Genomic DNA, 120,107 nt, shown 5'->3' on the forward strand with positions numbered 1-120,107 from the left:
TAGGAGCCCCGCTACCGCAAAGCGGGGCTCCGGTTGGGGTGCGGGAAGAGCGTCCCGCACTCTGGGCTCCCCGGCTGTGCCCGCTGTAGCTCCGAACCCTTCCCTCGCTCCCCCTGTAAAGGGGGAGTGGGGGTGAAGGGACTACGGAGCCGGGCTTTAGGGGACATGCCCCAACCGGGATGTAAATGCGGCGACAAATCCCGAATTGAGCGTCGAAGTTCTACCTGTGATGTTTCGATCTGAAGAACCTGGTAGTTGTGAGTACTAGAATTGGACTTTATAGTATGTTTTTTGGACGACCCGGGGGAAAGAGAAAGGCAGCCTGCCTCCCTCCCCTCGGATGAAACAAGCTAACCAGTTTGAGTGACTGCTGCTACAGAACTGGTTACAAAGTATTTGAAGTCTGATGAGTGAGACTGTTAAAATTTCCCTCCGGGGAGCAGATTGGTGAAAGATATTTCCATTTAAAGTTTTAGTCTTTGTACTCCGGCTTCAGGAAAAAATGGCGACGAAAAGTTTAAACTGAGGCGAAAAACAATTCTCACAAAGGAAGAACATAGAGATAGGAACTGCAATCTGATACTTACTCCCACCCCCTCCTCCGTCATGCTGAACTTTGTTTTCGAACTTGTTTTCAACCCTGGATTAACGGATGAACAAAGGATCACCGAGCTGAGAGTGGAACTTATTTATCGAAAGGTGAAAGTCTTGTGTGGGGAACTGAAAGGAGGTCTACTTCCCACAGAGGAGGCTTTTAAAAACTTTGATACTTTGGAAGGACACCTTTGCAAGGAGCTGAGGGGGCTGTTTGAAGGATGGAGAGAAGTGGAGGGGCTACTCCGGGAAAAATGTTCGTTTTTGGGGGGTGGCAGCCCCAAGACGACGATAGGATTTGTTATATCCAGTCTCCGAGGTGTGAGCTCGGGGGCAAGGGACAAAGGATTAAGATATTTACAAGAAGAAGAAGAATGGTTTCAAGAAACGGAGCAGCCGAAAGAAGATGAATTGGATACCCTGAAACTCGTTGCAAAGAGTGCTCTGAACTGTGCCTGGATCTGTGGTCATTTGGAAAAAGAGGACAATGGGGAACTTGGCTCTGGTGTCACCAGGAAAAAGATAATGGACAGAGGGGGTGTGGGGTGAAGTACTAAGTAAAATATGGTTTGATATGATGTTCTGGAATCGGAGTGGGAAGACCCATAGTTTTTTAGTTTGGTTTTTTATGAGAAAGGAGATATCTGAAGTTATATGTTATTAGCAGCAGATTAAAGGATAAAAGAATAAGTTAAGAATTAGTTAAAAATCTTTATGATGATCTTTGAGGAGATGTTGTCAGTATACTTAGTACAGGATGAAGTATAGAACAAGTTGATTAAGATAATTGTTGTATTTTACAAATATAATTGTGTTACATTTTTAGAAGCAATGGTTAAAGAAATAGGTTAAGGTTATAAAACCGAAGGTGAAAAGGCAGGGGAAGTCATGGTCAAGATTCGGGAAAAGAAAATTTTCTGATGAGAGGTTTAAATAAGAGGAAGAAGCTTGGCAATGTTTGTATTTGTTTTATAAGTTTATTTGTTTTGTATTTGTATAATTGTTGGTGGGGATTTGGGTTTATGTGGTATAAGAAAAAATGCCAATAAATTTTCATAAAAAAAAAAGAATTGCATGGTGGGCTCGATTCCTGACGGGTTGGCACCGGTGGAGTTTGCAGGGATGTTGGAAGTCATGCCTGCCATTTTTGTGCCATTTGGGGGTTTTCTGGAGTGGCCGCCAAGACCACATAACACTGGTCCTGAAATACCTACATTGGCTCCCAATACGTTTCCGAGCACAATTCAAAGTGTTGGTGCGGACCTTGAAAGCCCTAAACTAGGGTTACCAGACATCACCTTGCCGACAAAGGTCCATATAGTTAAAGCTATGGTTTTCCCAGTAGTAATGTACGGAAGTGAGAGCTGGACTATAAAGAAGGCTGATCGCCGAAGAATTGATGCTTTTGAATTATGGTGCTGGAGGAGACTCTTGAGAGTCCCATGGACTGCAAGAAGATCAAACCTGTTGTTGTTGTTGTTCAGTCGTTCAGTCGTGTCCGACTCTTCGTGACCCCATGGACCAGAGCACGCCAGGCACGCCTATCCTTCACTGCCTCTCGCAGTTTGGCCAAACTTTTGTCGGCAAGGTGATGTCTTTGCTTTTTAAGATGCTGTCTAGGTTTGTCATTGCTTTTCTCCCAAGAAGCAGGCGTCTTCTGATTTCGTGACTGCTGTCACCATCTGCAGTGATCATGGAACCCAAGAAAGTGAAATCTCTCACTGCCTCAAACCTATCCATTGTCAAAGAAATCAGCCCTGAGTGCTCACTGGAAGGACAGATCCTGAAACTGAGGCTCCAGTTGCTTTGGCCACCTCATGAGAAGAGAAGACTCCCTAGAAAAGACCCTGATGTTGGGAAAGATGGAGGGCACAAGGAGAAGGGGACGACAGAGGATGAGATGGTTGGACAGTGTTCTCGAAGCTACTAACATGAGTTTGGCCAAACTGCGAGAGGCAGTGAAGGATAGGCGTGCCTGGCGTGCTCTGGTCCATGGGGTCACGAAGAGTCGGGCACGACTGAACGACTGAACAACAACAACAAAGGGTTACCAGACGTCCCTGCTTCCCAGGGACAGTCCCCAGAATTGCAAATCTGTCCCTGGGAAACTTGGCAGTGGCAGCCTCAGCAGCCCGGAGCCAGCCTGGTAGCGCGGTTGGCTTTGGCTGGCTTCAGGAGCTGCTCACTGCTCGCTGCCGTGGCGCCCATTTTTCCTGCGCCAGGGCAGCGAGCAGCTCCTGAGGCCAGCCAGAGCCAACTGCACTACCAGACTGGCCCCTCCTGGGCAACGGCCGGCCGCCCTTGACTCCCAACCCTCCCCTGATCTGTCAAAACAAAGGGGGAAGGGGGAAGGAGATCGGGGAAGGCTCGGGAGTCACAGGCGCGCAGCGCGCCATTGCCCAGTTTTTTGTAAAACTGCGCATTTATGTTTCATAAAGAAGGGCTTTGCGCCTTTAAAGAATGTGGTTGAGGCCAGGATCTTTTGCTTCACCATCCCCACCTCTGACTCCCTGTTGCTACTCAGCTTTTTTTTTTAAAAAAAAAAGTGTCCCCGGATTCATTGAAAAAAATCTGGTAATCATACCCTAAATGGCCTTGCCCCAGTATACCTGAAGGAGTGTCTCCACCCCCATCGTTCAACCGAGGGCCTTCTGGCGGTTCCCTCACTGCGAGAAGTGAGGTTACAGGGAACCAGGCAGAGGGCCTGCTCGGTGGTGGCGCCCGCCCTGTGGAACGCCCTCCCATCTCATGGCAAGGAAATAAACAACCACCTGATTTTAGAAGACATCTGAAGGCAGCTCTGTTTAGGGAAGTTTTTAATGTTTGTTGTTTTATTGTGTTTTTAATATTCTTTTGGGAGCCGCCCAGAGTGGTTAGGGAAGCCCAGACAGATGGGCAGGGTATAAATAATAAATTATTATTATTTTCTGGTTGTGTGTTTTAATTTCCTTTCCCCTCCTGGACTGACATTGTGTAGAGCAGCTTGGCCATTTCATTCACGGAGCAGGAACATGTCCCTCTTCCCTCCATCCTCTGGGTTTCCCAAATCTTCAGTCTTAGCTACAGTGTACTTTCACTTTAGTTCTCAGGAACTACTCCTCCGCCTCCCCTTCCCTCCCCTAAGAAAGGACGATCTTCCCTATGGAAAATTAGGGGCGTCGATTCCCTGACCCCAGGTACCACGCGCGTTTCCACCGTTACACGGGAGAGCAGAACCTCTGCTGATCATTTACTGATCACCTCCCGGCCCTCCCCTCCCCCGAACTTGACACCAAGGCCTGGGATTGGGCCCAGGTCGCCCCGGCACCGTCCAATGGGAGGGCGAGGAGCGCCGAGGCGCTGTATATAACCTTCCCCGACGGATGCGCGCGTGTGGCGATGCTCATCCATCGCGATGGGGGATGCGGAGCGCAGCGCGGAGCCGGAGTGCGCGGCGCCGTCGCGGAGAGGCAGGATCACCCTGCGCCACGCCTTCCTCCCATTCCTCTTCCTCCTCCTCCTCCTGTGCAAGGTGAATGCGGCTTGCTTGCTTGCTTGCGCGCAGAAGCGGCGCAGTCCCTCCGCTCGCTCGACGCGCGACCCGCGGGACGACGAAGGGCCTTTGCTGACGGTGCTTGTCTCTCTCCTTCCCCGCCCCTCTCCCTTCCAGGTGCGCGGCCACGAAGTAGAACCCGAGTGCCGGCTGCCTTGCGATTGCCCTGCCGAGCCTCCCGCTTGCGCCCCCGGCGTGCCGACGGTGCTGGACGGCTGCGCTTGTTGCCCGACGTGCGCTCGGCAGCGCGGGGAGAGCTGCTCGCGGCTGATGCCCTGCGATGAGAGCAGCGCCCTCCACTGTCACCGGGACGCAGGGAGCGAGGCTGGCTTGGGGGTCTGCGTGGGTAAGTGGCTGGTTTTGGGGGTGGGGTGGGGGACAAGTCCTCCTCCCGCCCGCGATCTCTCTCTGTTCTTTCCCCACGTGGAGGGCTTAATTTCTAAAACGATGGTGTAGCGGCCTGGGGTTGGACTAGATGACCATGGGGGGTCCCTTCCAGCTCTACAGTTCTGATTCTCGGACCATTGGTCTTCCCTGGTTGGCAGTGGCTCTCTCTCCTAAATCCTGCCTGGAGATGCCAGGGAATGAAACCTGGACTTTCTGCCTTCCTCTGAGAGTAGAAGATCATAGAATTGTAGAATTGGAAGGAACCCCAAGGGTCCTCTAGTCCAACCCCCTCCAATGCAGGAATCTCAGCTAAAGCATCCATGGCAGGTGGCCATCCAACCTCTGCTTTAAAACATCCAAGGAAGGAGGGCCCACAACTTCCAGTGGGAAACTGGAGCTCTTATTGTCAGAAAGTTCTTCCTGATGTTTAGTTGGAATTTCCTTTCTTGTAAATTGAAGCCCTTGATTCAAATCCTACCCTCCGGAGCGGAAGAAAAGAAGCTTGCTCCATCTTCCATGTGACAGCCCTTGAGATCTTTGAAGATGTCTCTCATATCTCCTCTCAGTAATGAGTATTGAGGGAAAGTGTATTTGTGTAACTAATGGTGTGATCAGGTGGCAAAAGGAGACAGGCTCTTAGTGGTGAACGATTTGCAACTTTAACAGCAGCACTTGGCATTTGCAAAGTGCCTTGGTCCACAGCTGAGTTTTGTATGATATGCCTTAACTGAGTAGGATCTAGTCAGATGTGGACATTCCAGAGCATAATCTAGATTCCTTCCCAGCTCCAAATACTTGATGACTTCACAACTCTGGAATGTATCTTGTGTTTGTAACATGTATTTGCTGCATGTTTTGAGGAATCTTGACCCAGTTCCCAATCTGGAGATCAAGACTTTCATGCAAAAACGCTTCAAATCTGCAACTGGGACTTTACAAACTAGGGAGGCATACATGAGTCCAGTTAGCAGCACCCTTAACTTCATGCCGGTTGGAAAGGAAGACAAATTGTACAAAGCTTGGCGTTTGCTGGGGATGGAGGCAAAAGTGATGGCACAACAGAGGGTGTAAAGGATAAAGGAGATCCTGGGGGAAACAAGGAACTGAAAGGAATAAAAAGGAGCAATGGGGAGGGGATTCTGCATAACCACAGATGAAATAATGCAGATATTTGAAGGCATCACAGATCACACTAAACTGTGGCTTGTTTAACAAACCACAAGTAAACCATGAGTTGTCCCACAGGTGATCAGACAGGCCATGGATTCACACACCCCCCCAAAAAAAGTTTGGCTTGCTTTCCACATGTTCGTGCCTTTGTAGCTTGATGAGGATCTGGGATGGGGTGGCCAAACAAGCCAAGGTTTCTAAGTCAATAACAAACCATGGTTTCAGGACATGGTTTTCTTGCAGTAAGAAAGCCATGGCAAACATTCACAAATAATGCTAACTCATAATATAATTAATCCTGTTCTAGAGTTATGTTGTGAACCGCCCTGAGACCTCTGGGTATAAGTTGAATAACTAATAATGAAGAATAATAATATTTTAGAGACTATTATTTCATTTTTTAAAATAAAAAACTACAACAACTGATTGTACACTTAAGATCTCTACTGTACACAAATTAGAGGGAAATGCAGATATACATATACATATACATATATATATGTATGTGTATATATATATATATATATATATATATATATATATATATATATATATATATTATTTTGCTGAGCTGCTTCTGAGTTGGATTGGTTTTTCTTATCTCAAATTTCTTATCTTTGGTAAATAAAGTGTTATAATACTACCTAGTGCAGGGACCTTTAATGGAAGGAACAACATAAGAAGATTACCTGGCTTGAAACCATCTCTGGGACCATTTGGTTACATGGCCAGCCTAATTTTGGGAACACTTTGGTTGTGTTTGTTACCAAAGACAGAGAACATGCTCATAGGGGAAAACATGTTTTCATGTTTGCAAGAGATGATGCAGAATTTAGAAAAGAAATCAATCTCTTAGCTGTCTCGCTATCTAAACATGAGACGGGATTTGCATTCCTTCCAGCTTGTATGCGTTGCCCCACCCTGAGGAACAGGTACACTTCCTGGACAGGAATATTTGCCCTAAGGTTGCACAGTGGAGAGAAGGGAAGCAATGCTATCCTATCAGCTCCGCTGGGGGACCAGCTGTCTTTAGTGTTTTTGTTCAGTGATTGCCTCGCAGTAGCCATTTTGTCGGGGTCCAGCAGTGGAAGGGAAAGGAAGCAGGGCCACTACTGAGCTTCTTTCCCTGAACAGTTTACAACCCAACTTTGTCATGAGAATATTTTTGTAATTTTAAGGTTGGGTGTCTGAGTTTGCTTTTTTTCCCCTTCTCCCTCCTCATTCACTTTTCCTTTTGTATCATGTCTTTGATCGTAAGTCCCCGAGGGCAGGGGCTGCTTAAAAAAAAAAAAAAATCATCTGCAAGTCCTTGTAGCTAAAAAGTGGGGTGGAAATATTTTACAGTGGTACCTCAGTCTGTGAACAGTCCGGTCAATGAACGCCTCTGGAAACGACCTCCGCAAAACCGGAAGTAGGCATTCCAGCCAGCAAACTTTGCCCCGGAAAGTGAACAGAATCCGACCGGGGGAAGGGCGCCAGCAGTGGGAAGCCCCATTAGGAAAAGCACGCCTCGGCTTGAGAGCAGTTTCGGCTAATGAACGGACCTCCGGAACGAATTAAGTTCGCAAACGGAGGTACCACTGTATATGTAAATAAATAGTACCCATAAGCCTGGCAGTTGGAGCTCCAGAGAGTGGCTTTAATATCACATTTGTCTCAGAATCCCTTTGCTGCCCCTTCCTCATCCAAGAGAGAGGTTTTGTATCAAATTATAGGGGTCCCCAGACTTCCCCCCCCCCCAGACCTCTCAGAAATTGCTGGAGGTCTTGGCAGACCGTGATTTTTCTGCCTGTTGTAGCAATTGCAGTGCTCAGTGTTAGATGTGATATTATTTTAAAATTTCATTTTAATTGCTTTTTTATTATGTACTATATTTTCTTGTATTACCATAAGGAAAAATACAATTAAAATCAATATGAATATCTAATATATGCATGCACCGTCTCCTGTCTTCAGCCACAAAGCATGTAAATGAAGCTCCATGGACCACAATTTGCGGAACCCCCTAGTTTATTCTATTCTGTGCTGCTTGCAGGGTTTCCCAAACGTGCGTGTTTTTGGACTACAACTCCCATCATCCCTAGCTAGCAGGACCAGTGGTCAGGGAGGATGGGAATTGTAGTCTAAAAACAGCTGGAGACCCTGTTTGGGAAATTCTGAAGATAAAAATTGGCATATAAATCTTTTCCTAGTCCCCGTTTTAGTCTAACCCTGCCTCACAGGTTTAAGATAGCAACTTGCCCAAGGTCACCCAAACTGCTTCACATCTGAGTGGGGATTTGAACCCTGGTCTCCCAGGTCCTAGTCCGGCATTCTAACCACAACACCACAGTGCACCCACAGCAGGAGAAGACCTAGGTCTGGTGTAGTTGAACTGCGAGCCTTCCAAACAAACTCTTTTCTGACTCTCTGTGTCACAGGGTTCCCTTTCATAGCTATATGCATGTTGTCTTCGCAACAAGTGGGCAGAAACGGAAGCTTAAATTGCTCTGGTGTGTGCGCTAGGTCTTCATGCAGCTCGAATGTTTCCCTTCTTTGCTTCAGACCTTGAAGGAGACAACTGCGTGTTCGATGGGGTTATTTACCGCAGTGGCGAGACGTTCCAGCCGAGCTGCAAGTACCACTGTACTTGCCAAGATGGGCAGATCGGCTGCATACCCCTCTGCAGCCTCGACTTGCTGCTTCCTGGGCCCGACTGCCCCTTCCCAAGGAAAATCGTGGTCCCCAAGGAGTGCTGTGAGCAGTGGTCATGCGACTCCAAAGCAGATGTGGACGTCGGAGGCTTTGCAATGGCAGGTATGCTGTCTGGGAGTTTGAAAGCTAGTTCTTCTGGGTTCTTTTGCAATGGCCTAACTTAACAGGTGCTGGAGGAGACTCTTGAGAGTCCCATGGACTGCAAAAAGATCAAACTTATCCATCCTTAAAGAAATCAGCCCTGAGTGCTCACTGGAAGGACAGATCCTGAAGTTGAGGCTCCAGTACTTTGGCCACCTCATGAGAAGAGAAGACTCCCTAGAAAAGACCCTGATGTTGGGAAAGATGGAGGGCACAAGGAAAAGGGGACGACAGAGGATGAGATGGTTGGACAGTGTTCTCGAAGCAACTAGCATGAGTTTGGCCAAACTGCGGGAGGCAGTGAAGGATAGGTGTGCCTGGCGTGCTCTGGTCCATGGGGTCACGAAGAGTCAGACGCGACTGAATGACTGAACAACAACAACAACAACAACTTAACAGGGTGGCGCTGTGGGTTAAACCACAGAGCCTAGTGTTTGCTGATCAGAAGGTCGGTGGTTCGAATCCCCGTGACGGGGTGAGCGCCCGTTGCTTGGTCCCAGCTCCTGTCAACCTAGCAGTTCGAAAGCACATCAAAAAAGTGCAAGTAGATAAATAGGTACCACTCTGGTGGGAAGCTAAACGGCGTTTCCGTTAGCTCCTCTGGTTTCAGTGTTCCGTTGTGCCAGAAGCGGCTAAGTCATGCTTGCCACATGACCTGGAAAAACTGTCTGCGGACAAACGCCAGCTCCCTTGGCCTGTAAAGCAAGATGAGCGTCGCAACCCCAAAGTCGCCTGTGATTGGACTTAACTGTCAGGAGTCCTTTACTTTTATCTTTTTAACTTAACAGAAGGTGTTTTCTTTGAAATGTTTCTTTCCTAGTTTTCCAAAATCAACTCAAAGGGCAGCCAATGAACCAGGATGTCACATCAATCTTAAATATAATAATTCCCCCATTCTAAACCCACACACGAAGTAGAAAACCAATTAAAAGATGAAAACCACAATGCTGCAATGACAATGGTAATAATAAATTTCTTGTGCCTCACTCATCTGACTGGGTTGCTCCAGCCACCATCGGGAGAAGAGGTATCAGAACAAACCAGAAAAATAATCAGCTGGAGGCAGTTTTGAAACATCTGCATCTTTACCATCCGCTTAAAACAGTACGATGTTGGGGACTGGTGCTTGGCAAGGCAGCCCACGTCAATTGGGCCACTCTTATGCTTGCTATTACAGTGCTCCACACCAGGGAGAAATTACAGCCTTATCCCCTCCTGGTATTCTGCTTAATAATGATTTAATAATAATAATTTTAGTATTTATACCCTGCTCAGCTGGCTGGGTTTCCCCAGCTACTCTGGGTGGCTTAAAAAGGTAAAGGTAAAGGACCCCTGACAGTTAAGTCCAATTGTGAACAACTCTGGGGTTGCGGTGCTCATCTTGCTTTACAGGCAGAGGAGGCCAATGTTTGTCCGCAGACAAAACCAGAGCAGTGCACGGTAATGCCGTTTACCTTCCCGCCAGAGTGGTACCCATTTATCTACTTGCACTGGCTGCTTTCAAACTGCTAGGTTGGCAGGAGCTGGGACCGAGCAACGGGAGCTCACCCCGTTGTGGGGATTCGAACCACCGACCTTCCAATCAGCAAGCCCTAGTCTCAGTGATTAGACATCAGACATTCAAAGCTTCCCGATACAGGGCTGCCTTCAGATGTCTTCTGAAAGTTGTATAGTTCTTTGTCTGCCTGACATCTGAAGGGAGGGCATTCCACAGGGCAGGCGCCACTACTGAGAAGGCCCTCTGCCTGGTTCCCTGTAACTTCGCTTCTTGCAGTGAGGGAACCAGCAGAAGACCCTCGGCGCTGGACCTCAGTGTCCGGGCTGAACAATGGGGGTGGAGATGCTCCTTCAGGTATACAGGGCCAAGGCTATTGAGGGCTTTCAAGGTCAGCACCAACATTTTGAATTGTGCTCAGAAAGCGCACTGGGAGCCAGTGAAGATCCTTTAGGACCGGTGTTATATGGTGTTACATGGAGGAGTCAATTTAGGTGAGCATTCGGTTTCCCCCATCTGTAATTTGAAGTGGCACTATTGATTCTACCAGTTATCTGCTGCTTATGCAGATAACAGCCTCTGTTCTCTTGCCCCATGGAGTAAGGTACCTTATAACTTAGCCAACTTCCTCCTGTGCTTTCAGAAGTCGGTTTGGGAGGGTATGGTGTTTTTGGACACCGTGCTACGTACAGGAGAATGAGGAAAAATACTTTTATATTGGTTTCAAAAAAAGCTTTACACAAAACTTTCTCAGACTCCTTAAAATGGCCATAAGTCCAAATGTGCCTTTTAAAAAGCCTTATGGCATCATAGCCTTCTCAAGGTCACTTCTCACGGTTGTTGCATCCAGTTGCCTTCCCATCTCTTGATTCTCCTGCCCATAAAACCTCAGTAATGTTTAAATTTTTTTACAGCTTAAAGAGCATGCCATGATGTCAGTGGGACCGTGTAATAAACCCTCTGGAAGACTTGCTGAGTGTCCTTTCTCATCATTGAGCAAGTGTTTGCCTATATAAGCGTGCGTGGCTTTTAAAAATTGCCAAGTAATAATTTTATTTAGTGAAATTACTTTATGGCCCTAGACATAAAGAAATCAAGTTCTATTATGTTTGGACAAACCATAAACAAGCATAGCTGAAATCCTATGGTGGAAGTTTACGCAGCAGATATGGCTGGCTAAGCTGAAAGGTGAGCGTCATGCGTAGTTGCCCTGACAAAAACAGATGCAGAAGGTGGAGATAATTGTTTATTTTACTCCTACCTTTTCCTGCAAGGAGCTGAAATGTGTGGGCCTTTTCTTCCCACCTTTGACACACACTCTCCCCTTGCACCAACCTTGTAATGCGGGCAGGACCGGTGCTAGGGCTTCATGCTAGGGCTCCTGCTTTAGCGGGAGCCGGGTGGTGGTGTAGGGGGCAAGCAGCACCTCTCCGCTACAGCGGAGAAGCTGCTGCTAGCCTGCCCTACCCAAGCCTGGCCAGCGCCCCCTCCATTTTGGCGCCCTAGGCAATTGCCTGGTTCGCCTAAATGGATGCGCCGGCCCTGAATGCGGGTTAGGCTGAGAGGTGATGAGCTTCATTGTCAAGTGGGGACTGAAGGTGAGCCTCCCAGTTCCAAACCTCCACTCCTCCATGGTGGACCTACATTTTGGGGGGCCTTGAAGCTTGAGCTGTTATGGGAGCCCCTTCACAACCAGCGATGAAGTCTGGGTTAACCACTGTTATCATCCTCAGTGGGGCTGTTTCACGACAGATCGCCCGCCACAATTTTTTTCGGGAGTTTATGTTTTTGGTATCCACATAAGTACTTCCCTAAACTCCTTGTTGTTCCCCTTGATCTCTGTTTAAAAGGCGGGGAAATGACATTAGCCAACTTACTGCAACTCTTTACACAATCTGTGCTACTGACTCAAACTCTGGGATCGTTGAAATATACACAACAAAAAGCTAATCAATTTAAGTCACGCAACTCAAATTGGGTCTACTAGGCCCATTTTTTTAAAAAAAGTACCATGGACCAGAGTTGCATCTCGGGCCCCTCCAGATTAGGGACCTTGAAGCATAAGCTTAATTAGTTTCATAGTAGATCCGCCCCTGTCCAGGACTGAGCTACGTAAGCATTGAAACTGGTAAAGAGACTTGGCTTCTTGAGAATTCACTTAAAGCAAATGGCTAACCCTTAAGGCTTTGAGGACAGGCCTGAAAAACATGCATAGTGAATATCTGAAACGAGACAATAGATTTATTATTAGTCAAGAAGACACAAAATGGGCTGGTATCTGTTTAATCTTTTTTTTTTTCAAATTCTCTCTTTATTATTTAAAAAACACACAAAAACACACAAAATAAACCTATACATCACATATATCAACTTCTTCAAATTTAAATATTTACATACATAACTACCATCCACATTTACACACACACCTTCTCGTACCTCCAGTTATCCTCGTTGTATTTTGTAGAATTGTATTTGTATAGTGAACAGTTATAATTTCTATTTATATTTCATTTTTTCATCTTTAAATTTCTAATTACTTATTTGAGGGTTCAGTCTACATCTGCCACTAGGATTCCATTTATACCATTATTCCTTAAATATTCTTTAAATATCCTCTGTTCTTTCCATACTTCTTGGGTCATTTGTCTTCTTATTTTACCCGTTGTTTTGGCTAGTTGCAAGTATTCTAACATTAGGTTTTGCCAGAGGAGATTAAAAAAAAACAGAAAGAGTATTGTGTATGTATGGTTTAACAGCAGCGAGAATGCTAGTGGCAAGAAATTGGAAAAATAAAGTTGCACCAACCATAGTAGATTGGTATCTGTTTAATCTAAATAACTTATTTAGCTGATTAAATATTGGGAATTTCCTCTAGTGGTAAGAAGCTAACTTCTTTATGCCGAATATACGCAACCTTGCTCACTGTACCTTTAAAGGAGATGTTGGTGTCAAAAGCTGTAAACGGAAATGTGGCTAGTGAATTGCTGTTGATACTAGCCAGGGTGGCTCCCTGCTGCCTCCAGGATTAGACCTGCATGCCTCTGAATATCGGTCATGGAAGAGCAGCAATGGGAGGCTATTTCATCATCACCACTATTAATGTTAACAATTAATAATATTCGATTTTATTTCCTGCCCTTCACCAGCAGATCCCAAGGTGGGTCACAATAATTCAAAATTCAGTACAGTAAGCCCTCAGCCTGTGTGCATTCAGCTTTTCCGCACGTGGCAAAAAAACAAAAATAAATTTCAGAACGGGGCAAGGTTGCAGGAAAAATGACTTTGGCAATCCCACCCGCCATTGAACCCAGTGGATTTCTGTCTGTGCAGGATTTTGGCTTTCGGCGTGATCCCCGCAAAGTAACCTCTGTAACTTGCAGGCTTACAGACTTAATAACAGGTAAAACAGGGGCTGCCAATTCTGCTAAGCTAGATGGGTCAATAAAGTAGGTCTGTACATTCGCCCAAATCTATTGGTAGACTGCTCATGCTCTCTGCTAGGCTAAAATATGGCAATACTTGCTAGAATGAACGTTTGAAAGATATATTAGGAATTTTTCAATGTCAAGTAACTGTCAGGGACTGTGCTGAGGAGGACTGCAATGAGGAGGAATGGTGGGAGCCGCCTCCTTCCCTTGACCCTGAATCTTCCCAGGATCAGGAGGACAGTATAGATTTAGAACAGTGGTTTGCAGAGGGTCATAGTTCAGAAGGCAGAAGCTGGGAAGTACTGGATGGGGAACATGCCAGGAGAAGAAACACTGGAAGAGAAAGGGTTAACAGATTCACAGTCTCTGGACAGCATTCACCCCCCTTCTCCAAAGTCACAGAGAGCTCATAAAGTGGCAGAACAGAAAGCACAGAGATGGTACAAGCTCAGATTACAAGACATAGGAGTGCCCTAGATTAATAGGGACAGAGGGGCTGGTAAGCCTTAATTGGGAGCACCACCATTCTAGCGAGACGCTTTCTTTTGTCTCTCTCTGTGTTTATTAAAGAAACTAACTGGTAAGACTTTCCTTTCGTTTGATCCATGGAGGAGGAAACCGATTCCCCGAAGCCTGACAGTAACCCAGGTTTGTTTGTTTTTGTTCATTTTTTAACCACCACCTGCCCTTTAGCGTACAGACAAGAAGCCACCCTTGGGATCGACGCGTCCGATTCGAGTTCCAACTGCATTGAGCAGACGACAGAATGGAGTGCATGCTCCACGAGCTGCGGAATGGGCTTCTCCACTCGGGTCACCAACAAGAACGCAGCGTGCGAGATGGTGAAACAGACCAGACTCTGCGAGGTGCGGCGTTGCGAAAGTGCTCGCCTGCAAGATAAGGTACGGCTTAGACTCTTGGCGATGAGCCACTCCGCTGTGTGGTCCTTTGGCACTAGCTACTTCTCTCAGAAGGCAAGCACTATAAAACACTGGCTTTGGAGGGGGGAAAGGTGGACATTCTTTCTTGAGCACCCTTAGTGATATTATTATTATTATTATTATTATTATTATTATTATTAAGCTTCATTTCTGCTTCAAGCTGCACCCTTGTAGCCTTACTAATTTCAGTCTAGAAAGCAGGAGCACAACACTCCCGTCTCAAAAGGAGCAGTCTGCTGCCTTTCTCAAAAACGAGGCCTCTCCTCCCAAGGTATTGCTAGCGGCAGATCTGTTCAAAGTCAATTCTGCCTGCCTCTTCTCCCCTCACAGCCGATCAAGGGGCATTTATTGAAATAAGTTCCTTTTTGCTTCTAATGCTCATTGCATGCCTAGTCAAAATCCTTGATTTTACCTCATTACTGTTGGTAGTCTAGTAGTAGTAGTAGTAGTTTTAGTAGTAGTAGTAGTAACAACAACAACAAATTATTATTTATACCCTGCCCATCTGGCTGGGTTTCCCCAGCCACTCTGGGAGGCTCCCAACAGAATATTAAAAACACAATAAAACATCAAACGTTAAAAACTTCCCTAAACAGGGCTGCCTTCAGATGTCTTCTAAATGTCAGATAGTTGTTTATTTCCTTGACATGATGGGAGGGCATTCCACAGGGCGGGCGCCACCACCGAGAAGGCCCTCTGCCTGGTTCCCTGTAACCTTGCAGTGAGGGAACTGCCAGAAGCCCCTCGGAGCTCGACCTAAGTGTCCGGGCTAAACGATGGGGGTGGAGATGCTGCTTCACCCCCTCAAAGTTTCTTTCAGACATGGCGGTGTTAGGTCACTAGTAATTTTTGCATGTCTGCTGTGTCATGTCTTCTTCTCCCTATTAGAAGGGGAAGAGGTGTGTCCGCACCAAGAAGTCTCCGACACCTGTCCACTTGAAGTACGGCAACTGCACCAGCATCCACCTGTATAAACCCCGTTATTGTGGCATCTGCAGTGACGGGCGGTGTTGCACCCCCCGGGCCACGAAAACCATCCACGTGGATTTCCGCTGTCCTGAAGGCAACATCATCAGGCATCCCGTGATGTCCGTCACGAACTGTGTGTGCCATGGCAACTGTCCTCAGGATAACAACACTTTCTATAGAAAGCCCCACCAAGCGGGCTGATTGAAAACAAAAAACTGATGACGATTTCCAAAAGGGGGTGAATATTTAATATGCAAAAAGTTCCTTAAAAGCGAAGCGTGGAAAACGGCAGCGAGCAATATTACCCTGCTGGGTGTCTCTCTTTTTTCTTTTCAGGGAAAAAAGTACTTTTAAGATGCAATGTGATTTCCATCTGGTTCTGTAAATGACCCAGTTCCGTTTCTGTGGAGTTCTTTGAAATCTCTCTTCAAGCATTGTCACCCCATTGTAATATTAGTCCCTGGGGGAGAAATGTAACAGCTCAACATGGGTTTCTTTTATTAGTATAAGCGTTTCTTAGAACCTCAGCAAGCACTAAAACTTCTTGTTCCTCAGCTTCATGTATTTGCTTGCCTGTGGTCATGATTCCACGTTCTTCTTGCCGAACAAACTGTTTGCAAAATTCATGGGCCAAGATGCTTGGATGAGCACTGGCCTTATTGTCGCCCCGGTAACTGCAGCCAGGAGTCGAGCACAGCATGTTTCTGCAGAGTGACGGGCCAAGGATCTTAATGCTGATACAAAACCCACGTGAGTCCTTCTGCAGCCAGTTTTTAAGGAGGAACGTATTTTTTGCCAATCAGTTGCAGGAGGCGAAAACATGCTTCCCTATTATGATTTCCTCTTCCTTGCAAAGCACTTGCCCCTTGAATCAGCTCACCCTTTTTCTGCTCTAGCTGCAGCCGATGCACACACAAACTTTCTCTCTCCCTCCTCCCAGTCTCAGGTAGGTAGCCGTGTTGGTCTGCCGTAGTCGAAACAAAATAAAAAATAAAAAAAATTCCTTCCAGTAGCACCTTAGAGACCGACTAAGTTTGTTCTTGGTATGAGCTTTCGTGTGCATCTGAAGAAGTGTGCATGCACACGAAAGCTCATACCAAGAGCAAACTTAGTTGGTCTTTAAGGTGCTACTGGAAGGATTTTTTCCCCTCCCAGTCTGCTACCACCTCACCTTCTTCTGCTGGTGCATGATGTTGCCAAGGGGGCGCCCCTGCCCTGGAGCAGCTGGTAATATGGCCAGGAGTGGGAGTCAGTAGTGGGAGAGTCTGTACCACGGATGTCAGGGCTGGCTCACACATGAGGTCAGGTGAGGCGACCGCTTGAGGCAGCAGGATCCACAGGCGAAATCCCAGTGCCAATTCAGCCCCCCCCCATTCCTGATGTAGATCTTCACTCACTCCTTCCCTAGTAAGGAGCAGGATGCGATTTTGGGGGGTTGCCAAAGGTGCCAAAATGTCATAGACAGGCCCTGACTGCTGTTATGCCACTTCACGGTTAGGCTAGCACTGGGTGTTGTTGTTGTTCAGTTGTTCAGTCGTGTCCGACTCCTCATGACCCCATGGACCAGAGCATGCCAGGCACGCCTATCTTTCACTGCCTCCCGTAGTTTGGCCAAACTCATGCTAGTTGCTTCGAGAACGCTGCCCAACCATCTCATCCTCTGTCGTCCCCTTCTCCTTGTGCCCTCCATCTTTCCCAACATCAGGGTCTTTTCTAGGGAGTCTTCTCTTCTCATGAGGTGGCCAAAGTACTGGAGCCTCAACTTCAGGATCTGCACTTGTATTCAAAGGAAGACTAGTCTCTCTTTTTCTTTCTCTCTTCTGTTGGTCTTGGCCAGGGGTCAGCAAACTTTTTCAGCAGGGGGCCGGTCCACTGTCCCTCAGACCTTGTGGGGGGCCGGATTATATTTTGGGGGAAAAAATGAACGAATTCCTATGCCCCCAAAATAACCCAGAGATGCATTTTAAATAAAAGCACACATTCTACTCGTGTAAAAACACCAGGCAGGCCCCACAAATAACCCAGAGATGCATTTTAAATAAAAGGACACATTCTACTCATGTAAAAACATGCTGATTCCCGGACCGTCCACGGGCCGGATTTAGAAGGCGATTGGGCCACATCCGGCCCCCGGGCCTTAGTTCGGGGACCCCTGGTCTTGGCATATGAACTGATTCCTGCTGGGGTTTCAAAACCTGACAAAGGGAAAAACTTCAAATAGTTAAAAAGTAGGTTGCAGCAGGACAGAAGTTGTAACTGAAATGTGCGCTGTGGTTAGCTTGCTGAAATCATCTTGTGTGGAGGTAAAGGTGATGTTAGGAGCTAATTCACATGAGCATTCAAAGGTTGGTCTGCTATGAGGCACATAGGATTGTGGAGTCCCAGTACAGAATATTTCAACGGGCCTCTGGATGGCAAATGCCCCAGTTTTGTACAGTTCTCCACTTTAAGTTTAGACTGGACTGTTTGCGTCCTGCTCTGAAGGTTGTGGACTGACCCACTTGCTACCATAGGTGAGAAAGCAAACCTTGTGAATCTCCTGGTCCACCTTTCATTAAAAAAGTAGTTCCATGTTTTATAGAAACAGCAACACAAACAGAAGTGTATGCCGTACAATCTAAGTCTTCTGTAAATGTTCAAACAATACTGAAGCTATTTTAAAAAAAAACACTTACACTTATGATTAGGAGAGTGCTGTGAAGCATCCATAAGTCTGTCTGCTGTTATTCAGCTCGAGAGATACTCAGTGGTTCAAGTGCAATCTTTTATATCAGAGTGTAGAAGCTGGGCTGGCTTTGCTCTCCCTGCCACAAGATCACAGGTCCCATTACTTGCTTGGGCTCAAGTGAGGAGGGGCAAATTTTTAAAGGGGGGACACAGCTGATGGAACTGAAGTCACTGGTGAGCTGTTTTGCAATGGGGTTGGGAGAAGGAGTGTGTTTTTTAAATATATATATATATATGTGCGTGTGTCATTTTCAATAAATAGAACAATAAATTTACAGCGGCAGTGTCATTCTTTACAACAGCGGAAGAAAGGAAAGAAAAAGGGGGGCCTCCATTGTGGCTGGTGAAATAAACAAATTAAGGTCTTATATAGGCTATATAATAACTGTTCATCAATGTACAAAGCAGGCACGTAGGCAAGTGTATGGGCCACATGTGTGAAGCAGCACAGGAAGGCAGCCCTCAAAACCATTTCTGACTCCCAAACTGACAAAATGTTTCTCTGCAAGCAGGGAGGGAGGGGGGGTGAGAGAACCTTCCCATTGTCTCAGGAATTAAAATGATTACCATCTCAAAGGAATGGCCAGGCTACAAATCAGGAAGGCATTATCACATGAAATGGCAGACAGAAGGTAAACAAGGGGACTTGGATTCTGTTGAAATCTGTTGGGAGACCGCCTTTTTTGTGATGTAGGTGTGATGTATCTGGGGGGGTTCACTTTGGGCTGCACCTCTTCTGTGATGTATGTGTGATGCTTCTGGGGATGGTCTTGAACTCCCAAGATTGTGGGCAATTTCAAATTTCTATATAAGGCCAGGCGCTCCTTTGTTCGGGGTCTTTTTCCTGCTCTCCTGTGTGGGGAAAAACACCCTGTTGCAACAGCTTTAATGAAGATTACTAGCTGCTTTGCTTCTAAATATTCTCTGGTTGGCCTCTGTTTTTTACTCCCACCGACGGAGAACCTGCAAAGGACTCTACGAGGGCTCTCGTGTATCCCATAAGGGAATAAGAACAGGTTTTGTTTATTGCACTGGAATGTCAGGGGGTGGTAGAACCAAAAAGAGAGAGAAGCATGGTGTGGGGCCTTTTAGTTGAGTCACTTTTGTTAACAAATTGAATAAAAGGATACCAAATCACCTTAACTTTTGATTCCCCAACCCCATGCCTTTCTCCTCTCCTGGGCCAATCCTCCCCTCCCCAAGCTAGCTGCCAAAGAGTGCTGTATTTTGTTTATCTGCAAGTTTGTGAAACAGAGGCTGCACAATGATCCCAAATTACAGGTAGGAAGTGGGGTTACACACATACCCTGATGATGTCAGATTTAGGACCATCCCTGATGTGTGTTTCAATTATACGCGGGTGGTGCTGTGGTCTAAACCACTGAGTCTCTTGGGCTTGCCGATTGGAAGGTCGGCGGTTCGAATCTGCTCTGTCCCAGCTCCTGCCAACCTAGCAATTTGAAAGCACACCAGTGCGAGTAGATAAATAGGTACCGCTGCAGCAGGAAGGTAAACGCCGTTTCCATGCGTTCTGGTTTCTGTCACGGTGTTCTCTTGCTCCAGAAGTGGTTTAGCCATGCTGGCCACATGATCCAGAAAGCTGTCTGTGAGCAAATGCCGGCTCCCTTGGCCTGAAAGCAAGATGAGCGCCGCAATTCCATAGTCGCCTTTGACTGGCTTTAACGATCCAGGGCTCCCTTACCTTTTTGCCTTTACACTCATACCCTCCAACATGTCACAGTGGAAAACCAGGACACACATCTTCTGGGATGCACTCCCACATGAGTCATGTGACCCATGAAAAATTGTACCCTGAATGTCCTTTAGAGCTGTAGCACTCCAAAAAAAAAAAAAAAAAGACATCCCGATTTAATTGGGACCATTGTGGGGTATGCACCCTGGGTACTCAAAATGCAAGCTGTTTTTGAGTCATCAAGTGAAGCTGGCTTTGAAAAACCTGATGCAAAACACAGCTCATGCACTCTGCTGAAACATGGTTGTTCTGCTTAATTGAGAGCAGTTCTCCCTCTTCCCTTGCAGCAATGTACAACTCATCCCACAAAAGTCCCCCCCCAACCCTCAAGAGAGGCTTTTAGGGGGGTTACTTTGGGCTGCACTGGCGAGGAGGAGGAGAGGGAACAATTCTTGGCACAAACTTGTGTTCACTTGCAAATCACTAGAGATCACCCATTTCTAAATTTGCAGCTATATATACATTAAGAAAACTTGGTGGAAATCTGTGTTCCCTTTTCTGGTGATTTATTTAAAGTCTGGTGACTGGTCTAAAATGGGCATAGGCAAATTCAGCCCTCCAGATGTTTTGGGACTACAACTCCCATCATCCCTGACCACTCGTCCTGTTAGCTAGGGATGATGGGAGTCTTAGTCCCAAAACATCTGGAGGGCCGAGTTTGCCTATGCCTGGTCTAAAAGATTTTCAACCAAATCAACAATTGCCCAGAGAAGCGGGGAAATTTGGTAGCATCCTTACCATGAACTGGATCGCTGGTCCCAAGAGGGCGAATACAGGGAACTTTATAAATACTGCACAAGTGGTACCTCGGGTTACAAACGCTTCGGGCTACAAAAACTTTGGGTTACAAACTCCGCTAACCCGGAAGTAGAACCTCGGGTTGCGAACTTTGCCCCAGGATGGGAATGGAAATTGTGCGGCGGCGGCAGCAGGAGGCCCCATTAGCGAAAGCTAATGGCTTCAGGTTAAGAACGGACCTCAGGAACGAATTAAGTTCATAGCCCTAGGTACCACAGTATAGCATTAACAATTTACAGTTAATGGCTGCTTTCACTAATGTTTTCTTTTGTGCTGCCACTAGATGGTGCAAAATGAAAAAAGAAGAAGTCACTGGTAATGTTTTTATTCAAAAAGCCTGTAAACAGGACATTTTAATTCATAATATAAAATCAAAAAATCCTTCCGGTAGCACCTTAGAGACCAACTAAGTTTGTTCTTGGTATAAGCTTTTGTGTGCATGCACACTTCATCAGATACCAAGTGTGCATGCACACGAAAGCTCATACCAAGAACAAACTCAGTTGGTCTCTAAAGTGCTACTGGAAGGATTTTTTGATTTTATATTTTGTTTTGACTATGGCAGACCAACACGGATACCTACCTCTGTCGTCCCCTTTTCCTTGTGCCCTCCATCTTTCCCAACTTCAGGATCTTTTCCAGGGAGTCTTCTCTTCTCATGAGGTGGCCAAAGTATTGGAGCCTCAGCTTCATGATCTGTCCTTCCAGTGAGCATTCAGGGCTGATTTCCTTCAGAATGGATAGGTTTGATCTTCTTGCAGTCCACGGAATTCTCAAGACTCTCCTCCAGCACCATAATTCAAAAGCATCAATTCTTCGGCGATCAGTCTTTGTATGGTCCAGCTGTCACTTTTCATCCCACTACTCCTCCCAAAAAAGCACGATCAAAGCGGTTTGCAATAATGTCAGTCATAATACTAATCACAATATGCTGTCATTCAAGACAGCAAGCAGCAATAAAAACAAACACCAAATGTGAAGCTAGAGCAGGGGCTGGGAACCTCTTAGTCTCCCTCAGGGGCCGCATTCCTTCAGGGGAAATGTGTCAGGGGCCACATTGTAGCAATGAGTCAGGACTAGAATCAAAAGTGGGTAGAGCACCCCTCTTCTTTCTGCCCCCCTCCTTTCCCATTTGTCTATCCTTGCCACCATTATGCACCTTTAGGCGCCAGGCGAAAACGTTCCTCTTTAACCAGGCCTTTGGCTGATTGTCATCCAACGCCCCTTTAAAATGTGTTGGAGGGGTTGAATTTGTTTTAATTATGTATTTTGTGTTTTTGTGTTGTAATTTTATTCTGTGAACTGCCCTGAGACCTGAGGGTATAGGGTGGTATTCAAATTTAATTATTCATCATCATTATCATCAATGCAAAGTTATTGTGCATTTTAATTATGTCTTGATTTCATAGTCGTAAACTGCTTAGAAGACATTTTGGTATGCCAGTGGCATATAAATACAATAATAACAACAACAACATATAATATTAAACCTAAGGGCCACAGGTTGCACCCCCAATTCTGAGCTAGAGCAATGAACTCAATGATCTAGGATTCAGCCAAATGCAGGAAGCAAATCAGGTGGTCACTGAACTGTGTCTAAAACGCAGTCAAAAAGGTTGAAGCTAGTATATATCCATAATAATAACAATATTTTTATTTATTTATACCCCACCCATCTGACTGTGTTGCCCCAGCCACTCTGGGTGGCTCCCAACATATGTAAAAACTTTTTAAAACTTCCTTACACAGGGCTGCCTTTAGATGCTTTCTAAAGGTTGTAAAGTTACTTTTCTCCTCGGCTCAGAACTCAGAATAACTCCATAACCTCCAACATTTCTCCGATGAAAATAGGGACATCCTAAGGAAAAGCAGGAACTTCTGGGATCAAATCAGAAACCGGGATGGCTTCTGTAAATCTGGGACTGTCCCTGGAAAATAAGAACACTCTGAGGATCTGTGTATCCCTTTTATGGATGTATTGAGCATTGAAGGGAGCTGTCCATCCGAACAATCAGATTGTTGCGCCACATTTTCCAAGGAGCTCCCAGTTCCAATCCCTGGTGCCTCCAGGTCAGTTTGGGAATGCCCGCTGTCTGAAACCCCGGAGACACACTGCTCAATAATGAGCAAGAAGGGCCAATGATCTGGCTCATTAAAAGGCAGCTTTCTGTGCTTGAGAAGGACCTTGGCTCAACGGTGGAGCATCCCTGGGCCTCTCTAGCTGACCACGAGAACCCAGCAAGCCCCAGTCATGCTAGAATGTCCCCTTGAACTCTTAATAATGCCTCTCAGTGGTTTGGATGGAGAACAGAAAGGTTTGTGTGTGTGTGTGTGGAAACTAGCCACCTGTGAATGGTTAAGACACAAACAAAGAAGCCCACTCACAGCCGAGCTGCCGAAACGTACAATTACTTTTCCAGACGGCAGATGCACAAAAGGCGAGTAATTTATGTGCGCTATGGCCTCAGACCTATTTCTGAAGATCAAAGGTTGTTTTCAGCGGTATATTTTCTGCTTCTGGAAAATCAATCGGCATTATTTTTAGTGCCGGGTTAGGAGCTGTGAGCAAACGGCTGAGCCCTTTGCCAAGAACATGGTGAGACAGACAGACTTTCAAAACTGGAAACTGCGGTTCCCGTCCAAAGGCGAAGTGTATCGCAGTCAACTGTTGCCATTTTTCTGAGGGGAGCTCTGTGCTTTTAATCCACGTCTGTGAGAATCAATGCTCACTTTAATAGGAGGTCTATAATCACAGGCCCGCTGGGACGTCTCCTTTAATAAGGATTAGTCAGACCACCGAATGTCCTCAGAAACTGAGAATATTTGCACTTCCCCCTATGAAACGGAGTGAAAAGGGCCATCTAATAATATAGTTGGGCTATCAGACGGACACATGTCTTGCTGTCTGGGGCTTGTGCCCCTGCGAGGAGAGAGCCCAGAATACTCTTCAACAAATTCAACAGGGCTTTGTTTGTTTGTTTTGTTGCTATTTTGTTAATGTTTTAATATTGTTTTATAGATATGAATGCTGTTGTACTTTGTGAATCCTATAATATGATTTTTGGTGTAACTGTGATGTTTAGTTTTTAGTTGTTCTGTTAATAGTGTTATGTAGATGGCAATTGCTTTATTCGCGATTGTCTTACTGATGATTTGTTAAGTAGATTCTATACGATTTATGCTGTATTCGTGATGTTGCATTATGTTATTTTTATCTTTTGTTTGTAAGCCGCTTTGGGATTTATTTGAATGAAAAGCAGCATAGAAATAGAATCTATCTATCTATCTATCTATCTATCTATCTATCTATCTATCTATCTATCTATCTTCCAAAAGGGGCTGTGGAAAGCTGTTATCTTAACTACCCCACATGGAGAAAAAGCATGGTAGATGCCCTATATCTTCTATAGAACATGTTGCCTCACTTTTCTGAAGACAACATGGAAGTGTTATTTTTAATAAGTCTTTATAAAAGAGTTACATAAGCTCTTTATTCGAGGGTTAAAAAAGTTGAGGCTGAAAACTATGGGAGATTCTGTGGCCTGGGAGTGTGTTTTTGCTGCACTGGGTGAAGAAGTCCCTTTGCGGAGAGTGTCATGTCAACTGGGAGAGGGCTGGTGCTTAGCAGCTGTTTCTGATGTTTTGAATCACGATTAGTTTGCATTGAGATGTATTAACGGTTTGACGAATTTGTTTTTCACCATATTTATACGGTTACAATTGGGCTGGGCAATTTATTGTCCCAAACTGATTTCAAGTCCATATTGTGATATTGGTTTCATAATTTTTGACCTGCCAATATACAGTGGTACCTCGACTTACGAATTACTCGACTTACGAATTTTTCGTCTTACAAATGAAAAAAGTGCCTGCACGCCTACGAATTTTTCGACATCCAAAGGACATCCATTGGCAGTTTTAGATGGGGTTTACTCGATTTACGAATTTTAGATGCGGTTTACTTGACTTACGAATTTTTCCGAATTTTTCGTTTCCAATGCATTCCTATGGGGAAATTGCTTTTTTCAACTTACAAATTTTTCGACCTATGAATGTGCATTCGGAACGGATTAAATTCGTAAGTCGAGGTACCACTGTATTGCAAATCTTGATGGGTGTGTGCTAACACAAAAATCACAATGTAGGGGAAACCATGAAGCTAGCCATTGCTTCTACATACGTCACTCCATCCCTATTTCAGTCATTGTGATGTATATACAGTGGTAGCTTGGTCCTCGAACTTAATCCATTCAGGGAGTCCGTTTGACTACCAAAACTGTTCAAAAACCAAGACGCGGCTTCTGATTGGCTGTGGGAGCTTCCTGCACTCAAGCGGAAGCTGTGTCGGATGTTCGGCTTCCGGGAAACGTTTGAAAACCGGAACACTTACTTCCGTGTTTTGGGCATTCAGGAGCCAAAATGTACAAGTACCAAGGCATTTGAGAGCCAAGGTACGACTGTATTGCAATGTTTAGCTTTTGCTTTTTTAAGACGCAAAGCAGTCTTGGTGGCTGCAAAGAAAAGCACAGAGAGAGGAGTGGTGTAGCTTACTCCTTTTTCTTTCTGCAGTTCCCAGAGCTGTTTTTCACCAACAGGGGTCATGCATCTTTTCCGGCTTGGGAAGGGCTTTTGAATAATCAAATGATGGGAATGGAAAGGGTCAAGCACCACCTCCCACCAGTGCTCTTTGTTCTCTCATTCAATCCAGGACTATTTACTTTTTAAAAAATGTTCTGGAAAATAATGCAAATTAGCATCACATGCAGTCTAGCTATAAATAAGTGTGTTGCAAATACAGTCATACCTCGTGTTGTGTTCGCTGTGGGTTGCGAACTGCATGGGTTACAAACACGCTGAACCCAGAAGTACTGGAATGGATTACTTCCGGGTTTGGCAGGTTGCACATGTGCAGACCCGTCAAATGTCGTCACGCGCATGCACAGACGTGCTGAATCACGACCCATGCATGCGCAGAAGCGGCGCTGCGGGTTGCGTTCTGCTCAGGATGTGAACGGGGCTCCGGAATGGATCCCGTTCACATCTAGAGGTACCACTGTACACCAAAGAGTGTCTCTACTTTTATCTGTGAAATATTGGAAGTGTGTAATTACCTGGGTTTTTATTTTATTTTATTAATGCAGTAATTTTGCCTCTAGTGCTTTCTCTTCCAAAGAAAACTGACCTGGCTAGAGTTTCCGTGGGCAACCTTATTACCGGTACTTCGGGACATGAAAACATTATTATTCATTCATTCATTGAGTAGCACTACGAGACCCGGTCAGCATAGGTGCCAATTAAAATCTCTGTTATCCCTTGTTAAAACTAACACAGCATGCTTTAATTCGAGATGGAACTGGCCAGTATGCTAGGGAACAGAGAACAGAAAACCCTGCCTTGGTGTGGAGAATTAGGCTGCGTTTATACCATAATTCAAAGCACATAAATTCCCGCAAATATGCCTGCAAACTGTAGTTTACCCCTCACTAAACTACAATAACCCAGCACCCTTAACAAATCTAGTTTCCAGGATTCTTCGTGGGAAGTCATGTGCTTTAAATGTATGGTGAATACACAGCCATAGATTATATAATGTTCTCCTGTATTTGGAAATGATGTAGAGTTCTTTACTACTCTATTAAAAACACCACCCACTCATAAATGAAGTAGGGATGCCCCCCCAAAGTCCGACACCTATTCTCTTGTAAACACACAGAAGTCTGTCAGAATTCAGCATTCCCTCTAAATAGCAAGTTTATATAGTGAAGTGCTTATCAATTTGGAAGCAGGGCGCATGAAACAAACCATGGTTTTCACATACTCTGAAAATGTTGGTTTGTATATTATTATTATTATTATTATTATTATTTCAAGGGCCTGTATGCAGTTGCTTCCAGGGCTGACAAAATGTTGAGGGTGTCAAGTACAGAAGAGAAAATGGAAATAAGTTTAAAAGGAAGAGAGGGATTGAATTCCTGAAACCGCGACAGTACTGTATCCTGAAGGAATTAGGTTTAAGTGACTCTGCAACATGGAGGTTATATATAGCACAATACTGAGCATGGTTGCAAAGAGCAAGGGGGACAGAGATCCTATTTCCCAGTCACTAGAAATCTTCCCTCATGGCTAGCCGCCATTTTGAGCCTTGAAGCACATCACAGCAGGGTATGGTTTCAGGAGCATTGGAAAAAAATATGGGTGCTATTTCATCACTTCCTGCACCCTCTCACCCAGGAGCCCTAAACATCACTATTAAGTTCCTTCCCCAGATGGCTGGAGGGCTGAACTGGAACATTCCTGGTAGGACAGTGGCAAGGAATCTTTTTTCAACTTGAGGTCCACATTCCCCACCTTCTGAATGCCATGTACCTGTGGGCAAGCATGGCCAGAGGAAAATGTAGGCAGGCTGGATTGGGGATACATGGCAATATATCGTGTCATGTCAAGTTCCAGCAAACCCAGGATTCACTGCATGAAGGAATTAGGGTGCCCTTCTATATTTGGGATGAGTGAATTTGTCTGTCTTGGTTTCTACTCTCTGAAATCCAGTTCTCCACATTGGTTCACAAACTTACTTACTTACTTACTTACTTACAAAAACCAAATCCCTGTGAAAATTAGCAGCATTTTAGTACTATTTTCTCTCTATTTGAGATGTTTTTAAATAACTATTTATTGATTTTCCAAAAATAACAATACCCCCCAAAAAACATAGCCAAATTATACCATAAATTTTGGTCGACTTCCCTCCACTCCCCCTCTTGGTTCCATTATAATATACTTGTTTATGCACGTCTGTAAAACCTTATATACTTAACAACCCAATTTTAAAACCTTCTTCATCTTAAGTACTAATTTCTCTCAACGTGCACAGTTTGGCAAAGGGAAGTTTCCGTAATATAATGCATTTTTGCAGGTACTTTTTAGTAACATATGCACTTTTATGCTTCACTTTACCCTAATACAGTGGCACCTCGACTTACGAATTTAATCCATTCCGAATGCACATTAGTAGGTTGAAAAATTCGTAAGTCGAAAAAACGATTTTGCCATAGGAATGCATTGGAAACGAAAAATTCATAAGTCGAGTAAACCCCATCTAAAACCGCCAACGGATGTCCATTCGTAAGTCGAAAAATTCGTATGTCGAGTAATTTGTAAGTCGAGGTACCACTGTATATGTAATTTTGTAGATATGCCTTGGGCTGGAGAACTGCACCTCAGAATTCAGAGAAGTGCGAATTTCAAAGATGGCTGCATTTTGGTTCACATAATGCTTCGGGTGGGAATTGCGAATTAGGTAGAGATTTGCCTTAGAATGTGAATTGAATCAATTTTATCCCCCTAGCCCTGGGGTTCTTGAGAGTGACAGCAGCATTCCAAAGGGCTTAGATTACAGGCTTCCTCAACCTCAACCCTCCAGGTGTTTTGAAACTACAATTCCCATCATCCCTGACCACTGGTCCTGCTAGCTAGGGATCATGGGAGTTGTAGGCCAAAAACACCTGGAGAGCTGAGGTTGAGGAAGCCTGGTCTAGGGCATTATAGCTCCACCCCCTGACCTCACCGTGTTACCTGAATTAATTTATTTTTTCCACGGATGTTCAGTCTGTTGCATTTAAATCTGGAGGGTCATATTTAAGTCTACGGAGGAGACTCTTGAGAGTCCCATGGACTGCAAAAAGATCAAACATATCCATCCTTAAAGAAATCAGCCCTGAGTGCTCACTGGAAGGGCAGATCCTGAAGTTGAGGCTCCAATACTTTGGCCACCTCATGAGAAGAGAAGACTCCCTAGAAAAGACCCTGATGTTGGGAAAGATGGAGGGCACAAGGAGAAGTGGACAACAGAGGATGAGATGGGTTGCGGGAGGCAGTGGAGGATAGGGGTGCCTGGCGTGCTCTGGTCCATGGGGTCACGAAGAGTCGGACACGACTGAATGACTGAACAACAACAACAACATTTAAGTCTATGCAGTAAGTTTATGTCCTGTTGGAGCCACAGAGTAGCAGGCAGGAAACCCAACCTAAGGGGAAAGAATCTGGCATCCAGAAGTTCAAAACACTGTGCAAGAAAGGAACACAAAGTAAAACAAAAACAAAAAAAACCCTGAATGTGTGGTTTTATTATATTGAAGTTTCTATTCTCTATGGAGCTTAAATATGTCTATCACATAGTTAACAGTAATTGTCATTTTACATGTTTGATACACAGTACAGGACTAAACGAAAAACAACAACAAAAACAGAAGGTAAGGGAGTGCTGGAAAAATTAAAAGGTTTCCTCCAAGTAATTAATCAACTCTGCAGCACCATTTGAAAAAGCTTTGACCAAGAGACTTGAGTATTAGCAAACACTCCAAAAATCTCAGCTTTAGGGCAAGGGCAGGGGGGAGGTGGACAGGGAGAGACCAAAACATACACCCTATGTTAAAAAAAATAAAAATCAAAAACAACCGACACAAGACTTTAATATATTTTAAGATTTGATGCAAGATTAACAAACAAACAAAAAAAATACGACTAATAATTTTAATGTCCTGTCTCAAATTAATAAATATAATATAAAAATATACACCACTTCGTGAGAGGATGGATGGGCTGAGTTTAAAGAGGAAGGTTAAATATCGCTTTCAAACGTATGCAGATATGTCTTTAAAGAGAGGATTTCTGTGTAGCTTCGGCTGGTCTTCCGGAAGAAATCCAAGCTGGTGAGCTGCTCAATGTCGCGTACTCTGGCAGTGTGCATTTTCAAGAGGTCTTCAACCCACCGGGATTCGTCCTCGGAGGAGTTCTGGAATTGAAAGAGCAACGTGACTAAACATGCACTATCCCTTATTAAAGAGAGCATCCTACGCTCCATAATTTATTTTACTTGAACTATGGTCTTTATAAACAGAGGGGTGCAATTTGTTGAGAAGAACCTGCAGGGAAAGTTGGTGTTTCATAGAATGTAGAGCTGTAGACAGGGCCGGATTTAGGTATGATGAGGCCCTAAGCTACTGAAGGTAATGGGGCCCTTCATATGTCCAGCTCATAGCTGTCAACTTTTCCCTTTTCTTGCGAGGAATCCTATTCAGAATAAGGGGAAAAGGGAGAAGTTGACAGCTATGCTCCAGCTGTACTTTGTTAACAAGAAATTGTCACTGTTTTTTGTGTTGAATATATGCTATATGGTAATTTATGGACCTAATAGGTATCTAAAGCCATTTGCACATAACAAAATATGTATTTTATCAAAGTAATTGTTGAACTGAAATACAATTAAGAAGAAGTATAGGGGGGCAAGAAAGTGGGGCCCTAAGCTATAGCTTGTTTAGCTTATACGTAAATCTGGTACTGGCTGTAGAGTTGGAAGGGAAGTGATCCATCCCAAGAATCTGTTGCCCAACGTGGAGCACAAAGCAACAACCCTGAGACTGACTCATGCTATTGCAACACCAGGTTGGTTTTGAATACTTTGGTTTGCATTTGCTACGCTACATTCGTTCCAGATTTTCAGTATTTCATAGCAATATTTAATATAAGATGTTGTAACTATACAGCATTGTGTATGCCATCAAATGCCAACAGTGCCCTTCAGCTCTCTATATTGGACAAACAGGCCAAACCCTACGCCAAAGGATAAATGGACATAAATCTGATATCAGGAATCACAAGACAGAGAAACCAGTAGGAGAACACTTCAGTCTCCCAGGACATTCTTTAAAAGATCTCAAAGTAGCTGTCTTAATAAAAAGGAATTTCAGAAATAGACTGGAAAGAGAAGTGGCTGAATTGCAACTAATCACCAAACTTAAAACCATGGAGAAACCTGGTCTGAACAAAGACATTGGATTCTTATCTCATTATACATGACAAAGCTATCTTTAGCCATCTCACCCCTTGCCTTTCCCTGCAAGACCAATTGCAGCCGTTAAGAGTCGTCAACAGGTTTTCCACACCTATCAGCTGATCACCCATTCCCACCACCCTTCTGAGTAATACCCCTCCCCACTCCCTCACGATATTTAAGGGTCTGGTGACTTCCGTTTCAGTGTATCTGAAGAAGTGTGCATGCACACAAAAGCTCATACCAAGAACAAACTTAGTTGGTCTCTACGGTGCTACTGGAAAGAATTTTTTTATTTTATTTTGTTTTGACTAAACAAAATGCAAGGATCCCTGCTTAAGGCTGCCTTCTAAACCAAAATGTCGCATTTCACACAACACGTAGCATCACGCAGCCTGGTCCTACATGGCTGTGAAGTGATTCCAACCACACTGCTGTTACCAAGAGGGTAGCAAAGGTTGGGTTTACCTCTAGGCCCTACAAAAGGCGATTGGCTCCCCACATGGATGCAACTGCCATATTGGAGGGTTGTACGCAGCCACCAGGTGGTGCTGTGTCATTTGAAACCATCTTGAACATCCAGAGCAGTTACATATTTAAGACATTGTTTTGCCAGTCAAATATTTTCCCCCACCCACCATTCCAGGACATCAGAATGTTAACCCTGATGCAAACTGAAAATAAAAAAATTTCCCCCAGAAAACCTGCATCACCTGCTCCAACTACTGAGATTTTAAAACAGAGGTCTGGCAGGAAGAAAAGGGTTGCCTTGCCCTCTTCCCCTGCTTGCTGTTTTCTGCACACACAAGCAAACATATTTGGGGAGACACACACAGTTCTGCGTTTGTGGAAGTGGGTTGTTTTGAACAATAAACCACCGGCAAATAGAATAGTTAAATACCTGCTTTTTTCTGATCCTCTGCTCAAAATATACCTTTCATACATTATACAGGTGAAACTCGAAAAATTAGAATATCGTGGAAAGGTTCATTTCTTTCAGGAATTTAACTTAAAAGGTGAAACTAATATACAAGATAGACTCACGACATGCAAAGCGAGATATGTCAAGCCTTTATTTGTTATTATTGTGATGATTATGGTGTACAGCTGATGAGAACCCCAAATTAACAATTTCAACTTTGGGGTTTTCATCATCTGTACACCAGAATCATCACATTTATAACAAACAAAGGCTTGACATATCTCGCTTTGCATGTCATGAGTCTATCTCATATATCCAGTAGCTAATGAAAACAATTGCTTACATAAATGGACTTTTCCATGGTATTCTAATTTTTTGAGTTTCACCTGTACATTATACTTGTACATCATGTGTGTACACACCTCTCTCCCACACACACAACTTACAATTGGTTATTAGAAAATCTATAAACTGCATTTGCCTTCATCCCTTTTCACCTCTCCTCTCCTCTCCCCTTGAGAAATGACTTCACTTCTTCTCCTCTTCATTTACCGATAGCACTCTAGAGATGATTGCTACTACTTGCAATGATTAATTGTGAAGAAGTAGCACATCTCTAACCAAATATGGGTGTGTTAAACGGTTCATCCAAGCCCTTAAGAGTGCTTAGAGGAGAGACGCACACACCAAACTGTTCCCATCGGAAAGAAGCTGAGTGCAAATCTCTACATGTTTAAATCAACAGAAGCAGATGGCAAATACAGCTGCCTACCTATGCCTGTTTTTACAATGGAACTCTTCTGCTGTGTAAATATGCTTAATAAGCATAACTTGTAAGGAACACAGGTAAGGAAGCCCAGAGTACTTACAGTGTTAAGTAGTCTGTGATTGCTTACCTGTGTTCCTTGGGAGTCTTATATCTCAAAAGCAGCCTTTCCCAGTCTTAGCTCCCCAGATGTTGTTGGACTGCAACTTTCATCATTCTTGACCATTGGGCCATGCTGGATGATAGAGGCTGCAGTCTAACAACACCTGCAAATGCAAAATAAATAATAATAATAATAATAAATAAATGTTGGTCATCCCATGCGGCACAGCACCCAATGTGTTTTGACTATAGGCAATCTTGGCTTTATGTACCATCCCCAGAATTTAACCCCCATGTAAATTGATAAGATGTAAAGAGATAAGATGATAGATTAGGAATAGATTAATTGTTTATGATGATTTAAAGTTGTTATAAAGTTACTAAAGTAAATTTGAAATGAACGCAGCATAGAGGATGGGAGGAAGTCCATTAAGTAAGAATCAAACAAGTTTGAGGATGCTAAAGAATTTATTTGTTGTATTTCTGATGTTTGAATTTTTGTTGTTTAGTTAAGTGTTTTCATGTGTATTTTTTATTTTTCCTTTCTTTTTTGGTTTGTAGTATGTGTAGTGTTTGTATTTTGTATTTTGTTTTCTTTATATGAAATATAATAAATTTTCTTAAAAAAAATAGAAATTAATGAACTGTGTACTTTTGCATAGTTCAGTGATTTAACATGCTTTACAGAGGGTGGGGGGAGAGAGAATTTTAGCATATTTTTATAAGTCATTTTCTTGTTGTTTTCAACCTGGTTGGCCATGCTCGTGAACATTCACAATTTATCACCCTGAATTTAGAGTTCAAATTAGCGCTGGATAATTCTCAGGTTTTTAGAACTTTGGGCATACAAGATTGCTGCTGTTCTTGTTGCATTCATTTCTCCCCATTATTAAACCCTGCTTCTGTTTCAGTATTCGGTCATTAAATTCATTTCAAACCATGTTCACCGCAGTCACATTCGTTTCATTGCCCCCAGTAATTTCCCAAACTAACAGAAAATGTCAACGAGAACTCCAAACAAATCATTGTTTTAAGTGGGAATGAGCTTTATCTGGGACAAAGTTTTAATTCCTGTTTATGAAATCAGAATGAAATATGAATACAGCTCTTTCCTATTTCTTTTCTCTTTCAGGATTAAATGAATACACACTGGTCGCCAACATCTGAAAAGCAAGTGATGTGTCACTAAATATTGCTCCTTGTCCTCTGAAATTCACCCCACCTCTAAAACATGGGCTGAAAGTTTCGCTTTTTGGACTTTTAGCTCAGTTGCAGAATTCCTGACCTGCATTAGGTAGAACAAACAGACAGAACACCACTGCAGCTGAACAAGACTGGAAATGACTCCCTCTTTTCTTCCTGTTTCCTGGTTTCATAAGAAGAAAAAAAGAGCAAATGTATGTTTGAACTTACAAAGCAGCTCTCGTCATTGTCTGGGCGGTGTGGGAATATATATGACAGAACAGACAGTGGTCCATCACACTTGTCAGCTGGCTGAGTGAAATCTAAACAACTTGTTATAATACTATAGTAATGCGTTGGAACTGGGATTGAACTTCCTTCCACAAACCTAGAAGAAAGGAGAGGGGTGTTGGTTATTTTTTTTTAATTACAAACATACATAAAGGACGCGTTGACACAGATTTTGGGTAAGTAACAGCCCCCAGTTCAGCTACCTTTTAAAAAGGATTTATAGTATACCAACTTTTTGCAACAAAAGTGGGGGTACCGGGTTCTCCAGAATATGCTGTTGGACTTCAACAGCTATCATAGCCAGTAGGAATGCTGAGGGTTTAAGAGTTCAACAATACTTGGAAGGTTGCAAAAAAAATCCCCCAAATTCTTCTCCAGCCCCACATGCTTTTGCCCTGGTCACACACAGCCTGGATTACTACAGTGTGCTCCATGTGGAGCTTGCTCTGAAAAGCATTTGGAAGCTGGTGCAGAATATGGTTGCCAGATTGACTCCTGGAGCTTGCTTTGCCGATTGTATCAGAGAGCCCAAGTTTTGCAAGTGACTGCAGGTGAAAGTTATCTCTCTGGGAACAATTCAAAGTTCTGATGCTGACCTGCAAAGTGCTAAACAATTTGGTACCAGGATATCTAAAGCATAGGAAACAGTCTGTCTAGCTCAGTACTGTCTTCACTGACTGGCAGTAGCTCTCAAGGGTTCCAGAAATTCCCAGCTCTACAGTATGTGGAGATGCCAGAGAGTGAGCCTTGCATTTCTGCGTTGAAAGCAAATGCTCTGTCACTCCACTACACCTGTTTGCAGAGCATCATCTCCCATATTGATCCTGTGTGCCTGCCTAATGAATTGAGCTTTGCATCCCATCACTTCCAGAAGCACGATAGGTTGGGATGAGAGACAGGGCCTTTTAGATTGCAGCATGCAGCTTGTGAAACTTCTGCCCCAGAGAGGTTCAGTAGGTCACCTCTCAAACTTGGGACAATCTGTCAATACCTGTTTATTTTTATGAGTTGGTTTTGGTTTTGGTTTTGGTTTTGGTTTTGGTTTTGGTTTTACACTGTGTTAAACTAGTTACAGGTAGGTAGCCGTGTTGGTCTGCCATAGTCAAAACAAAATAAGATAAAAAATTCCTTCCAGTAGCACCTTAGAGACCAACTAAGTTTGTTCTGAAGAAGTGTGCATGCACACGAAAGCTCATACCAAGAACAAACTTACTTGGTCTCTAAGGTGCAAACTTACTTGGTCTCTTGTTCTTGGTATGAGCTTTCGTGTGCATGCACACTTCTTCAGAACAAACTTAGTTGGTCTCTAAGGTGCTACTGGAAGGAATTTTTTATTTTATTTTGTTTTGACTGTGTTAAACTACTATGTCTTTAATGCTGAAATGCTACACTGTGCTCTAGGTGTTATTCTATGGTATGGATTTTTTAAAAAAATTGCACACAGCTTGCATTATTTTCTGAGCCAATCAGATCCTGGGGGAAGTCACCCCCCAAACTAGTCAGTAGGAATCTACCAAAAGCAGCAAACTTCCAAGAAGTCTGGTTGCCCCTTTTGGCACAGCAGTGTTACAGGATGGCAGAGGCGCCTCTAAGAACCCGACCGGGAAATTGTAGCATCAGTGCCCTGTCTGGATAAGGTGGCGTGGGTGTAAGCCTGCGGCGCCTATCAGGAGCCGGATCCTAGCCAGCATGCGGGATTAGCAAATAGGGATGTAGGCTTGGGCCAGGGCTCGGATCCAATGGAGTGAGAAGGTTTCCCTTGGGTACATTTCTAATAGCACCACCTTGTCCAACACAGCCTACTTTAAGTTGGACATGCCTGTAATAGCACAATCCGGCGCTGTGGTCTAAACCACAGAGCCTAGGGCTTGCCGATCAGAAGGTCGGCAGTTCGAACCCCCACGACGGGGTGAGCTCCCATTGCTCAGTTCCTGCTCCTGCCCACCTAGCAGTTTGAACAGGGCCGTCTTAAGCATATCAGGCGCCCTGGTGCGGGCGGCTAGCTCGCGCTCCCGCGCTCTGCCGGGCACCCGGCCATCTCGCGCTCCCGCGCTCTGCCGGGCACCCGGCCATCTCACGGTCCCGCGCTCTGCCGGGCAGCCACCGGGCACAGTGCGGCCGGCCATCTCGCGCTCCGCCGGGCACCCGGATGGCACGCTGCAAGCTGACCAGCTCGCGTTCCCACGCCCTGCCGGGCAGCCAGAGGGCGCGGCCGGCCAGCTCATGCTCCGCCGGGCACCCGGACAGCGCGGTGCAAGCCAACCAGCTCATGCTCCCATGCCCCACCGGGCAGCCAGAGGGCGTGGTGCGGCCGGGCAGCCAGAGGGCGTGGTGCGGCCGGCCACCTCGCGCTTCCGTGCTCCGCCGGAGGCCGCGGCACGGCCGGCCAGCTCGTGCTCCACTGGGCAGCCAGAGGGCACGGCCGGCCAGCTCGTGCTGCCGGCGGGGCTGGAGGTGCCCTCCACGGTGGGGTAGGCGCGGCTGAGGCGCCCCCAGGCCGTGGCACCCTGGCGCGTTGCGCCACTCGGTTCTATGGCTGAGACGGGCCTGAATTTGAAAGCACGTCAAAGTGCAAGTAGATAAATAGGTACCGCTTCAGAGGGAAGGTAAATGGCGTTTCCGTGCGCTGCTCTGGTTCGCCAGAAGTGGCTTAGTCATGCTGGCCACATGACCCAGAAAAACTGTCTGCAGACAAACGCCTCGGCCCATAGAGCGAGATGAGCGCCACAACCTCAGTCGTCCGCAACTGGACCTAACGGTCAGAGGTACCTTTACTTTATGCATGCATAAAGTCCCAGTGTTCAGTTCAACTCCTAGGTTGGCATTCAAAAGAGACTCTGGCCTAGAGGAGAAGATCCTTACAGCTTTATCTTGTCCGGCGTGTCATGCAAACCATCGAAGTCGTAATCAAAGATTGGGCCGCTTATAACATTGACTCCGTTCCGCTCAATGGCATATCTCTTCACCAAAACCCGTTGGAAGTAGTTCCACACCTCTGAATTTGAGAGAGAGAGAGAGAGAGAGAGAGAGAGAGAGAGAGAGAGAGAGAGTACAAATTATCCTTAAAAGCAATAAGAGGAAATGTGGTTTATAAAAGTCACTTCTCACATGGATTAAGAAAGAGAAACTTCTGTTGTTCGATATGCATTTATGTTATGATTTTTTTGAAGTCTTCTATTTTGGATTAATGAAGATGCACACAGGAAGGGGATGGGTGGAAGATGAAGAGCCCTGAATGGGGGGGGGCAGAGCGGAGAGGACCTCCCAGGCTGGGAGAAGAGGGGGAAGCTCCCAGGTGATAGTCGGAAGGGATTACTCTTCTGTGTGTGAAATAAGGGTTAAGTTATAATTGTGATAGAGGGCCTTATATTTACTTCCTCTTCTTTTCTTCCTCTTCCTTTATTTTCTCCCTTTTCTTATTCTTTCTTTTTTCTTTTTTTCTTTTTAGATTAGTTTGGATTTTATTGTATTTTACATTGAAAACTTTTAATAAAAATTTATAGAAAGAAAGAGAAACCAGGACTGAGTTACACATGGAGGAAGAGGCGACGTTCTCTTATCTAGGAAAAAATACTATGGATAATATGGATTGTTATAAAATTTAGAGTATGGAAGAATATGCAGCTGTGAATGTTGAAAATGGAGGGGGTGGGGGAAGTCGTGAGACTCAGAGTGATCTCAATATATGGATATGTACTTGGACTGTTATAATTTTATATTTGGAATAAACAGTGTGTGTGTGTGTGTGTGTGTGTGTGTGTGTGTATGTGTGTGTGTAAGAGGAAGTTCTCACTGACCAGGTTCACCAGAGGCAGGGAGCATAATTAGCCCCTTACAGCTCATTCAGCTACACCTTTTACTCTCTTGCATATACAGGTGAAACTCGAAAAATTAGAATATCGCGGAAAGGTTCATTTCTTTCAGTAATTCAACTTAAAAGGTGAAACTAATATATGAGATAGACTCATGACATGCAAAGCGAGATATGTCAAGCCTTTATTTGTTATTGTTGCGATGATTATGGCATACAGCTGATGAGAACCCCAAATTAACAATCTCAACTTTGGGGTTTTCATCAGCTGTACGCCATAATCATCACAATTATAACCAACAAAGGCTTGGCATATCTCGCTTTGCATGTCATGAGTCTATCTCATATATTAAACTCCAGTAGCTAATGAAAACAATGGCTTACATAAATGGACTTTTCCACGATATTCTAATTTTTCGAGTTTCACCTATATTGAGTGATTGCAGCTCATTCCTATATGGAACATGCAAAGCACTGCTGTGAGCGCCGACACTGGACAGCCCTCGCAATCGGGAATCCCACACTGGCACAATGCATACCTGCAGCACACAGAGTGCACAGCACACCCCTAAGGGTGGTTTGTAACACGCCAGCAAAGTCTCCACAAACATCCAAGTCTACCACTATTATGGGCATTTTGCTAGTAACACAACATTTTAACAAAAAAGGTGAGAATCGGAGCTTGTTTAAGTAGACCAGACGACATGGACCTTGTTGGTCATTTTCTGGAATTGACAAAGTGGGACTGTCAGGAAATTTATACTAATCTGCATTGCTATAACCAGGGGGTTGATGGACGGTTTTATTGATAGAAATTATATGTACTGCTGCATTATCATGCTACTAGGATTACATAAGGGTGGCGCTGTGGGTTAAACCACAGAGCCTAGGGCTTGCTGATCAGAAGGTCAGTGGTTCGAATCCCCGCGACGGGGTGAGCTCCCGTTGCTCAGTCCCAGCTCCTGCCCACCTAGCAGTTCGAAAGCACGTCAAAGTGCAAGTAGATAAATAGGTACCGCTCCGGCGGGAAGGTAAACAGCGTTTCCGTGTGCTGCTCTGGTTCGCCTGAAGCAGCTTAGTCATGCTGGCCACATGACCCAGAAGCTGTACGCCGGCTCCCTCGGCCGTTAACGCGAGATGAGCGCCGCGACCCCTGAGTCGGACACGACTGGCACTAATGCTCAGGGGTCCCTTTACCTTTACCTAGGAATACATTAACTAACAATTCTAAAACCATAATTCTCAAGAACAATTCTTTTTTAAAAAAACATATTACATAATCCACCAATCCTGTGTTTATGCATTCATATTTGAAAACCTGGCACAGTATTCAAAGATTCACTTCCCATGCTTTTGGGTCAAATATCCAAGATCAGCAGATCATACAAATTCATTTTATTTTTTTCTGTTTTTATCCCCCCCCCCGCTCCCATGTTTTGTTCTCTCATTTCCCTCCCCCTGGCCAGTCCAAAACAAAGGAAATACACAGTGCCACTCTGAGGCTGGCATTGCAACGGGCACCATACAGACATCACATTGTTCTTGCCTACAAAAACAGGATGGGTTTCTTTTGCTGTCCTTACACATGACCTTACAAGCACACATAGATGCCAACTGTAGTTCCCCAACATTGTGCTTTTAGGTGGATCATGCTATTTGCCCTGTGCTGTTTTTTGTTTTGTTTTAGGATGCCTTCCGCAGGCAAGCAGTGCCTACAATGGCCCCATTTAGGCACCAAGGCTTTTACAGACTCGCTCATGAGTCGCTGCCAGTCTGCCGGCGTTCCTAGGGAGGGATTAAATTGCACACTGGAAACTCACGGTTTTGCAATTCAAGTGGTTTAAAAGTGCCCAGTCACATCAAATCCACTTGTAAAAAATAATAATCTAGGCTTCTTGCAGTTAGGAAAGTGATGGGGAAGCACATTAAAAAGTATGGGGCGGCAATTGATTGACAGGAAGGCACAGAGCTTCTGTGCAAGCAAATGAGGATGAATGCTCAAATAAACAATTCATCTGGAGGAGCTCCTCTGCTGTCTTCTTCAGCTCAGTGTGCCTCCTTTTTAGTAGACATCTGAAGGGAGCCCTGTATAGGGAATTTTTCAATGTTTGATGTTCTGTGTATGGTGTTTTAATTTGTTGGAAGCTGCCAAGAATGGCTGGGGCAACCCCGTCAGATGGGAAGCATATAAACAACAAATTATTATTAAATGCGCTCTCGGGAACTGCAATTAATCCAGAATGCGGCAGCTAGACTTGTGACTGGGAGTGGCCGCCGAGACCATATAACACTGGTCCTGAAAGATCTACATTGGCTCCCAGTACGTTTCTGAGCACAATTCAAAGTTTTGGTGCTGACCTTTACAGCCCTAAATGGTCTCGGTCCTGTATACCTGAAGGAGCATCTCCACCCCCATCATCCAACCCAGACGATGAGGCCCAGCGCCGAGGGCCTTCTGGCGGTTCCCTCACTGCAAGAAGTGAGGTTATAGGGAACCAGGCAGAGGGCCTTCTCAGTAGTGGCCTCCCACCAGATGTCAAAGAGAAAAATAACTACCAGACTTTTAGAAGACATCTGAAGGCAGCCCTGTTTAGGGAAGCTTTTAATGTTCAACAGATTATTGTATTTTAGTATTTTGTTGGAAGCTGCCCAGAGTGGCTGGGGTATAAATAATAATAATAATAATAATAATAATAATAATAATAATAATAATAATAATAATAATATATTATTATTATTATTATTATTATTATTATTATTATTATTATTATTATTTCCGGTTTGCATGATGTTGGTTTTTGTATTCATAGTCTGTTTCTGGGCCCAATTTAAAGTGCTGGTTTTAACCTTTAAGGCCATTAAGAGCTTGGAAAAAGTTCACCTAAAGACTGCCTTCTCTCAAACATACCTACCCAAACCTTAAGATCCTCTTTCTAGGTTGCGCTCTGGGTGGAGCTCCCAAGTAGTGAGGCAGATAGTCACCAGGGAGAGGGCCTTTTCATGGGCGTACCCAGCGAGGGGCAGGGGGGGCAGCTGCCCCCCCCCAGAAGCAAAATATTTAAATGGTTATAAAGTGATGAAACGAAACAAAATTAGGTAGGGCGATGGCGAATAATCAGTTGTTTACCACACTGAAATGGTGTAAAAACCGAGAAGTATCTAGAGCCACCTAGCGACTGGTAGAGGAATCCATGTCAGCCAGCCAGTGGGATTCAAGGGAGGGAGAGGTCTCTAGCGGTCTCTAGCAGAGAGAAGAGGGAATCTTCTAGAGGGGTCTAGTGAGTTCCGCGTCACTATATAAACTGAGCCGCCCGCCGCTAGTTGATCAGTATTTTAAGTGCTTTCCCGTCCACCGCGGCTACTGTTGAACGATCTTTCAGTACCCTTCGAAGGGTAAAGACCCGGCTCAGAAGTACAATGGGAGAGGACAGACTGACTGGGATGTGTTTGATGAGCGTCCATCGGAAATTCTTCAAAGGAAAATCAGGACAGGATTGAAACGAAAGTTTTGAACAAGTTTTTCTTCAAACCCAAGAAAAATGATATTAGTATAAGACATGTAACTAGAATAAAAAATTTAAAAAAATTCAAGCAAATAATTTTAATAACTACCGTAATAAAGCACTGCTATATAATTTTCTTAAAATTTTGGTTTCATTCACCTTTTCTGTGCTGAAATGTCACAACCTGAATGACCATGGCCTTTTTAGTAATGGCACCTTGGTTATAGAATAGCTTCCCTAGGGAGCCTTGCCAGGTGCCATTTCTGTGGTCTTTTCAGTGGCACGCGAAGAACAGGCCTTTTAAACAAACCTATGTAGTCAGATGGGGCAGCTAAGTTTTAAATCTATGTTTTAATTCTGGGCAGTGGAAGACAGTTTGCGATGTTTGTTTCTGTAGTTTGATTTTATGGTTAATTTTATTTCTTTATTGCAAGCTGCTAATAAACTAAATTACATTATGGGGTAGCATGCAAATGCCCCTCATAAAAATCATAGCTGGGGAGTTATTTTTATGATTGATGCTTTCATGAACTTTACGGCTATGAGAAGGTTTGTGAACGGTACTGTTAAAATGTAACATTAAAAGTACCGATTTAAAACATGCACGCACAAGCAGATCTTTCCCTGCTTCCTGGTGCACGTTGAAATTACCAGGAAGATGAAATCATCAGGTAGACTCATTTCCCCCAAGGATTCTGCCCCGGCATTGAAAGCAGATGCTGGGGCTTAAGACCTAGTAAGTTCTCATACAACTTTTAAGCCCCGTGGAGAGAACTTGCACCCTAAATGAGTTATTTTCCTTATTCACTGCCTCTTTGAAGAGAGACACATGCGCCGAAGAGCCAGAAGCAGAGTTTTACCAATGCAGATCAGAACCAGGTACGTACTTTTGAAGGCAGGATACATCGGAATGACATTTGTTATTAGAAAAGCATCGTATTTTGCATCCGCTGAGGAACTGAGTTCTGAAAGAGAAAAAGATACGTTCTGTCAGAATTACTTTATACTGGTGGATATGGTATCTACTGAGACGCTGAAAGGACAGACATCCCCTGTACTTGGAGAAAACATTGAAGGGGGAGAGTGTTGATCTAGCCCTCTTCCCCCTCACACCCACAGATAGTGATGGTTTCTTGACCATCCCACTACCCTTCACAAGGTCCCAGAACAGGCTACAACAATAGAAAATATGCAATATAAAAATCTGTTAAAAGCAAATAAATGAGTTGTTAAAGGACAGGACTTGGAAACTGCAATTAATGCAGAATGCAACAGCTAGACTGGTGACTGGGAGTGGCCGCCGAGACCATATAACACCGGTCCTGAAAGATCTGCATTGGCTTCCAGCACATTTCTGGCCACATGACCTGGAAGCTGTCTGTGGACAAACGCCAGCTCCCTCAGCCTATAGAGTGACCCCAGAGTCGTCTGCGACTTGACCTAACGGTCAGGGGTACATTTACTTTTACCTTTATAGGAACTGCAAGATCAGCAAAAGCCTGTATGTACCCAGTAAAGTATCTTAAAATGTCTGGGGGGAAAGATCCAAAGGACTTATCTTTCCATTTTCTACCTCTGCAAAGGATTTTTTTTAAATAAAATGTGGGGTAGACCCTAATAAGCAAAGGATTTTAGGTATACAGTGGTGCCCCACTAGACCAATGCCTCGCTAGACGAAAAACTCGCTAGATGAACGGCATTTGTCTAGCGGAAGCTGCCCCGCAAGACGAAAAAGTCAATGGGGCTGCTTCCCAAGACGATTTTTTTTTTTTAGCGCGAAAACCTCCACGCTCCATTGCCGCTTCGCTAGACGAAAAATTCGCTCTATGAAAAAACTCGTAGAACGAATTATTTTTGTCTAGCGGGGCACCACTGTACTACAAACAGACAATAAAGTTTGTGATATTACCATGCAAAAATGCCAAAGATTTAGTTGGGGGGATTTAATTCACTATGCAATTAACAAGATAAGTGAGTCCCCTGGCAGGTGATGATGATGGTGATGGTGATGATGATGATGATAAGTACCCTGCCCATCTGACTGGGTTACCCTGATGCCATGGACCCCCCGGGTGCATTTTTCTGGGTTCAGGTTTTTCTGCTGCTGCGTTTAACCTGCACCTCCCTACTTCTCCCTTTCTGCGGCATGTACCTGGGTCTGACTGCAGAATAGATTTTTGCACACCAGCAGCAAATTAATAGTATAATGTTGAAATAGTATTGTATCCCTAAAGGGATAGTGCTAAATATACCTTGGTACCAAGGAACAGAAGACCGAGAGGTAATATAAAATAAATCAGATTTACTTTTGGTAAATTAACCATCATCTCAAGTTAGTGTTAGAGGATGCAGGGTTAAAGCTTCACAGAACTCTGCACTGGGAAGAGTATGTTTGCGCGTTCAGCACTGCCCAAAGATCACCTGGGAGGATACTAAACTGAAAGAGACCTGCCGCTGCTCAAGCTTATGCAGCGGCTTGCCTCTTCAGCTGTGGGAACCGCAGCAACAAAAAGCAACAAGTTCTCTCCCATATGCATTCGCTTCCCCTTGTTTGGAGCCCTGTTCAGGTCCCATCACCGTCATTCAGTCTGGCACAGATGGCCAGCGAGCATTAGAATCTGCAGCCGCCATGCCCTATATCCAAATTTAGGCTTACGGGGAGGGAAAAGGAATCCGTAAGACATTTGTCTGTCCACTCTGTAGGCTGTGCAGCTCTGGCTATTGCTTGGAGAGATGCGCAGGTCAGGCCTCACACAGTTGGCCAGCTGCTCTGTGGCTCCAGGCACCTCTGCCTGCATTGAAAAAAGGAGGAGGAGGAGGAGAAGAAGAAGAAGAAATACTCCTGTTTATTTCATTTACTTAGATGCTGCTTAATATTCAGAATTTCTCAGCAGGAAAATAAGGAGCTTCTGGATCCCCTGGCAAGTACAGAAATCTAATGCCTCCTCTTCCATTGTTGTTCAGAAAAAGACCAACCCAAGTGACCACTTCTTAAAAGAGCTTATTCTCCTGCATGTTTTGTACTTAAGATATGCAATGCGAAAACCCAATTCCCCATCTCGCACCCTGGAGTACGGGAGGAGAGTCCTGTTGGATTAGACTGAAAACCCAGAATCCTGTTACCCACAGATTTATTCATTTATTAAATCCCTATACTGCTCTTCATTCAAGGATCACAGGATGGTTTACAATAGGAAAACAAAAAAACAAAAAAGTAATATAGTAACAAACAAAAACGATACCCCCCCCCAACACACACACAGTTTAAAAGGCCATAGATTCTTTAATTAGCCAAAGGCCTGGGAGAAGAGGAATGTTTCCGCTTGGAGCCTAAAGGTATGTAATGAAGGTTCCCAGTGAGCCTCCCTGGGGAGAGCATTCCCCAAATGGGAAGCCGCCGCAGAAAAGGCCCATTCTTGTGTTGCCACCCTCTGGACTTCTCGTGGAAGAGGCACATGAAGAAGAGCCTCGGAGGACGATTGCAGGGCCCGCGTTGGTTCACAAGGGGAGAGGCAGTTGCTAGCTAAATGCTTCCAAGGAGGGCAAACCCTTTCAGTGGCATTCTGCTTACAGAAATGGGTTGCCTTTGGGGGAAGGGGGTCATAGCTTAGTGGCAGAGCATCTGCTTTGCACGCAGAAGGTCCCAGGTTCAACCCCTGGAATCTCCCAGGTGGGTCTGGCAAACACTCCCTACCTGAAACCCTGGACAGCCTCTGCCAATCAGTGCGGCCAATACTGAGCTTGTTCAGTCGTGTCCGACTCTTCGTGACCCCATGGACCAGAGCACACCAGGCACGCCTATCCTTCACTGCCTCTCGCAGTTTGGCCAAACTCATGTTAGTAGCTTCAAGAACACTGTCCAACCATCTCATCCTCTGTCGTCTCCTTCTCCTTGTGCCCTCCATCTTTCCCAACATCAGGGTCTTTTCCAGGGAGTCTTCTCTTCTCATGAGGTGGCCAAAGTACTGGAGCCTCAACTTCAGGATCTGTCCTTCTAGTGAGCACCAATCTGTCCTTCTAGTGATACACCAATGGTCTGGGCTCAGTAAATGTGGGCCTCCTATGCATTTCTAGCTTTGTTCCTGAAGTCCATGGAAGCAGTGATCAGGGCACACATGATGGGCGGTTCCTTTGTTTTGAACCCGAGTAGGCATCCTAACCCCTTCATGGATCACTGCCTTGTCATGGCAAAGGGGCTTGAATAACTCCAAGAAGCTATGAGCTATGCTGTGCAGGGCCACACAAGATGGACAGGTCATAGCCGAGAGTTTAGACTAAATGTGATCCACCTGGAGAAGGAACTGGCAGACTACTCCAGTATTTTGCCAAGAAAACTCCATGGGCATTAAAAAGGAGAAGCTTTGAGAAGAAAGAGTTTCCAAGGCATGCTCTGGTTCATGGGGTCACAGAGAGTCAAACATGACTAAGACGACTAAACAACAAAAGGCATCCTAAAAAAAACAAACCCTCAAGGTGGAAATATGCCCTTTGAATGGCATTGTGTCCTTAAAAAGCACCCTCCCTGTTACTCCTTGCCTCTGTCCTCCCTTCCTCCCTTGTCCTTTTCTCTGTCAAAATGTGGACTACATGCTACTCAGGCCAGAGGTCAACCTTTGTGCTATTCAGTAAAGTTCTACCTACACAGGTGGTGCTGTACAAATCAATCGTGCCAAATAATCTCTCTCTCAATGCAAAGCATGCCTTAATTATTTGCTCATTTGTAATGTTCATCTTTAGGAGTTTGGAAACGGCATAAAGGTCCACAATTCAAATGTAATACTGTATGGAAGAAAAAATATTATCCTGCTGCATGCAGGTCCATTAGTATTCAGAGGGTTGCCTTACTATGGGAAAACAACTTGAACATGGGCTGGATCTAGACACATCAAAGAAGCGTTTCAGTTTCAAGCGTCGTAAATTTAAACAGGGAAAATGGGTAGAGAAAAACGGGACTCCACATTGCCATCTGGTGGCACAATGTTATATCGCATGTACAACGCGTATAAATTGAGTCCATGGTGTCTGTGATAGGATGCATTAAGAAATTCAGGAAAACAGTCACCTGCTTTGAAATAGTGTAAGACGTCCAGAGAGGCATCAGGAATGTTTCGCTGTAGCCACTTTCAAAGTCGTGGTGGTGCAAAATGCTGTATTTTGTACGGTAAAGAACAGCTGGGCGACCGTAGAGGAGGTGCTTGTTATCTGCAACTTACAGAAGATTGTGCGTGGGACCCACGCAATACAACACATACATTTTATACATGTATAAAAGCCACTTTGCAAAGAAATATATATATATATATATATAGTTAAACCCCCTCCAAACCACAATAATCAGGCACACGTATGATCTCTGCACCACCACCTGATACTAGGAAGCTTTTCCACAGTAATTTTGGGAGCAGAATTGCAAAGCAGCTTAACACATGACTGGGTAGTCCTCTCTTCAAATGTCAACTCTGTTGCAAGCTGACTAGGGGGGCGCTTCAGGCCAGGGAACCTGTGGCTGATCAGTTAATGGACTGCAACTCCCACCATCCCATCCCATGGGACAGGTTGGAGTTAGAGCCCAACACCTGGAGGGCCACAGATTCTCCACCCCTGCTCAAACATTATGTCATGGCAAACCTAGGTTAGCCAGCCACTGAGTGTATACTCATCAGAGAGCGACAAGCAACCTCGTAGTCTAATCAACGCCTGAAAGACCCTGCTTGCAAGCACACTGAACTTGTGTACACCTTAAAAAAAAATTGCAAGATACACACAGCTATCTTTAAGCACACTGGAAGTAGGAAGTAAAATCAGTCTGCTTTCCAGGGTTGAAAGCAATTGTGCAACAGCGTGGGCGATCCCTCTGAATATTCAGAAGTGCTCTAAAGATAGCCAGCGTTGCTGCAACTTGCATTCCCGGGCTCCCACACCTCAATTAAGAAACAAGTATCACAACACCCAGTAATTCTTATCTGGTTAAGGCTCTGCTCACTCAATCCCCCCCACTGATTCACCACATGCGCGCACGAACTGCTCCACCAGTGACAAGCTTCATCTCCCCAGCACCTAGTATTATAAAACTACATTTCCCAGGAGAATCTTTGGCCACGGGAATCAAAGTGCCCTGCCCCCTGGCTCATGCCTGCTGCCACTATAGCACCGCAGCCACGGCAGCTATTAAATGTGGCAGAAGAGAAGGGACCAGATAGATAGCAAGGGATTTTGGGTGAGGGGTGCATACGCTCCCTGAACAACTTCTAGCAAAATTTGCCTGGTTAGAAATGCTAAAGATGCTGGTTGGTTTCCTATCATGTTAAACTGGCATGAGAAATGAAATGGTGTCCTCACCTTCAGTTCCTTTGACATAAAGACGCCGATTGAGTTCGTCCAACTTATTCTATTGAAAAGAAAGCACACAGAGAGCACATAGGAGATTGGCAGCTGAACCAAAAGATCGGCAGCTGGACTAAGAGAACGTTCTCTTATTCCCATTCCCAATATTTACCTTGCAAAGCAAGACTAGTCCTGTCAAAAGGGCTCTGGGTAAGGTTTCCTAATTTGTAAGGACACGTCTCTGCTATACCCTTTGCAAGCAACTACTGACGAGAAAGAATATGCTAAAGTTCTGCATGCATGCCAAATCAAAAGGGGTTATAAAAACCCGCTCAGTTCTTTGTCTAAGGTCTTCTCTTGACGAGTGTTTGAACAGTCGTCTACAGTGGTACCTTGGGTTACATACGCTTCAGCTTACATACTCCGCTAACCCAGAAATAACGCTTCAGGTTAAGAACTTTGCTTCAGGATAAGAACAGAAATCGTGCTCTGGCGGCACAGCGACAGCGGGAGGCCCCATTAGCTAAAGTGGTGCTTCAGGTTAAGAACAGTTTCAGGTTAAGAACGGACCTCCGGAACGAATTAGGTACATAACCAGAGGTACCACTGTACTTGGTAGGATGCCTGGGCCAATCCATGCGGCTAAACTGAGAAGAATGACCATACGGGTTGGGTGGATTTGTGCAAGGTTCAAGCAGCAGTCAAGTTGACTGCTTAGCCCTGCAGGTCTCCTTATAGCAGGACACGGGCATGAATCTCTCATTACGCAAGGCTCCAGGCCCCATCTCCCCAGGAGTCTGCATGCCACATCATCTTAGCATTTGAAAACTGGCTCCCTTTGCAGCAAACAAACACACAAAGGCTTAGATTTTAAAAAAACCAAAGTCATAGGGGTTACCAACTTTTGGGGGCTTACTGTGACATTTGGATTTTTCAGCAAGTGCTGTAGGCACCAGCTGCTTTGGTGACTCCTCTCCCCTTCCCCAGGCTCCCCCCGAAAGAAAAAGAAAACACACACACAGGCAACACTTTCCCAATGAACCTGGGGGAAAGTCCGATCCAGTAGAATTAACCTGATCCTTGTAAGGCACATAGAGCTGAAACAGGAAGTGGGACAGAGAACCACTCTTCCAACTTCCTCCTTCAAGTATTTTTCAAGGGAGAAAAACTAACACCTCAGTGAGGTTCCCGGGGAAGGGGTACAGTTTGGAGGTTTCTTGGGTGCCGGGGTGCCACTGGATCCACCAAGGTTGACCTCAGTCAGCGCCTATCTCCTTACAACAAGTCTAGGGAGTGGAACTTGCTCTCTGCTTCCTACTCATCATCATCATTATCAGCAGCAGCAGCAGGGAGGAGACCAGTTCAGAGTATTGCTCATTGCAAGGGGGAAAATCAGCCTACTACAGGCAACCTGAGACACATTCAGTGGTGGTCCAGGAGAGAATGATTGGTATCACTTGTCAGGTCACTTTGCACACCGGTCACCATGAAGCATTTCAGACACTGCTAGCAGACATCCAAAGAGGCAATTGCCTGGTGGACCTTCCTGGTAGCCAGAGCTTCCCACGGCCTTACCTTGTCCTCACAGGTGCATCCCAGGTCATAGTCAGATGAAGGTGTTGTAGCCACAGGATAGAGCGGCCGAGTAACTTCCTCTGGCATGACTGGCTTATACGTGTTGGTCCGCAGGAGGTGATTTAAGCTTCCGTGGGTCCCGTTGTTAGGAGCAGGCTTTAATCCAAGAAGATCTGGAGGGTGCATAGAAGGAAACTTAAGTTCTGCACGCCAGCTTGCTGTGGCACTTTCAAGACAGCAAACTGAACGGCCCCTCATCTCCCGAGGCAGCAACTTATGGTGTGTCGCCAGGAAATTATTCTTTAGGAGAGGTTTCTGCCATGGCTGTTACTTCGTATTGTTTTTAAATTCATCTGGTGTTATTGCTTGTGCTGTTTTTAACTGTTTTTATTGCACGTCACACAACGCCTCGAGGAATGTGTGGAAAGGGATAGATGATGGAGAGACCGGCAGAGAGACGGAAACAGTCTTCCCAGCATCAGGTGAACATCTTTTCAACCTCTGCTTAACCCAATTTCACCTGGCCACCATGTTTTACTCCTGGCCGTTGTGACGTTATCTGAATTTTAATTATTGCTGGGATATTATCATTATCATCATCATTATTATTAGTCAGCCACGCTGAAAGCACTTTAGCTGAAGGGCAGGTTAAGGTTAAGGTAAAGGTAAAGGACCCCTGGATGGTTACGTCCAGTCAAAGGCAACTATGGGATTGCGGTGCTCATCTCGCTTTCAGGCCGAGGGAGCTGGTGTTTGTCCACAGACAGCTTTCCGGATCATGTGGCCAGCATAACTAAACTGCTTCTGGTGCAATGGGACACTGTGACAGAAACCAGAGTGCACGGAAACGCCATTTACCTTCCCGCCGCAGCGGTACTTATTTATCTACTTGCACTGGTATGCTTTCGAACTGCTAGGTTGGCAGGAGCTGGGACAGAGCAAAGGGAGTTAAGGAAGCATGGCAGATCACCCTGCAAGAGGCAACAATATAGGATTCTGCTCTTCAGCCTGCTGAAAAGAAAAATGTGGTCCTAGAACAGAGGAAAGAAAGAAAGAAATAAAGAAGAAAGGACGAGTGTTTCCACTTACCACACATCACATTGTAAAGTTCTATATTCTCAAAAGGAGGCACTTTTGCCCTGAATTTAAACGAAGGTCCGTAGCCTACAAAGACCGTCTAAGAGAGAAAGACAGAAAAGAAGAAACAGTAGTGTCATTGTGGCCGAATGCATTTTGTAATCTAGGAGCAGCTGTCTAGAGGGCCACACTGATGTTCAAGCCAGTTTTTTGAGGGCCACGTGCCAGCTACTTGTGGCCCATGTCTGCATGTAAACACACAGTGTTCACACACGCTCACCAGACCTGTAGTCTCCCCTCTGTCACAAACACAAGCAGTCTGATGCTCCTACGCACAAACACACACACACCCCATACCCAGCCTTGTCCACTCCAGTGCTTGATTGAAATGGCCGGAAATGCTGCCTTCTACTTTGAGACTTTCCACCGACTTCCACTCCTGTGCTGGAATAGGGGTAATGCCGGCTTCTCACCTCAAACAGTAGCCAGAGGCTTCATTTCCCTCAGCCCAGTGCTGCTTAGCACCAAGAGCGGAAATACACAATCCCTCTGAATCTCTAATAAGCAGGGAGAGCAACTTTACTACCCAGCTGGGAGATAAAGCATTCTGCCTACCCTTTAAGCTAATTCAAGAATGTTACTTTTGTGCTAACAATGCCTGCCATCCCACCTCTAAGTATTCTGCTACCGCCTACCTGCATGCTATTGATCTTGTTATCGTAGCCGTGGTCTCCGTGGAAATAGCATTTTCCCGATATTTTCTTAAATACGTCTCCAGGTCTCCTAGAGGTTTTAAGAATATGTTGTTGTCGTCGTTTTACTACCACAAAGGAGCTCAAATGCAGCTTAATGTTCAGTTCCCCACGGAGGGCACCTTAATTTTTTTACCGGTGGGATTCAATCACAGACCAGCAAATTCAGGTTGCAGAACTGAAGCGGATTTGGCATGGTTGAGCCTGCTCCCCAACCCCACCAAAAAAGAAGAAAGAACCACAAACCTAACTTTTAGCGGCAAGGGAAACGATGCAACAATACACTAAATGTGGAATAACAATGGCTTGATGAAAGGTTGCGGAACCATTGGATAAACTTTGTGCAAATAAATCAGGTTGAATGCTCAATTAGCAGGTCATCTGGAAATGACCTGATTGTGAGTCAAGGACCCGCCACCCGCTTAGAGATAAATAAGACACAAGGACACAAGTATTTTGGTTAATGGGCTAAAGATGGCCACAACTTCATTGGTTACAGCATGTGAGTGGTATTGGCTTAGGCATTGGATCAAACAACCTATACATGACAGCGGTGACTCATTCAAGGGTTAACAACCAGTGGGAGGAGCTTCTTGATGCAAATACAACTGGAAGCTTCCCCTGACGTCACCGGGGGTCGTGCCGTGGCCCAGCAGGGCATCGGGCAGGATCCACGACTGCCGGATTCCTTTAACGGAATACCCAAAAAGGGGAAGGGTAGGTGATGGCCACAACCTGCCCCCCCAACACATCACACATATTGCAATGCCTAACCACCAATACCTGAAAAGTTGTGACAATTCGCTACGAGGTAGGCGAAAAACCGAGAGGCTGGTGCCAATTTGCCAAAAGGATAAAAATTCCTACCAGGCCCCCTGGGAAACCAACCGAAGTCCATAGCAAGGTCAAAAGAATAGATATGGCCTAAAGGGAGGGTGGGCAGGTGATCGGTCGACTTCAGGAAGCAGAATGAGGGTCCGGCACACTGCCGTGGCTGCTCAGATGGGGCTAGACCCCGCCCCTAAGCCAGTCCTATTGGCTAGCTGAAGGGCCAGGTGCAGCAGCCGGAAAAGCTGGCACAGGGGGACGAATACACCCCCCTGCCGACGTGGGAAATGGCTCCCGCTCACAACTCCTCCCCTCAAGTAGGAGGAGAGGCTTTGCAGAAAGGCAGCTATTTATGCAAAGGATCTGTTAATTTTGACTCTCTCTGTTTCTCACTTTCAATTCAAATTCAGTTCTTCACATTTCTGCAGCAATTTGCGATATTATTTTTTTAAAAAAACCCCAAACCTCATGAAAATTCTTCAACATTTTTGTGCGAATTTAAACCCAACACACACACTTTGGTATGCAGTTTTGACATATGTATGTATATATATATATATATATATATATATATATATATATATGCAGGCAAATTATCCTAAGACCACACGTTTTTGCATGTTATTTTCACCAATATATTTGCTTTCACTCGCATTCCCCCGCTAATATATGCATGTTTGTAAACATTGTTTTGATTGGGAAGCTAAAAATTCAGGTAGGTGTGAATTTCAAAGCACGGCTGCGTTTCTGTTTTCATATTGTTCCAGGAACTGCAAATTTGAAAGATTCAACTTTAATTGTGGACTGAATCACTCTGCCCCCTGACAGACTGTCAGCCACCATAGTAAAATGTTAATGAAAATCTAACACACTATTACAATTTTTTTTTAGCAAGAAACCTATTCTCAACTCTTGAAAAACTAAGGCTGCAATCCTAACAACAGCTACTCACAAGTAAACCACAAATAAGCAGGGCTAGGATTGCAGCCTTAGTCGAAGCAATATTATTTTATAATTCCGAGGATCATTCATACTGTTACAGCTGTGTCGCTAAGGAAATCAAATAAAAATTATTGCGATAGGAAACTCTTCAATACTCTCGAGTCCAGCTTGCAAGATGTACGTTTTTATAATTCTCTATAGGACTCTCTTTTTAAGACTAATGAGTAACCATGCAGCAATTCTGTACGTCAACAGCCACTGATACAGACATGGCTGGTTTCTTTAGCTATGGATAAGAAACCAAGCTCAATTCACTGCTTTTTTTTTAAACAAGCGATAGATCTACTTCATTGGAAATCTCGAAAGGCAAAAAGATGTAAGCGGAGGAAGACATCTGCTTACTTGGCCACATGCCATCTTCTTTCCACCAGCAAATGAACATCCTCGATCCTTCGGTTATTCGCATAATGCAAACGCTTAGGAAGATGCTGCTTCAAATACGGCTTGAAGTGCTGGTCAGGCTTCCTGCACTGAAACACAGAACTTTAGAGTTGCAGAGGGGACCACGAGGGTCATCAAGTTCAACCCGCTGCAGGGCAGGAACCTTTTTGCCCAGTCCAGGTCTCAAACTAAGAGATTAAGAGTCTCATGCTCTACCAACTGAGCTAGGGAGTTTATAACAGGGAATCGCAGGTCATCGTCCAAGTCATCTGCCGCCAGAAGCAGGAACCCTTTCTAAACCTAACCTTAGTGCACCCTCTATCTCTTATAAAGCTTATATCAAGTCAGATCATTTGCCCACCTCTACTAGTATTGTCTACTCTGATTGGCAGCAGCTCCACAGGGTTTCAGGCAGCAGCCTTGCCAAGCACCCATGCCCACTGGCGGAGGAAGAGGAGTCCGGGAGGAGCGCACCGCCCCTGGCAGCGCGATCCTGGTGGGGTGCCATTGTGGTTGCCCCCTGCCCGCGCTGGGCGCCATGCCCCTGCAGGCGGCATGTCCCGTCCCCAGGACACGTTCCACGCCCCTGCGGGCAGCGCGCCCTGTCCCGGTACATGCGCCAGCCCCGCCCCCGCCTGCTCTCTGCCTTCCCGGTGCCAGAGCATGAAGCTCCGTCACTGCCCATGCCCAGATGAGAACTTAACTTGAGGCTACAGGAATATAAGCAGTGAGCTGAGGCTCCATGACCCAAACACGTACAGTAACATCTAATGTAGGGATGCCAGAGAATTCCAGTTGGAAACAGAAGTACAAATTGACCATCCCAGGTCTAGAAAGGAAATTAATCCAGTGAATATGATCGGTATCAATCCAGCTAATACGATTTGTATTTGCTGAAACCCATGTTGTTTTTTTAAAGCCCTTTTTTTTAAAGACACACAATGAACGACTCCCCCCCCTTTGTTTTGATGCTTCCTTCATATTGAAATGAACAGTGTGCAAGTAATTACATAATTGATTACGCTAAATTTGTAAGTTGCAAAAGTGACACTGAACAGCAGGCAGCAACGTGAAAAAGTTTAGTGTTGGGTAGAAACTGAACGGTGGCAAAACAGAAACAGCGCCAATTGTGAAGAAGAAAGAGCAGAAGGGAAATTGCAACCTTCTTATCTTACATCCCAAATCCAATGTTAGAGTCATTGAAAATAGTGGGCATACCTACTTTAGATCCATTAATTTAAATGGGTCTCCTACGGGTATAACTTGGTTGGATACAACCACCACAGTTTCGGCTCTGAGAGTTTGTCATCTGCAATTGATTGCAGTGAGTTATAGGCTGTTTGCTTAATTTCTTCCACCAAAATTTTTAAGATTGGGTTGCTGAGGGTGGAAAGAAATTGAGTTAACACAATGCTGAGATGACTTCTGTTTTCCAAAGAGCCAAATTCCAAGTCTAAACTCATCCCCCCCCCTTTTAAAAACAGAGGTGTCATTTTTTTCAAAGGAGTACTAGCAAAATATTTACTTGGAAAAGAGGGTGGTTTTTTTTCCATTCCCAAAGAGATGGGATAAAGGGACCGTGTTCAGAGAATTAAGGCATTAAGTTGGTGCATGTTATCCAGAAAAGTTATAAAAAATCTGCTAGCAGCAACAAAACAGTGGAAATCATGATGAGCTTTCTTCCACACCCATGAGGCTTTATGATGGTCTAATCAGCATCCTCTTGACCAAGTTGTGTTAGTTAGCACTGTAAATGCTCAGCCCACAATTAGAATCCACAAGAGTGTGTGCTAAGCAAATACTTACTGTGAGATTAGCAACAATGGCTTTTGGATCATCTGTTGGAGAAAGTGGGGGGGGGGGGAGAGAGAGAAAAAAATCAACTGAACCTTGAGCTAAAGAAAAAGTTTTCAGAACAAGAATTAGCTTTCATATTAAAAATGCTTTTATTTTGCATTCTGGGATGGAACCAAACCATGCATTTAGATGTGTGGAAAGGGTCTCCTGCTTGTGGAGGAAACATTTGTGCTTTGTGCTAGAGCACTGCACAAGAGAAGTGAAACAAAGAAGGCAGGATGATGTTCTACTTCTGTAAGCACAACTACTCTAAAACTTACTGGTTTGTAGTGTTGTGGGGACTCTGGCCTATTTGCAGAATAATGCCAGCTGCTCCTCCCACTTCTACTCTCAGCTCCATGGATCCAAACCACTGGGTGAAATATTATATTGACATCTGTTGGGACAGGTATGGAGAGCCTGTGTCTCTCCAAATGTTGATCGACTACAACAACCAATGACTGATGGGATAGCTCAGTCAGTAGAGCATGAGGATCTTGATATCAGGGTCGTAAGTTCCAGCCTCATGTTGGACAAAGGATTCCTGCATTGCAGGGGGTTGGGCTACATGAACCTTGTGGTCCCTTCCAACTCTGATTCTATCAGCTCCAACCAGAACAGTCCCCATCGTTCAGCCCGGACACGGAGGTCCAGCTCCAAGGGCCTTCTGGCGGTTCCCTCCCTGCGAGAAGTGAGATTACAAGGAACCAGAAGAAGAAGAAGAGTTTGGATTTGATATCCCGCTTTTCACTACCCTAAGGAGTCTCAAAGCGGCTAACATTCTCCTTTCCCTTCCTCCCCCACAACAAACACTCTATGAGGTGAGTGGGGCTGAGAGACTGCAAAGAAGTGTGACTAGCCCAAGGTCACCCAGCAGCTGCATGTGGAGGAGCGGAGACACGAACCCAGTTCCCCAGATTACGAGTCTACCACTCTTAACCACTACACCACACTACACCAGGCAGAGGGCCTTCCCGGTAGTGGCGCCCACCCTGTGGAACGCCCTCCCATCAGATGTCAAGGAGATAAACAACTATCTGACTTTTAGAAGACATCTGAAGGCAGCCCTGTTTAGGGAAGTTTTTAATGTTTGATGCTTTATCGTGTTTTTAATATTCTATTGAGAGCCGCCCAGAGTGGCTGGGGAAACCCAGCCAGATGGGCTGGGTATAAATAATAAATTATATTATATGTATGAAAGTTGTAGCTCAGCAACACCTGTTGGACTATAGGTTCCCCATTCCTTGTCAAACAACAGGCACAAGTTACAGGTGGGTAGCCGTGTTGGTCTGCCATAGTCGAAACAAAATAGAAAATTCTTTCCAGTAGCACCTTAGAGACCAACTGAGTTTGTTCTTGGTATGAGCTTCCGTGTGCATGCACACGAAAGCTCGTGCCAAGAACAAACTCAGTTGGTCTCTAAGGTGCTACTGGAAAGAATTTTCTATTTTTTTCAACAGGCACAAGGTTATGGTTTGAAGGCTCTCAAGGCTTGCTACAGCTTGCTACAGCTAAGCAAGTCTGACTCTGGTCAGTACAGTACTGGGATGGGCGATCATCCAGGAATTAAATATGTGCCCCCGTGAGTTCCCTGGAAAAAGTAAAGTGGAGGAATTGCTAATTTAAATGTACCCCTATTGTGATTCATTACTTCCCTGCTTTTGTATGTGAGCTGGAATTGGTCTGTGGCCGAAATAATAAATTCAATGGAAGATAAATATAAGAAAATAAATAGGGAATTTGTCATTCCTAAACATCACCGGTATCTCAAAATCCTGGAATTAGGAAGTGTCTCTTAAAACAAGATCGCTCTCAGCAAGAGTGTTATCTTCATACTTCCATCATTTCTGGCAGCAGGAAAAGTATATATATATATCAGGACACACGCAAAGGCGCAAGGTGAACAGTGCTAAGAACCACTTACATCTGACGTTGCTGTTAGCTTTGGCACGAATACGCCCCAGTGTTCCTGGTATCAGAATTATGTCATCCACATTAGACAGGTAGTTGTTTAAATATTCAGTTCTTTCACAAGCGGCATCCTCCATCCCTGTACCAAGAAACATGATTTAGAAGGGGGTAGGGAGACTCCGGCATCAATATTTGTTCTGGGGCATAGCAAGGGTGGGCATAGGGGGCGGACCGCCCCATGTTCCATAACGGAGGGGGTGAAAATGATCAAGGAACAATTACTGCACTACTAGGGCAGTTCATAAAAAAACTTTTTTTAAAAAAATGCCTGCTCCGAAGGTCTTATCTTACTATATTAGGGATTATATAGCTATATATGAAATTTCATGCATATTGGTTAATATCTTGACCCTCCTCCACCAAAATAGCTGTTCACTTGGCTGTTTTCCTATGTCGTGAAGGCTGAAATTTCAGTTCAGTGGAGCACTTACTGTTCCCAACCCTAACCCTGTGGAAAGTCATCTAATTAATTTGATTTTGAGATGTTTTTAGGAGGTAATTTAATTATTGTTTGATTTTATACCAATGTTATGTATCTGATGTTAGCCACCCTGAACCCGACTTCGGCCGGGGAGGGTAGGATATAAATCAAAGTTGTTGTTGTTGTTGTTGTTGTTGTTGTTTGTTATTATTCCTTTGTAAGAAAATATGAAATAACGTAAAACCATTTTTGCGGGGGGTGGGTGGGGGGAATCAATGGGGGGGTTGACAAGAAATTTTCCGCACCGGGTACCACCTGACCTTCCTACGCCTCTGTGCTTGTTACTTGAGAGCAAACTGATGGAGAGGTTAACACTCTGGGAACCCTTAACAGTTTACTTCTTTAACTTCATAGCATGTGCCCTCCATCCAATGGCGAACACCCCTAGTCATAAATAAGACGAATCAGAAGCGTCTAAGATTTTGCTAAGATGGTGATTCTGGTGAAGGTAAAGGCATGAAATTGGGTTTAGAAATAAACTGCAGTTAGAATATCAAAGAACTATGACAAGCACAGGAAGGCTCTGCTAAGGAATTCAAGGAAATTTGTGAACAGAGACTTGCAGCCCAATCGTCAGCATGTTTACTCAGAGCTTAGGTTCCACTGACTTGCATGATTCTTTTCTCTAGAACGTATACTTCAGAATGCAACCTGGACACTGAAAATACTAATGGGTTGGCTTTTAAAAGTAAAATAGCCCTACAAAACATCTACAGGTGAGTAGCCGTGTTGGTCTGCCATAGCCGAAACATAGTCGTATCTGAAGAAGTGTGCATGCACACGAAAGCTCATACCAAGAACAAACTCAGTTGGTCTCTAAGGTGCTACTGGAAAGAATTTTCTATTTTGTTTCTACAAAACATCTGTTAGCAATAAGAGGTGGCTTACTACACCTGAGGTTCATGACTAAATTATCAACCTTGTCAAGGTTTCTGTAGTTATAGCTTCTTGGCGTTATTCTTGTCTGTCTTTATTCTTGTCATACTCTTAGAACTGATTGATTGCACATTACCCTGGCCAGACTTCAGTAAAAAAAGAATTCACACACACACTCACCAAAACTAAAAGAATCAAAAAGTTGTATGAGGTCGTCCTATCTATCTAGAATAAGCTCAAACTAGTTTTGACATTCTCTTCTGGGGGCTGCAGCCCCAACCCATCAACAACCTATGCTTAAATAAGAAATTAGATAGCCATCATCCTGGACCACCTATCTCTGTCCTAGACTGAACTCATTGTGTGGGCTTGTTCCAACAGTTGCTCCAGCAGCACAAGCAGAATCTCAGTTCTTATGACTAAATTAATAGGTTTGCGAGACAAGCAGTGAACTCTTCAGGCGGGTGACATCTGAACTGCCCTTCTTTGGTCGGATTGTTTGGTGTGTGTCTCTTAACCTTTGAGTAGTTCATCTCTCAGCAAACTGTTTGACACATTAGTGATAAATGTGATAAAGTCAAAAACAAATTGCCAAACAAAACTAGACTTCAGAAGGCCTGAAGTGGCAACATACCACTGCAAGACAACACCCTCACCCTCTTCCTTCCTTTAGAGATTTGTGTTTGCACTAATTTCATGTGTTTCTCCCTGTTCTCCACTGAAGACACGGCGATATGTGTAGATCTTAAAAACATGAGGACACATGTTGGAAGTCGCACGACTCCTGAAGAAGCAGCTCTCTCATTTACCAACACTCCCATGACATCTTTTGCTAACTGGATACCTTTAAGTATTCAATAACATTAGCTGAGACTTTTGCATAAAGTTAAAATAATAATAATAATAATAATAATTACCATGATCACCAACGAAGATAATGTTGACACATCGGTGCAGGTTCAACTGCTTCAGCCCATCCATTAGTTGTCCCAGGATCTTGTCAATCTCTCTTAGCGGATGCAACATCTAAATATGCATATATTTACATATGATATGGAATGGTGGCAACCCATCCTGGCCAAGCTCTATACCCATATAAATAACACAGCTCAAATGCCAGGTGGCTGGAAATTGAACATCGTCGTGCCAATTTATAAGAAAGGGGATAAAACCCTCCCTCAAAATTACCGCCCCATTAGCCTACTGGACACCCCCTCCAAACTCTATGCCTATCATCTGCTTACTGAATTAACAGACTGGCTAAATGAAAACAACACCTTATATATTTACACAAAGGGTGAAAATCAGCTCTTTCCCACCCAATTCTCACACTTTGGTTCATTTTCCAGTTAAATTGTTCACAACCAAACACCAGCTTTGGACTTGAGGCATTATCACCATACCTTCAAATGTATAGTGTCAGTAAAATAAAGTCCAGAAAGATAAAGAACATAGTCTAATCCGGTGTTGGAGCAGACCAAGATACTAGTAAGTCCAGCATCCCATTTTCCATATGTTTAGTAGTCACTGATAAGGCTTGCGGTGCAATCCTACACATATCTACTCAAAAGTAAGCCCCATTGAGTTCAATGGGACTTACCGTATATACTTGCGCATAAGCCGACTTTTTCAGCCCATTTTTTGGGCTGAAAAAGTCGCCCTCGGCTTATGCGCAAGTGAGGCGGGCGGTGGGGAAGGAAAAGCAGAGAGAAAGAGCTTCTCTCCGCTTTCCTTGGGTAGGAAAAGCAGAGAGAAAGAGTTTCTCTCCGCTTCCCTCCCCCCCCACCCCACCAGGAAATGCGCAGGATGGAGATCTGAGAGCGTCTTCTCCGATCCCGCACGATCCCATCCCGTGCGTTTGCAGCTGTCTGCGAGGTCCTAGCGCCTCCAGACACAAGCTAGAAGGGTAAAGACGCCTCTGCCTCCACTCACCAGCAGAAAGGCACAGAATGGAGGATCGGAGAAGCACTGCACAATGCTTCCCCCTCTGTCAGTTGGGGGGGGGAGAGAAGTGGAGAGAAGCTCTTTCCTGCAAAAGGCACAGGACAGGATCAGAGAAGCTGGGGGCATTGGCTTGCCAAGGGTTAAAAAGGATTGAGTGGGATTCCTAGAGAGGTCAGGAAATACCAAGCCCACCTACAAAAGGAGGAGGGGGCCTTTGTCTCTCTCTTCTGCATGTGCTGCATCCCTGGCGCCTCCTGAATCCAGTGAGTCTCTGCTCATCTTGCAAAGGGTCCATTGGGGAGAAGAGGGGGTCCCTGGGATGAAGGGGAGGGTGCAGGGAGGACCCCCAAGTCAAGGAACAGAGGCTCTTGCCCCCCTCCTCTCTGCAAAGCCCAGGAGGAGGCAAGGTCACAGGGGCTCTGCAACTCTTATCTTCCTTTGGATCCATTCACAGCTTGGCTGTTTGGGAAGGGAGGGTTCTTTGGGGAGGGAAGAAAAGGGCCTGAAAATAAACCCCCTCACACTCAGGAATCAGTCCCATTTATTGATAGAGGTTGTAGGGGGATGGAAATATTGGACATAAAATACACCAAAGAAATAAAAAGGAAAGCCTAACTGTTGGAAGAGGGGAGGGGGCAAATAAAAGAAAGCGCTTATTCCTGTGGTGCAGAGTCAAGCCTATGGAACTCCTTGCCCCTGTTTTTCTTTGAAATAAATATTCAAAAACATTTAATCTACTGATGTCTCAATTAATGTAATTTTATTTATTTTTAGTTTTGAAATTTACCAGTAGTTGCTGCATTTCCCACCCTCGGCTTATGCGCAAGTCAATAAGTTTTCCCAGTTTTTTGTGGTCAAATTAGGTGCCTCGGCTTATATTTGCGTCGGCTTATACTCGCGTATATACGGTACTTCCAGATAAGTGTGTATAGGACTATAACCTCCATCTCTTCTAATTTGCACTCCCCGTGATGTTATCCTTCCATGTTTTTCACATGAGCGTTATCATATTTGACATTCGAAGTGATAGTAAGATTTTCTGCAAAATCCCTCAAACAGTGGTGAAGTTTGAGCCCCTGTATGGAAATCACTGATCTAAGAAACTGAAATGATCATCTGGAAATACCAACCAGCTGGTGAAGTATGCTAGAACGCAGGTCTTTTGTAGACTCGTATTCTTAAGTAACATAACAGAAGACTTCAAATTTGAAGTGAGCCCCTAGTCCACTTGCTTAAACTTTTTTAAAAGGCCTTGGCTAAACTTATTAGAGATGACTGAAATCCATACTTTTAAACAATAGACATATACAATCAAAATATTCGAGCACCACACAATGCACTTCCAAGACCTAGCATGGAGTTTTTTTTGCCAATACATTTCTACAAACAAATACAATGCCTGTATTTAATAAAATATACTTCACTCGGATTCCTTGTGGGACAATGCAAGCAGAGGACTGCATGGCCTTTTGACCATCTAACAAATTTGTTTTAGAGCAAAGTTGAGCGGCTCTCTATTTAAGAATGAAAGCTACTGGGCAAATGCTTCTTTTCCTACACAACACTGCATTTTGCCTATTTATTAGTGAACCACAGAAACATCTCCCCCCTCCACCTTTTCTAATGCACAAGTCTTAAACTTGGGAGTTCAGACTTGGAGTACTCATGAATTTCAAATGAGCGGCTTGGGGTGGGTTTTGCTTGTTTGCTTTTGCGGGAACATTTGCCTCTGAGGAAACCTGAAGCAGTGGTATTGGCAAGATGAAAAAGACAACTAGTCACATATATTTACATCCTACGTCCAGATTGACCGAAATAATCCGAAGCTAGGCATTTTTAATACTGCAAAATAAAGCACACACAAACATCGACTTCAGTCTACTTCTGCAGGTTCAAAGGTTAGAAAACCTTTGGCCAGCCTCCACAATGTCAAACCAAGTCATTTCTATGACCTATGAAGAACCTAAAGCTTGAGTGAAGACATCCCACAGATGTCCAAGTCCAGATTGCTAATCCTGAGCTGTGATTGCTCAAACAAACAGTTTCACTTGCCAATATCACTTGCCAATTTTCACCGCCTCAAAACGTTCCTGAAGTTCCAAGGAGGCATTTTAGTCCTCCAAAACAAATGGCTGACATCAAATATTAAGCTGATGGCCATGAAATTGAAAAGATTTCACAGAACAATGCTTGTGACCCAGCTTTGATGCCCCGTTGTAAGGGGATGCTAATGGCAGCCTTGTGCCATGCTAAGAAAGGAAGTAAACTGGTAATATTTTTTTCAATAACCCTCAGGCACTACTGGTAAGACTATTCCAGATGGGCATACACCCAGTTTCAAGAAATGATTTTTAGCCGAAAAGGATGATATGAAGTCTGGTAAATAGCTTGACTCTAAGGGCTTGTCTAGACATTTCCATCTGTGGACAGAGAACTTTGGATGAACTTTTTTCCCCAGCAGGATTTATTTGCTGCTGCCCTGTCTGTACCATTTATATACATATTTTGAAACAGTTAAGATGATCGGGCGAGTACAAGGAGAAATACAAGTCCAAAAAAAGAGGGAGACGAGACAGACTACCGTTGCTGATTAATATGTTGCTGACATATTTTCAAGATGGCCGCAATGGAAGTTCCACTCTGAAGAAGAGAATCCCAAAGTTGAAAAAAGAAAAAGAATCAAACGGTACAAGAGCTTCAGAATTTGGTCCGTGTCAGTTTTGTAAACTTACTTTGTTCCGACGGGATTCCGCAGAGTATTGTTCCGCTCTAGGCGCTTTCCTTCTTTTCTTTGAAGAATCAACACGTCTTTTCTGTCTCCTCTTAGGAGTGATCTTTCTCTTAGGTCTTTTAGATGGAGTAAGAGGTGAGCCAAAACTACTCTCCTGTACTGGCGGAGAGAGATGCCTGGACTCAGAAAAAGCTCATCTCGGCTAACACCAGATAGTTAAAACTACCTGTGCCAGCAGCAGATTTAGGAATCAGTACACCAAGTCTTGGTTAAGGCCACCAGAGGTAGTTCAGAGGTCAAGTCAGGGCGAAGTTACTTCAGCCAGTTACGTATAAGAACAGAACTAGAGCCCATCAGAAACAACAATTCCCTGGAGCAGAGGTTCATTTTCTAGTGGGAAAAGGGCTGTGGCTCAGTGGTAGAGGATCTGCTTTGAATGCAGAAGTTTCCAAGTTCAATCCCTGGCATCTCCTGGTAGGGCATAAAGAGACTCTGTCCTGTCTGAAACTCTGGAGAGCCACTTTCAGTCAGTGTAGACAATACTGAGCTATAGTCTCAGTAAACAGCTTTCTATGTTCCTAAAGGGCTTTGTTTTATGCTCTAAAATTTGATTTCATCAGATTTTTAATGCGTTTATGCCTTAAAATACTGATAATCCACAAAATGTGAGCCAAATGTATAAGAGGCCACAAAAATGATTCACATTTTATTTCCATATGGCCAGCTTGCTAGTCTGTATCTATCTGTTCCATGTGCCAAGAGGCATGCCCAATTCTTATTGTTATTATTATTATTATGAGTTTTTTTAAAAACCCACCAGAAGGCACAATATTCTTGGCAGGAAGTAGCACTACACTATTGATATTTTCTGTAAATATTGATCTTTTCTGTAAAAAAACAACAACATCAAAAACCCCACACATATTTCTGAATGAGACGTAATCCCACCTGTAGGGTACCATTTTGTTTTTAGCCAGGTAGTTTTCATCAACATTGGACTTATTTTTGTTGCTGGAAAAGGGCCTAAGGATAGATGCCGGAGAGAGGAGGTAACAGCGAATCGTCCATTGCGTTAAGAAGAAGGAGAAAACCATTTGGAGGGAAAGAGGCGCCTCAGAGGCAAGCAATGCGCAGTTGTCCGAGACGACTTTAAATTGATCTTTAAAAGAAGCCACATGGCATGCAACTCCAATTGACTACTCCAATGAGAGTTTCTGGCATCTTTTAGGATCAGCTTCTCAGAAGAGTGCAAGATGACACATACAGGGAGATAGTGCAGTGCAGCTCATTTAAACAAAAACAAAAAAGATGAAGAAAGGAAATGCAGCGAAGGAGGTTCAGACTCGGCAGTGATTTACAACGCCGTTTGTTCCTATCCGCTCAGCCATCCGCCGTCTTTGTTGCTTCAGTCGCAGACCCGCATTCTTGGAAGGGAAAACAGTGTTACCATCTGCCATGCTGTTTCATTGCTTCCCAGGCAAGCAGCTGGAAGGGAGATGCTAATCCAATTCCATTTGTCTCTCTCCAAAAAGCAGCTTCAGAGTTTCTTTTTAATATATATATATGTATATAGAAGAGGAGGAAGAGTTCAAGCTTCGTGCAGTTTTGATGAGGAGAGGAGCAGAGGAGGGAGAAAAGGAAGGATTCTCATAACTTACTCGCTCTTTCTAAAAGAAGCACAGCCAGAGCTTTAAACTGGGCCACCAAGTGGTTCTAAATAAATCAGAATTGCCATCCCAGGGTAACATGTTAGAGGGGCAGCAGAACAGTCCTTAAGCACATGAGTTTGTTGTCCGGTTCGCAGCTCACCTAGTAGACCGCACATTTTGTAAATACATTCGCAAAGTGATAGCTTCTCTTTCCAAAGAAGTTAGAGCTAGGAAGAAAGCCAAGTCTCTATTAACCAGCCAGGGCATCACTTCAAAAGAGGAAGAACAAGGACTATAAGTACAAGGGGTGGAAGATGGGTGCATAAGATCTCTAGCTTTGTAATTAAGAGTTATAGGATCACACGCACAAAGGAGGCAGAATCTGGTCAGCCAAGGGTCTACCTCAAAGGATAACAACGTTATGGCTATGTTCCCATCCCGCCTCCTCCTGCTGGATAGCCAGAACATCAACTTCTGGCAGCTTAGTTTCACTTTCCATGAATCTTGGGTCTGGTTTACAACAAGCTCTGGTTAGTTGAATGAACCCGCTTCATAAACCATGGTTTGCCGATGAATTGTTCGAAAGCTGGTCAGAATTAGTTTTAAGCCACTCTGCCAAAGTCCTCCACTTGGATACATGCAAGGAGAACAGGGTCAGAAGTGTGCTAGTCTATGGTAGCTCCTTCCCAACTGTGCATGTAACACTAAACCACTGTTTAGTGTTACATGCAAATATGACGGTTGTGATGGAAAAGGCAAGCACGTGGTTTGGGGATGCTTCTCAGATGATGGAGGGTCTTTTCAAGGGTACGGCTAAGCAGAGAAAAGAGATCCGTGACCAGATCTCTCAACATTTCCCCTCACTGGAGTTTCAGTTTGGATCAATTGCTTAAAAATATACTCTGGAAGAACCGGTCGTGCATCCTCTGCATCACTTCTGTTTCTGGCACACTAATTCATTGGGCCTTGTCATCTACAAGCCATGTGGCAACTGGCAATCCAGTACTGATGGCTGGGGCCCAGCAGGGTCACTAGGGGCAATGCAGCACCAAGTCTGGAGTTCTAGGACAAAGATACCACTTCCTTGCATCCCCAAGCCTTACCTCTTGGATTATCAGTGAACTGACAGTGAGCTGTCAGAGTCCTCAAACCTCCTTCCCAAAGCCCAGCGCCTTGCTTTCTGGGCATCGAGACTGCACCCCCTCAACTCAGTGCCTAGTGTGCACCATTCACACAGCCCTAAATCTGCCCCTTCAAGCACTTTGAACTTGAGCTCGGAAATTTACAAAGAGTCAATGACTCTGGTTTAGCACTAGTGAGATATGACCCCACCACAGTTTTAAAGCCAAGAAGTTTGGATCTTCCTATGAGTAAAATCTGTACTGGAAAGCCAGTATCTTAATGAAGGCATAAGTCTAAAGCAGCTATTGCACTGATTACTAGAACTGTAGAGTTGGGAGGGACCACGAGGGTCATATAGTCCAACCCTCTGCAATGGAGGAGTATTCTGCCCAACGCAGGGCTCAAACCCATGACCCTGATATTAAGAGTCTCATGCTTTAGCCACTGAGCTATCTCCTTGAGCCGAGCAACAAGAATCTCTTTGACCCCAGTGTGTTGCATGCATCGATGAAGGATAATTTCTTTCTGTCTGAATATTGAGGCATACAGACCTAATTCACACCTTCCTAACACACAGATCAGAATGTATTGATGCTACAGATTTCACACTTCTCCAATACAGTTCTCTGCTGAAGAAAGTCCCCCAAAAAATGTACATGCAGAAATAAGTTTAAAATGTGTGTGTCTCAACCCATGCATTTCTAAACTTAAACAAAACAAAACAAAAACCAGTGATTAAAGCCAAAATGGTCAAAACACAATCATGAAATGAACACATGGAAGAATGAAATGGGTCAGAAATAGATTAATTGCCCCACCCCTGCTTTTATGTGTTTCCCAAACTCAAAACTCCCTAGTGGCAAAGTGAGAGATAGCTAAATTGGGAGAGCATAAGACTTAGGTAATTTCAGGGCTGTGGGTTCAAGCCCCACATTGAGCAAAATATTCCTGCATTGCATGGGGTTGGACTAGAGGATGATCCTCGTGGTTCTTCCAACTCCAATGATCTACTATATTATCTGTTCTGCACAGTCACACACAGCCCCAATATCTTAACTACACGTTCTATAAATTGTGTAAATATACAGGAGCAACACTGGGGTCAAATACATACTGAAACATCACCAGCTTCTTATATAACTGCAGCATGAACACAATGCAGCTATTGTGTTAACTGTTTTTACTATGCACGAGAGATCCTTTACAACCAATATACTGGATGCAACAGCTTCCACCTGCAATCACTTAAAGTGGGGTCTAATGTACCCCCCAATCCCTCTCGCACACAATGAGTCAGAGGCTGAAATGCCACAGAAGAGCTGGATCCTTTATTAAGCAGAGAATACATGAAGTGTCACTTGGTTAGGTTGGCTTCCTCCAAGCTGGGGCCTTTCCAGCTGTTTTGGACTCTAGCTCCCACCAAAGCCAGCACAGGGGTAAAGCAAATAGGAGTCAGATAGGACCCGGAGCACAATAGGTTGGGAAATGTTGGATTAGGAGGAAAAGTTTTACATAATTGTTTTAGTCTCTCTTTACGATTACCCCGAATCCGTAGGCGGGTTAAAAGCCGAACACATGATTTCCATCCCTCTAATGTTTGCCTCCAAGATCTAATGTGCTGCTCAAATACCATATGGACAGAAAAGGCCCAGATCTGTTCCAAATGTTTAAAGAGCAGCCAGCTCTGTACAAAGGAAGCCTTGGGGGTGGGGGTGGGGAGAAAACGGTTTGCATGCAATAGCCAAACTACTATGATTGCTAAGCAAGCAACCAACCCTGAGGGGTCCCCACTGAGGTCTTCCTCCCAGCTGATTTATGAGACATTCACAACTCTTAAAAAAAGAAAAGAAAAACCTGAAAAAGGAGAAACATTAAATGTTTCCTATCCCTTTTGTAAAAGGGAAAAAAACACACCCTGCCCCTAGTAAATCTTGACATCTGTGCACCATGCACAGCTGTACTGACTTCTTGAAATATTCATTCAGAAAATTCAGGCCAAACTTAGAGCGACATGGGAGATCTGGGTACCTGTTCTCTCTCTCTCTCTCTCTCTCTCTCTCTCTCTCTCTCTCACACACACACACACACACACACACACACAGAACAAGGAAAGTAGCAGCATGTCTTTTTTGGGGGGTGTGATTAAATGGGGGTGGTGGAAGCATGTGAAAGGTTAAACCCCTCTCTCAATATGAAGCCTTCACAACCTTTGCTTGGAAATACAGGCAACTCCTCATTTAAGTATGTTCAATATGTGCGCAACCGTGCACAAACGCATCGCACCGAACCTGGAAGTGATCCAAAATCGTCAGAAAAAGGGGTGGTGCAGGGGCGCAACGGGGTGTTTGCAGGCTTTTTCAATGGTGTTTCAAATATACTCAATTTCACTTGAACGTGTGGTGCCTTGGAACATAACCCCCACGTAAATGGGGGGCTGCCTGTAAAAGAAAAATGAAGGGGGGGCGCGTTTCCATTACTGATCTCTAGTGTCACTTCTAGGTTTGACCGTCTGCTACTTTAATTGCCTGTAGGGGGACTGATATATGCAGGCTTCCACAAATTTTGGTTGGAGTTGGTGTCACCCAGTCAGGATTGTGCATTAGTCAGGACACCACCCATCTCCTGAGAGCATGGCATAAAAAATGTGAAGGTATTCTATACTTCAGAACAAGGCTCTCATCCCCTGAGACTCACACCCACAGGTAAACAGGAAGCTATCTTGGGCCACTGGTCTATCTAACCCCAACACTGTCTGCTGTGTCTTCCAGGATCCCTCTATTGTCTTAGGCAGAGAAGGTCCTGTCCTCCCCACTAGGTGATCCTATCTTAATTTGGCACTTCCAGAGTGGTAAATTGTGATGGCAGTGTACAAATTTGCCACCCTTATCATTCTGCCACCTGGAGCAAAGCTCTCACTGTGACTAGCAGTGAGAAAATTGATTCAAAGCACTGCAGGAAACAGTGAGTGTCATTATCATTTAAAGAGATCCTGTTATATCAAAGCACTTGTGAAACTCCTCTAAACTTCACAAGTGGTTAGACATGCAAAGGAAGGCAGTCATTCAAAACACACACAAATCCATCGCTGGAGCTAGCTGAGTGGTTCTGCGGATTGCGGTCAGAGAGGGAGTTTCCAGAAACGCAATCTAAAAGATGGTTGAGTTGCATTTTTAAACATCTAGTTCCTTATCAGGAACACCAATATTTCTGGCCAACTTACTGATTCTATATATTGAGTGATGCCCATTATCAACAATTAAAATGGGCCTGATTATTAGGTACACATCCGCCAAATGCAAAAAATGAAACAAAACCATTTCCTTAAAAACGAAAAGGAGGAAACCTCAGAGAGATGCTATAGCATTAACTGATATAGTTATTATATAGCAGAAAACATAACCTAACCACAAGAAATGCTATTTTCCACACACTGCTCTTTAAAACCGGTTAACTTTGAATATATCCAAGAGGTGGCCTGTCAATGATAAATTTTGCTCCTGCCTAAACCACACATCTATGATTTTATGACACTCCAGGAGGTACTTATTAGAGCTGGAAGTTTTCAGTATTGTTTAACATTTAACAATAAATTCAGTATTGTTTTCCTGCCTTTCTATTTTCCACAGGCTCTCCTCTCATTGGATGCTTACAGATGTGCAGATTAAACCATCAGCTTAAAAACACACACACACAATTCAGTCAAATGTTTGCCTTTCTATGGCTTTTGCTGTAATGCAAATTGTAAGGAAGTTGCGGCCCTCCAGATGTTCATGGCCTCCAACTATCCAATGACCAAGGAGGATGGAGTGTAGCAACATCTGGAGACCAACAGGCTCCCCCAGCTCTGGAGTACTGGCAAAGCACTGAGCTCAGAGCCATGCTATTTACGGAAGAGGAACTATACTAACCTCAGAGCTAAAGGGGCCATATCTGTGGCCAGCGATATCTGGTTGCTCAGAGTAGAACGCATAAGCGTAAGGCCTGAAAAGGAAAGAAAAATGTTTTAAAAAACCAGAAGCTTTCTTATTAGGAATTATAGGAGTGGACCTATCAAAATTGCAAAAGAACTTGTTCGTGTATGCAACAACAGCCGCACGGACCTTATTAGCATAACGTTGGAAAGAAGAATGTGTCCCATCAAAAGAAGATTGGCAAGTTAAATTAATGGAATATGCTGAAATGGCAAAATTGACTATGAAACTAAGAGGAAGAGATGACAATGAATTTAAGGAAGAATGGAAGATGTTTATTGCATATTTACATAAGCAATGTACACAGGTTAATACATTAGCAGGGTTTTAAGATTACATGAAATTTTGTTATGAATGGATAATAGGGATTTAAATAGGTTAAAATTTAACAATAGACATATGCAGTATATTGATAAATAATAGAACCAAGGAAGGGATTAAGGGGAAGTCAATTTGTTTTGTTTTTGTATTGTTGTTGTTGTTTTTATTTTTGGAAAATCAATAAAATGTTATTAAAAGAAAAGGAAAATAAAAGAAAATTGTTGTCTGAACAGTTTTCCCTTAGCAGGTTAGCTCACATCAACCCACAGTTTTCCCTTAGCAGGTTAGCTCACATCAACCCTTTCAAACAAAGCTTGCCTTCAGAAGGAGAGAAAAAAAGAGGACTGAAGCTCTGTCGCAAGTTTTCCACAGTCCGATTAAGCCATTCGTTGCACCGCAACTTCATTAAAATATTAGAAGGGATGCTGAAAGGTGCTGAGCAAAGACTCAGGAAGAAACATTCCACAGTTGTGTAACGGAGGTCAGGAGAAAAGGACAACAACAACAGTAGCCAAAGACTGTGCCCGCTGGCAGGATCTAGAGCCGTGTGTACTCAGCGACACAATTAAAAACCTTGACATCGGCCCAAATCGCAGGGTGCAACACTCATTAAGCCACATTAGACGAAACAGCATTTCAAACACACACACACACACACACACACACACACTGTGCCAGCTGACCCTAGCCCATGCCATTAATAACAAGAGCGTCCACGTCCACAATAGCAGGGCATTCACGTCATGAGCTGGTCAACAAGGGGACAGCACAGCGGATCAAAGCTTGTGTTCTACAGAGAATATTGGCAACGTTGGCCCTCAGCCACACGTAGAAAAAAGAAAAGAAAATATGACTTACCTTTCATTGTCTGGCAGGGTTAGCCATTGCAGGATTGTTAATATTCTGCGCTCATGAGGGATCATACTAGAACAGAACAGAGCAAACTGAGTAAGAAACAGCTGCACAATTTTATTTTATTTTTGGCCCGTATTCACATGCAAGGCCGTCACAAAGCATGGGTGTGCCATGTTTGAGTTCTATACTGGTGGCTCATGTTGAGAGCACATAGGCACTGCTGCTAATCATCATGGCTATGGCTCTCCCGTAACACAGCCTGTTAAATTATAGGATAGGCTTACCGTTGCTTAGGGGGTGGCTCCCATTTGCTGCCCAGGGCAGCGCAGATTGGGCCTGAGAATCGGGGAAGGAGGGGTCCATGCGGTCAGTCAGAGGAAGCTTGGCCTCTTCGTCCAGCCACGTGAATCTGGGCCACCCTCTTGGCCAATCAGGAGGGAGCTGGGGGGGGGCAGCTGGGCAGTAAAAGGGATTGGTCCCCAGTGCCCAGCATGTATCTGATTGTCAGTGGATCACCTGCCCTCCCACCCATGTTATCATGCGCATTTGTTTCAGCCCAATGGTGAGTGGGCTGAGGTGGTATGGACCTTGCTATGGATTACTCGGTCACCCTATTGAGAGCCAGGCAGCAGGGCCGTCTTTACCCAGGGGTGCAAGGGGTGCGGGGCACCAAATTCGGAGGGGGCGCAAGGTGCCCATCGCTGAAGCTGCCTAAGCTCTTAACTATCTACCTGTTATGAAATAAAAAATAATTTGGATCAAGCTAGGAAAACAAAATACATGCACACTTAGGTATTACCCAAATGTATATCTACTGTTTCACTAAAGGACTTTTGACTTTGTGGGATCTTTTACCAAAGATGTGCTGTGCCAGTGGCGGCGCTTGTCATTCACAACGGGGGTGCTGGGCAGATCTTTGCACCCCGGTGGCGCATATGCTAAAGACAGCGCTGCCAGGGAGGAATATTTCCTGCAGACAAATGGGCCCTTCTGCAGCTTTTCGCCTGCCTCAGAGCAAACGTCAAGACTTGGGCAATGAAGGCAGCCTCTAAACCGCTGGGTACCCCGTTAAAAGAGTCCTGGAAGGGGTAGAACCTATTGGCCTTGGTGTCTGGGTGCCCACACCAAGGCCAATGGGCCATAGCACCAGAAAACACTGTCAGGAATGCCCCACTTGACCCATGCCAAGCGGTGGCCACCATGCCAAGTCCAACTCACCCTGGGTGCCACCAGAAGGCAGGCCGGTTGAGGGCAGATGCTTAACAATGCCTTATGCCAAACTGGCTTACATCTGTCATCAATAATGTCACAGCCTAATTTAACCCATCCAATGATCTCCTGTGTCTTATTTACATTGCCACATCCCCACTAGCCAGCAGTGCACCTTGTGCGCTTGGGCCATGCAGATGGGGAACCTGCAGCTCTCCAGATGTTGCTGGGACTCCCAATTCCCATCAGTCTTAGCCAGCATGACCAGTGGTCAGGGCTGAAGGCAGTTGTAGCTCAGTAATGCCTGGAGGGCCCCAGGCTCCCCTGCCTCTGTTAAAACCACCTAGGAAACATTAGGCTAGAAACAGACTTTTGCTGTTAATGTTAAAACAACAAATGTGACTTTTCTATGTGTTCTGACCCAGGGGCAATTTCAACAGGTTCCTTTCATCCCACTTTAATGCTATGCTGTACACCAAGTTGCTAAGGAAAAGCACAATAACTTTTGGGCTTATCGCGGATGGGTTTAGTCCCACAGATAGAGCCTCCACCATCTAATCCAGTTTACCAGCAACTTCTGGAGTGTCAATGGTGTAAAGCAGGGGTAGGCAGCAGGTTTTCCCAGATATGGCAGGCTACAATGTCCATAATGCCTAACCGCTGCAGTGCAACATCTGGAAGGCCACGCAGATTGCTTTCCCCTCCTCACTTCATTTTTTACTTTATCTCCTCCTCACTTCATTTTTTACTTTATCTTTATAGTGTATTGTCTACATCCTCTGAAGAAGTGTGCATGCACACGAAAGCTCATACCAGGAACAAACTCAGTTGGTCTCTAAGGTGCTACTGGAAAGAATTTTTGATTTTGTTTTGACCAAGAACAAACTCAGTTGGTCTCTAAGGTGCTACTGGAAAGAATTTTCTATTTTGTTTTGCCTACATCTTAGTTCTTAGTTAACAGTTACTTATACAATGCTTTTCCAAAAAAACTTCATCACACGTATCAGTGGTGGGCAAATTGGAAAACAGATGTTGCCTGAATTGAAAGCTCTCAAGAGATGAAGCCAGGGAAATTTTTCAGCCCGATTCTATCATTCCATGGAAATTAAGACCTGTCGATTTCTGTGGCATTTGCTTCCCAGTTCTTGTTTATTGCGGTTATGTTACCAATTCTGTCTTGTGCGGGTGTACTTACGTAGACCAAAAGAATGTACCAGCTCTCACCCCTTGCTTGGCAGCAGTAATCCATATCTAATTAGGAAAATATAAGGCGATTACAAAGAGCTGCAGACCGTCGGCTACACGGCGGTACATTTATTAAAACAAAATGTCATAAAACCTTCCACAACCCTCAGCCCCAAACATTGGCTTCCAGTTCTACAAATTAGAATTTTGAGTATTTGCATCCAACCAGGCTAGCAGCAGAAATCTGAATAGTTTCTTTGATTAATAGGTTAGAGAATCAGTGTCACGGTTATTTAATAACTGAAAAAATAAAAGGAGAACAGGGCTAAAATCCTGATTCTGCAATCTGGTGCCTTTTCCCGGATGCTGTAAATTTCAATCTCTGAAGTCACGGGTATGAGTCACATACATACACACACACACACACACACACACACACACCGAACATCTGAAATACAATGTCAGCTCCCAGCCTCACAACAGCAAGCTGGTTGCATATGTGAGCATTCACTGTCATGCAAAGAATTCAGTTTTTAACACAGGTTGTGAAGTGACATTTTCATCGCTGGGCACAAGTTAAGATCACCACACAGGCTGAGGACCACCACAGGAAAGCTCTACACCATCTCATGTTCTGAATTATCATGTGCAGGGCCGGCGCGTCCATTTAGGCGAACTAGGCAGTTGCCTAGGGTGCCAAAGTGGAGGGGGCGCTGGCCAGCCTACCCCCCGCCCGGTGCCGCTCCGCCAGCGGCAGAGTGGCGGGGAGGGGCGAGCAGCCCGAAATCGGGCTTCTCCGCCCCCTCTGCCAGCGGCAGAATGACAGGGAGGGGGAGCAGCCCGAAATCGGGCTTCTCTGCCCCCTCCACCAGCGGCAGAGTGGCGGGGGAAGGGTGAGCAGCCCAAAATCAGGCTTCTCCGCCGGGCTGGTGCTAGGGATTGGCCGGGGGGGGGTGCCAGAAGGTGATGTCGCCTAGGGTGCAAAAAACCCTAGCACCGGCCCTGATCATGTGACCAGACTCTGCAAGAGATCTTCAGGCTTGGTCTATCTGCGTGAAACACTGTACAGCCCTTAATACCTGCATGCCACCTACACAGGGATGAAAAACATAGAGGAACAAAATTTTAGGGAAACCTAGACAGAGGTGTGGCACTGGGCTGCACACAATGGTTGAGACTATCATCAACCGTTTATCCTCCGTGATCTACCCATTAGCAGTTGCTGCCCGGTTAAACCCCAGCTTGCAATTCTAAGTTAGAAGGTTCAGCTTCAAAGCATCTTAGGGACCCCTCTTTGAGTCTGGCAAAAAACACAGCACCTCCAGCCACAGCCAGTATCTTGCTGCCGAAGGACAAGGATATAATGACTCCCCCATCCCACATACGGAAGCTAATCGGAACGGCGGATGAATCTCATCTTCTGCCTGACTTTTGCCTAACAGTAGGGCTGGGCCATGGGAGCAACCAGAGGCTCAATAGGAGCTCAATGTCATCTCTGGGAACACTGCACAAGAAAAATGCTTCCTTTGGCCTTATTTTCTGCAGGAGCACCATGTTCCTTTTGGACACTGTACTAACAAGAACCATGGATCAATCTCCCCTGGTGAATGGGTCCCTTGCATTTGCTTTCACTTTTTGAAAAGTATAAAACACCTTTCTGATGTTCCTAATAAGGCTATGTTTACATGAGCAGGATACTGCCATGGTGTTGTCTTACATTACTCAAAAAGCTTTTGACCCATAACACTCTTGGCGTTGCCAAGTGGAATTGGCAATAGAAGGGTTGTAACCAGCTGCTTCTGTCCAAGTTCTATTGTTAAATGTTAAAATGAATGGGGACGGACGGACTGCATTTTATAGCTATAGTAACACACTATATTTCTAAAAACAATTAAAGAGAATTTAAACCAAATTTTAAACCAATACTCCAGAGTACCATTATGATGGGCATCCCGGTCTTTTGCTAAAGCTATATTTAGCAGTATCAGAACCAATTTTCAGCACGGACTTCCCTTAATAAGCTTTTCTGCATAACCAATCCAGCAACCCTGATCCGGCTAGAAGTTAGCCGTGACAAAGTCTCACTCAAAACCAATAGGAAAAAATGACATTATCCCCGACTCCCAGTGGAGCTGAGCCATGACTAATTTTTGACATCGCTGGCCCCACTCATGCCAACATAAAAGCCAGAAGATTTAATACCACAGAAAAAGTTCGTTATTTTTATTGACTCCCTTTCGCTAAGGCAAACAAAACAGAAACTTACCGGCTGACCTCCCCACCACCTGTGATTGAATTTTTCTCGGCCTCGGAGGCTGAATGCAGCATCAAATACAGGATCGTACATCGAATTGCCAATGATTCCATGGGATTCAGGATAGAGGCCCTTTGTGTTGGAAATGTTGAAAAATAAAACAGATTATTAACTAGTCAAGAATTGATGCTTTTGAATTATGGTGCTGGAGGAGACTCTTGAGAGTCCCATGGACTGCAAGAAGATCAAACCTATCCATTCTGAAGGAAATCAGCCCTGAGTGCTCACTGGAAGGACAGCTGAGGCTCCAATACTTTGGCCACCTCATGAGAAGAGAAGACCCCCTGGAAAAGACCCTGATGCTGGGAAAGAGGAGAAGAGGACGACAGAGGATGGTTGGACAGTGTTCTCAAAGCTACCAACGTGAGTCTGACCAAACTGCGGGAGGCAGTGGAAGACAGGAGTGGCTGGCGTGCTCTGGTCCATGGGGTCACGAAGAGTCGGACATGACTGAGCGACTAAACAACAAATGATCTTATAACGGGAAAAAATAGCAGTTTCAGTGGAAATCATAGTGCGTGGGAGGACTTCTATTTTTTATTTTTATTTTTTATTTTTGCTGAAGTGCTAAAAACTTGCCCTCCTAGTTAAGGCCTCCATCTCGCTATGCTAACCTGCTGACTAATCTTGTGCAACACAGTACAATCACATGGGGGTTATGTTCTGGGGATGACACATTTATGCAAAAATGTGCATACTTGGATAGCCCAGTGCGAGCATCCCTAGCCTTCTAGAGCTGGCACGCCAAGAGGGCCTTGCCTCCCAAGCAAGGCAGAGAATGTAAAGCTCTTTTCTGTTGGGTTTCCCCAACACTAGTGCTTTCCCCATCACTGATTATATGGGTATACACCAGTGTAAGCAACACAGGAATCAGGACATGGCCCAAGAGTTAAGAAAGAGCGGGAGAGATAATGCAGTTAATGGTTACTTGATTGCTGCCCTAACAAATTCCAAATCTAGTTATATACAATATTGCCAGGTGTATCCCTAATCACTAACTGACTTTCAGCCAGTCTAGAATGGAAGTCTTGTAATACTGTTTGAAGCTGGCAATGGATCCCTCCAACCCTTTCCCCCCATGTGCAAAAGAGTAATGTGCAAAGGAGTGGGGCGAGCTGTGAATCCTGAACAAGAGTGCTTTAGAGGGAAGTTTAACCTCATGGCATGCCTCTTCCACAGCCATAATCTTACCTCCAGAACACAATTAACTATTATGCTCCCCCAATTTCATTGCTCCTCTTTAAAAGAAATGGGCGCCTTTAACAATCCATGGCTCATCCGTAGACTTCCATTTCCAGACTCACAATTTTTCAGAACCCAGTTCCTCCAGACCCCATTTTACACCTCCTCTTCCCTAGTATGGAAGACAGCCTGCTGCTCAAAGCAAACTCTACCCAACATTTAAGCATAGCTGTAGTTGAGAAGTAGCCTGGTCTTGCCTCCCCACCCCCAAAATGGAGCAAAGAGTGGAGTTTTGGTTCAGAGTCCAAGGTGATTCCTGAAGTTCCTTCTCCAGACAATAAGATTAGTTACTCTAATCTCTTTACTCTCAGTGATCCGAAGGACTGAAATCGAACAGATCCTGGAAGTTGACAGAGAGCTGGAGTGTCGTTTTTTTCAGTGTGTGTGTGTGTGTGTGTGTGTGTGAGAATTTCTCTTTTTAAACTTAGCAACACCTATGGTGGGTACCAGTGAGTCCAAGTATGTAGAAGGGCATGAACCCAATTCACTTCCAAACTGAAAGAAGAAGAAGAAGAAGAAGAAGAAGAAGAAGAAGAAGAAGAGGAGGAGGAGGAGGAGTTTGGATTTGATATCCCACTTTATCACTACCCGAAGGGGTCTCAAAGCGGCTAACATTCTCCTTTCCCTTCCTCCCCCACAACAAACACTCTGTGAGGTGAGTAGGGCTGAGAGACTTCAGAGAAGTGTGACTAGCCCAAGGTCACCCAGCAGCTGCATGTGGAGGAGCGGAGACACGAACCCGGTTCCCCAGATTACGAGTCTACCGCTCTTAACCACTACACCACACTGGCTAGCAAATACGGATGGTCAAATGCCTGTTAGAGGGGAGGATAGCTCAGGTCAAAAGTTTTTTATACTCTCACAAAGCTCAACAGGTTAAATGCCAGCTTCTCACCTGAGTCTTCCTGGACGCATAATCGTGCATGTTGTTTGAGCCCTACCATGTCCTTTTTCACATGACACAGGTATATGCAAATTTGCCCTTAGGCTCGGTGACCATTCCCTTCCCCACATCAAAGCAGGACAACAACATCATATCTCAGAGGCTTTCTTCATCACCAACCACTACTCATTTGATATCTACAGAAAAGCAGGAGGTTTCCTATACTGTATACTCATAAAACCAGCAGCAAAACTTACCGTCGCCAGGGTATACAAGTTAGGGAAGGTTTTTGTAGGGTAGACTGGCCTCATATATGGAGCATGTGTCCCACAGGACCCTGAAAATGAAGTTTGTGGTGTGGTTTTAATATAGATCGGTGTGGTGATGTTTACTTACAGCAGATGCCATTAAAGTCAATCATGAAACATGGTATTTCGCTGCACTAACGGTGCAATCCTGTACATGCTTATCTCTGTTCAGTGGAGTTTACTAAGTACATTTTAAATTGCAGTTTAGGAAGAGCCAAAGACAAAAAGGGGTTTTTGTCCCAATAAAGCACACGCACTTACTTAGTTTTTCAATGTTGCGCATCACTTTGTCGCCTTTCTTCATGTACGATGCACGGAAGCCATCGACCGAAAAGATTATCAAGGGGGGGCGAACGAAACTGTGGGAGGCAAAGCATATTACCAATGAACTTAAAAGCTGGAGTAAAGATGTGGCAAAACAAATTGGGAAAGAAAGCCTCTTCTCTGTGGTTTCAGGACAACTTCACCTGGTGTCGAAGTGACCTAGGACAACTTTTATGCCTCTGCAGAGCCAAAAATCCCAGGCACACATGCCCTTCACTCATTTGAGTTATATAAATAAATTAGGCATCACCTTATAAGTATTTTTTAAATTTTATTTGTTACCTTTGTGTTTCCATGCAGATAAGTTATCTTTTGTTAAAAATCCAAAGGGAAACATAGTCCCATTGCCATCAGAAAATGGTGTTGTTATAAGTTTATAATATATGGGTAGTATTCACTGCTGGTCCTACTCAGAACCAAACCATTGAGGTTAATAAACAGGACTTAGGTTCATTATTTTTATTTATTAAATTTAGATACTGCCCTTCGCCTGAAGATCACAGGGCAGTTTTACAGTGCAAAACAGTAATTTCAGAGGGTCTACTTCAAGTAGGACTTAGTTGAATACAACCCTATATTTTGATATTTTTACATATCTCCTGGGAAGACAGGCAAACTAATGCCAGTGTACTGGAAGAAGCAAAGATCACCAGTGTTGAAGCAATGATTCTTCAACATCAACTTCGTTGGACTGGTCATGTTGTGCGGATGCCTGATTATTGTCTTCCAAAACAACTACTATACTCTATTCTGAACTTAAAAATGGAAGTAAGTAAAACTTTAATACGGTCAAAGACCAGCAGAAAAATAGTACAGTTCAATTCGTAAGTTAGATTTCTATTTATTATAGTAATATTGAGTAATACACAGTTTTAAAATTGGTTATTAAAAACATGACTATTAAAAGCTGAGTCTCTGTTGCCTCTCCATCTGCTATAGGTTAACTGGGATCATTATCTTTGGTAGATGCTTTCATCATTGCATCTTAAAAATGGAAAGCGTAATGCTGGTGGTCAACAAAAGAGGTTTAAAGACTCTCCCAAGGCAAAATTTAAAAATGTAGTATAAACACTGACAATTGGGAAGCACTGGCCTGCGAGCGCTCCAATTGGACTACAGCCTTTACCAAAGGTGTCATGGGCTTTGAAGACACTCAAACTCAGGATGAAAGGAAGAAACATGCTAAGAGGAAGGCACACTTGGCAAACCTTCACCATGATCAACTCCTGCCAGAAAACCTATGTCCCCACTGTGGAAGGACGTGTGGATCCAGAATTGGCCTCCACAGTCACTTACGGACTCACTGTTAAAACTGTGTTCATGGAAGACAATCTTACTTGGCTATGAGTGATCGCCAAGAAGAACAACAACAAGAAGAAGAAGATTTTGATGTAAAGGTATGGAAATAGATCCAATGCAATGTTAGCACCATGTTGTGCGAGAGTCGGTGCTGTTGCGCAAGCAGTAGCAGCACAAAGCTAAATTGACACAGAGTATAATAGTAGCTGCTGCACTATGGGCTGAACAATGCGTTTTACAAGCGAAAGACATCCATTTGATTTGGCTATTATATATAATCATAAATAAGTGCTCTCACTAGCAGAATAGCTGTTCTGCAAATGGGCTGCCGCAACTGGATATCGTCCAGAAAATGTATACAGTATGTTGGTTCTCCTTTCTTTAGATGCTTGCAACAAGCCTCAGTTTTCACAACAGGACACAAAAACGAACCGCTTAGTTGATCTGACCACCAGTGGCAGCCGACACTTAATGGATCTCCTACACGTGATAAAAGTAAGTACATAAAACAAAGTGCTTACTTTGCTGGGCATTCCGGTGTCCGTGTATCCTCACATTCATCCGCAACCCAGTGAGTCTCTCCTAAAGAGGGATGATGATAAAAAAACCATTTTGTACACAACCTATACAGCTGGAGGCTCCATTTACAACAAAGGTGACAGCATGCAACCAGATCCTATATGTTTCTGCAAGTGTCAGTCCTAACGATCACCAGGGCTTGTTCTCGAGTAAAGAGCACATCGGATTGCAGCTGCACTGCCATGTTTGCATTCAATGATCACAGCCAATCTTAGAATCTTTCATTGTATACAGGTGTGTAGGGTGCAGGTTTGCCAAACTGTGTGTGTGCTACAACTCATCACTTCTTTCTGGCTGCATGCTCATTGTCCAGTGTGTGCTCACTGCAGCCTTGGATGCCTAACCTCATGGTGACAAAATCCTGAAAAAGAATTAATTCACCGTTTCACAATCCAAGGCCTTTTTTTTCCTTTTTAACAGTTAAAATTTCATCAGCATCTTTAACAACAATATACTCTGCCTGACTAGTACGGCTGGAAGCATATATAAACAATGCCCCTCTGTTGCTATTTTCAGATGAGATTCAATCACACCCCAGCAAATTCAGGTTGTGCAATTAAAGTGTGTTTGGAGCAATAAAGTGTTTTTTTTTTGCAAGATGGAAAGTGGTGGGGAAATGCCCCGGAAACTGCTGGGTAGCATTTTCTGCATACCCATCATCTAACCTCCCTGCAAACAAACCAGGATGGATTCTCAACGAACAGGTCATCAAGTCATATAAACCTTTTGCTATTGGTTGTTCACAGGGAAACAGACAGGAGGCATGACTATCACTGTTGTTGTTATTCTGTCACTAAGTACAAAATATCTGAACCGTCTCGTGAAAAAAAATAAGAACTTGTCAACTAGTTTCTACATGGGCACACATCTACGAAGTGATGTCTTTAATTGGGGTTTTAAAAAAAACCACTCTCAATATTATTTGTGCCTGCAAATGTTTTGGGGTGGTGGTATTGCTTCGTTTCCAATTGGTGCATGTTCTGTAACTTCCTGCTGAAACCCATAGCTAGTAACACCAAAAATGTCCCAGAAGTTTTCTCCCACTATAGCCTCTCCAGATAGCAGTGCACTAACTTAGGGGAAGCACTGCAGAATGAATGAAGCACCAGTCAGCTTGGACTATGTGACTCGCATCTCCCTTCCAAAACATCTTTAGGAGGAGTATGATCCGGAATGCTTGGGTTTCTTTTGCAGATAGAAGAACGAAAACAAGTACCTTTACAAACAACTTGGTAGTTAGTACAACAGTCCCCTCTGGATAAGCAGTCTTCAGAACAGTGACAGGCATTATCTTCATTCCTCGTCTCTCCGCAACGCTCTTTCGTACATTCCCAGCCTCCAGCTAGCATTATCACAAAAACAAAAAACATGAAGACCGTGGTTTCTTAAAGACAGCTATGCACATGTGCCCCCACACCTTTGGGGCAAAACAATTTCACAGCAATTTTCACCTTGTTGGGTGTTTTCATTTTAAACCTGGAGTGGCAGTAGTCCAACAATGTCTGGAGGGTCCAAGTTTAGCCACTGATGCTTTAGTTGCGTTCAAAAGGTAGCAGGGTCTAGGACATAGGAGATATCTACACTACGTTGCTGTTGTCTTTATTCCAGCTTAAATGCCATGGCCTTCTCCCTCAAAAGATACATGCTACCCACCCCCACAGAAGTGCTCACTGTTGAACCAGTTTAAATATGTATGTATAGTGTCCAGAGACTCAGAACTTTGAGAGAGCTATTTCAATCCCAGCTCAGCCATGCTCACTGAGAAGACCGACACTTCCTCCAATCTATAAAATGTTGTGTTAGAAGAAGCAATGGAGTAAAGACTGTAAAGCATAACATACTTGCACTTTTTTCTTTCATAAGGACATGTTTGAGTAGTTCTATTGAGTAGCTGGGTGTATTATGTACACTGGCTGCATCTGGCTACAACATCAAACCATAGTTTAGTGTTACAAATGAGCCCAGGCTAGCCATGGACTCACATACCTTTCCCTCCCTTCTCTAGCACATCCATACAAAGAGATGGGAAGCTTCAGCTAAATCTAAACTCTGGTTAATCTATGATTAAACTATGGTTCATACGTGCCAGCTCCCTGGGGCCCCGGGGCCCCGAGCATCCACCAAATTCCCCATGAAGGGGCCGAGCACCCACAAATTTTGGCACCAGGGCCTTGCACACTGCATGACACCCATGGCCCTGGGCACCCACGGTTGCAAGGCCAAGCTGGCCCTCCTGCTATGGTTAGTGACAACAAACCAGTTTTATGGGCTGGAATTTGGCTTGTTTCCACTAACCATAGTTAAGATTACACGGTGGTCTAAAACAGAAGCAAATCCTTCTGAATTCCACCTGGTGATTATGCCACAGGAGGGGTGACTGTGCAGGAATGGTGCTCACTTTGACTTGTTCTTGCAATGCTGGATTGTAGTTTAGCATTATGTCCATGTCAAGGCTCCCTTCCTCAACATGTGGGATGGAGTGAAGAAGAATTGCCCCAAACTTCCAAGCTTTGGACAGTTTCACCTCCTCTCCCCTCTGCCTATGCCCCATTCATGATTGTTCAGGAGGTAGCCACCTTTTCCTCCAAAGAGGGTGTGTTTGGTTTGTTTGGTTGGTTGGTTGGTTGGTTATGAAGGGGGTGCGAAGGAAAATGGGGCAATTTTCCTTCTGTGAATTTCCCTCTGTTCATGTACAATCCAAGCTGTGTTGTGGCATAACTCCAAGAAAACACGCAAAAGAAAAAAAAGATGGAAGAGATGGCTTATATTCTGCTTGCATGAGATTCTTAAACACACACACACAACCACACACACACAACACTGTCTTACTACAAGTTGGTTATTAAGTGATTATGAACCAATACTGCAACCGGAGTGTAAGGTCAAGTGGATCGGTATGCGCTGAATGCCAAACAAGGACACAAGCCAAGCAACTTCAAGGGCCTTCAACAGGAGAGGCTTAAAGGCGACACATGCTTAATTCTTCCCCCCACTGAAATCTAGGGAGAGCCTCTGGATCATGCCCATATGAAATAGTAGCCAAAATGAGTCCTAAGACTTCAGTAAGCTGCATTTCCCACTGCGTTAAAAGGTGCTCAGATCTGGGAGGCATGGCCAGAGGCAATGGTTTAGCTCTCACCGAGGTGCTGAATCTGTACCTCAACTGTACCACTTCAGATTACAGACAGGTGCTTTTCTGACTCTTTGGGTAGGAGCCTAACTGAAAGCAGGTCGGAAGACATGGGCTGGGATGCAAGATTGTGGTTAGAGGCTGGAGGTAATGGAGAGTAACCCTTTCCTTCAGGATGCTAAGCGTGTGTTGTCAAGTGTTTTGGTTTTAGTGCTGGGAATCTTTTCCCAGACATAAAAAGGTATGGAGATCTACCTCCCACCGTTAGCACTCCGGGTCCTATTTCTGAGGAAACTCAGGTTAAATTTCCCAAACTGTTATGGCGAAGGATCCACGACCATGCATTTGAGTGGTCTTAAAAGCATGTCAGCGCACATGGAGAGGTAGAAAAGACCACGATAAACTCTCATCAGCAGTAGCAATTTGTACAAAGCAGGCACTCAAGAGCTCTCCTACCTGTCTTTAAACATAGTTCGTCAAAGTCTGCACAACAACTGAAGTAGCTCTTGCACAAGTTGTCGCAGCGGCAACCTGGAGGCTCTGCCTCGTCAAGTTCAAAGCACCTGTTTTTGCAGGATCCAGAAGGACTGGTCCAAGAGGAATCGGATAAGACTGTGTTGGGGGCAAAAAAGAGAAAGAGGACACCATGAGTCAAGCGACCAGTAGCTGGCTAAAGTTAACTACTCACTGCCAATCTGAGCTAACAGGCCCACTGCACTGCCCAATAAAAGAGAGGAGAAAAGAGACCGTTTAAGTCTCGTCAAACAATCTAAGAGCTGGTATGTTCTCCAGTCACATTTTCTTATCCTGGATTAACCTGCAATGAATCAAAGCTGTATGTATTCTGTGCCAAACCAAAAATCCAAGTTTTGCACTGAAACCCCCACAGTTTCACCAAACTTATGGTAATTGGAAACTCCAGATACTGGACATAAAACAAACTGTCAAAGACCTGAGAATTATTTTGCCGAGACAGGAAGAATGGAAGGCGAGAATAGCATGGAGATGGGGACCTAGGTGTAGACAGGAGAACAGGCAAGGTCCTGGAAGGCGTCAAAGCTCGAACCCGTGACCTCTAGAAGTCTTGGCCAGCTAGTCACATGGACCATCTCTGTATGAGAAAGATAGGATGCAAGTTTAAAGGTAAAGGTAAAGGGACCCCTGACCATTAGGTAAAGTCGTGTCCGACTCCAGGGTTGCGGCGCTCATCTCGCATTACTGGCTGAGAGAGCCGGCATACAGCTTCCAGGTCATGTGGCCAGCATGACTAAGCCACTTCTGGTGAACCAGAGCACCACACGGAAATGCCGTTTACCTTCCCGCTGGAGCAGTACCTATTTATCTACTTGCACTTTAACGTGCTTTCAAACTGCTAGGTTGGCAGCAGCTGAGACCGAGCAATGGGAGCTCACCCCGTCGCGGGGATTCAAACCGCCAACCTTCTGATCAGCAAGCCCTAGGCTCTGTGGTTTAACCCACAGCGTCACCCACGTCCCATTTGAGGATGCAAGTTTACAGCACAGCAAAACCAACCTTGGCTGCTTGTAGCAAGTTTCAGTGGTGGTGTGAGGGACAGGGAGGGAGATGATGGGCAATGTGAGTTGGAGACAAGGAAGGAGCATGTTAAATGGGTCATAGCATAAAGCAGTGAAAATTGGGTATTACAGCAAAAGCGTCAGTCAAGTTAAACCAAGAGCAGAAGCATTCAGCTGAAGTCATTCTTGCCTTGCCATGAATAAAATGAATAGGGAATAGGGAATCTAACTCATTTATACCATGTGCTGGCTAAGAAACTTTGCTCTTTACTTTCAGGCTGTCCTGCACAGGGGTGGGTAACATGCACCTCCCCGACATTTTGGACAACAACTCATCAGCCCTAGCCAAAACAGTGTCACTAACATGATCTAAAGGCACAGTTGCGCAGTTGTCCTTTGGGCTAAATTTGCTTTCCAAAAATGATCTGAGGATCCCGCAGCTACTGGGTTTATGTAGCGTATAATCCAACAACTTTTGTTACATATTCCCTAGCAAGCATCCTACCAGTTTTCCAGAAATCATTCGCTAAGGCCTTAGCATTACCTTCTCTAATCCGGATGGTACCACATTAGACAAAACCAGCACCAGGACCAAAATGGAAGTGGATCGCTGGATTCCTTAGGTTACCCTCTGAATTTCAGTCTCCCTTGCATCACCTCCGGCCAAATTACAGTGTGACATTTCGCGAGGCGATGACACGGTGTGCCATTTCGCTGTCTTTCAAGGATTTGCTCAATGGTTTCATTTATCCATTTCATTTGGCTTACTGGCAAACCTTGCACAGCAGAGGTCTTTGCACTTGGAACCAAGCCAGCCTGATTTTACAGCTAAGAACACCTCAAACACCCTTGGCTTGGGGGGGGGGGTGGCTCTGTTAAAATCCATGCACAATTGTTTATTTTAGGAAGCAAAACTCAGCAAGCGTTATTGCATTTCACATAAGCGACAGCCTTGTTGCTTGTGACACTCGCACAAACTAGCTACGCGTGAAGAATGGTTTCTAACATTTTCCATGTCAGAAATATTGTGTGGACGACACATCGGACAGCTGCGCATCCACTCGGAAAAGGATTTAAAAAAGCAGTTGTTCCCAGCTCCCACTAGGTTCCCAGTGTTTGCTATGTGGATGTACCATGAAAAGTGCAATGCCACGGGAGGAAAAGTATCCAGTTTTGCTCATGCCCCTTTTGAACTTTTAAAAATGTTAATGTTTGCTGGCATGGTCTTAAACTGTGACCTGCCAACCCAAGTGTCGTTCACCAGTTATGCATTATGGTACGGCACCATTCCAGGGGCAGGGGGAAGAAAAATGGGTGGTGGGGTGGTGGAGGGTTAAGGCTCCCATTAGGCAGCCTGGCCTAGGATTTCATCCTGGAATTACCTTTGCAATGAGATGCCTGCCACAGAGCTGCTCTCCCACAGCTGCCTTATCATGCCAACTGATACTGTGTGCATGTTGTGATCTTGTGGGTTCTTCCCAAGGATGTAGCAATTCCAGTGTTGGGAAGCCACTGGCTTGCAAAGCACCTATGCAATGCAGGTTATGCCCTCATGATCAAAACGTCAAAATACCCTACTACTTCTGTAAGGGAGTAGGGTTTGTGGCAGCGGCAGCAGCCATGAAGGTAACATATGAACTGAGTCCAACAGACATGGGTTCGGTAAAAGAAAAGTGTTATTCATTCATAGCGAACATTCTTAACACCTCAAGTTGTCAAGTGCATGCAATGGTCTATACCAAGGATTCTGGGCTTTAGGTGGGCCAAAAGATTCTGCAAGATCTAGACTGCTAAATGGCAATATTCTGCAGGCAGAAAAAAACCCAAGCCCCACTCCTGCAAGTCTCATCTGTGGCAATGCGAAGTGGTTTAACGATACAAATCAATCCTTTTAATAATGCCTCCTTGGTTTTATGGTAGGGAAGGGGCCGAAACAGTAAGAATCACTCCTTTTAATAACAGCTACTTGCTGTTATTAAGTACGCGGGTGGCACTGTGGGTTAAACCACAGGGCCTAGGGCTTGTCGATCAGAAGGTCGGCGGTTCGAATCCCCACAACAGGGTGAGCTCCCATTGCTCGGTCCCAGCTCCTGCCCACCTTGCAGTTCAAAAGCACATCAAAGTGCAAGTAGATAAATAGGTACCACTCCAGCGGGAAGGTAAATGGCGTTTCCGTGTGCTGCTCTGGTTCGCCAGAGGTGGCTTAGTCATGCTGGCCACATGACCCGGAAGCTGTACGCCGGCTCCCTCGGCCAGTAATGCGAGATGAGCGGCACAACCCCAGAGTCATCCATGACTGGACCTAATGGTCAGGGGTCCCTTTACCTTTACTTGCTTTTTACTGACAAAGTAGCAGAGTATGGGCTCTGTGAGCAGGGGGTCCTGGTTCAATCTCCAGTTTAAAGGGGAGGGCTGGGAAATGCCTGCTCCCAAGACCTTGGAGAGCTGCAGGCAGTCAGCAAAGACAAAATACGAGGCTAGATGGGCCCAAGGAGCTGACTATATACAGTAGCTACATAAGCTTTAAATAGCATTGCTTGGTCTCATTCTCCCACCTAGGACGATTGTGTAATATCGGTTTACCTTACAGGACTAGGGCGCAAGAAACCAACTGCTATGCATCAAACATCCACAGTACGAATACTGCTGAATATTACAGTCTCCTGTATCACCACAGAGGGAAAAGTCAAGGGCAAAACTACGGCTGGTTTCACAAACATATAGATCAGCAGTTTCCTATCTGCAAAAATGCAGTAAAAAAGACAGGTAAGGTCATGATGCATGGCATTATAATCTGCATACTGATAATAATGCAGCGCCAGTAAGGCACATACTTTCAAGCAGGAGAGATTACTATTTTGCTCCAAAGCACGCAGGAGAGAAACGAAGATCCAGGTTCACTTTGGAGTTTAAAACTTCCCAGTACTTAAGAATATGTTTCGAGGTGCGCTAACCACAATAAAACTGCTCATCTGCTGGCCATGAAAATGTAGGTTTAACAAGCCAATATAATGCCTATATCTAAATGAGTGGCTTTAAAGGGAGAGAGTCAAAAAGGCTGTTCTTTACCAGTAAATGTTACAGACAAATGAGAAACTTGAAAATCTCACCCACAACATGTGCAAGTCAACGAAACTGCTCAAGGTACATTGCAAGCCATGCCAAGCTGCCGCAGTCGAGCTCCACAACCTTTCAGCACACATTTCACACAGCTCAGACTTTGATAGCAAAAGAGAGTAGCAAAATGCAGCCGGGGGTAATATTTAAAAGCCCCTTTACGAAAGGTGGTTAGCATCCAGAAAGCAGTAACCTTCCAGTGTCAGCTGGGCTGTATTAATAACTCTGGCCATATGCTTGGGTATTGTTTTTTTGTGTGGTTGTTGTTTTCTTTTGCAAGCACTGTATCCAGCACCTGCAAGGACGGTCGGTGCAGGCTATCTTCTGCGACAGCTGGAGAAAACATTTTCCATGTTAGCTTAGAAAACAGATGGACCAGACAGCAGAATTTGGTCAAAGGAGATGTTAAGCACTTAAATGTGCACAAGCCAACTCAGCAGAGGTGCAAGAGGCCTCTCGCCACAAACGTCCAACTTGCCGTCTATAAGAGGCTCTCTGCCTCACATCTGCAACTTCCATTACTAATAATAGGAATCATATGTGCTTATCAGAGCCTGAAGAAGGCTCCTTTGATCAGAGCATTTGTTACCAGTTAGACGCAAGTCATCCAGCAGAACAGCACGCCCTCCTTTTCACAGACCATCGTTCAGTTCTCCCGTTTATGACGCTGGAACACAAGGCTTTCTGATCTCGGGTTTTCTACATCCTGCTTCCATTACTTTGATACGTTAGGAACAACTTTGGCAAGGGCAGTGCACAAACCTACACTTACACAGCACTGCGATATAAACAGCAATTTGGCTGCAGTTTCTGTTTCTCAAATGCAAACAGGCCTGGGGTAGTTTAAAAAACAAGAGAGGATGCTGCAGCCGAAACGAGGGCATGTTTGTGTCCACCAGAAAGGTCCACAAGGGGACATTTCAGATCTAAGGGCACTATAGACGTTTTTAATCACATTGGTAGTTGACAGCCAGAAGTTCCCCCACAAAACTTTTTTATGCATGAAACAATCCATCTTCAACTTCTCTAATTATTAACACTCGCCACTCTAAATAACAGTGAATTCTCTGAAACTTTAAAGTCACTTTCAGGCAAAGGCGTCTTAGCCATAGATGCTAGTGTTGCATGGCACCACGGCGCCAAGTTCTGGAGGGCACCAGGGAAGAGGTGGAGGCTGGACGTGGCGCCTCCCGGCATCAGCTCACCGCCCTCACCCACCTCTGCCTCCCGGCAAGATGGGAACTAGTGTGGTGTAATAGTTAAGAGCGGTAGACTCGTTATCTGGGGAACCGGGTTCGCGTCTCCACTCCTCCACAGCTGCTGGGTGACCTTGGGCTAGTCACACTTCTCTGAAGTCTCTCAGCCCCGCTCACCTCACAGAGTGTTTGTTGTGTGGGAGGAAGGGAAAGGAGAATGTTAGCCGCTTTGAGACTCCTTCGGGTAGTGAAAAGCGGGATATCAAATCCAAACTCTTCTTCTTCTTCTTCTTCTGCCATGCTATGCCGCACTGTGCCCAGAGCCTCCACCCCACCGGAGGAGCCGCCCTCCAGCTGCTGCCCACCCAGAGGGAAACATGGGGGTGGGGTGGGGTGGGGGGGCACCAGAGGGCTCCTTGCACCACAGCGCCAGATAAGCTTAAGACGGCCCTGCTTTCAGGTAATATACTCAAAAGTTAAAGCTATGAGTTTAATGTGTTGCAGAAAAGTGACAGCAGTATGGAGTCAACAGTTCTGAAAAACACTGCTTAAGAACAGGAGAACTGCAGATCTGAAAGGATGGAAACATGGGACTAGAATGAGATACTGTGTGTTGAGAGCTGGTCTCACAACCAAGAGACCAGAATTTAAATCCCCATTCAGTTATGAAGCTCATCTCTCAGCCTACTGTACATCTCACAGGATTGCTGCAAGGATAAAATGGGGAGGAGAACAACGAATGCCACCTTGGGCTCCTTGAAGGAAGGGCAGAATATATATGTAATCTTAGAACCTTAGAAATGTAGAATTGGAAGGGACCGTGAGGGTCATCTGGTCCAAACCCCCTGCAATGCAGGGTTTTGTGTTGTTGTTTTTTGCCCAATGTGAGACTCAAACCCACAACCCTGAGATTAAGAGTCTCACGCTGTACTGACTGAGCCATGTGGGCATAAAGGTCTGAAATCTACTTTGCAGAACAAGGAGGAAAACGTAGGCTGAGCTTCTAACAGTGGTCAACAAAAGCTTCTCAGAAGCTGATAAGCATAAGCTTCCAGGTACCTCCAAATACCAGCTGCTGGGGTCAGACAAAAGGGGATGACAGAGGGTTCCCCAGTGACATCTGGCTAGCCACCATTAGAAACAAGATAAAAAGTTTGACAGGTCCTTGGTCTGACCCAGTCCTTAAGGCAACAGCCCTCCCTGCCTCATGTTTTCCCTAGCAAAAACGATATTCAGCGGTATGCTGCTTTTAACCATGGAGATTCTATTTGATTGCCATGCTAGAAGCCAGCTCGGTACAGCTTTTAGCTAAAAGAGCAAACACCCTTTTAAATCAGTGTGGACAGGCTACTGGAAATGCAGAGTATTCAATATCCAGCAATGAGCCATTAGCAATATGCAATAAAGGTAAAGGTAAAGGGACCCCTGACCCCTGACCAGTCATGTCCGACTCTGGGGTTGCGGCGCTCATCTTGCGTTACTGGCCGAGGGAGCTGGCGTACAGCTTCCGGGTCATGTGGCCAGCATGACTAAGCCGCTTCTGGCGAAACCAGAGCACCGCACGGAAACGCCGTTTACCTTCCCGCCGGAGCAGTACCTATTTATCTACTTGCACTTTTGACGTGCTTTCGAACTGCTAGGTTGGCAGGAGCTGGGACCAAGCAACGGGAGCTCACCCCATCGTGGGGATTCGAACCGCCCACCTTCTGATCAGCAAGCCCTAGGCTCTGTGGTTTAACCCACAGCGCCACCCACATCCCAGCAATATGCAATAGGGGAGGGCAATGATCAAGATAGTGCCAAGATAGTGCAGATTCGATCCCCGTATAGGAAAGCTACATACTCCTACATTGCATGGGGTTGGACTAGATGATCCTCGGGGTCCCTTCCAACGCTGCAATTCTATGAGATTTAGGGAAGTGCTTACAAACACCCCATTTTCATTTGCTGGAGGGTATGTAGAATGTGATCCTATGCACAGTTACCTGGGAATAAGCCTCATTGTATACACCAGGTCCTACTTCCAAGTAAACCTGCACATGGCTGCAGTAGTCACAGCACAGATAAGGCAAAGCAAACCCACTCCCCCCATTTTCCACATCTGAAATATGTATAGCGTGCATCCCAACACGGTTGAGGTCCCAACATACCTCCATTTTTTTTATCCCTCTTGAAACGTAACACCATGCAACTTTAAATGAAAACCTAAACATTAGAGAACATCTGTTTCGTGCAGCACCTGTTTTCCTCGGCCCCCCTTCCTCTCCCCCACCCCTGGCCTCCCAAAATTTCCTCTGCTAGTTCAGAAGTCAGCGTGATTAGCTGATAATAGGAAATCTCTTTCCATCAGTAAACACAAACTGGTCCCGATCAAACAAGAATTGCAGCGCCAGAGGGGGTAGACAGCGCATATCTTTAAATAGCCCACCCCTATTAACTTTTATTTTCTGTTGCAGTCGCTGTATGTATATAATATTTTTTTTTGTAAGTGACAGGATGCATTGTTCCATGTAACCACACACACACACACAAAACCCTATATCACCCCAGACCATAATTAAATATGGTCTCATTCTCTCTCTCTCTCTTTCTCTATGTCACAGACGCAGAGAGAGAATTGAATAGGTTACCTATAAGCAAGAATGTCAACAGACTCAGGCTTTTTCACATAACCTTTGCTATAATCCAGAACGGGAGTGGTGGGGGGGGGACACAGGAAAACTACATTTTGGAGCCATTTGCTCCTCCACCCCCCCCCCCCACCCGCACCCCGATACATCAAGGCGTTGCAAAACAGGCAAATTAAATCATCATTGTACCTGGAAATGGAAACTCTTCCCCTTCGCCAGATCTCCGGACTCTATTGGCCGTAAATCCAATGCACACGTTCACCCCAACAGCTAAAGTGAAGAAGGATATTACCTGGTAACAAGGCGAGAGAGAGAGAGAGAGAGAGCGCTGGAGTTAATAAACCAGCCAGGAGCCAATCTGTTTTTGTCTTTTTAAAGAATACATTTACAATGAAAATAGAATAAACCAGCAGTTTCAACATATTTCCCCTTTGCCCACAATTCCTACTGCTGGAAAAGCAAGCTGACCGAGCCTGGAAACTTCAGAATATTAACCATCTCGGTGACTTCCCTGAGTGCGTTTCTTTTTGCGCAAGGTCTCCCACCGGCACCCTCGAGAGAGAGAGACAGACGTCGCTTTACTCCTCCTTAAAGAAAACCCGCTCCTACCTGATGTAACTGGAGCCCGTTTTTCTTAGCCATGCTCAAGAGGATTCTTGAAAAGCCTCCACAGTGGGTTCTCTTTTTCTTTAAAACTGAGCGCAGGACTCTGTTTGCTCAGTCTATTAGCTCCAGCTAATCCCACCTGGAGAGGCTGACAGCCTCGATGTGATTTGTCCAGGGGGAGATTTCATCATGTTCCACGCACAAATCGCAGCTCTCCAGTGCAAGGAGCTGAAGGCATCCTCCTTCTCGATTCCCCAGCCCCCCCCCCCCCGCTCCCCAAACACACACACACACACAGAGTGACACACACTCTCCCTCTCCCTCTCTTTCTCTCTCTTTCATGTGGTCTCTTCTGGCAACGCACGGATTTTCTTATGTTCCTGTAGCCAATAAGCCCATATTCATTTTATTCTTCTCACTAATATATGGGTTGAGAGAGAGAGAGAGAGACCAAATGTGTGTGTGTGTCTATCCTGGCCAAACTGCAGGGAGAAAAACCTCTTGCGCTACAACTTTGATAATAATTACAATACAACAAACGTTTTTTAAAGTTTGCAACCCAAAAGCGTGTTTTCTCAGAGGTAAGTCTTGGAGTAAGCCCCGTTGAAGATATTGTGCATTTGATTGCAATCTCACACACTTTTTATTCATAGAATTGTAGAGTTGGAAGGGACCCCAAAAAGTCATCTAGTCATTCCTACAAGGCAGGAATCTCAGCCGAAGCATCCATGACAGATGGCCATCTGACCTCTGCTTAAAAACCTCCAAGGAAGGAGAGTCTACAATCTCCGGATTGTAAAGTTTTTCTGTATGTTTAGTCGGAATCTTCTTTCTTGTAACACCTACAACTTTCTCATACCCTCCAGCAAATGAACATAGAGTGTTGCAAACATTTCATAGAATCATAGAATCATAGAGTTGGAAGAGACCACAAGGGCCATCCAGTCCAACCCCCTGCCAAGCAGGAAACACCATCAAAGCATTCCTGAAAGATGGCTGTCGAGCCTCTGCTTAAAGACCTCCAAAGAAGAAGACTCCACCACACTCCTTGGCAGCAAATTCCACTGCCAAACAGCTCTCACTGTCAGGAAGTTCTTCCTAATGTTTAGGTGGAATCTTCTTTCTTGTAGTTTAAATCCATTGCCCCGTGTCCACTTCTCTGGAGCAGCAGAAAACAACCTTTCACCCTCCTCTATATGACATCCTTTTATATATTTGAACATGGCTATCATATCACCCCTTAACCTTCTCTTCTCCAGGCTAAACATACCCAGCTCCCTAAGCCGTTCCTCATAAGGCATTGTTTCCAGACCTTTGACCATTTTGGTTGCCCGCTTCTGGACACGTTCCAGCTTGTCAGTATTCTTCTTGAACTGTGGTGCCCAGAACTGGACACAGTATTCCAGGTGAGGTCTGACCAGAGCAGAATACAGTGGTACTATTACTTCCCTTGATCTAGACGCTATACTCCTATTGATGCAGCTGAAAATTTCCCTAATTCTCATATCAAAAGGCCATCATTGCTTCCCCTGTTACATATTGCTGAAGACTCCTTGCTAAATGTCGGCTCTGTCGTGTGTTTACAAGAGCTTACCCACACTTGATTTAAAGCCAAGCGGTGTTTATTCTTTTTGCTAAAAGCCACACTGCAAACACACACTGCTCTCCACACGAGACATTTCCTACAACGTGTTAACAACCGTTTCAAACACACCTTGGTACCTGCAATGCACCGGCAAGGTGTGCACTGCTTGGTGAGATAATGGTGGACTAGGACCTGGTAGACCAGGTTCAGGATGCGGGTGGCACTGTGGGTTAAACCACAGAGCCTAGGGCTTGCAGATCAGAAGGTCGGCGGTTTGAATCCCCGCGACGGGGTGAGCTCCCGTTGTTCGGTCCCAGCTCCTGCCAACCTAGCAGTTCGAAAGCACAAAGTGCAAGTAGATAAATAGGTACCGCTCTGGTGGAAAGGTAAACGGTGTTTCTGTGCGCTGCTCTGGTTCGGCTTAGTCATGCTGGCCACATGACCCGGAAGCTGTACACCGGCTCCCTCGGCCACTAAAGCGAGATGAGCGCCGCAACCCCAGAGTCGTCCGTGACTGGACCTAACGGTTAGGGGTCCCTTCACCTTTACAGACCAGGTTCAAGCCCCCGCTCAGCCACGAAGCTCTCTCAACTCAACCTCTCACTGGGTTGTGAGGAGGCGAACCATGTTTGCCACCTTGACCTTCATTAGAGGTCAACCTAACAATCAACAAAGAAATATGTGTGCCTGTCTCTAGCATCTATCGTAAATTGCCGAGGACCACAATACCTCAAAGACTGCCTGTGATCATCATCTGAGGGTCTTCTTCGTGTGCCCCCTTCATGAGAGGGTGACAACAGGAGAACTAGCCTTTTCTGCTGTGGCTCCCCATTTGTAGATTGCTCTCTCCAGGGAGGCTTGCCTGGCACCTTCATTAATAATAATAATAGTTTCCCCAGACACTCTGGGCGGCTCCCAACAGAACAAAACTTCAAACATTAAAAACTTCCCTAAACAGGGCTGCCTTCAGATGTCTTCTAAAAGTCAAATAGTTGTTTATTTCCACAGGGCCGGCGCCACTACCGAGAAGGCCCTCTGCCTGGTTCATTGCATATATTTAGGTGCCAGGCAGAAACATTCCTCTTCTCTCAGGCTTTTGGGTGATTAAACAATCTATGGCCTTTTAAACTGGGGCAGGGCTATTGTTAGTTTTGTTTGTAGTTGGTGGTATGTATTTTTCATATTGTAAACCACCCTGTGATCCTCAAATTAAGAGTGGTATATAAATTTAATAGATGAAATAATGAAATCAAATAAATATTTGCAGTACTACATTACTTTTTATTATTAAAGATTTTCTTGATTTAGAAAAGTGTGTGCAATGTCTCTCTCGTGTTTTCTCCATGTAACATTTTTACAAATCAGTTTTGGTTGTTGAGACATTAGGGAGAGAAGTGGGGAGGACGGGGGGATGGGGGGTGACGATGTTTCTATTTTCCTTAATATATGTAGGGTTTGGTGTCAGTGTTGTTTGTGTAGGTTCTCTGTTGTTCTCTTGTGCCCCTTTGGCAGTGAGAGAGGTCGGGGTTGGCGTAGGGTGTGATTGTTCATTTGTGGTTGGCTGTGGTGATCTTTGGTTACCTGTGTGAGTGGGGTGGGTGGGTGTTTCTGATCAGGTTAGCCATATTGATTTGTATGCTGTCGGTAGATTTTTGTCATTGTCTTGTTGGGCTGTGTGTGTGATGAAATAATGATGATGATGATGATGATGATGATGATGATGATGATGATGTCACCCATCCGACTGGCTTGCCCCAGCCACTCTGGACAGCTCCCAACAAAATATTAAAAACACAGCAAGTCATCAACCATTTAAAAACTTCCCTGGGAAGTGTAGTTTGTTAATGGTGCAGTGTGTTGTTAGGAGAGCTACAGCAAGCAAGTTGGTGTGATAGTCAATAGGAGTCTACTACTAACAACTCTCAGCACCCCTGACAAACTACACAGCACATCAGATTCTTGGTGGGAAGCATTTGTGAATGGAGTCTGGTTGCACATCTCAACCCTGACAAATGGCAAACGGAACAACTCTGCCCAGCAGATATTCCGTAGCTATGTGGCGTGCCTACAAACACGGATCGGAATAGCAATGCCGCACACAACCGTGTATTAAAATTAATGGATTTTGTGAGAGAGCATCCCATGCTTTCAAAACACTGCTATTCATCCTTAAAGAAAGGGGAAAAAACTCTGCCTTTGATAAGCAATCCTATGCACAAAGCTGATCATCACTGCGGACACAGTTGCTGCCCAAACTGTCAGTTAAGAAATTTATTTGCTCAGGCAAATTTACCAAGGTAGTGGCAGCTTTTTCTTCCCGGTCTGATGAAAACACCTTTCACTAAACTGTTTACCAACAACCACACTTAAGGAGGGACAGACTTGTGATTGTCGAGCCTGCAGGGAGGGGCAGAGGAAAGACTACTTTCCCAGATTATTTAATAATTATCAGGCGTAGAGCTTGTGCTAGCGAACCCGGTACAATCTGCTTGTGTGCTTTCAATTGAAGTCAAATTGCAGCTTCTGCAATGCATAGGGAGGCACCGAGTCTGGACCACCGAAGTCAAAGGGATCTTTGATCATGATTGCAACGAGCCCAAGGTCAAGTTCACACCATGCAGCTTCGTTAACCGGATGCCTGGTAGGTAGCCCACAATATTTCAAAGACTCGCCACTACCTCCAGACCTGAACCGAACGCACTCGTGCAACCCTGCCAAACTCAGGACGCCTGTGATTTTCAGAGCAGGCACTGGCAGGAGCCATCTGCTGGGTTCTTCCAAACGGCAATTAACAGAAGTTCCTCCTGCTTGACAAGTCATTTCCCCCCCCCCGCTCCCCAGGCAGCTCTTAGTGTATGCACATATATTTTATACACGCACAAATCCACATTGTGCAGCTGTGCCTTTGCCCTGTGGTTTACGTGGCAAAGCAATTGCAATTCAGCAGAGGCCAAGATTTCTCGCTCAAATGATACGTTGCGTTCTACAAAGAGATGCCCAGTTTATTCTAAACCATTCGTATTTGTTTATACTGGATGGCATGGCCTAAAAACACATATTGTTAAAGCAGCACGAGGCTCTGCAGAGGCTCAGCAAGGCATAATAAACCATTTCCTCGCATCGTAGAAGAGCCTCTATAGTCTGGATGAGGAACCTGTGCCCTCAAGGCACTGAGGCTGAAGGTAGTTGGGAATCCAACAGCAATCAGATGATGGAGGGCAACAAGAATCCCAAGCCTGCTTTAGATCTCTTTCACACTGTGTTTTAGGACAGAAAGCAGAAGGGAGCCATTTTGAAAAAATCTTGCCGTCGAATCACACAGAACAGCTGGTGTCTTGTTTCAGAGAATTGTACTGGCTTGCCAGGAGAAAAGACCGACTAGAGGTAGTCCAAGCCGTTTGATATCACACCCTCCAACAATTCTCCGATGATAATAGGGGCGTCCTATTCAATCACCACCACCGCCAACTTATTTATACCCCACCTATCTGATTGGGTTGCCCCAGCCACTCTGGACAGCTTCCAATATGCTCAGTTGTTTAGAGTGTGGTGTCAAGGTTGCAGGTTTGACAGCTGCATAGTCCTCAGTTCCCCTTAATTCTAAAATTCTATGATTCTATGATACAAAAACACAACAAAACATTTTGCGTGTCGAGGTCCCCAAACCACCCCTCAAGTAAAACACACATCACACCAGATATAAGTTTAAGGTTTTTGGCATTAATTTTGGCCACAACTTTATTGAATACAAATTAAGTGAGTGGTTGCTTAGGCATTGGTTAAGACTATCTGTCCCTCTGGGGACAGAACTGACATCCACCCGCCTGTGGAGTCAGTATAGGGGAAAACACTTTGGGGAGAGAATGTGCGCCCGTTCTCCCCAAATGCTCCCAGGGGCTCTTGCGTGGGCCCTGTCCCCCGATCGGGGGAAACGGACAAGCATGGTGAGCCCCTGGATTCCTGTAACGGAATTCCCCTCGCAGCAGCAGCTTTGAAGGGGCAACCACAGCCAACCTGCCCCTTCGCAGCATAGGAGGGGCAACCACAGCCAACTCTGCCCCTCCTAAACCAATTTATAACCAATGCCTAACCGCCAACCTTACAAGTTGTGACTAATTGCTACGCAGTAGGCGAAAACCAGATGGCACCAGCCAATCAGCCAAATGGAAAAATTCCTACCAGGCCCCTGCTCCAAGGCAGACGACCCCATGACAGGCATAGCAAGGTCAATGCAGAGGCCTAATAACAGGGCGGGAGGGCGGGCGATCCAATGCACGAAGCCAGGAGGGCTCCGACGCTGAGTGCAGGGTCATTTATAGGCTCTGGGCTGTCCATCAACAAATTGCAACATATGAATCTCCCCAACTACAGCCAGAGCCCAATCACAGTAGTGGCCATCCAAACAAACCCGCCCAGCAGCAGAGGGGTGACTTGTTAGTCCCCACCGCAACACGTGCTCTCCATGAAGGAGAACACGCTTAAACAAACCTTCCCTATCCAGGACTGCCTTCAGGTATCTTCGTTGGCTCAGGAGCTGCATAACTGCATACCCTCCCACATTTCTCTGATGGAAATATGATCGTCTTAAGTAAAAGTGGGACATTCTGGAATCAAACCAGAAACCAGGGCGGCTTCTGTAAATCTCTGGAGGGTCTGTGATATCAGAAATACTCCCCAGGAGCTACCACGGTGAATTGACAATTTGTTGCTCCTTTCTATGCAGGGTTGAGCAAACTTCAAGCCTAGGGACCAAATATGGCCCCCAAGCCTCTCTGTTTGGCCCTTAGGACACTCCTCAAGTCACATCGCTCCCTGGCTGGAATGGCTCCATGAATTATGACAATGTCTCTGGCTTGGATGGGGAGGAATGTGTGAGTGCATATAGAGATTAGCCTACTACTGTACCTGCACAAAGCTTACACTCATGGCTCTGCCCACTTTTGTTAGAGATTTCAGAGTCACCTACATGCAGAAAGGAAATGCAGCTGTTATCTTCAAGCAATTAGTAGTTGGCAGAAAGCCCAGATTGCTCTCTCTCTGACCATTAGCAAGCACCTGTGATTGGTCAGTGGAGTACTTAAAGAACTCAGCTTTATCTGAGAGGGTGTGGTAGGTGTTAGTGTGTGGTGTTAGGTTGATGAGAGAGAGAGAGACAGAGAGAGGAAAAGATTTTATGTTTTGTTTCTTTTATTTTGTAAAGTCTGTAAATAGTAACTTATGGATGCTAGTTGCTTCAATCAATAAATACTGTATATAGTTATCCAGTGAGTTGCTGAGTTCCTGCGTTGAGCTGTCTAGTCAATTTCACAACAGCCAGAAGCTTCCAGAAAAGTCTGCGTCTAACTCTGCGGTGTCCAGGAATACGTTATACTCCTGACACTAAATCTTCAAAGGTTATGATTGTCTTAAGAACTTTTGCCTCTAACCCCACCTGTCAATGGAATGTGGCCCCTAGGAGATTTCCCAGAAAGGAATGTGGCGCTCGGGTTCTTCGCCCCTGCTCAAACGGTATTCCAAAATCTGCTGGCTAAATGAGAGCACCTCAATCTTACAGTTGGGCTGGCTTTAGAAAAGACCACCTGTCCACCTGGCTTCTGTTGCATTTTACAAACTGGAAGTGCTCTGCGTATATTCTGAGTCATCCCAACAAGAACTCTGCGAGGTAGATCGCTATGACTAGCGCGAAGAAAGTGGGAATTTGCTATAAGGTGCGTTTGTTGAAAGTGAGAGATTTCACTTTCTTGGGTTCCATGATCACTGCAGATGGTGACAGCAGTGACGAAATTAGAAGACGCCTGCTCCTTGGGAGAAAAGCAATGACAAACCTAGACAGCATCTTAAAAAGCAAAGACATCACCCTGCCGACAAAGGTCCGTATAGTTAAAGCTATGGTTTTCCCAGTAGTAATGTACGGAAGTGAGAGCTGGACCATAAAGAAGGCTGATCGCCGAAGAATTGATGCTTTTGAATTATGGTGCTGGAGGAGACTCTTGAGAGTCCCATGGACTGCAAGAAGATCAAACCTATCCATTCTCAAAGAAATCGGCCCTGAGTGCTCACTAGAAGGACAGATCCTGAAGTTGAGGCTGCAGTACTTTGGCCACCTCATGAGAAGGGAAGACTCCCTGGAAAAGACCCTGATGTTGGGGAAAATGGAGGGCACAAGGAGAAGGGGACGAAAGAGGATGAGATGGTTGGACCGTGTTCACGAAGCTACCAACATGAGTTTGGCCAAACTGCGAGAGGCAGTGAAGGATAGGCGTGCCTGGCGTGCTCTGGTCTATGGGGTCACGAAGAGTCGGACACGACTGAACGACTGAACAACAACAAGCGTTTGTCGGCAAGAAGAAATTTGAAGCAGGGACAGCTGATACTCTTAGCTGCTCTCTGCTGGGCTCTTATATGTGAATGCACTGAAAACAGGGAGACCAGTTCTCTTTGGCAAGCTGATCCTAAACGACATGTTGGCAGAAAATGCTGTTTACTTTCAGATGACCCGTTTGCAGGAGCTCTCATGTTAAACAATGTGGCTCTTGATGTTTCATAGGCGAGGACGGACTCCTAAATAGAAGTGGAGTGGCCTGCTAAGGTCTATCCAATCACAAAAGCTACAATCCCTTGAGGGCAGTCATGTGTCCATTGCAGGAAGGAAATGACCTCCTTTGGGGTGGGTGTAACTGCCCCAGTTGCTGTTCACCCACCGCGGGACCCATAGCTGCATAAACACCATACATTTAAAGCACATGCAGAGAGAGAGAGAGAGAGAGAGAGAGAGAGAGAGAGAGAGAGAGAGAGAGAGAGATCGAAGAATCCTGGAAGCTGTAGTTTCCCCCTAAAAGGTAAAGGTAAAGGGACCCCTGACCATTAGGTCCAGTCGTGTCTGACTCTGGGTTTGCGCCGCTCATCTCACGTTACTGGCCGAAGGAGCCGGCGTACAGCTTCCGGGTCATGTGGCCAGCATGACAAAGCCGCTTCTGGCGAACCAGAGCATCGCACGGAAACGCCGTTTACCTTCCCGCCGGAGTGGTACCTATTTATCTACTTGCACTTTTTTGACGTGCTTTCGAACTGCTAGGCTGACAAGAGATGGGACCAGAGGGACGAAACAATGCAGGAGGATTGGAAGAAATTTAAAAGTTATTTGAAAAAATATTGTAATGTTAAAAAAAATTAAATCCTAGGGAAGTATCTATAGGTTTCGGGTTGTAAATTGGGTTTATATGAGTTAAACGGGAGCTCACCCATACAAAGCTACATTTCCCAGCACCCTTAACTAACTACAGTTCTCAGGGTTCTTGGGGGGTGGGGAGGCATGTACTTTAAATCCACAGTGTGTAGGCAGCCCGTGTCAACACAAATACAGCGCCAAGATTCACTTTGAGCAAGGTTATATGCCAGGTATGTAAAAGGTGATTCATAAATTGACGAATAAACAACTTCTCATTTTGCTTCCCCCTCCTGAGAAAAAGGCAACATTGACCCAGGAGCAGGGTGTAATGCTCAAAGGGTGGGCTCCTACGGTAGTTCTAGCAATATATAGGATGCTGGCATTATACCAAGTTGGGCCACTAGCCCATTTATCTCAGTACTGTACTGTCAGCACTGGTTGGCAGCTCATCTACAGGGTTTCAGATGCCGGGGATTGAATTTAGGACTTTTTAAATGCAAGCGCATGCTCTTCAGCAATGCCCACCTAGCCTTCTTAGGGTTTTATAGTGCCTAAAATCTGCTGTGCATCTTCTTCTGAAGCGGCCTTCTTATTTCTGCTAATTCGACAGCATAAATTAAGCTGAGGAAATCGGCATCCGAAAGCACGGTCTTCTTTCCTCCCTGAAGTAAAACAAAAATGCTCTCACTTATATCCAGCTGTGAAGGTGGCGGTGGAAATGGCCGAGGCTAGTTTTCCGAGGGCTGCTTTCAGATAAGATGCCACCATTCGGTGTGTTTGTGTGATTTAAAGAGCATTTTCTACCTCTTTGGACTTGGATAGCTGTTTCAGGATCTATAACTGCACATGGCCTGAAACAGGGGTCAGCAAACTTTTGTGCAGGGGGCCGGTCCACTGTCCCACAGACCTTGTGGGGGCCGGACTATATTTTTTTTGGGGGGGGGGTGAATGAATTCCTATGCCCCACAAATAACCCAGAGATGCATTTTAAATAAAAGGACACATTCTACTCATGTAAAAACACGCTGATTCCCAGACCGTCCGTGGGCTGGATTTAGAAGGTGATTGGGCCAGATCCGGCCCCCGGGCCTTAGTTTGCCTTCCCATGGCCTGAAACCACAATGGGGAAGGGAACTACCTCTAAATGGTGCATCTTAGCATCAACTGCCCTCTTACCTCGCAGTATTATGATTTCAGGATTCAGAAAACCAGATTAGAATCATAGGGCTGAAAGGTGCATTGTAGGCCATCTGTTCCAGTTCCCTGCCTGCTTCCAGAGTCCTGGAGTTAAAGCTTTTCCAAGAGATGGTTGTTCAGCCTCTGCTTGCAAAAAAGACCCCAGCGAACAACTGAGTCCATTGTTCAACTGCTCTTGCTTAAGGATCCCAACCACATTATCTATTTAATGCATAATTATCATACATTTATAAACAAACATGGCTTCCTCCCTGAAGATTCCTAGAAACTGGGGTTTGTTAAGGGTGTTGGGAGTTGTTTGGAAAACCCTATTTCTCCTACAATTTTCAGAATTCAAAATTAAACCACCCTGGAAGGCCTCACTGAGGTCACATCCATACCATACATTTAAAGTGCATTTATTATACTTAAAAGGACGCAGGCGGCGCTGTGGTCTAAACCACAAAGCCTAGAGCCTAGGGCTTGCCGATCAGAAGGTCGGCGGTTCGAATCCCCGTGACGGGGTGAGCTCCCGTTGTTCGGTCCCAGCCATAGTTGTCAACTTTTCCCTTTTTTAAAGGGAAATTCCCTTATTCCGAATAGGATTCCTCGCAAGAAAAGGGGAAAGTTGACAGCTATGGTCCCAGCTCCTGCCAACCTAGCAGTTCGAAAGCATGCGGTACAAGTAGATAAATAGGTACCGCTCCGGTGGGAAGGTCAATGGTGTTTCCATGAGCTGCTCTGGTTTGCCAGAAGTGGCTTAGTCATGCTGGCCACATGACCCGGAATCTGTCTGTGGACAAACTCTGGCTCCCTCGACCAGTAAAGCGAGATGAGCGTGCAACCCCAGAGTCGTCCGCGACTGGACCTAACAGTCAGGGGTACCTTTATCTTTACCTATTATACTTAAACAGTCATGGCTTCCACTGCAAAAATCCTGGTAAACGTGGTGGTGGCAATGAGACCAGTGTTTTTTTTCTTTAAAAAAATGTTTAGGTGTACTCTCATTCTGTCTGAGACTCAGGAAACACCGTGACAGGAAATGAAGCTGCCATCGGGGGTAGCAACAGAACTGACGATTCGCTGTGCTAGAGAAGAAACTTTAAAAATTTAGTTTCTTCTCCCATTAGGTTCACAAAATGTTTAGGGGTATGCATACCCCTGCGTACCCCCCAGGGGGGAAAAAAGCACTGAATGAGACTAACAGCCTTCTCTTTAGTCTTGGGTCACATCCACAGCAAACGTTTAAAGAACATGACCTCACTCAAAGTAGTGAACTGTAGCTTGTAAAGATTTCTTGGGTTGTAGCTCTATTAGGTGTAATCTGCAGTTCTCAGGGTTCTTTTAGGGCGAAGTTGTGTGCCTGAATTGTATGGTGTGCACAAATGCGGCAGTTCAAAATGCCTGGTTTTGAAAGTACCCTTGCTCTCTTCAAAGGTACGGAATAGCATGATTTGTACTTTAGAACGCCCCAGTGAGGATACAGCAAAAAACATCTCAGCAATACAGAAGGAATTAATTAAACACAATTCCGACTGGTGCTAATTCTTATGTAAGCAGACTTTTACTGCAGGGGGTTGCATTACTAATGAACTGGCCCTTTACTGGAAGCAGGGGATGATTTCACTTTCCAAATCATTCATAGCAATCCAAAACTTTCTCATTTGTTGTCATTTCACATAGATGATGAATTGGCCAATATTGTTTAAATGGAAGCTCTTGTTTCGTTGAATAATCAGTAAGAATGTATATTTTATTGTATTTATCTACATCATCTGTGCTCTATAATAAATGTTTCCCGTCATCTGCACTGAGCTCCCCCCCCCCCCACACACAGACTGGCCCCCTCCAGATATTTTGGACAATGGCCATCGCACCCAATCATTAGCCACGCTGGCTCAGATGATGAGAGTTTCACTTTAAAACATCTGGACGGCACTAGATTGGAGAACGCTGGTCAAAAAATATATTTGTATATAATAGGAATAGGAATAATTTATTATTGGCCAAGTACATTTTCCAACATACTTGGAATTTGTTTCGGCTACATTGCAATGTAAACATACAGACACTGTTCCTTTCACAATACAAAGAAGTAAAGAAACCCCACCCATATTTTACCTCCCCTTAAGCTATACAACTACGAATTTAACAATTTAATGGCACAAGGGAAAAAACTATTCTTGTGCCTGGCCAATTTTGTATATGAAGTCCTGTAGCGACGTCCAGATGGAAGTAAATCAAGCAGATGATGACCGGGATGTAAAGGATCTGCTACAATTCTCTCTGCTCTCTTCCTTACTCGGGTAGCATAAATTGTCTCTATTGAAGTTACAATAAGTAACTAAAAATGAAAAGTGCAATTTGAGTAAGAGGCAGGGGGAGAGAGGCGCGGGGGGGGGCTGTCTTTGAGCTGTGGGGTTGCCTTTCTGTAGGATCTGAAGCGTGGCTGTGGATTTGCTGGTCTGCAAAAGTGCTATGTAGTTTGCTTCCACCAACACTTGACTTGTTTATTTAACAATAAAAACTCCAAGAACTGCAGAAAGGTTTTAAGTCTCCAGCAATCTCTCCTCCAAAATGAAATAAAATCAAACCCAACAGAGCCTGTGGGAGAGCTTAGTGGGTACAGCATGAGACTGTTAGTATTTGTATTTGCATTGTAAATGAATTTCACAAAGAATAAAGGCTACTGGGGAAAGGGGGTGGCAGTTGGCAGCTGGCTGGTTATTCTGTTAGTGTATTCTTTGACTGAGAATGTGGAAGCATGGTGACTTCCAGCAGGCGCTGTCCGGAGGAGTTTGTGAGGACAGGCAAGCTATGGGTTAATAACACAGGCACTGCTATGAAGGAGTTTTGAAAACAAAACCCTCTCTTGGGCTCAAAAGAGAGAAACACGTTGTATTCACACACACACACACGAATAATACTTGTTGTTAAAAAACACCTGAAGGCAGCCCTGTTCAGGGAAGTTTCTAGTGTATGATGTTTTTACTATTTCCTTTGTGCGAAGCTGCGAACAAGAGTGGCTGGGGCAACCCTGTCAGATGGGTGCTATATAAATAATATATTATTGGTATCATCATCGTCATCATCAACTGTTGCCAACCTGATATATCTTCAAGTCCTGTGTAAGGTGTCTATTTTATCACAAATAGCTAGCACCAATGTCAATAGGGATTTTGGCAAACCACAGAACAAGCAGAAGAAAACAAGGGACAAATGGAAGTGTGGCTGTGCCCTCGCCCAAAAACAGTGCCAGCCCTGTTGTTCAGTCATTCAGTCGTGTCCGACTCTTCGTGACCCCATGGACCAGAGCACGCCAGGCACCCCTATCCTTCACTGCCTCTCGCAGTTTGGCCAAACTCATGTTAGTAGCTTCGAGAACACTGTCCAACCATCTCATCCTCTGTCGTCCCCTTCTCCTTGTGCCCTCCATCTTTCCCAACATCAGGGTCTTTTCTAGGGAGTCTTCTCTTCTCATGAGGTGGCCAAAGTACTGGAGCCTCAACTTCAGGATCTGTCCTTCTAGTGAGCACTCAGGGCTGATTTCTTTGAGAATGGATAGGTTTGATCTTCTTGCAGTCCATGGGACTCTCAAGAGTCTCCTCCAGCACCATAATTCAAAAGCATCAATTCTTTGGCGATCAGTCTTCTTTATGGTCCAGCTCTCACTTCCATACATCACTACTGGGAAAACCATAGCTTTAACTATACGGATCTTTGTCGGCAAGGTGATGTCTTTGCTTTTTAAGATGCTATCTAGGTTTGTCATTGCTTTTCTCCCAAGAAGCAGGCGTCTTCTAATTTCTACCATTCCACAAGATGAAGATTTTTTGCTGTGTGCCTTTGAGCCCCTATCAGTGGGACGCTTCTGGTGACGCGACCAGAATACAACTCTTCTTGTATTGAAGTCGCTGACCCTGGACTCTCCATACGGCCCTTCTGCAGCTGTTGCATAACTGAACACAAAACTCCTGTTTCCCCTATAATTTCTGCAACATCTGATGAAAGGTTGCACATGTAGCATGCTCTGCTTCAGAAGCAAAGCCTCACAAGTGGGCCACTGCTAGGGAGCTCATTCCTAAAGAGCCCCACAACCGCCAGAAACCTCGCTCAAGGTCATGGGGAAATCTGTAATTTTGTGCCACTTCTTACCACAATAAGAAACTTTGAAGGAGGGGATAAAACTGAAACTTTGTTTTGAAAGAAGGGAGGAGAAGTTACATTAAAAAGTGTGCTAAGAACTAGCATTGGTTTTGGATGTAATAAATTGCCCTTTGTCTAAACATCTCACAAACGGTGTTGGTGCAGATTGCTTACCACACCGCAATTCTGTGTAATCATCTGCTGATTTTTTCCCCTTTATTGAGAGAAAAAACCCCATAACAAAAGCAAATACCTTAAACAAAGATTATCACACCACAACTGTGACAACCTAAAATTTCTTTCAATTCTTCACATAGTCCTTGTTCTTAAAAAAATCTAATGTAAAAGAAATATTGACTCCCTTCCACCTATGTGTGACTTCAATCTTTCATTTTTATCTTGGTTGTTGTGTTCTTAGCATAGCTGTCAACTTTCCCCTTTTTTTAAGGGAAATTCCCTTATTCCGAATAGGATGCCTCGCAAGAAAAGGGAAAAGTTGACAGCTATGGTTCTTAGCCTTAATTTTCCTTTATGTCTCTTGTATCAATTTCTTCCTTCTCTTAATTAACCCTGCAAGCATCACGCATTGTGTATCAATATGTTTACCCCAGAACAATGTTTTTTCCCCCAAATACTCTTTTACACAATCCCATTCTTTTATTAATTTTTGATCTAATTGTTGTCCTCTTAGCGCTGCCGTTAATCTTGCCAAATCTATATATTCACAAAGTTTAATTTGCCATTCTCTTATTGATGGTTTATTTGGTCTATTAAAACAAGTTTTTTCATAAGGAATGGCCCTGGAACCTGGTGGCCCTTCCTTAGCACAGACTACGGTTTCCTAAACTTGGGTCTCCAGCTGTTTTTGGACTACAATTCCCATCATCCCTGACCACTGGTCCTGCTAGCTAGGGATGATAGGGGTTGTAGTCCAACAACAGCTGGAAACCCTGGCATAGACCTTGGTTATAAAACCTGCAGCCCTCCAAGGTGCTGTTGGACTCCAGCTTCCATCAACCCCAGCCCCACCCACCATGGCCAATAATAGAGAATGATGGGAGTTGTCATCGAGGCATCTGAAGGGCTTCACATTCCCTAGGCCTGCCACAGACATAGCAATCCCCTATTCAAAGCTTCCTTTCTTTCTGGGGCACGCAGACTCTCTGGAAAAACCTGAATGACTCTCGGAGGCTTATCTACAAGTGTGCATTGGTTTTATATTATGGCATGATCTGAAGTCACATGAGGCTACCATGCTGCTGAAGCTAAACACATCTGGACTTGTTCAGTGCTTGGATGTGGAAGATCAACTGAAGCCCCAGGTATACTAAATGAGGTTCCATGGTGGGATATAAACAAACACCTGTTATGTTCACCCCTCACCTGTATCTCAGAATCCTAGTTACAGGTGGGTAGCCGTGTTGGTCTGCCATAGTCGAAACAAAATAGAAATTTCTTTCCAGTAGCACCTTAGAGACCAACTGAGTTTGTTCTTGGTATGAGCTTTCGTGTGCATGCACACTTCTTCAGATACACAGAAGAAGTGTGCATGCACACGAAAGCTCATACCAAGAACAAACTCAGTTGGTCTCTAAGGTGCTACTGGAAAGAATTTTCTATTTTGTTTCGCTCAGAATCCTAGAATCTCTAACTTGGTAAAGGTGCTAAGAATTCTGTTAAGAAATCCCTAACCTCTCTTCCACATCCAAATTTTAGTTCCCATTAAAGAGGGGCTGACTATTAAACAAAATTTCAAAGGATGGCTATGTTTCGGTTCATATGTAATTTCAGAAACTAAGAATTGGGTAGGTTCACCTTCACAGCACAAACTGAACTGAATTCCCCTGGCCCATCCCTAGAGTAGAAGGATCAATCTTTACAAACATCACAGTCACCGTGATTCAGTTTATCTTTGTGTTATATATGTGGGTTTTGTTTTGTTTTTTTGCAATTACTGCAAAGCTTAGAAGAGGGAGATGTATGCATGCCTCTTGCTGGTTAGAACAATACTTTTTGTTTTCCCTGAGAAAGAAAAATAACTGAAACATTGTTGGCAAAAACAATAGATAATGTTTTCTTATTTGGTTTTTTAAAATAATTTGTAACAGAGAATCTACTCAGTTGTATTTCATATCCCGAAGAAGAGATGGAGCACACATGGAAGTAACTAAGAGACAAGCTGTGTGGTTTTTATTGTATCCCAGCAAGTCCCCAGAATTTACATCCAAGGACACCAGAGCTTCTTATAATTGCATACTGCCAAGATGAAGAATGGCAGGGTGTCTGTAGATGTTATTCTATTAAATGAAAAGAAACAAAAGTTACACCTTTTCGGTCCCAGTTTAAGAGCTGAGCCTTCTGGTCACTGAAACAGTCTGATTTTAATGTTGTGTGCAAGCCATACATTTAAATAACATTTTCACCTCCAAATAATCATGGGAACTGCAGTTTACTAATCACAGAGCTCCAATTCTCAATAAACTACAGTTCCCAGTATTCTTTTTGGGGGGGGGGGTATTGGGAGGTGCTGTAGATGTATGGTGCATCCACAGCCCAAGATTTGCTGTCCAGTTAAGCAGATTTTTTTTTTTAAAAAAAAAAAGCAAAACAAAACAAATGGAACTGTTTCTATACATAATTGCCCCTGGGATTCTACCATTGGCTGTTTTTGGGTACCAAATGTGTTTGTTTTAAAGACACACAATAGAGCAGTTGTGCCATATCAAACCTGTCTATTGCTACAGGAGAAACTGAGAAATTTAAAGAGAAAACTAGAACAGTATGTCAATAGGGTGCAAGAATAATTAAAGAGACTGTACTGTTTCATAGAGGACACGGGTGGCGCTGTGTGTTAAACCACAGAGCCTAGGGCTTGCCAATCGGAAGGTCGGCAGTTCGAATCTCCACAACGGGGTGAGCTCCCGTTGCTCGGTCCCAGCTCCTGCCAACCTAGCAGTTCAAAAGCACGTCAAAGTGAAGTAGATAAATAGGTACCACTCCGGCGGGAAGGTAAACGGCGTTTCCGTGCGCTGCTCTGGTTCGGCAGAAGCGGCTTAGTCATGCTGGCCACATGAACCGGAAGCTGTACACCGGCTCCCTCGGCCATTAACGCGAGATGAGTGCCGCAACCCCAGAGTCATCTGCAACTAGACCTAATGGTCAGGGGTCCCTTTACCTTTACCTTTACTGTTCCATAGAATCATAGAATTGTAGAGTTGGAAGGGACCCCAATAATCATCTAGTCCAACCCCCTGCAATGCAGGTGTCTCAACTAAAGCATCCATGCCAGATAGATGGCCAGCCAACCTCTGCTTAAAAACCTCCAAGGAAGGAGAATCCACAACCTCCAAAGAGAGACCGTTCTACAGTTGAGCAGCTCTTGCTGTCATAAAGTTCTTCCTGATGTTGAGTCACAATCTCATTGCCATGAGTCCTACCCTCCAGAGCAGGAGAAAACAAGCATGTTCCCTCCTCTATGTGACAGCCCTTAAGATATTTGAAGATGGCTCTCCTATCTCCTCTCAGTCTCCTCTTTTCCAAGATAAACATATGCGGCTCCTTCAACCTTTTTTTATTTCACAAATTAAAAAAAACAGCAAAGCGTTTTAAAAACTTCAGTTTTCCTGGGGGAAATTCTGAAATCTCTCACCCGATTCTGCCCACAAACAGATTGCTGTTTCTTGGCACAACTGAGCCTTCCCCCCAAGCTGGTGTCCTCCAGATGTTTTAGACTACAACTTCCATCAGCCCCAGCCAGCGGAGTTATGGAACAGGTCGGGGAACACTGGCGTAAACAAACACGTGTCACTTTCCTCCACATCAGCAGATAGCGTTCCAAGCCCATCTGCACCAGGCATTTAAAGCACCACTTTAACAGTGATGGCTTTCCCCAAAGAACCTTGGAAACTGTAGTTTGCTAAGAGTGCTTAGAGTTCTTAGGAGACCCTTATTCTCTTCCTTGGGGAGCTCTAGGAATACAGTGGTACCTCGGGTTACAGACGCTTCAGGTTACAGACTCCGCTAACCCAGAAATAGTACCTCGGGTTAAGAACTTTGCTTCAGGATGAGAACAGAAATTGTATGGCAGCAGTGCGGCAGCAGCGGGAGGCCCCATTAGCTAAAATGGTACCTCAGGTTAAGAACAGTTTCAGGTTAAGAACGGACCTCCAGAATGAATTAAGTTCTTAACCCGAGGTAACACTGTAGTGGTTTCTGTAAGGGAAATATACAGATACCACACAACACTTAGGGTCCAAAAAAAGGTTTTTCTGTTAGGAGGATTTAGGAGCCAGCGTGGTGTAGTGGTTGAGAGCGGAAGACTTGTAATCTGGTGAACCAGGTTCGCGTCTCCGCTCCTCCACATGCAGCTTCTGGGTGACCTTGGGCTAGTCACACTTCTTTGAAGTCTCTCAGCCCCACTCACCTCACAGAATGTTTGTTGTGGGGGAGGAAGGGAAAGGAGATTGTTAGCCGCTTTGAGACTCCTTAAGGGGAGTGAAAGGTGGGATATCAAATCCAAGCTCTCTCTCTCTCTCTCTCTCTCTCTCTGGGCTACTGGTTCCCTGCCCCCCCGGCTCTAAACGGTGCCCCCACTAACCACAACTCCCTAACGGAGGTCAGCTCCCAGCAGGCATGCAATGGAGAGCACAGACATCTTTGTTGCTAAGTCCTGAACACTCCTATTGGCACCAAACTCTCACGACTCGCTCTTCCTCCCAGGATCAAAGCCAGTGGACAAAGCAGAAAGAAAGAAAACCATCTGGCGACAACAGCTCAAATATTACTGCTTCTCTTGGATAAACAAGCATTATCTTAATGATGTCATTACTTCCACCAACGTAGACATCAGAGGAGTTGGGCTGGGGCACGCAGGGTGGCAAAAGAACCTGGGTGATGTCATCCTCTCTCAATTCCTCATTCAGCTGGTTCGCGATCACATGCAGTTGCAGCTGTTAGCCATTGTGCTTCACACAATCCTCATGTTTCTCCTGCCCTGCTCCAGCAACTAGGCAGACATCCAATACTAACAGGCCAAAAGGTGCCCCACAAAGACAGCATCGTGCAACCCACAAGCAAGGCCTATGGCAGAACCAGTTCCGGTGCAGGGCTGTCCCTATTTCCTCCTGTGCATTTCAAAAAGGTGCAAGTCAGATGAGGATGTTAGCGGAAACAGGGAGACTCAGCATGAAAGTTCAGTAGTGATGAAGTGGGCTTGCCATAAGCCCGGAATTTCTCCAATTCAAACAGCAAAATTTGTGCAAGAACAGAACAGAATAGGGAGGAAGCTGGTGACCCAATTCCTAGTCAGAACCTATTCTATGCTTCACTTCCTGTTCAATAAAAGCCACCTCCCTTCTTCTACTGCTTAGCACGGCCTTCCCAAATCATGACATGCTCCAGATGTTGTGAATTACAATCCCCATCATCCCTAAGCATTGGTCATGCTGGCTGAGGCTGATGGGAGCTGCAGTTCAACAACATCCAGAAGGCAACAAGCTGGAGAGGCTGGTATAGCAGATATCTTCATGATGCAGCAGCAGCAGGAGAAGTGGGTTCACTATACAACAGTAATGGCCAAACTTGGCCCTCCAGCTGTTTGGAGACTACATTTCCCATCATCCCTGACCACTGGTCCTGTTAGCTAGGGATGGTGGGAATTGTAGTCCCAAAACAGCTGGAGGGTCAACTTTGGACATCACTGCTATACAACATAACACCGGTGCAGAACATCTGCATCTTGCCCATAAGAGAGATCGGGAGATTCCTCCTGTTCTGTTCCATTATTGCTCAGATGTTCACATAAATAGAAAGGGGGAGGCAGGTGAAGAACAACTCTGAGCCTACTCCAGATGTGCATTTACACCCATCCACACCCATTCTCCAGCTGCCCTGTGGGAAATATCCCAGTACTGGAAATATCAAGAGAGACCTGTGAGGGCAGGCCAGTGAACCGTCTGGCTCAGCATCCTGTTCTCGCAGTGATCAATCAGATGCCTCTGGGCAGAAGCATATCTAAGCTCCCTCGGCAAGGGCTTTACTGGCCCCTTCAAAGCCGGGAGGGACCACGGACCAGTCTGCTTCTTGATGCCTTTCCTGCTCTGCCACTGCAGCCATCGGGGTCAGATCTGCTCTGCTCTGCTCCACCTTCCTTCCTTCCTTCCTTCCTTCCTTCCTTCCTTCCTTCCTTCCTTCCTTCCTTCCTTCCTCCTCCTTTGGCCCGTCTGTCTGAGTGCACAGGCGGGTGGGCTCCTAACCCTGCTACGCCCTGCTTTTGGGAAGTCTGCAAGCAGGACCTGAGTGCAACAGCACTCTCCTTTCTTGTGACTTCCAGCAACTGGTATTCAGAGGAAAGGAGGGCAAAGACCCCAAGTCCAGCCGGACTGGCCCTTGGCACACATGGGGTCCTCTACCACCAGCTTTCCCGTGGGGAGGATACCAAATCCCTTTTTATATATGTGGAAACTATTTTTTTTCCATGGCTTTAAAGAATGCATTTTGAAGTTACTCAGCCTGCCTTAAAAGGATCGGTATCCTGAAAGGAGCGATATAAATAACTCTGATTAATTCCTCCTCTTTGAACTCTCCTGCACACCATTCCCCAGGAACACCAGCTTGGGAATTTCAAAAGCAGGTCCAAAATTGGGGCATGGGCAGCTTTCAGCTCCTTGGCATCTTTTACAACCCCCTCTACTTTTCCTTAAAAAAAAAAAAATCCGATTAGTTACAGCGCTGTACTGTTTCGACTGTGTGCAGCTTTCGCAGGCACCTTCTCCTTGGAGACCAACCTTGGAAGTTGAGCCTGGAGCCACCTGTACCTGTGCCATCTTGGATGCTGTCCTAATGAACCACAGCAGCAGCCTAGGGCTACTTCACTACTGGGCTTTATGGCTGAGAACCATCAGATTCTACCTTATACGAAGTCAGCCCATCAGTCTAGCTCAGGATCAAAGAGTCCCGGGAGCTGCCAAGAGTGCATCTGCAGCAGCACAACCGGATGCCTTCATTTGCCCCAGCTCCAACAAAACATCTCTCTTCCATATCGGTCTCGACAACCACAGCAGGCACCGTAACCTTCCAACACTTTGACTTCACTCCTCCTTTGTCTACTGAAACAGGATAGCTCAGCTGTTTGGAGCCAAGGTTGCAGGTCTGATCCCCGTATGGGACGCCAGCATATTCCTGCATTGCTGGGGGTTGGACTAGATGATCGTCAGGGTCCCTTCCAACTCTAGAATTCGATGGTTCTATGAAAAAGATGAATGCCAACTGCTTCTCTTCTGCCTCCTGTCACCGGATGGTTACAGCATTGCTCTCTCTATCACGGGAGGCTTTTGGTTCTGGCCTCCTTTTAGTTCAGAACACCAAGGCCCCATCTGCCTCAATCTGCCCTTTAAACAGTCATGGCTTCCCTAAAGATTCCCGAGATCTGTAGTTTGTCAAGAGTGCTGAGATTTATTAGGAGATCCAGATTCCCTTCCCAGAGCTACAATTCCCAGAGTTCTCTGGGAAGAGAATAGTGATCTGCTAACAACTCACCTTAACAATGAATCCAAAGATTAACTGGGGGGGGGGGGACACAACTGTTTAAAGTGGCATGGTACTGTTTTAAATGTATAGTGCAGATGGTCCTTAGTTACAGGATTCTCTGAAGCATACAGCGAGGAGGCTACCTCAAGCCTACCCAGCTGTGTGACCACTGGTGTTGTGGTCAGCTTTGAAGTACAGTATAGGCAATTTTTTGCAACAGCCCCCATAGCTACAACCCTCCACAGAGACTCCAAGAAATGCAGGCAGCTGTGTTGATCCATTGCATAGCCACTCACATCAAAGAACAGCAACACATAGCACAGTACCCAATTTATTAGGATAAGCTAACAGTCCTGGAACAGTATAAAATTTGTTGCGCTGTGCAACAGCACAGGATTGTTGTTGTGAGAAGAGAGGGCTTTTTTTCCACTTATGGTGGGAATATCCCCTGGTTTCATCATTTTGGTCTGATTTCTATCAGGAAATACCTAATATAATCAAACCAAGTCTCTCCTCATGTCTCTCCATTGCTGAACATGTGGGGTGATCAAATGCAAGTTTCTCATTCTAAAGAACTTCTGGCAGGGTGTTGGCTGCAGCCAGGATTTCCATAGCTCAACAATGGAAAACACTACAAAATGTGCACCTTTCTTTATGGTTCAAAAACTTGTGGGCTTTGGCTAATGCAGGGGAGAAGAAACCCAAAACCATAAGCTGCAGGTCTGCAGAGGGATGGAAATCCCAGAATGTTTATATGCTATCCAGCAGGACTTTATTTTCTGTTTTGCATTGTTTTGCACAACACTCACTATCCGTACCATCTTAGGAAATGTGGCTTTCTTGAGTTATTCTTGTGTGTACCTATTCTTTATACCTATGGTACTAGACGTCCTGCGCTTCTGTTGTTGTTGTTGTTCAGTCGTTCAGTCGTGTCCGACTCTTCGTGACCCCATGGACCAGAGCACGCCAGGCACGCCTATCCTTCACTGCCTCTCGCGCTTCTAATGTAATTTAATTTTCCAGTATTGTTTATTTGTATTTGTTGCTATATGTCAATAAACAAACATGGTTGCACTAGGTCGACAGATTTTTTAATTGCGCAAACCCAAATTTCCATTATGCACTCCTGCAAAATAGTGACAGTCTGGAGGCAGAATTGTTGTGCTATTTAAGGATGCTTGTAAGTCCCCCTAGTGTTAAATCAACACCTGTGCACTTCACCTGTGCACTCCCCTCCAAGCTCACCTACCTACAGATGACTTAATAGACAGGTAGGTTAAGAAACCTCTCCCCTACTCTCCAAGATACAAATTGGTGGAACCAGTCATATGCTCAAGTGCCGTGATGTCACCCAGTTAATATCACCCCCTTTTCATGTTTCGGGGATAAGTTAACCGATGATCTCATGCATAGCTGTGAGGTGGCTCAGCCCTGCCATTTGGGTAGTTTGACCTTTAAAATTCAAAAACAATGTGTGGGTTTTGCTTATAAAACAAGTATGGTCAAAGGACTAAGTAATTTGCTCACCTGGTGAGGGACTCCCTGGGTAAATGAGCGCAGCTATCCATTTGCAATGAGTAAACTGTGTTATATTCCACTTGGCACTCTGGGCAGCTTCCAACAAATATTAAAATACATTAAAATATCACAGATTAAAATTTTCCCTAAATAGGGCTGCCTTCAGGTATTTTCTAAATGTCAGGTAGTTGTTTATCTCTTTGACCTCTGCTGGGAAGGCATTCCACAGGGTGGGTGTCACTACCAAGAAGGCCCTCTGCCTGGTTCCCTGTAGCTTCGCTTCTCGCAGTGAGGGAACCGCCAGAAGGCCCTCGGTGCTGGATCTCCGTGTCCGGGCTGATGGGGGTGGAGATGCTCCTTCAGGTATACTGGACCAAGGCCGTTTAGGGCTTTAAAGGTCAGCACCAACACTTCGAATTGTGCTCGGAAACGTACTGGGAGCCAATGTAGATCTCTCAGGACCAGTGTTATGTGGTCCCGGCAGCCACTCCCAGTCACCAGTCTAGCTGCCGCATTCTGGATTAATTGCAGTTTCCAGGTCACCTTCAAAGGTAGCCCCACATAGAGCGCATTGCAGTAGTCCAAGCAGGAGATAACTAGAGCATGCACCACTCTGGTGAGACAGTAGTCACTGGTGCTTCCTAGGCACCCTCAGCAAGTGCCATCGTGATGGGTGGATGGAAACACACAGCTGCCAAGGTCTTTGCAGCCCCCGCTGGAAACTCTGTGGCTATTGCGCTTTCACATAGCTGCTAGAGCAATTCTTGCTAGCCCAAGCTTTGGTATAATAGCAGTCTTCCGAGCTGAAAGACAGCATGCCGTTTTGGGAATAAATCCCACTGAATTCCCCAAAAAAATAAACATGCGAAGAATCACTCATACTGTACGATTCCTTTCAGAGAGTTAACAACTATTTTAAAGACCCAGTTCCACTAAGAACTACTGGTAAGTTAGACTTGCTGAAACTAATGTACCTAATGTAGACGTGCCTTTTAACTTTAACGGGTCTACTCCGAGTGTAATTGCTGTTTTGTGCTCGGGATTTCCTTCTCTCCCATGCCGTGTGGTTGTATCTGGTAGCAAAAAGTCATTACAAATTAGGCCACTTATTATTTAGCTGCTGCGGAAAGAAATAATCAGGCAAAGTCCACACACACCCCCCAAAAATCCATCCAGTAAAAAACATACAACACCCCTAGAGTTGGGAGTTTTTAAAAAAATTACTCGTTGCGGATCAAACTCATGTTTATTGTGAAACACAATCTACTTCTGAGGGTAACTAGGAGTTTCCTGGATATGATTCATAGCTTTTAACCGAAGTGCTGCATTGCATCTTTCGGGACAAGGGCTCCAAGAGAACGACGGAAAAGGCATTATTTAAGAACTGGGTAACACAGCAAACCAGTCCCTTAGCAAAAAGCAATTTGGAGTTCCCCTTCGTAAGGAATTTTCCAATGACGGAAAATACCAAGGGAGTAGTAGACACTATGTCAGCACAGCTTACCATTGAGGTACCCTCCCAGACAGGGGCAGCTCCTGGATGTTGTGCTGCTTGAGGCAAAATGCCTTGCCGCTGCCTCCTGCCCCATCATCCATCGCCACAAGCTTGCCCTGCCAAAGCCATGCCACCGCTGCCACCGCCCACAGCAAAGGAGGAGGAGGAGGCGGCAGTGAGCAGTGTGCTCCTTAGGCCCAGATCTGCCCCCTGAGGCAACTGCCTCAACTTGCCTCATGGGTGGGCCGGCGCTACACCCAGTGATGGGCCATGAAAATGGGCGGTTAAGAACTCTGCGGGGACTTCAATGAGATGGCAAAACTGACATGTTTAAATCAGAGAAGAGTCACAGCTAACATTTGTTAAAGATTGGAAACCTCTCATAGACTTTTTGCGTGAAAAGAAATGGAAATAATGGTATCTGAATTTGAGGATTGGAGATAATGTTTGTTTACAGAAAGCGCCTTTGTTGGGTGTTGTATTGGACTGAATGAAGTGATTAAAAAAAAGTGGACAAATGAAGAACCAGAAGTTCTTTGTTTTCTGAATCTTATTTTTTCTATTTTTATCTTTTAACTTCTTTTCTACCCTTTTTTTTTTTAAAAAAAAACCCTCTCTTTTTCTATTTTCTACCACTGGCTTTATCAGCATCTCGTGTGTTTTTTTTTGATAAATAACTTCTGAAGCTATCCTTGGTCTTCTCTTGTAAAGAAAGGAGGGGACACAAACCACCATTGCTAATTACTTAAGCAGTGTGTTGGCGAGAAACCACAATTTAAGGACAGAAGCAAATGTTGACAGTTAGATTCTCCCTACGTGGGTACCTATATGGAAAAAAAAACTTTAAAATAAGGATTATTGTGCTTCCTGGCAATCTAGGGTAGGTTTGGGTGTCGTTTTTTTACAAAGCTAGCCAGCCCAAGATACCATCTCCATAAAAGATCTCATTAGGAAATACATACAATGATCTGCAAGGTATTTTTTTATCACCCTGCCGCTCTAAACAGCAGCTCCTATTTTGTAAGCACTGGAAAGAGGCTTAACTGCTGTTTGAAGGCATTATCACTTTGGGAAGGAAGTCCGCACACATTTCTCTGATAAATGAAGCTTAACTACAAGGGATCACAGACCCAGCGCCTGTGCAAATTAAACCCTCAAACATCAGACATAGCAGATACAGGCCGACCACCTTTAAAGCAATTTCACTCCAGAACAATGCCTCCAAATTCTTTGTGCTCTGAAAGAAAGTTGTTTCGAAGCCAGTGACATAAATCAATTTCAATTTGCATTGCTCCTTCAGAAGCATTTATTATCCTTTCTTTAGAGTTTCAATTCAATAACAATTTATTCGACCGTCAGTCAGAACACAATCATCCATACAAATTTTAAAACCTGAGACAACTCAGAGGGGTTTACACTAAAACATATACTAAAAGTAAATTATACATAAAAACCCATATCGATACCATCGATTTTGACCTTACGCTGTTTAAGGGCCAAAAAAAGAAATTTGGCCACCTCAAAGGTTGTGGTACCAGTAAAATTATTCACCAAAAACGAAACCTGACATTCTCCATCTACCAGGCTAAGGTGGCCTAAGAGTGGAGCTATCAGTTTTTGTCTAAGGGCTACATAAAATGGACAGGTCAGGAGAATGTGTTCCGTTGTTTCAACCTTTCCCAAGGCACAGGGACAGACTCTCAGAGCATATGGGACTCCCTTATATCTTCCCAACAAGACCGCTGTTTCCAGGACATTTAACCTTGCTGCTGTGAGGAGTCTACAGTGACATAAATCTAAAAGTCACAATCAACTCGGAAAAGATTAATTCCTCTCCAATAGTTTGGACTCCGTCCCTAGTAAGCCTGCTTAGGCTTGCGACATTCACTGTATCCAGCGTGGAATGCTTTTCCGACTACTGTTCTTAATACTATGCTACAATTAAGATGTGGCTTGCCTTAAATTCTCCACATGTTCGTGATGCAATAAGCAATCCCCGCAATTGTAAATGCTTCCTGCCTTGCCTCTTAGCCTAAACACATTTCTGCCTATGCAGAGGTCTACTTGCAAGCCACCTAACATTTCCTCAAAAGTAAATCCCCAAGTAGGGGTGTAATAAGAGTGCAGCTTCAAAGCAGTAAAACAGGCAGGATCCCTTCTCTCTCCCCCCACCCCCAGCATCGCATATTCATGGTGTAGCAATTAAACGAAAAACAGAACAGTGGATGGGAAAGGCAAAAAGACATATGTACATGTGTCTTACCAGTTTGCTTTTCTTAGCCATGGGTTGAACAAAATGCTGGTCAGCCCTATTTTCTCTTTCTGGTGGACTCCGAAAGCTTTCCCTTTCCTCGTGTGGGATGCAGCCACCCTGCCTCTGGCTTGTGTTGTTTTGTCCAGTGTATCGTTTGCGTTTGAGATCGGTCCGGTGCAGATGAACTCAGGGTGCCAGCTGTCCCCGAAGGACAATGGTTCAATGGGAAGATGTCTTTCAGACAAAGGAGCTGCTTCCAGGATTGATTCACTCGCTCTCCCCAGACCCACACCACACACGACCTTTCCCTGAAATGACTCCGTGGAAAAAAGTGTCATCGCTTCCCACCCCCTACGGAGACCGGCTTTTTAAAAGCATAAGCTGGCTAGGCAAGTTTAATGAGTTTGACCGCCACCAGCAACAGCAGCAGCACATTCAAGGGAGGGTCTCCTATCCAGAGGTAACAATGCATAGCTAGCCGGATTCCACTGGAATAGTTTCATGGGATGACCTTTGGTAGAATTGCTCAAAGCCTCTCTCTTTTTTTGGTAAAATGTCCTCAACTTATCAACAGCCCAGACTGAAAAATGCAAAGACTGCTTTACAGCAGACCCTCCCTGTAGGGAACCAAACGTACCTGAACAGCACGATCCTATGCATGCTTACTCAGGCTACGCACACACCATACATTTAGACCATCCCTGCCCTGCAAAAGCAAAAAAACAAAACAAAACACTAGGGAACTGTAGCACGGTGAGGGCTAACTACAGTTCCCAGCATTTTCACAGCAGGCGACCTGGTTTATACGTAGGGTGTGCACTCTTCAAGTTAAGTTGCACTCTGTTCAGTGGTATTTACTACCAGGTAAGGCTTAAGGCTACAACCCTATGCACACAGAAATGTGATGAGGCAGATATGATAATGCCCCTAGGATTGCAAGCGTTTTATAA

General features: G+C 44.8%; 2 protein-coding genes across 5 annotated transcripts; one reads left to right on the forward strand and one right to left on the reverse strand.

Moving 5' to 3' along the window:
- The first annotated feature begins 3,953 nt into the window (after positions 1–3,953).
- CCN3 (cellular communication network factor 3) lies at positions 3,954–15,905 on the forward strand. Its single transcript, XM_033155785.1, has 5 exons — positions 3,954–4,105; positions 4,244–4,472; positions 8,228–8,479; positions 14,135–14,343; positions 15,271–15,905. The coding sequence occupies exons 1-5, from the start codon at positions 3,989–3,991 to the stop codon at positions 15,550–15,552; spliced, it is 1,089 nt and encodes a 362-aa protein (XP_033011676.1). The 5' UTR covers positions 3,954–3,988; the 3' UTR covers positions 15,553–15,905.
- Positions 15,906–28,731: 12,826 nt separating this feature from the next.
- ENPP2 (ectonucleotide pyrophosphatase/phosphodiesterase 2) lies at positions 28,732–119,264 on the reverse strand. Of its 4 annotated transcripts, none has more exons than XM_033155787.1 (26): positions 119,167–119,264; positions 91,872–91,974; positions 83,661–83,816; positions 81,291–81,416; positions 80,017–80,077; positions 78,134–78,231; positions 77,822–77,901; positions 75,392–75,511; positions 73,136–73,191; positions 70,735–70,800; positions 69,493–69,565; positions 62,815–62,967; positions 59,056–59,164; positions 56,735–56,860; positions 54,781–54,812; positions 52,936–53,063; positions 50,707–50,794; positions 50,024–50,111; positions 48,935–49,107; positions 47,375–47,423; positions 46,098–46,237; positions 43,692–43,827; positions 41,923–42,000; positions 36,584–36,716; positions 33,662–33,818; positions 28,732–29,420 (listed from the first exon to the last, which is right to left on the reverse strand). In XM_033155787.1, exons 1-26 carry the CDS (start codon positions 119,185–119,187, stop codon positions 29,247–29,249), a joined length of 2,724 nt encoding a protein of 907 aa, XP_033011678.1. In that variant the 5' UTR covers positions 119,188–119,264; the 3' UTR covers positions 28,732–29,246. The 4 variants fall into 4 exon arrangements, with proteins under 4 accessions (XP_033011678.1, XP_033011677.1, XP_033011680.1 ...); XM_033155786.1 differs by lacking the exon at positions 119,167–119,264 and adding an exon at positions 92,292–92,508; XM_033155789.1 differs by lacking the exons at positions 83,661–83,816; positions 119,167–119,264 and adding an exon at positions 92,292–92,509.
- Positions 119,265–120,107: the final 843 nt, after the last annotated feature.

The sequence above is a fragment of the Lacerta agilis genome, chromosome 7 (assembly GCF_009819535.1).
Source record: "Lacerta agilis isolate rLacAgi1 chromosome 7, rLacAgi1.pri, whole genome shotgun sequence".
Classification (NCBI taxonomy): domain Eukaryota; kingdom Metazoa; phylum Chordata; class Lepidosauria; order Squamata; family Lacertidae; genus Lacerta; species Lacerta agilis.

Excerpts from the sequence above, each read along its gene's own strand:
- ENPP2 (XM_033155786.1), bottom strand. The coding sequence starts at position 92,324 with ATGGCTAAGAAAAACGGGCTCCAGTTACATCAG. Across the intron at positions 70,801-73,135 it reads GGTACATTCTTTTGGTCTAC|TATGATCCCTCATGAGCGCA; the intron begins GTAAGTACACCC and ends GTTCTGTTCTAG. Across the intron at positions 50,112-50,706 it reads ACAAGATCAATAGCATGCAG|ACGGTCTTTGTAGGCTACGG; the intron begins GTAGGCGGTAGC and ends TTTCTCTCTTAG.
- CCN3 (XM_033155785.1), top strand. The coding sequence starts at position 3,989 with ATGGGGGATGCGGAGCGCAGCGCGGAGCCGGAGTGCGCGGCGCCGTCG. Across the intron at positions 4,473-8,227 it reads TGGCTTGGGGGTCTGCGTGG|ACCTTGAAGGAGACAACTGC; the intron begins GTAAGTGGCTGG and ends TCTTTGCTTCAG. Across the intron at positions 14,344-15,270 it reads GTGCTCGCCTGCAAGATAAG|AAGGGGAAGAGGTGTGTCCG; the intron begins GTACGGCTTAGA and ends TCTCCCTATTAG.